This window comes from Pomacea canaliculata, linkage group LG7 (genome assembly GCF_003073045.1).
Source record: "Pomacea canaliculata isolate SZHN2017 linkage group LG7, ASM307304v1, whole genome shotgun sequence".
Taxonomy (NCBI): Eukaryota; Metazoa; Mollusca; class Gastropoda; order Architaenioglossa; family Ampullariidae; genus Pomacea; species Pomacea canaliculata.
Genome location: NC_037596.1, coordinates 16,620,566 through 16,764,744, shown reverse-complemented (window position 1 = coordinate 16,764,744; position 144,179 = coordinate 16,620,566). Strand labels below are relative to the sequence as shown.

Below are 144,179 nucleotides of genomic sequence, written 5' to 3'. Positions count from 1 at the left end.
GATGACACAAAGAAGAAGATACGGGAAAGCAAATGCTTCGAATCTGACGTTAAAACATTGAATAACAATAACTAAGAATAGTAATATATATAAAGGAAGTCTTTACGAACACTTTTCCTTCTGACACTTCCTCTTTATATGTGGAAATAGATGTTTTGAAGTGTTGATTGATGTGTAAGTATGTGCACTGACTTAATTGTTGTTATTACAGACGATCGTGTTATGTGTCCAGATAGACTAACCCTCGACCGTTATGATGATATTCTATGTTCGATTTCATTATCTCAACTATAAATTAAACTAAGTCGATGTTATACCTTTTTTTAATATTTTTTGCTGCTAAAAACAGCTTACTGTGATAAAGCTATTGTTTGTTTTCATGACACATACTCTGTATTTTTGTTTATTATTTGTACTCAACATTTGTAATGTTAAGTGTCTAGGTTTATCCATTTTCGTCTTTTAAAAAAACAGGAAATATTGGCTATTTTTTATTATTCGTGTTAAATGTATCAATTAGTTTGCTTTTTAGCAGTCACACTTTTCAATGAGCCTTTAGTATGGGTGCATTTGCAAGTCCTCATTTTTCGTTCTACTGGTTTACTTTTACATTCCTATTTTGATAAATATTTATGGTTATCATTAGTTATATATTTTCATAGACGCCTAAAATACTCATTAATCAATGCCTAGTGTGCTTATATGTAGATAAACTCCTTGAGCATCCAGGAGAGTCGTGAAGAGTAGTAGCGAGGAAATTCGCGCCAAAGTGCAGCTAGGAACTCACGCATGCAGGCAAGGTACAGTAGCTACTCCAGTGCAAATTGGTTATACTAAAATAAAGAACAAAGAGTAATGTAAAGTTTTGAAACTTGTTAAAATGAACGGACTGATTATTTCTCATAATGTCTCTATTCCTGCTGTCTGTCTTTCTCTGGTACTCGTCAGTAAAGGAAAGAGAGGTGAAGAGATTTACTGTCAAACTCAGTTTAAAAAATACAGTGCAACTTTATATTTTATATTTTCTATGTTGATTGTATCAATGTTGCTCGGGGACAGATGTCAGACCGAAAAAACTATTTCTAACTTCGCCATTTTATTCCAACTACTCTCCCACAAAAAAATCGGCTCTGCGTCATCTCACATGTAGCTATATACTTTTAGAGTTCCCAAATTTTTAAAAAAATAAAAGAAAGTATATTAATGTATGTTGTTCTATAGTTTAAAATTATTTTGGAAAGAAGAGCATAAAATGTGTGTGGGTTGTTCTACAAATAACGGGGTAGGGTGACCTTTTAATGCCCGACCTCCCTAATACCGCTGTGAAAGCTCGCAATTAATAACACTTGAGCTTCCCTCCAGCTCCTGTTTCCCTACCCACGCATCTACCCACTCTTTAACCCCCTTTTCATGGAGGACGACCAGCAAGGGCTAGAAGCGGATCTAGTTTTACACAAAACACAATTCAGATACGAAGGCGGCATTAAGGGGCGAGTGGGGTTGACATGTGTCACATCCTGCTTCGTGCCGCTAAGGTTTATGGGGCTTTGCTCGTCCCCACAGACAACACTGAAAAATATTCTTATACACGCAAAGGTCGTCCTCTTGTAAGTTCTACTAACAGTCACATAAAGACACTCCTTTGCGTGTTGCAGCTTGACTTCATTAAAGTCGAACCCAGGCTGACGAGATACGGCGTGCTTTGTCACGTGGTCTGACTTTTTGTTACAATAGTCTTTCTGGTAAAGAAGTGCACTGATGAGAAAACGAAAATGTAAAATATTGTGATCAGTCTTCCTGTAGTTATTTATAAGATGTACAGTATGGATAGTTTAATAATTTTAGGGTGGGACTGCTTAGTCTCATTGACGTTTGTGTATTTTAAATTTTTAATAGCCTGAAAAAACTGGAGATCGCTTTTTTCTTACTTTTGTAAATTTATCAAATTGTTAAATAGTCATACTTTTGTCGACTTTGTTTATTAGTAAATACAATTCTTGAAGGTTCATTAATATATATGACTAAAGCTGTAAATATGTAAAACAAATTTTTCCACTACATTACATTTGAGCAAACTCTTTTTCTTGAAGAGTCCTTTATAGCATCAGATTTTTTTTATTTTTAACATCTGGATAATCATCATTATAGTTGTAGCGGGATATCAGCGGAGATACATCATTTAACAGTGTGATCCAGTCTCTGACTTCTTTTTTTTTCCAACATAATAACTAAGCAGCCAGCTATTGTTGTTTGCTTAATATTATCCCAGACTGCTTTGCGTGGTGGTTATTTTTGCGTCTGAAGGTGAGGTATCAGTTATCTTCTCCTATACTAACCCCTGAATACTTCCCGCTTCTACAGATGACCTGTAAGGACAAACTAAATGAGCTAATTAAACACTGAGCACAACTCATTGATAGCATGAAGGAAGTGCATTCAATGGCGACACAGTATCACATCCTGGTACATGACAGGATTTATGGAGGTTTTGGTACCTAGAGATGACAAGTGATATAAGGCCTATACAGACCATCGTGTAACTTCTGGTTAACAGCCACTTAAGCATAAGTACTTGTTAAAGCTATAAGATCATTTTATAACCCTTTAATTTCTGACCTATTACACTTACATGGATTTTACATTATAGCTCAGTGTTACAGGGACGGGTACGTTAACACCCGTATTTAGCCAGTGGTCTGAACTGAAACAAATTACATGATCCTAGACTGAATAAAGAATGAACTCTGAAACTTTCTTTTTTGATTTTTATTTTTCTCTAATTTTGTTTGTGAAGAGGGTTAAGCTGTCTACAGGCGCTATACAAGAAAACACTTAGTATTATTTATTATCATTAAATCTCTCCTCGCCGGTCAGTATTTCATTTCATACTCAATATCTAAAGGTGGGCCAAGCACGAGGTTGTGCCAAGCACCTAGATAACTGAGTGGGACATCCGTGATGACATCGAGAAGAAAAGGAAAATCAGAAGAGAGATGAGAGTGGTTGTATATTTTGCGACTATTGCCATGTGATCAGACGAGCTTAATGTAGCAGACATCTCGACCTCGCCACTAGGAGACTTGTTCGCCTACTTGAACAGTGTTTATGAGGTCATTGTGTTTGTTCTTTATGGCAAAGTCAACAGAGATGTGTATGCCTTCCTCGTGTATCAGACATTGAAGTCTGTGTCCAGGCTTTTCCTCTCTGGCACATTTTCAATATTTCCTTTACAACTAGTAAGTATTGTGCCCAAAATCTTTGTGGACTATCCAACTGAAATATAACAAACAAAAAAATTAACGCTTACACAATTCAAATACAGCAACATTTATAAGTAACGACAGAACTATTAATTTATATAAAAAGCATAGCTAAACAAATTAGAATTTGAATATAATAAAAATATATTTCTAATTCATCTTTAACATAAAAGAGGCGATATTTTACACAATATTTTTTAATTGATTTGGCTAAAGATACCATTTTGTGTTTTTGTTATCTATTACCAGTGTAAACCGCCTTTTTAGTTACTGCTTTTGGTTGAGACGTTTCACCGATGCCCAGGTAAAGACTTATCACCACCATAAACCGTGAAACCATAGTCACACTCGTAAAAATCACGTTGAACAACCTTAGATTTTTTAAACCAATCCAATTCCCTCGCCCACAATCGCTCTGAAGAAATTGCCAGAAACGGATGTAGTTTTATGCTAAACAGAACTCAGCTGCATGGGGGACATTAATGAGGGTGCATGGCCTGAACGATACCACATCCTGCTTTGTGTCAAGATTTATGGGGTATTTCTCGCACCCGGAGGTTCCCACCCAAGCCTAATTTTGCACGCGCTTGAAATGAAACTTCTATAATTTCACATGATTAACAGTCACTTGAAGAAATACCTTGAACCTCTCTCAGCATGAACATAACAGTTGTAAGCATGCTAACTAGATACAGGGTGTCTGGACACGTGGTGAATCCTGTTTGCCGTTTTTGGCAAAGCATTGGAAAAAAAATTGCTTTCACTCTACTTGCAGGTACAAAAAGCACAGTTCGAAATGTATTTTTTGTTACCTGAGAGTACAAGCCTTCAGGTATTTCAATAAAATAATAAAAATAATTTAATTACCTAAGTTTTTTTCGGGTAGGGCTTGTTAAGTTGGAGAGACGTTTGTGTATTTTATGTGAGGGGAAAAAACATCTATAATCTGGATTAATTTGCTGTTTTTGACAAGGAAGGATACTAATTTCGAATTTGATTTGCCAGTGAAAGAACGCGGACAATCATCGGAGGTGGACTTTTCCAAGATGAGGGCACTTCCATCCACTACAATAAATTAGTAGTCCCGCTTACAGTTATCTACAGAAATAATAAACCAGAGCAACTGGTAACCTGATCAAAGACGGGTTCAGGAAATAAATCAAAACAGTCGTATCCTGGTTTCGCAGAAAGGTAATTTCTTGTTTGTTCTTGATGTCAACTTTATAGAGAGCATTGTTTTAGGCATGCATGTTAGGAATGATAACAACAAATGTTCCAAAACTGCAGATTGTCCTTGACATCTTTTAGTAAGATGTTATCACCTGTTTGTGTGTTTAGCATCCCCACTATTGTCTTCTAGTCGGCTTAAAGGTAGTCCAAATATTTTGCTGGATTGAAGGCCGACTCTAGGCATTATTCCTAGACATTTGTCAGCTCAAAGTTTTTATTTCTTTGTTTATTTGTCCACCACAGACAGGATGTACATAACAAGTCTACTAGGACAGACAGCTTGTTTAATGTGTTTAGAAAGATAATATCACAACGAGCTCTGGTTTCATCTCATGACCTCATCCAGACATTTATAAGGGGTAGAAATGGAAAGAGTTAACTGAGATCTTAACTGGGATCAACCATCAAATGAAAATAATGAATCCAATATCTGCTGACCAAATAAGAAACTTTTAACTGATGCATCACCCAGCTGCTCTTATTTTTAACGATAATTTATGACTAAGGCGAGAGAAAAAAGAACAAAAAAAATATCAAACAAGAATTAAATGTTGTCTGTAATAATATCAAAGTTGGGAAATTAAAAGAATTAAGCTTAGTTGAAGATAAGAATAATCGTGATTGCTAAAAAGGAAAACACCACAGGTAAAAAAATCCCAAAGAAGGTGATTGTATGCTGCTGGAGCAGTAATACTAATCATGTAAAACGTAAAATCATCAATGAATCATAGTGCTGACTAGCTCGAGAGTAAACAACATCCTAGAAGTAAATCAGAAGCACAGGGTCAAGCAGACCTACTGTCCAACAAATGAACAACACATAACAGATACAAATAAACAACACATTACAACTTCTCGGTCTCTGCTCTTCGTCCCCAATAATTTATGAGAGCACTCGGATGTCCGTCATGTGGCGGTGACTTCACATTCGTGTCGCAATGGCTCTGCTCTGGTTGTGAGCCCCGGAAGGATGGAAAACAATGCAATAAAGCAATAAAATGCACCACGTGACAGCCACACACACACTTGTCGCGTGACGAACTAAACAAGTCAATAAATGTGCCTAGAGACATTGTAAAATTTGCAGTTAAAAAAAAACTCCGTATTTGTATGTGATAAGTCATGAAATACGCTTAAATCAAGCTACCGATAACTAATAAGTATTTCAGTAGTAACTAAACATGTTCTAATAAATACAAGACATTGAATATAAGCCAAATCAATTAAATACGCATACCTTTATTACATTTATTATATGTTATCATTACTCTTGTACCCTGAAAAATCATAAATTGAATAGCATTAGGGGAATTTTAATATACAAGTAATTATATTTAACTATTATTACAGAGTATGTACTGATGTACGATACTAGTACGACTTTTAGTAAATTATACTACTACTTATAAAGCTACATAGACTATAAAATACACAGCTTCTAATAGCTAAAACTAAACTTGTGTGCACGTTCTTTATTATCTTTTTTATTTATATGTTATTTTAATGATACACTTTATTACCTCTGAAAGAGTTGTCTAACGACGATATTTTATAGAAACATTCTAAATAATAGTATCAAGTCCCCCAACATGCTCACGTGACATCGGAAGGTGGAGTAAAGGGTATACACGAATATCTACATAAGATTATGAAATAATAACTTCTGGTGTGTGTGTGGGGGGGGGGTGTTTAGAAATGGTTCTTTTACAATATTTCTTAGATTTGTAACCGCAGTAGGGTCTGAGTCTGTAACCCCGGGGATAAATAAATGATTATATAAGGGAAAAACACCGGAATCTTAGCGATTGTTCCAATGGGGATTACTTCCCTTCAAAGGCTGAACAAGTCAACCAATCAAATATTTTGCTGTTTGAAAGTAGGGGAAGTTATAGTTGATCAAGCGCCATGTTGATGTTCGTTACCGGTTACTCAATTTGACGTGTATATGTACTCACACAGCAGAAAACGAGAGGAAAACAGTAAGTGCTATTTAAATTCTAGTGTATATTCTAATAATAAAATATATGCTTGTTTGCTACTTAACTTTTGTATATATTGTGTAAATAATTTTTTTCCTAATTTCTGACTGTTGACCTACTTCCTAATTTGTAAATTCTCTGTCACATGCAGTCACTATATTTTATTTAATTTCACTACAATAAAACAGAACCTATGGTTCTTAAAATTAGCACCATGCAAATGTCTTCAAAATGCTTTTTAAAACGGAGTGTCATAGTTCTTTTCTCTTTTTTTGTATGTTAATAGATACACATTTTTAAAAACATCGCTTAAAGTTTCATTCGCTGTCAGTCGCCTCTCCGTCAGGCTTGACTAGCAGCCGCTCGGGCTCCACGAAGCGTAGCGAATGAGTGTCGGCGCGTGATTCAGATTTGACCCACCCTGCGCAGTGGCGTATGGGCCGGTCGTACTGATATTTACTGCCTAAGGGTAGCATCTGAGAACACATTGCTCTGTGCTTGTCATGAATACATAAGGGAGGCCAGTACTGCTACCTTTAGGAGTTCTTACACTATAGATTACTTCCCTTCAACAGCTGAAGAAAAAAAAAAGTCAACCTACCGGGTATTCGTTATGTTTAAATTTAGGCAAATTTTCTAGGATCAAGCGCCAATGTTTAAAACTACCGGTCGAAATTTCATTTGCGGGCTTTAGCCGCTACGTCTGGAACAAGTAGCAACTTCGAAAATGTGAAGTGTTAAGAAATGCCAGCATTAGAAGTACTCCAATCCGATTTAGAGTAAGGTGTATCTCTAATAAAAGTCCATACCCTTGGGCACATTTGTAGTACGTTATTCATATTTCAGTTATTTCAACTCTTCCCCTTTCTATGTCCACCACCTATCCACCATTCAATCTTTTAAACGTGCACTGAAAACACACCTCTTCCATAAACACTACTCCTAACACCGCTCCCTCTAACACGAGCCTCTGGCCTAAGCAATAATTTGTCTCTAGCTTTTTATTTTATTTTTAAGCATCCAATATTTCAGTAGAGAGCAGTTAGTTTCCATTTTCACGCAGGTCATGTCAGAAAAATCTGTAACAGAGCATTTCACTTGTTCCAAATCTCAACTGTCTGATTATCCACCAGTAAGTCAGACGTACATCAACTTTCATCATCTGGCAAAAAACAAGGTGAAGGTCCTTGTCCACATCAATGAGTCATCATCATCAATACAGTTTGACAGTGTTGTCTGTTTCTAAAGGTGATTGTCATAAATATACAGTGATTTTTTATCTGTTTTTTGAGACCAATATCCATTCTTATGTTCTTTTCTTTTAAGTAAGCGGTTTCAGCACGCCTTTTATGGTGGGGAAAGTGATATATATATATAAATATAAATACATATAAGTAACATTATGATGTACAATTAAATGTATAGGGTTCCTATAATGTCATTTAAGCAGCATTTTTGTTTTCTTACATTCGTCTGAATAGTCTATTTAAAAATTCCAAACACAGCTACTTGGAAATCGAAACCGAAAGTTAATTTTTTTTTTCATTTCTCAGTACTAAGTCTAAGTGCAAGAGCTGCACAGACATTTTGTTACAAAGCCCGGTGATGTTGATATATGATACTCTGTCTTCACTGACTCCTTGCTATTTTTTACAGTTGGTGACAGCTTCCGATCTCTTGAGCTATTCAAGGTAAGTTGTGTTTTGTTACTGGCTAAATCTTTTGTAGCATGAACTTGATAAACACACATTAAATGGCATTGATTTTTCAATACAAGTGAATCTGTTTTGGATCTTAGCAATTCCCTAGACTAAGGTACTGAATGCATTTAAAAGAAACTGCTAGCAGGGTGTTATCTCTCTTGAGCAGGCATGTAGCCGTAATATATATTTCAGCAAAGTCATGAGCAAAAGATTCATTTACACTAAAAATGTCTTATCTTTTTCGTATTCTACTGCTAACATTAAAGCTTAATTTGCAATGATATGAATTGTCTTTACACACAGGCAGTGTTTTACTCAGTGTGAACCTTCTACACCTCTAACATGACCAGTGCAACTCTAGCAAACAGGGCCTTTACCAATATTTGTCTCGGTCTTGGCCAGCAAGTGGATGAAGAAGATTTTTGTGACCTCATTGTGGTGGCTGGGCAGAAAGAGTTTCCTTGCCACAGAGCGGTGCTGGCTTCTGTGTCCTCATTCTTCAAGACCTCACTAATGCCGTGTTGGAAAGAATCTTCTAGCGGACGAGTTGAAATCACCCATGAAGATGTTTCTCCGGAGTCATTCGGATTTTTGATGGATATCATTTACAAGGGACAGAATGTGGTTAGAAATGAAACCGCAAAGGATATTCTCAAAATGTCTGTTTATCTGCAGATTAGATTTTTGGAAGTATACTGTATAGAATTTATTAAAGAAAAGCTTGAACCGGAGAAATGCTTGGGAATGTGGATGTTTGCCGAGAAGTACGATTTAGAGACGCTTGAGAAGGAATCGTTCAAGATGGCTGTTGATCAAATATCCGTCGTCACTCAGAGGGACGAGGTACTGACTCTACCCTTACCCAAGCTTCTCGTTCTCTTGTCGGAGCAACGGAAGCTCAGTATGGACGACATCTGTAGGACCATCCTACGTTGGGTGGAGGCGGATCAGGATACAAGACAGATTTACTTGTCAGAGCTACTCACGTTTGTCTGCTTCCCTCTTCTAAGCTCAGTTTATTTGTGCGAGCTTTTCACTTATCACAGCCATCCGTTCAAAGAAATACTTTTTGGTAAGTAAATAAGTATGGCAACCTTTATTCCTCAAATATCAGTTCCACAGCATTCATTTCATAAAAATAAATTACAGATACCCAAAATATCTCTTAATCATTAATACGGATTTGCCTATTGAAAAGGTGGTTTGATGCGTAAAATAGAATTATGAATTAAGTTTTGTCCGTCATCTATTTTTAATTAAATAATTAATGTTAGCATTGACCTTTCCTATTGTATGATTTAGAAACGTTAAAGAAGTTCACAGTTATGGCTTTTAACTTTATTTAACGCAATCTTTGTTTTAATTCAGAACGTGCATTTATGTAAGAAAATTTTAGAAAATCATCATTTGGACAATTTAGGTCCTCTTTCTTTTTTATTATCTTTTTTTCTATTTAGAAAAAATTAGGGAGGGTCTGACTTACCACTTACATAGTGACGACAGCTTAAAGCAAAAGATTCTGGCACGACAGTCGGTGTCTCTCAACTTAAAAGAAGTCAAGACCCGCGTCGTTATGTTGGGAGGCTACACAGAAGTCGAGAAACCCACCCGAGACACCCACGCTTTCGATTTAAAGAAGAATGCTATGAAGATGTACATTTTAGCATCTCTGCCAGAAGACATTGGACTCGACTTTGCAAGCTGCACGTGGAACAACGCAATTTATGTTAGCGGTGGTTCCCAAATGAGAAACTTCTTCACCGTTTATAAAGCAGAAGACAACGAGTGGGAGGTGCTGCCCTCTCTACCAGATGATGGACGAGAAAAGCATGCAATGGCTGCTGTCAATTCCAATATCTATGTTCTTGGTGGCCTTATGAAAACCTCAACTGGTGAGAAAACAATTTCATTCAATGTACTGCAGTTTAAAACAAGCACCAAAGAATGGAGCATCTTCTGTCAACTGCCTCTAGCTGTCCAGCAATCTGCTGCGACAGTTTTGGGTCATCGGATTTACCTATTTGGTGGGATAAATACTACAGGAGACGGTACAGATATAGTACAGTGCGTGGACACACTTAGTGGCTGCGTCTATCAAACCGGAAAACTTCCTTCGCCCACTTACGGGGCGCGTGCACTGAGCAATGGAGGACGTATTTACGTCGTCAGACCTGAAGGGGATGTGTTGTCCATGACAGAGAGCTTCGCTTTGGCTGAACGCATTGAAGAATTAATTTCTGAGGTAAAGAACCAAATTGATGACCACTGGTCAGACGTAAGCATTTTTTGAAAACATCTGTTAACTTCTTTGTAAGCGCAGCTAACACATTCATACAAATACACATAAGCACTCAAAGGTGCTTATGTAGTAGACAACAGCATATGAACATATACTCTAAATATATCATAGTAATCACATGCAGAAATAAACTGGATGATGAGACATAATTTCTTTATTGATGTTAGTGCACCCCACCTCGATGCTAGGCTTATCTAATTTGGATTTTTTAAATTTTTATTATTATTATTTCCTCACTCATTTGACTGTAAATAATTGTAATAGAGCTCAAACCCTTTGGTCGCTTTGATATGGAGATAAACAAATAGATACAGAGGAGAGGAGAAAAGATACAAAGAGATCGAGAGAGAGAGAAAATAATTATGTGCACAAACCTCTCCCGATCACTTTGTTAATTTTTCTTTTCAGCGATTGACTCACGAAAGCATCTCTATCATTTTACATTCTTTCTTTTTACCTTTTTTAAATCTTTTTATCTCCAGAAATTGATACATCATCTCAGGAATATCCACATTTATTCGTTTACTATCCAAAATTTTGTATCTGTCTTTCTTTACGTGTCATTAGCCGATCCAATCAACAGTCAGCTTTAAGGAGTTGGCCAAGCTCCCAAAGGTACGTCACTTCGGCGCCTACCTGAATGCAGGGGAGATAATTGTGTGTGGTGGAGAGACAGAGGACCGACAGCTGCTGGACAGATTTGAATCCATTTCATTGGCAGATGGCACTACATCGACAAAATCTTTGACTTTCATTACGGGGGCAGCAAAGTTTGATCTCCATTTATTAAACATTCCACAGGCGTTCTTAAAAGAAGGTGAAAACATTTATTTATCCTACGCTTTTACCATTGTGCGTGTTTCTATATAGAATTCGGTCCAAAATATCCACAAACGTGAACAAATACATCAACTACATTTTTATGTAGCAGCTTGAAACATATCTGTACAGAAAATGGGGTCAGCGTTTGTTCGCCATGAAGGTCAATAAATACCCGAGGTTTTTAATTGACATTTAACCCTTATTAATAATGTAATGCCATCTGTGGGCATGCATTTTGGAATAGCGAAAGGTTATTTAGCTAGATTTAAAGATAAATATGCCATCGATCGTTTTTTTAGCTCAACTCTTCATTGGTTAAAAAAAAACCCTGCACTCTGAAAAAAGGACAATTAATGAGGAATAGTTCATTATCTGTTTATTGAAAACATCCTCGAAATAAAACCTCATTGAATTAATAAGCTGAAAATTACTCGTGTAATACAGACTGGCAAATCTGTTTCGACATAAATATTTCTCAGTTTCTCTCTTTCCTTTATGTGTCTCAACTATTTTATCAAGTGGAATATTTATATAATAAATGAGTATACTCCATCATGGCTGGATGTTAAAAATAACGTGTGTTACACCCTTGTCTTAGTGATGAAAACTTGAAGCAATAAGCAATACCAGCGTCTTTCTATCCCCTAGGCATGGGTTTTGACTTTCAGTCACATCTGACATCCATTGCATAATAGACTTTCTTATTTTTCTTGGTTGATCATAATACTTTTTGTGTACATTCATATATATTTCTAATTATGTATTTTTATTAATAACACAGAAACAGCCGTGATACAGCCATTTCGTGTTGGGGACAAAGTGATGCATCATGAGTATAATAAGTACGGTTCTAAAACTCGTTCCGAAATTTGCTCCATCACAGGTATTTCATAGGAATATAAACTTTCACTAATAATATTTAATAATCCAAAGCTTATCTTTACACTCACGTTCAATATATAAAATTAAACAGAAAGAATGCTGAGATGTATGATTTTTTTTTCTTTTAAAATAGACGCGATGGGTCTAGAAAGTTCTGAGAACAAATCCAAAACTCAAAAGGTTAACATAGTCTGTTTATCAAAGATTTACAAAGCTGACCATTTTTTTTTTATTTCAGAAATTGACTATGACTCTATGACAGCCACGATCAAGTTGCCAGACTCTCGTATCTTGAATTATAATATTACTGACCTGCAGCATGCTTCCATCTGAACAGCTGGATTGATTGCTGCTGCATCATCTGCTATTCTGAGAGAACCTGGTAATCTACTTCCGCTGCTGGTATTTCTGCTCTCACTAAACTCAAAGAAAGACTCACTGGTGCGTCTTCGGGTGCTCACCAGTCTACTGCAAATATTTTGGGAACCGGATTTTTAACTTAGCAGAACACCTCATATATACATAAACACACGCTCGTCTGATGAAAGTCTTCCTGTCTCCAAAACAACAACAAAAAATGGCCCTCTGATTCCAACTATCTTAGAACAGATGTGGACAATGTTGTTTGGACTATTCCTGTCATGGACAGACGGACTGCAGAACCAGCATACAAACGAAAAAGATAAAAGACTTTCAATAAACCCCTGGTAGAAACGGCCTAAGATTGATTGACTAACTGAAAAACTACTTAGCTTGCACAGAAGTTACATTCTTTGTTGGCAACATTTAACAATGTATTTGGTGTTTAAATTCCATTTGAGCTGGCAATCAAAAACTGTTCCCATGTACCTGAAGAGTGAACAGTTTCAACAGACTATGTATCACACTGGGAGCAGCAATACCATCTTTGATTTTCATGAAGTCCTACTGGTAATCGCTTTCCTACATGTGAACAATCTTAAACCCGTTTAACATGTTATATATGTAGTGTTAGAAGTGGGTGCTTGTTTGAGTATGTGCATACGACAAAAAAAAAAAAAAAAACCAAGGTTAATAAGAAAACTTTTCAACGCTTCTAAGATCCGGAGAGCGATATCTCTTATCTCTCTTAGCCAAAGAAAAATATTTATAAGGACGCGCACAAATTTTTGAAGGCGATAATGATAACATAGTCCTAGTAAGGAAAGACACCACACATTAATAATTCTGATAGTAATAATAAGATAAACCTCATCTGTATACACTAGTAGTCGTATAGTTACAGCATCTGTATAAAAAAACAGCAAGCCAAACTTACTTTAAGAAACTCAGTGTATAGAGCTAAAAAAATTAAGTAAATAAATAAAATAAAACCAGCTAGTTACCATTAATGAATATAACAAGTACGAATTTTAAGACATGAATTAGTCATTTCGTCCTGTCTATAGAGTGTCTTGTAATGTCGGACATCACTGTGTTTCCTGTTATTTTTGTGTAAAATATTTGCCATAAATTTACATCAAAGCATTTGTAAACATTATCGTGTAACTGATTATCAAAGACCGTGTATATTAAAACTGATTTTAATTTGCTGTAATAATCAAAACAATAAAATGTCAGACTCCTTGAAGATTTTGTGAAAGTCAATTCTTTTTCTCGTTCATATTTGTGATGGTGTCATCCGTGCGGTAATGCTTGTGTTTCTTTGGTGTATGGCTAACTGTTGATTGTTCTCTTTCTTACTTGAATTGCCATCGTGTCCACGCGCGAAATTCCTTCTAGGTTTTTAATAATCATCACGTCTTCGTCGTCACTATTATGAATAATGTCCTACAAAGTTAGAAAATTAATAAGATCGTTTTCACGTTTACATGAGTGCCAGATAAAAATTCTTTAAGCACATGGCTAAGTACTCAGTTGAGATGATATGAAGTACATACTTCAGCCTCTCTGGATAGTAATACCACATCCTCAAGCTAGAGTTCCAGGCAACCTAACAGGATGTGAAGTGAGGCAGACTGATAAGAGCACAAAGCGCAGACAGCTTTCAGTCCAGCTATCCTTTGTGTACTCCAAACTTTCCGAAACCACAAAGGCGGTGATAAATTAAGACGAAGATCATTGCCAGGCAGTCCTTGAATCCTTGTTATCTTTATCGTTCCCATGAATCACTCAGGGGGGTCCGTCGGTGGAAGCGAACCGAAGCGTTGGTCTGGCGGCACTGGTAACCCAGTTGCTGTAGGTGGTTACTGATTCCCTTGCTCCTCTTTGTTTGCTTGTTCTCAAGTGGTTACCACTTCTATTAATTCCCTTTCTTTGTTATCTCGTACTTAAGTGGTTAGTGCTTCCATTAATCCTCTGCAGTGGGCAAAGTCCTTTCACGAATACTGAGATGTGACCCTCACACGACCTCGGACACTTACAGGTAAAGCCTGCCTCGTCTTGTTTGGATATGTCATGCTGCTACTGTAGTACCGAGATAGCACTGAACAAATACACTGCTGCTTTACAGAAGGTCTACTACAGTCCAACACCATTCCGAATACATACATTTTATGGAAATTATTAGTTTCTATCTAGTCTTTGTTTACAAGAATCAACATACAAGCACAGAAAGAGGTTTAATTCATTACACAATTAAGTTTTATGGACACACCAAACTAATAGGTAAACAAGCTACCCCACTGTCTGTACCTTGCACTCTGACTACATAATCGTATGTGTAATTGCATGGTGTAATTATCTGTAGAGTCTTTCAATGCGTGGTAATCTTTGACCTCGAGAACAGTTCGACTTTTCGAGCACAGTCCAGTCAGTAAGAAATCTTGCCCTAGAGTAGGGCTTTAAATCCACAGGGCTACAGTATGCTGATCATATAAGCATTGTTTTGCGATCTTGTCACGAAGTAGCTGCACCTCAAAAGCTTGTGTTCTTCTGCAGACACCTCACTGTGTTTATTTACATTTCATTGGTGAGAGGAAGACGCAGTTACTATAGCTAAGAAGGTAAGCACTAGGCATACTAAGAGTAAATTATTGGCCCTAAATTCATACTTTTTTGTTATAACGTGTTTAAGAGTAAACATTAAGCACAGTGCTAAAGGAATTTTTAGGAGTACATGTCCCCGATCTTGTCAGAATTTTTTTTTAATTAACTGACAAGACATTAACTTTACGAATACATGTACGTCTGTTCTTCATCTCCCCGGGACAATAAAACACCCTCACTTCATGAACACCGCTCTAGAACTTCTAATTTTCTGACTTTCCTCTAATTCAACTTTTGTTCATCTGTTTCTGAAATATCGCTTGTGTGATAAAAGTTTTGTCTTATACATTGTTCCTATGTCTTAAAGCCTCGTTCCACATTTCTGCGTCTATTGTAAAACTTCATGGCATCCGGAAAGTTCCGTGATGCGGTGTTTGCCAACACATTCCACGGCCTGGGTCAGCTTCGTGAAGCAGGTCAGTTCTGTGACTTGCATGTGACTGTAAGAGACCAAGACTTCTATTGCCATCGCGTGGTCCTCGCCTCCGTGTCTCAGTTCTTCAAGTCTCGCCTGGCATCAACCCCCGAGGAAGGTTTTACTGCGCATGTGCAAGTGGACCACGAGGACGTTTCTCCACAGTTCTTCAGCTCTCTGCTGGACTTTGTGTACAAAGGCAAGGACTTCGTCACCCAGAACACGGCTAAAGATATTCTGAAAATGTCTGCTTACTTTCAGATGGATTTCCTCACGAACCATTGCGAAGAGTTTATTTTAAGAAATATTCGTCCTAAAGTGTGTTTAGGAGTCTGGCAGTTTGCGCAAAAATACAAACTTCATCGCCTCGCTAGCAAAGCCTACAAGATGGCCGTGGACAGCATTGACAGAGTGTCTCACGACGAGTTGCTTGCTCTGCCCAAGTCCATGCTCCTCATCCTACTCTCACTGCAAAGGAAACTCAGCATGGACAACACCTGTAAGCTCATCACAGACTGGGTGGCGGCCGATCAGGATAAAAGAGCTGTTCACCTGACAGAGTTTCTTCCCTTCATCTCTTTCCCACATCTCAGTTCCTCCTATTTAAGCGAGCTTATGATAAGCCAGAGTAATGAAATGAGAAATGTCTTCTTTGGTGAGCAATTTAATATTCTAATTAACCTTCTTTTTAAGTTAACCTTTCGTAAAGAGAGTTTAACTTTTTGCAAAGGTGTTATGCTTCAAAGTGTATTCACTAAAGTAATTTATGAAAATATTTATACAAAATTAGGATTAAGTGATGTTAGGATAATGGGGATACCAAAAGAGCCCTGCAACCTGCTTGTGTGATTTTAAAATAGTATGTCTGAATATCGACGTACATAGCATACACTTCGCTTGGTAATGTATGCACTTTGGCACAAAAATTGTATACACCAAACAAACTGCAGGTTATGTTTATTTAGAGAGAGTCAGCGAGGGTGTGACCTTTCACCTGAAAGGTATCAGAGGAAGAGACAGCAACAGTCAGCAGCGAATCCTGGCCCAACAATCCGTGAAGGTCAACTTGCCCGAGATCCAGTCACGTGCTGTTCTTCTCGGGGGAGTAACAAGGACCGGCCATTCCCTCCAGAGGATTCTCGCTTTTGGACTGCAGGACACTATCCTGACACATCGCGACTTGGAGCCCATTCCAGAAGCTACAGGACCGCACTTTGCAAGCTGCACGTGGAGAAACGAAGTCTACCTCAGTGGCGGCACTTTGATGCCAAAGTTCTTTGCTGTGTACAAACCACGTGACAATCAGTGGCAAGTCCTGCCTGACCTGACTGGCCAAGGTCTGGAGAAACATCCAATGGCCGCCGTCAACTCCTGCATCTACGTTTTGGGGGGAATGGAGAAGAGGACGACGGGAGAAAAGAGGACGTCACCACAGGTTTCAATGTACAATGTAAGTACCAGCACGTGGAGTGACGTATGCCAACTGTCAACCGGCGTCCGTGAAGCTTCTGCTGCAGTCATTGGTCACAGAGTGTACGTCTTCGGCGGGACGGACTCAAGGGAAGAGAACACAGACTTGGTCCAGTGCGTGGACACGCTGACTGGCCGTGGGTACGTTGCTGGCAGACTTCCCTCCGCCACGTGCGGGTCACGTGCCCTCAGCAATGGCGGCATCATTTACGTCGTGCTCACCACGGGAGAAGTGCTGCAGATGTGGGAAGATTTCGACATGGCAGAACAAGCAGAACATCTTTTAGCTACAGGGAGAGACATCGGCACAGAAGACAAGGTAAGTCTACTCAAGTTCTTTAAAATTATAACTGTTTTTTGCAACATATACTTTCTTTCAGCAGTTGACAATCTTTCAGCATCAACACGTTGATTAAAAGATTTGTTTGTACACAATGACGTATCTAGATAATGATTGTTAATTCTGTCTCTAGACAACACACATCATTGTTTTACCAAAAAAAAAATTCGTCCAGTCTTTATTTTCTTGTGCAATCTGTAATAATACTTACTAAACACACTCCACGCTATAACATCTGCAGAATATTTTCTTTAATATCCCTTCGTCCAACCTATATATTTATATAATAAAGCAACAAGAAAGCTGTAAAGCGCAGAAATATGTCTACCGTATGTCTGTGTAGAATTATGTATAAAAATGTTTTCATGCTTGCGTTTTACATTCACATGATTTTGTTTCATTGAAATCTCAGTCGACAGTTTCATTCAAACAAGTTGCTCAGGTCTCAGCTCGCTATCAGTTCGGTGCGTGCCTGCATGACGGAGAGATCATTCTATGCGGTGGTCACACTGACACAGGCGATCCGCTGTCTTCTGTAGAAAGAATCAACACCACCGGCCACATCATCAGCAGACGAACCACCCTGACCTCGGGGGCCACGAACTTTGACCTCCACGTTTTAAACGTGCCGCAGATACGTCTCACTAAAAGTAATTGCGTTTTCAACTCTTGTACTCCTCCTGTTCTTTTTCATCTTTCATCTTCTACGTTTTCAAGATGAATGCAAAAAAAAAAATACTTCACATCATTTTTTTTCCTACCACAGTTCGAAACCTCCTCAAGGTTGAAGCACTTTCCCTACTAGACGACCAATGAATAAATATCATTTTACTGTTCAGTGAGTGCATGCATGCTCTCATACATCTTTCTGTGTATCTGTGTGTACAGTAAAAACCAGAAAGCATTCTTTCAAAAGTGGGGACAGAGTGAGGCTTCGGTCAGATGCGCTTCAAACGGTCAGAAATAAAGCTAATGATAATATCATCGTCCCTCAGCAGATAACAGAGTCGACTGGTGATGGCGTAATACAAAGTGAGATTTTTCAGTTATTAACAAATCATTTATTTATATTTACTCATATATGGAGATATATCTTTCAGGGGTTAAGTGACATAACTGTAACTGTGTTTAATTTCCGTCTGTATGAGAAAGGTTGTTTTATGTATGTTTAGATATGCTGTATTTGAGACTGGTACTTACATTGGGTTATGAAAAACGTGTAAATACTGTTTTAGGATTGTTGGGGAGTTCAGAGGTCATTGTGGATTTTCCTAACCTCAAGGGATGGAGATGCCGTGCAGATGCACTGGAGCCTTGTCTAGCGGTGGGTTACAAATGCGATACAAAATAAAATTTGTAAGAAAAAAAAAAGAGACAAAAGAGACATTGATCTAAGAATTATTGACGGCAAGAGTTACTTTATTGATAATCAAACTGGCATACACTATGCAGATACCTACATATGTGTCTGTATGTATAATGTATTGTATGTCTGCATGTGTGTCTAGGCACGTCTAGATAATGGTTGTATTACGGTTCTTCATCGTCTACACAGTAATAAAAACATTTAACCAGAAATTTTGTTATTTAATGTCAATCGGAAGCATAGCTGCTGTAGTATGTTCCGTCCTTTGGTATAGTTGCATAAAAGTAATTATTATTTGAATATCGCTGAAGAAATAAATGTCTTCTTGTTTTCAGGCTACAAATAGAAAGCATCGCAATCAGTAAAGTCGTTAAAATTGTCAGCAAAAAGAATGGTTTCAGTGAAGCACAACCCTCAAATCATCTTGGTCAGGTGAGTGTCACGTGTGTTTCCACCATCATCAGCAAGCTCGACCACTGAGTGGTTAATCACGCATGCTGCAGCTGATGAGCTTGACCACGCCATCCGTAAAAGTATGGGGCGAAATCCACGGTGATCATTGTGGCTTCAATAGCTGGAACAAAACATTGTGTTAGTCACGTGCAAACAGTCAACACAAACATGTGATGTAAATGCTTACGGTCTCGGTTAATCTCGAGCATTTCAGTTTAACAGTTCCTCTTCAGCAGATTTTATGCTTGTATATATATATATGAGATTGTTCCTTTTTTTTTAATTCAGTACATTGTGAGTCATAAATGTACATTTTTAAAATCCTTAGGGAAACTATAAACAATTGTAATCATACCAGTAATTACACCAGTTCCTTGAGGCTGTGCAGTATGTTGCATGAAAGAACTTTGGCGTATGCGTCTTTGATTTTCTTCTCGGTCCAAAATCACTTTATCACCGACTCGAAATGGCTGTACTACACTTGTTTCTGTGAGAAATCCAAAATTAAGACACAATGAGACATTTCTACTTTTAGATAAGGGTTTTGTGTAGGAAACATTTATATTTTTGGGTTGTCAAACTACTGACTCTCTCTCTCACACACACAATAGGGCATATTAAGACATTCCATCAATTTTAAAGCAAATATTTATAATCTGTTTTATTTGAATCTTCACAATCTCTAAAGAACTTGTATCATTCATCTTCTCAACAACTAAGCGGAAAAAGAACTGGGTGTGGGTGTATATATATAGCTACCTTCTTTTAAATAAATTACTGGAATATTTATTTCGTGGAGATCAAACTTCGCTGCCTTCGTTATTAGAGTCAATGATTTGTTGGAAATGTCCCCGCCTTCCAGTGGAATCTTTACAAAGCTGTCTAATATTTCTCCACTCTCATTCTCTCCGCCACACACAGTGATCTCCCCTGACCGCAGGCAAGCACTGAAGTGACGTCGTTCAGGGAACTTGCCGACCTCCCTGAAGCTGACTGTTGACCCACTTGTCTAAGATAACATAAAACAACAACAAAGAAATATGATCGCAAGTGATCAACGTCAAATAGGAGCAAATTTAAATGTAGGTATATCACTGGCAAGAAACATGAGCAGGATACAAAAAGCCTACCCTCTAAACACAGAAAGTAAACAAATTCAAACTTACGTATGACGACTGATCCTTTCCCTTTTCTTTCTCTTCCGACATCCTTTTTTCTATTTGTTCCGCCAAAGGAAAGCTCTCCCACATACACAATACGTCCCCTTTCGGCCTCACGACGTAAATACGTCCTCCATTGCTAAGTGCACGCGCACCGCACGTGGGTGACGGAAGTTTGCCGGCTTGGTAGGCGCAGCTGCTCAAGGTGTCCACACACTGCACCAAACTTAAATGTCTTCCCTTTGAATCTACCCCGCCGAACAGGTAAATCCGGTGACCTAGAACTGCGGCGGCAGCTTCCTGAACACCTGAAGGCAGCTGACAGAAGATGCTCCATTCTCTGCTGCTTGTGTTGTACCTCATGACACTGAATGAAATCGTATTCTTACCATCAGAGTCTTTTTTAAATCCACCAAGAACATAAATATTGCAACTGATAGCAGCCATTGCATGCTTTTCTCTTCCGTCATCTGGTAGAGAGGGCAGCACCTCCCATTTGTTGTCACCTGGTTTATAGACAGCAAAGAAGGTGGGCAGCTGGGATCCACCGCTGACATAAACCTCGTTGTACCACTTGCAGCTGGCAAAGTCCAGTCCAACATCTTCTGGCATGGGGGCTAGACTGTAACGCTTCATGAATCGGTTATTTAGGTCGAAAACGTAAGTGTCTCTTATTGACTTGCTGACCTCAGTGTAACCGCCAAACATAACGACACGGGGCTGGACTTCCGGTAAGTTGAGCAAAACTGGCTGCCGAGCTAAAATCTTCCTCCGGAGTGTCACATCTTGGGTTTGTTGGCCTTTTATGTTATAATTCAAGCCTTCGTGGACATTTTCTGCAACATGTTTCAAACTATAGAAAATCTGAAAAGTAAAATAAGTAAAGAAATAGAAAAGCCTGCGAGGAAACGAAAATTAAAACCTAAGCAAGAAGCAGGGTTAGTAGAAGTCAATGTGCAGATGGCAGCATCTGTCCAGGATGATAGTTCAAGCGTGTACAGTCATGCCCAGTCAAAAGTACTTGATCAGGTCACAGTTTCACTAAAAAGACGAATTTATCTCCCGAATACACACTAATGATATCATTCACCTCTTGAATGCAATCATTATCAGACCTTAATGGAGTAGTTGGGTGCTAGTTCATGAGTTCATACACCTTGTCAAGGCCTCAGCCAATTTGGAGAGCTGGCAACAGAAGCTATTTAATATATGTCAAAAACGAAAGAGGTTTAGTCACCTTGTTTTTAAACATAGTATCTTGCACAGAACATTATTTTCATTAGAATTTTTGTAACCTTACTAGTCATTTAATTTTATTAGTCTTGATCAAGTCAGACAACTATGACGGTGCTTGAATAGCACTGGACAGACAATCCATCCGTACTTTCCAACAAAATATTGTTTACTTGTAGCATACTAACCAAAAAGGATTTTGCTGAAGGGATGGTTCAGATAAGTAACCAGATCACACAGATAACCCAGGCTTAATTGTGGGAAACACACAAATGGTAGTAATTCCAGCAATTGAGTCCTCCTTGCTTCTTGATCCGCTTCCACCCACCTCAGGATGGTCTTACAGACGTCGTCCATGCTGAGCTTCTTCTGCTCCGACAAAATAATTAAAAGCATGGACTTAGGTAAGGTTAGCAACTCTTCTTGCTGAGACACACTGGAAATCTGATCAACAGCCATTTTGAAAGATTTTTCGGCCAATGTGTCGAGATCGTACTTTTGGGCGAACTGCCAAGTTTCCAAGCAAAATTCAGGTTTAAGATTCGTTTGAAGGTACTCAGTGCAATAATCTTTTCAAAAAGTCAATCTGCAAATAGACAGACATTTTGAGAAGATCTTTTGCCGTTTCATAGTTAACCACGTCTTCTCCTCTGTAGAAGATATCCATCAGATATCCAAAGGACTCCGGAGAAACATCCTCGTGGGTGATCTCAACTCGTCTACTGGAAGCTTCTCGCCAACACGGCTTCAGCGACGTCCTGAAGAACTCGGACACAGAGGCCAGGACTGCTCGATGACACGAGAATCCAGTCTCTCCAACCACTACAGTGACATCACAAAAATCTTCCTGATCGAGTTGCTGACCAAGTCCCCGACAAATTGTGGCAAAAGCCCTGTGCGCAAGGGTGGTAGTGGCCATGGTTCAGATTTCCAATGACTTCCCTAAAAGAAAAAAATATAACAGTCTTTAACGTAGGTCAAAGGAAAAACTCTCATATTTTTAACCTATGCAGTTGCTAAAGTTTACGAGTACATAAATTCTTGCAATGCTCTAAATGGAGACATTTTTATGCAGATTCCACACTACTTCATTTCTTTACTCTAAAGGTCATATATTCTTTACTCTGTGCAATCGACGTGTCCACTGATTTCTTTTCCAGCTATGAAACAAAGAACAGGGAATAATTTTCTTTCATACTTTAACTTTAGAAATTGAACTCCTCTACGTATCATAAATAAAATGGTACAACAGTAACAAAATAAATGACGACTGACCTTCAAGAGTTCAACAAACCAGAATGTGAAGCTCAGTTGCAACGCTTGTGCAGCAAGGATTTGGTGGGACAGATTAGCTCGATGACAAATCATGTGCAGCAAAGTGATAATAGAAGGATAAAAATAGCTTTGTTATCTACTGAAACGGGGTGACCTTGTTTGACAAGATAACAAAAACAGGCTGCTAAAGATAAAATAACATAATGTTGATACTTTGTATACTACCTTCATACAGATCACGAGAAATCGTTACACTGAAGAAGCGAGCACGTGAGTATACTACATGTCAGTCCAAAACAGAGCAAAAACACATCACGTGTGTTTACACAAGTAAGCAATAGACGTTCATTTAAAGGCAATCCCAAGTACACATTTTTTTTTTATTTCAGTAACTTTATTATTTCTTTTTGCGGCCTTATGCTCTTCGAGGAGTAACAAGGAATAAAGACTTTTACTGCGAGATATTATTTCCAAAACTTAAGAAAACCTATTTATTTAGGACTACATATTTATAATTTATGACTAAAATTATATTAAAAATAGTGTCTTCCAATGTCACAAACAATACCAACTGTCGAGGGCAATTGGGATACTCTTGGGATACTGTTCATGCATAGTTTAACCTGTACAGTGGCTAAAGGGCACATTAGCTAACCAATGAACAAGATTTTTTCTACTGTATTTTTAACGTGTTGATATAATCTGACACAGTCATTAACCGTGCTAATAAAATGTTAATCTGTCTTTAACCGTTTTTATACAATATTAAATTACTCTCGGACACTAACCGTGCTAATAGAATGTGAAAGCGTCATCGAGAGAGAGAGAGACAATCAAAAATACAAGCAAAAAAAGTGATAGAATAGTAAATAATAGCTTCAGTTAGTTCTTTTTTTCACTGCTGTAATAAGCAGAAAATTGCCCCATATGACTTTTACATTGATGAACCTCACACCAAGATCTGCATTGCACTTGGGTCAAGATTTAAAGCTTATATATATATAATTTAAATATTAATTGAATTGATATCTTTGTCATCAATAAATTAAGACATCATTAACTCAGGAAAGTTTACTTTCAAATTCAATATAGCACCCGTTTGGATGCATTATTTAGTGGTTAACAACAAAATGTCTAGTCCAGTCAATTATTTTCAAACGAATGGGATTATCGGTAGTGCAGTCTTTTGACGGACATAAAATGAAGTAACTATGCCAATATAAACTGTCCTTACAGTCTCTGTTTATCCGTGATCATAAGAAATAATTTTGAAATGCCTTAAAAACAAACCACGAATCGAATGCACACGCACATGCACATATTATGTAAATTAAAATATATATATAACTATACCCACATGCATTCACAAACATTCTCCTCCGCTTCACGTGTCATCCGAACGACACTTGAAACTATTTACTCAGCAATGATGTATTTAACTTTTATTAGTTTTCTTGAACAAACATGTATACCACTTGCCCAAATGACACCAAACAATAATTAACAAGAGAGACTGTTATTTTATTCAAAAATAGTACAAGCAGCACACTACGAAAGATTACAATGTGGTTCATCGGGTGCATCTGTGCATTGTTAAGGTCGTGGTTTCGGAGATGATACTTGTGATCATTGCATGAATTTTTGCACGAGACAGGCGTGCGTATTGCATGGTTTGTTAACTGCCAGAACGACTGTGATGTTAGTGGTGATAATTACATGTATGAGATTTTAATAAATACATACATGTCTATATGTATAGGTATATTAAAGATAAAACGGGTATACGTGATATATGGAAAAGGAATACTGGTAAATAAAGGACACATGAGTATACAATAACTTCAATAGATTACTCTTTTCTGGGTTTACACTGACCGTGAAGATGGTGGAAGTTGGTTTAGGAGAAAGAACTGATGAGAAAACAGATACTGGGTTAAGATTATGATGATAGTGATGGTAGTTATGATAATAACGAAGTATACAGTATACACATTGCTGAGAACTTAACGCGCTTAAAAAAGAGGAAAAAAAAACAACCTTAAAATGGAAGAATTCAGAAATATTAGTCATTTGAAGCCTGGTTCTGCTTTTTCCACAGTTTAAGATGTCATGTTTAAATGGTTTAGATATAAAAAAACAAATTCTAGAATAGAATTTACCACAAATTTAGTACACTACAAAAGGAAAAAAGTTCAATTATCACACCTAGAATATACAAGCATCTACCACATCCATGAATCAAAGAAGGGGAAATAAAACCCTGCAGATCTGAGTCGACAAATCTTCAGTCAAAGAAATCGTTGCCACAAATATGGACAAGAGGCATCCTGAAAATGTAGTTGTAGTGACGACCACAAATGTACATCAAAACAAAAAAACTACTGAAATATCCTTATGCGAGACGAAAAGACAGAGCATAATTCGCCCAAGCCAGGTGAAAGAAGGGATGAGGAAAAGATTTTTTAAAAGTGCGGTTTTTATTAAAGTTCCCCAAATCCCAGAAATAGTGAAAATAATATTCAATTTCATTAACCTTACCTTTAAATAATTAACAACATAAGTAAATACAGAACCAAAATACAAAAAACAGTTCAACCAATGCGGTCCTTCCCCGTCCTTTGACCTCTTGTTCTACCCACGGAACAGAACAAACCACTCACTATTGAAACTTTGTACCACGAAAACTGCATCCTAAAAATGAACATCCGGCAGGTCTGCTAAAAGAAAATAAGAACAATGATTTTAAAAAAAGTTAAGTAAATAAAATTAAGAAACAGTGTGACAACAAGTGAAACTAAATTTCTCATCTTTGAGCTCAGAACTCAATTGTCTGATGTTGGTCCCATCGATGTACTTCCAGCCCTGTGAATTGGCTGCGACCTGAGACTCTTCATCCAAATCGTCTCACTAATCGACGAATATCCGAGAAATGGAGAGAGAATTTTATAAATGTCGACAACAAAAGGCTTGCCTGAAAAATAAAATATTGTCCATAAGATGGATTGCCTTGTTCCTATCACTATATTCCAGTCCCTTGTGTAGCACTGGTTTATAACCTCATTTACTAAATTTCACTTTCTATGCACTATAGTTTATAAAAGACTAGCAAAAAAAATTTTCATACTGACTCTTTTAATTTCTAAACTTAAGTCACATTTCATACCTACAAAGGGTTACTTTCTTTAACGTGTAAGACATTTCATATTAACATATTTTTGTATTCCTAAGTATGTGAACCAATGAAATCATCCACCACATCTCTCACATCTTTTCTTTACCAAAACATACCAGTTGTTGTATATTCAGACATTCAGTCGGACACAAATCACTCTCAGAAAATAAAAATTGTGTTTCTGGGCCTATTGTCCAAGTCATCATCCAAAGTCAGCAAAACCTGAACAAACAAAAATACTCCATATTATTTAATTGTACTATGGAAAAAATATTATGAACACATCTTCGTTCAACTAGGTAACTGACATCACATCACAGAATTCCTCTAAACATGTTAGTTGTCATATTTATAATTTGGTTAGTGCGATTAAAGTTCAAAAATGAAAATAATTTATAACCATCAGTAGCATGCTTTGCTTAGATAATAAGCTCTCTTTTCATGCTTCCCAGATGTTAAAAAAATGGATTGAAATGGCAGACTGCTATACCACTAGATACACACAATACAAAGAGAGTAGAATGTGCAAAAACTATCATTCCCAGTATTAAAATATCTATGTTCGCACACTCCTCACCATGAATGAAAAGAAGATAGCACCAGCAGACAGGAAATGCCAGATATCATGATAATCATAGAAGTCCAGCACACATGGCATATTTTTCGTCCGGGACTCTTCTGGTGACAGCTGAAATCATACTACACGTTTCTAAAATGTTCGCTGGAAAAAGCACCAAGAAAGAAGAAGAATAAAGACAAAAAGAAGGAAGAAGAAAAATTGGCCGCGTCAAAACTTTGAGACATTTAAAATTTAATGGCATGTAGTAACTTAAAAAAATCGTCCACAACTGAGGTCTAGACTATGCTGGATGTGTCAGGGACCACTTAGGTAATTAAATGGGGCTCGTATATCAGCTTTTCTAAAACAATCCAAGCGTAATCAAACGCCCATCGAAGGTGTTAATAACGTTCAGAGAGCGACATCGGTTGTTAGAGCTGTACAAATAGAAATCGAAAATTTATAAAAGATAAATAGAAGAATATAATAGTCGAGAAGGGAGTGAATGCAAAAACTATTATGGTTAATATTGTGTTTTGTAGCGGCATCGCGAGGGTTGTCAAACGAAGCAACGGTCGACACAGAGTCGTGACCTTTACCCTGGCGAGCAGACAATAGAGGTCATGGGGTGGACAACGTCACAATCATTCCCCCAATGTCTACAGCGCGGTATAGAGGAGTGAATTGGGATTCATAGAATTTTTCGTGATAGACTTCTGTGGCCAAATGTTGTTCTAGGGGCTGTTGTCTTCCTCTTGTTTGCGCAAACTTATTATGGTTTAGGTAGACGTTGTTGGGTTCGTATGCTTGTCCAGTGGTGTATGTGTTCATGTATAAAAGTACAAAGTAATAGGGAATAAAGACATTGCAGGGCTCATCTCGGCACATAGCCATCTGAACTTGGTCAATAGTCGACACGTCTTTCGCGTCCCTCAATACCCTAATAATATATCAAACTATTACAAATAATGGAAGAAGTAATCAAGTGTTGATGATATACCTCCCAGGAAGACAGTATGGAAACAAAATAGGAGATAGCCACACCCCACATGATAATAGCAGCCAGAGTGAAAACAGTGCATCTGTTGAACAGTCTACAAATACAGGAGCGTATGTCTTTCCAACTACAAGTACAGGTGCATCTGTTGAACAGTCTACAAATACAGGAGCAGATGTCTTTCCAACTACAAGTACAGGTGCATCTGTTGAACAGTCTACAAATACAGGAGCAGATGTCTTTCCAACTACAAGTACAGGTGCATCTGTTGAACAGTCTACAAATACAGGAGCAGATGTCTTTCCAACTACAAGTACAGGTGCATCTGTTGAACAGTCTACAAATACAGGAGCAGATGTCTTTCCAACTACAAGTACAGGTGCATCTGTTCAACAGTCTACAAATACAGGAGCAGATGTCTTTCCAACTACAAGTACAGTTGCATATGTCGATTCTTCCATCACAACAGCCCTAGGACAGAGCAAAGAAAGTCACAAAAATATACATATAACGAATGGATCCAGACACATATAGCACCACACACACTTCACTCGCAAATAGCATGCCTTTCTTACATAACCAAGTGACAAATCCTAATGTTATGTGTGAACTAAAACAAATTTGACTATGTAACAAATAATAACATAAACTCTTTATTTATATAATTATGCACTTGCATACACTAAACTTTGGGAAAAACATGTGCAAAGAGCAACGATTCACAGCGAATTTGGCATATAACTAGAGTGCCATATGAAGGATGTTTAACATTAATTACAAACCTTCATAACGATATGCAGTAGAAGATAGCACAAGAGGTTCACAAGTAAGATGATTAGTAAATAGGTCGCAAAGTCCGGTTTTCGCTTTCCGGCACCATACGCTGCACTAAGAAAGAAACGAAACTCATCAGCAGGAAAAATGTGTAACGTACAACCAATTGAAATTAAAGTTTTGATATATATCATGTGGTAAATTGCCCAACATTAAAGTCTAGACTAAAATTTGCTATACTTGGACAGCCAGTTAAAGAGGAACCGCGGACAAGTTTTTATGTCGAACTTATGCAAGTTAGATGGCTTAGGTGGTCAGAAGAGCCAAGCTTGAAAGCGACTGCCTCAACGAATGTGGAAACGTTGTATGAGACGAAAAGATACCGTGGATAATTATCACCTCTCTCGGCAGACTCAAGAGGTCGTCGCGGTGGTTGCGTCTGACTATCAATATGTAACCGCTGGATGACTTGTAGACGATTTTTTTCAATTAACCAGGACTTGAGGCAAAACCTCGGGAGAAAAGAAGGACGGTTTGGTTAGCGACAACTGACCGTTAGTACTGCCAGCTGTCATTGTAAAATTTCGAAGACTACACAACCAGAACTTGGCTTACATTCGAGGGATAGAAGCTTGGGATGCACTGCTGTAACCACAGTAGAGTCTGAGGTGGTAATTAAGTGCGTAAATTAACACACAAGGGAGAAAACACTGGAACCTTTAGGAATTGTTCCACTATGGATTAATTCCCTTTAGGTCTCAAAAAAAGTCAACCAATCAGGCATTTCGTTACGTTTGAAAGTAGGCGAAGTATAAGTGATCAAGCTCCATGTCAAAGTTGGTTGCCTGTTACTCAATTCAACTTGGATTTGTACTCAAACAACCGAAAATAATAAGTAAAATTAAATTCTATTGTATAATCTAGTGTGATATATGCCTGTTTTGTATTTTTTGTGTGTATTTATTATCGTATAATTTTTTTTTTCTTAATGTCGCACTTTTGACCTACTTCCCGATTTGTGAATTCTCTGTCCCATACATTTACAGTCTTTCAGTTGATTTACTAAAAGAGAACAAAACCTATAAATAGGTTTTATTTTATTTGAGTGATTTTGGAAAAACTAGAATACTCGAGAACTCTCCGTAGTGTTGTGAAAGTGCTAAGTCTCGAAGAATAAGTCGCCGTTACCAAAGACGGAAAGAACGTCTGAGTATTCGCCTCCCCTCCAACGCATTGGAATTCAGAGTATTATCATTTTTTTCAGTGAAATAGATAATAAATGAAATTGCAAATGGGAATCAAATGATAGATGGCTTAGCAAATAAACGTCAAACGGACACGATTTTTTTTATTCACACCACTGCAACGGCACGGCGTAAAAGTTAATATTCAGTAGTAGAGTGTACGTGTACGTGATAAAGGGTATGGTTACAAACCGGTAAGTATAATATTAAATTGGGAGCTACACGTCTCAAAAACGGAAACATCATCTAAGAAGTTCGTAAGAGAACTCTAAAACTTTAAGAATCAAAATGCAAAAGTGAATGAACCACCTTTACTACAATCTGGGCTATCGTAGCTCAAAAACTAAGGTACTGCTCCCCTCGCAACTTGATCCCTCAAAGTCGATGAAAAACCTAAGACATCGTGTCCACTAAAGCTGTCCTTTCTCACTCATTGTAAACTGTATAACAAGGTTGCGCTGGGCAATCAGCAAAACTGTTAGCAGCTTTATAATAAAAATCGACACTTTTCTTGTTCCTACTAAAGTCATATTTTTCTTTCCCCAGAGAGTATGTAAACATGTTTATTTTCATTAAAGCTGTTTGAGATATTATAAATTAATTATTTCTTTGAAACTGAAATTTTGAGATTGGAATGATTTAAAACGTCACTTTCTGTCATTTTATTCCTATTTGAAAGTCCTTTTGTTTTTCCGCTAAACTCGTTGTCCTAGTTTGCTTATCCTAGTTTAGATTAGAAATGTCAAGCAAAAGGACATGTAGTATTCTGTTATACAATGGGCATCATGTTTACTAAAAAGATAAAGTGTGAGAGGTTACAAATATGGTATACACGTGTCTCAACTTACAGCGCCAAGTTGAACATAACCATAAGCACGAGCCAAACCTGTATGCAAAAAAAAACAATATTTTGATCAGAAACCATAGTATAATAAAAATGGTTGTTTACAAATATAAAAATTAATTAAACATGACAAAATAATTATACATCTTAAATTAGTTTACTACAGTTTAAAAACACTTTAGTAACGTGTTTCTCTACGATAAATAAGATGCCAACTAGGTATAAAAGGAAACATAGTCTCAATATGTCCTAATTTTATATTAAAATATATAATATATATATAAATAATAAACGACATGAATTTACCTTAAATACGCACTTCGCATGACAGGTACAAGAACAGCAATTACAACAATTACACCTGTTTCCATGTTGATCGCCTGTGTGGACAAAAAGAAAGTAAATTGTTAGTTGGCATTATTTGTGCTTAATATCCATTCAAATTTAAATGCATGTTTAATCTTACTCTGGCTCACTCTGGATCGTGGGTGGGCAAAGTGATTTTTTTTTAGGACAAGCCTCAAAATTCTAAGCTATGCGGGTCTCCAATAACACAAAAATACCCGGACAAGATACTACACAACAAGCCTAGTGATAATCGACAACAAATGAGTACATAATGGCATTCACTGACCGAATTTATTGTTAAAGGAAAGCTGTTTCAATTCGCTAACAAGAAAAATGTAAAATCAGCCTTTCCTTTGAAGGCATCTACCCTCGATGGTCTTTAACGACTCCATCAGACTTGTCAGCCATGTTATTTGTTATCTTGCCTTTGTTAGAATGTTATGGACTGCTGATTTCTAACGCTTTTAGAAGTTAGAACAGTGGTTCTTAACCGGGGTTCGATCGAATCCTAGGGTTTTGGTGAGTCGGTCTCAGGGGTTCGGCGGAGCCTCCGCCACGGAGGTCAAGACACACCCGCAATTCGTGATGACACTAAAGAAGGGTTCGGCGAATGTGCATATAAAACTAAAGAAGGGTTCGGTGAATGTGCATATGAAACTCGTGGGTTCGGTACCTCAAACAAAGTTAAGAACCACTGAGTTAGAAGAACGAGTATACTTGAAATGATCACAGTTACAGCCAAAGTAGTATGCAGCAGCTGTAACGTATTACTAGTTATTAACCTTACAGTAAAAAAAAAATATTAACAATTTAGACGATCAATTAATCCGACTGCTAGTCGCTAGAAAATCATGCGCTTTTTTCTGTTCCAAATGTTGAAACTTTGTGTGAAAAATCACTAATCAGTTTGAAATACTTAATGCATTACTTTGCTTTGAAGGGTGATTAAGCTCGTGACTTTGAAGTTTTGTTGTTGTTTCTATGTTTGTTTGCTTTTATAAAGAGATTAGACTCGTGATCCCCCCTCCCATTCATTAGGATGCACTTTTCAGATTGACACAAAACGGTAACCTTTGTTGTTTCTTCCCTATATTGTTTGAGCAGCTCAACTGGTCTGTTGTCAAAGCCAGATGATTTTCCTTCCTTCAGACTGTCAACACCTATCTCGACCTCTTCCCGTAGTTTGTAAATCCGAAGTTCGCTAGCTATGTCTCTTTGCTTTGGAGGAAGTCGAGGTGTGTCTAAAGTCTTTGTACACAGAGATCACATTTATTACATTATTTAGGGCATCTGCCTAATGTGAAAGAAACAAAATCATAAAGTTTAATACAAAGGCACATCCATGCGAGGACCACCAAACCTTCGATGATTCCTTTTGTACAAACGATGATTACGACCGCAATAACACACAGCCCGTGCAGACTTGCATATAAGACCCAAACACCCCAGTGTTCGTCAAAAATCTGAAAACACACATTCGCGCACGCACAAAACACATACACGCACCCATGTATGCATACATATATCTGTGCAAAGTCACATCTAAACAATGAAAAAAAACTCGTGATAATGACAAATGTTTCCATAATATAATCTGTTGGCATGACCATGTCTACGTAAAAACCATCAGCAAGTAAATAATGGCATTCAGAGTATTATCTTCCAACCGTGCTGTCTGAATACAGTAATATTGTAACTGTATAATGTACTCAGAAACTGGTATACGGGGTGGGGTCGAAGCAATGATCAATACTGAAACGGTTTGGGTTGATGACACTGGCAATTTACCCTTTGAGAAATTAGGAAATAGGAAATAGACCCAAGAGGTCACTTTGAACAAGGTGCTTACACAAATAGAGAGTAGGGAAGCAATATCCTCTTGTGTCACTGGTCACACTTCATACTTCAGAGGTGAGTAAAAAAGGAATATAGACGAGAGAAGAGAAGAGGGGTAAAGGAACCGGATGGGATGGCGAAAGAGAAAATCCCTGAATGGCTAAGCATCGTAGTATTTATGCAACCGAGTGGTGTGGGTGTTGTAAGATGGGGTGGGGGGTAAACTTTCTCCCACACAATCAGATGCAGGAAATGCGACTTTAAGTGTAGCGTCCTTTCTTCTCCCTATCTTGACCGGTCACCTCACAACGTCTCGCCACACGTCCATTTTGATTTTATGTCATCGCAATCACTGTCTGGCTCTACGGATTTTCATAACTGGATGTGACTCAGGGTCTCGGCTGGTGTCAGTCTCGGCTTTTCTTTGTAAAGATTCATGTTATCTGGTCCGTTGATTGGTATGACACGCACACGCACACGCACACGCACACGCACACGCACACGCACACGCACACGCACACGCACACACGCACAATCTGCTTTCAGAAGTCAAAGGATTCGAACAAAATATTTTAAGGTTGCAAAGTATTGTACTGTTGGATGCCCTGTCAATAAAGCAAAATGTCGATATTTATGTCTTTTTGCATGGGAGGAAATAAAACAAATAAAAACAACAAAAAATGGTTGACACTTACTATTCCCAGAACAGCAAAACAGGTGTATACACCCATACAGAAGTAATGTCTGTGTGCTTTAATCTGAGCGTCTGGGTGGCGACTCTCGTAAATCTTCAGAATGCACAAGGAGGTAATAGCATACATGAAAGAGGTGTCTGTGGAAAAAATATTAACACAACTGTTTACAAACATATATATAATAGAAAGAGATATAGCTTGATTTAAATAAGCAGTACTACGAATAGGTTAACAATTGATATATTTTAAGACCTGATCGCTACTCAACTATTTTTCAGTTTTCTGTTTGTTTTTTTTTTGTTTTTTTTTTTTTGTAGTATGAGTTATCCGTGATTTATTTTCAGAAGCTTTAGAACTTTAAATAGCACTCATTTATATATTAAAGCATGTGAATTCTGATGGCAGCCTTAAATATCATGTCTTAACAAAATGACAATAATTTCTATCTGAATCATGTAAACTATGATTTTGTACAAATGATTTTTTCTATTGTATATCACACGCTCATATACACAAATATTGGCCACGAACACGAACCAAACTGGTAATTAGAGTAGGTGGGGCAGATATGGTAACAAGCACTCATGACACCCTCCACTATGAGAGCGAATCCCATGGCATACAGCAACCCAAAATGTTTTAGCATTCCATTGTGATTCTGACGTATTGGAATATCTAATGTATCCCATGTATGCAGGAAATTTCTGAACAAATGAAACAAACACAAGTATTTAATAAAATAAACCATACTAAAGCATACTTACAGTAAATTTTGCAGCAAAAGAAATAGATATTTACTTCTTTACTTCTTGGCATTTAAGGGGGGTGTGCGCGCGCGCGCGTGTGTGTGTGTGTATTAAAATGAAAAGTGATGGAGTGAGTAAAAGAGAATAAAAACATCACAACCAACTTCTTCATTCACACTGCTTACCTCAAAAACACTAAAAAGAGGAAGAAAATACCAAGGAAGACATAGCCTATGTTGCTGATGAAGCTGTTGAAAGAACGGATTTCGTATCCTAACCAACGCACTGGATAAGCACACTCAAAGTTGTAATAGCACAGATCTTCATCGCCATTTTCATTCATTTTCTGAGATCATACAGAGAAACAAAACCTACATGAATAACATGTGAATGCACGACTATTCACGATCTCACTCTCACTCTCTCTATCTCTTACACACACACTTTGTTCTTCCCACTAACCTTTTGATAGGTCAGGACCAGCTGTACCGCAGGTAGACCATAAAAAAGGGTAATAGTCCCAAGGATCCTTACATAAAAAAGATAGGTCTGACAACATTCTCCACACAAATGTTAGTATAGGGATTTCTTACACACTACCATATGACTGGCACTAATTATCTTTCTACCTAATATTGGCATGTGGTGATGGTGGTGGTGGTTTTAGTAGGGAAAGTGCTTCCACCTCAAGTTAATTTCACATTGTGTGGGGATTGGGATCTTGGTGGAATGTGGGTATGGGGAATGTGGGCGAAGGGAGGAGTTGAATTGGTGCACAGGGGAAGGGTCACTGTTTTTGGTGTGCCGCAGGTGTTGTCTACTCTTACTTTTGTCCTCTTTTCCTATTGGTGTCAAGGTTTGCCAAGTCTGCATTGGTGGTGAACTGTGTTTTTGCCCTTTCTACCTGATGTTCGTCTGTAAGAACTTCTAAGTTTGCATTGGTTGTATATTGTGCTGGTGCCCTATTCTCCTGCTCTTATCCCTTGCTATTGATGTCTAAGTGACCTGTGAAATCCAGCCAACACAAACATGCGCAGGAAAAGATCAACAATTTGACCAAAACTTCATCGATCATAGGACTTCTTTGAGCAAACAGCGGCAAAATAAAAGAAATGGGACAGAATGAAAAGCCAGCAGAAAACATCATTATTGATAAAGAAGTAGAGAAGGCCTAAGAATTTGCATACCTTGACAGTCTAATAACAGTAGATGGAGATACAGAAAAGGATCTGCAGAACAGACTCATCAAAGAAATCAGTCCTATGCCACGAAAAGAGAGATATGTAAGTCAAAAGCTCTAATTAGGAAAAAGAAAATTTCGACTCTTCAGAAGCAATGTCCTTTCGATCTTACTTTACGGAAGGGTATGCTATAAGGCAGCTGTTTTCAACCTTTTACTAAAGACGCCCCCCTGACGAACAAAGGTACGTCCGCGCGCCCCTCAGCCAGCAATGTAAGCTAATATCACTAATACCGGTATAAGAAACTTTTAAAAAAATGACCACCTTCGCGTCCCCCTTGTAAGCACGTAGCGCCCCCACAGGTTGAGAACCGGCAGAAACTAGGGACTTTCAGGAAAATCTTAAATATATCCTGGCCTAACTCACTTATGAAGAAATCCTTACAAGAGCCAGCTGCACAAATATAATAGACATAATAAGTAAATGGAAATCGCGAGGGCATGTGTACCACAGAAAATAGCTCTTCATTGGACAGCTGATTGCAAGAAGAACCGTGGTCGGCCAAACATAAGAAAGTAAAGTATAAAGAGATCAAAAGGACCAGTAACTGTCCTGGAACAGAGTGACTAAACTTCCTGTTGACAGAAACAAATGGAAGTCTCTAATGGATGCCTTACTTAGCTACAAAGAACACTAAGTAAGAACTAGTGACAGAACATTACCGATTGGTTCACTTCCAGCGCGAGAGGATACGGGATGGAAATCATCAGGAATAAAAGCAAAATCTTGACCATAATCACCGGATCTAGCAATAAACAGAGTACAGCTGGAGGAGATGTAGTGCTTAAAATATATGGGTAAGACCACCTCACAACACGGTAGTAGCTGAATGGACATCGTCTGAGTATCCCGACGGTAACAGAGGTGATAGTCAGACTAAACAAGATTTTAAAGAGTAGAAGTGCCAGCTTCCGTACCATGTTTAGGCTTTACAAGTATCTTGTTCACATCATGCCAGACGTGGATCTTAGAAACAGAATAAGAGTGATGGATCCATGCATGTGAAACAAGGTTTTTCAGGAGATTCAGTCCAATCTCACGAACGAATTTGTCCGAAACGCAATCAACTCCTCAGTGGGTTCACAGTAGTTTCTGGGGTAAATACTGGCGTGTCTCGGTCATGTCCTCTGCCTCAAAGGGTACGTGAAATGCAGTCGAGGCCATGGCAAAAAAAAAAAAAACAAACAAAACAAATGGGTGAATATATAGTAGTTAAGGACGAAGAAGAATGCCTAGTGGTGTTTCTCAAGACTGCATATCAAGAACAATCTATTCATCAAATTTGGATAGCAATATTGAGTGAAGTATGCCCCATTAATATAGTTTTAAACTATATTTCATTTGACTACATTTTATTTGACAAAATACATCTCTGCCTCTGCAAACTTAAAAGTAGCTTGTACATTTTTCAGTTGCATGTGAGCACACCTATGCATTCATAATTCTATACAAACATTTACACCTACCGATATAAATTTTGTGCAGTCTGAGGCCACATATATCACCTATCAGGCTGTGAATTTGTGGCATTTTATATGTTAAAGTGTTTGTTCATCCCATTTCAAGGTGTTAGTATTAAATATTGTTTGTCACATCATACAACTAGTAATAGTATACCCTTTACCTGGTCATAAAGAAACCAGGCTTTTGGATCATACCTGTTCTTGCACCCTTACTATCACACACACACATAGGCACGAGCTAGCATACTTATATACATCTACATTTGCACGAAATATGAAGATAAATACACATTCCCACAAATGTATCCACTTATACACATAGCGCACTCGCACACACACACACAGATAGAGAGAAAGGTCCACTCACCATAGACAGACTTTGGCAGTTTCGTTGTAACTCTCCGTACTGACAAACCTGTTTAATGGAGCCTCCACTGTCTGTCAAGAATAACAAAAATCAAGGACGCACACACACCCCCGCATGCAAATACACGAAAAGAACACAATGCTTAAGTTTCTGTATAGTTAGGCAGGTATTGTGGGAAAGGATATACAAAAGGCATCCATAAAATCTACGAAAAATTGGATCTTGTCTAAAACTTTCCTTTATGTATTAAGACCTGAAAGCAGTCTGCTACGTCTCAACTGGTTGCCCATAGTTAGGTATACAGGTAGGTCACTTCAGAACGCCTTGTGGCAGAGTTAACTTCTACACTTAGTGTTTGTGAAGAATCCTGATCAACATTATAGAAACCCACTGGTGTAGTTTCCTGGGAAGGTGTTGGTTTTAAGAAACAAAGCACAAAGCTTTCTAACAAATGTTGTAACCAATACTCATTTTTGTTCTGAAAACTAAAGGCAGTATTCTAGTTCTGGTAAAATTTAAAATTTTGTGTTTGTAACACAAAGGTTTAATTTAGATATGTTGCAAATAGAATAACAGCAAAAATACATTATGTAAGATGTTTGTTACAGTTCATATCTTCTCTCGGCTGTAGAATGATAACAGAGTCATATCCTTGCTTCAGAGGTGTCATGGTAATATAAGCTAATAAAGTGTGTACAGTGGAACCTCGGTTAACGAACTTAATCCGTTCTGGAAAGCTGTTCGTTATCCGTAATGTTCGTTATCCGAAACAGTTTTTTCCATAAGAAATAAAGGAAATAGATTTAATTGGTTCCCAGCCCCTGTTGACTCGATCGCTAATATTTGAAAGTTACAGGCTATATAGGTATTTGTTGTAATGAGAACAGTTATAATGCAATATAAATGGAGTTAAATAAACATAAAAACATTAACGAAAGCATTTAAACATCAGAAAACTTGCCATTTTGACGGCGTGGGTGGAAGCAGGTGTGGGGAGGAAGGGGTGGAATGACTGCTTTGATTCCCTCTCCATGAGCACACGTGACATTATAAAATCGGGGGTGACTTCCCTTTTCTGTAGCTTTGAGGTTGAAGGACAAAACTTGTCCAGTGTCTGTTGCTTCTGCCTTTTTTGTAAAACTCTTCGGTAATAAGACATCACATATCCGACAGACGCATGCCACCTTCATACTTTGAAAATCATTCCTTTTTTCAATTCAGTTGTTGCCGCTTCCTTGTCATTACCTCACTACTATTAATTGCTCTTAATCTTCTTTGGAGCCATGATTGAGGATTATCTTATTAAAATAAAGCACAAACATCACTAAATAAGAAGGATGCGCACAGATAAGGAACGACTGATCGTATCTGTGTCTCGGGCGCGAATGATTACAAGCTGGTCGGTCACGTGTGGTTCACGTGGCTGTTCGTTATCCGAAATTTTGTTCGCTATCCGAGACAAATTTTTAACGAAATTTTTGTTCGTTAACCGAAATATTCGCTATCCGAGGCGTTCGCTAACCGAGGTTCCACTGTATTTGTTTTTTTTTAAATATCTTTACATCTCTAATATCTTCACCTGGTTGCTTGTGACATCTGAGTCGGGCCCTGCATCCTGTAAGGGGGCAACATCTGATGTGTCACCTTCACCATCAATGTCCTCAATATTTCTCGCGTTAGAAGTGCTAGCTTGGGGATCCATCCCAGGTGAGCTTGAGTGCTGGCCACTACCCAACTGGGAATCACTCGTAGCTTGAGAACCTGCATGTTGTGAGCTCCTGAGCTGTTTTCTAGACGTGTCTGCAGACACAAAATGAATTACAGGCACACCGACTAATGTCAAAATCGCTTGGCCGACTTCTGTCAATAGTACTGTACAACAATTTGCACACCTGTAAGTACTTTTCAACCCGATCTAAATAACTAACTCGTCAAGCAATGCGTTCCTGACATAGGAACGAACTAAAGTGCTGAGAAGATGTAAAAGATGTAACAGTTTGCAAAACCAGGGACAGAGCAAAAATGTCAAAGAATCTAAACATTGTTTGAAGTAACTAAGCTTGTAAAATATCTGTCAAATTTGAGCCCCTTTAAATGTCCACTATCTAAGAACATAGGTCAACTGATATTTATTTACTAAGCTTCGGAATCAAGACTTACAAAATCTTCATACTAAGGTACACTAGTCATGCTGTAAGCGTGAGAACTTTTATTTTTATTAATGTTCCAGAATGTTTTTTTCCGGATTTGTGCCTTATTAAAGTCCATCATTTTAAAAAGCAACACTGAAAGGATTACAGCAAGTCCTGTTGACTTCCTTTTACATCATTTCCCAGGTACAATGTTTTCTGTAATCTTTTCTTTAATTCTTGGGTAATAATTATTATCTTTTGGTGATATTGAAACGTCTTCAATGTTCCGTGTTCCAAGCGCAAGCAATTAGTGCCTGTTACAAAGTTGCTTTTTTCCTAGATAAGTCCTTGGCATGATTTCCCCAAATGGTAACATAAAGCAACAAACCCAAGATAGCACTGGGCAATCGGAGTCTAAGCTTTAATTAAAGGTTTGTTTTACTTCGTCTTACTTTTTCTTCGATAACGTTTTATAATTGCAGGAAATACTGCAACATTTATCTAAATATTTCGTCCTGTCTTATCCAATAAGGTGGCATTATTATAGTTGCATATTACACCTAATTTGCAAATTCAGATTAAATACACAAATTTAGAGTCATTATAAGGAGAGATACTTTTCCTAGTGGCGTATCAAATCCATTTGTTAGTTTTTCTCCTTAATACCTCCTATGACAAATCTGCAGGTCTAAAAATAGTATGCTTGATATTGACTATTTTTAGGATCTAATAATGATGATGATGATGATGATGATGATGATGATGATGATGATAATGATAATAATAATGAGGAGGAGGAGGAGGATAATTATAATAATACCCGATAATGTCTGTTCTTGGCCACAGAATATAATTCGGAAGCATTTCTGTGTCTTTATTTTCATTCTACGACAGGTATCACCTGAAAAAAATATGGTTCAAGCATGTTATGCATCCCAGTCGAAACATAATTTCTAGGTGAAATAACAGGCAACGTGTTTCCTCCAATAACTCACTATTCTGATGGTGTTCTCTTTTTTCCAGAGAGGTCAACGCTTGGCTGATGACATAGTACAAACATTTCTAGTAATAATATAATTGTGAATAAAATATTAATACAAAGAATCGTACAAGTTTAGCTCAGGATTAAATTTGTCAACAACTTGCCTAAAAAACATCATGTAGATGAATGTTACATACATTACAATCTGTCATGTCTTAGTATCGTAAATATTGGTATAATGACAATATAGATTGTTCATCCTATTTGCGCCCATTTCCCGATAATAATAATGATGACAATACTGATGACAATAATGATGACGATGATGACGATGATGATAATAATAATAATAGACATGCACATACAAACGATACTGCTAATATTCTTTGGACATTAAATTTAATTGTAGTTTTAACTATTTGTGTGGCGTAATACACCACAAACATTGATTAATTTTACCCTAAAATGATAGGCTTGTGCAACCAGTTTAAATGTTCATTTCTGCTAGTTGTTAATTCGTCACAAAGTGAGATTCCCATGATTTTAATATATCAAGAAACATTTGAAAACGGATCTTTGTAATTACATAAACACCTTGGTTTTTAGACTAACATGCTTCAAGTTGGACTGACAAAAGTATTTTCTTCAGAAGTCTGATACAAAATGTATATCTTTATTAAATAAATAAAATTAATTTTAAAGATCATATTAGCATGAAGGCTTAATTAACCCTGGGCTTGTTTAATCAACTAATGTAAGAACTAATTAGGTGAGTTAAAAAAAATCACTTATCGTAACAGGTAAAAATCTAGACCCATTCTGTGTGACAGTTGCAAACTACACATTTTCTGTTTCTGGTTACAAGCAATTTTAATCACAAAATGTAAACTCTAAATCTAACCATTTGGTAGAAATGACCTCACACGAGACATTAAAAGTCACATCTATGTACTGTTTTGAAAACCTTTCCTTCACTGTTTTTTTTTAAGCAAGTATCCCTTCCTGCTGAATAATCAGGAAAGGTTTTCAGAACTGTGAAAGACCCGAACAAGCAGATGTTTATTCATGAACAGACAAGCTTCTGTTGAAATGCATTCACACGTGTGCATGATGCATCTCGCTTTTGTCTCTCACCTGTCTGCCATGAGGTGTTTTTGCACCTTGCGCTGCAAAAAAGGACCAGTTATTTGTTTCATTATCACCAACACGTCTAGACACTGCAATATTAGGCAGTTATCCTGATATTTTATGTGCTTTTTTACAGAACACTTATGTCTTTACAATAGAATAGGTGTACAAAAATGCATCTGGATTATGATATAGAGCTTACTATTTAGTATGCCGATGCTGTCCGATTACAATATAGGCATGAGTTAGTGTATACATACTTTAGTACATGCACAGTAATCTTTAATCTTTAAGGTCTATTATCATCTGTATACTTATGTGGACCTGCACACATTTTCAGGGCATCAAATCAAATCAAATCAGACTTTATTGTCTGTCGAGGATACCCAAGACAGAAATTTTTCTTTTGCTCACAAGGGCAGGCATACATACTCATACAGACATTTACACACAGAGTTAGGAGTAAAGATACATTGTCATGGTAGTTGGATCTCCATCAAATGGTCAATGAAATTCCAATACATGTACATTATATTTCTTGTATATATTAATAAAAAATGTGTTGGCATTGCAGAATGCAACGAAAATCGAGCATGCGATTGTTTATGGATGTTTATGACAATAAACATTACAAGAACGAGTTTGATAGTGATAATTTTTCACTTGTATGTAAGAACTTCACATTGATGGAGGCTGCTTGCTATACTCACATTGTACCAACAATGCAGCAAGGGAGGAAAATAGCTGCAGAAACGCCAGCGTAGATCAGTATGACAACGCCGATCTTCCAGTCTATTTCTGAGCCTAAGTAACAGGTAATTGCTGAAGTTAAATAATGACTGAATAAAATTAAGGTTGTAGTGCTAACAAAAGTATATACCTTTGTAATCATTATAACTAATCTCATCTACAGCGCGTAAATTTTTGTCATTATTAGACAAAGAAAGACTGCAGAATTGAGTGCATGTGATACTTTCTTGTTTCTATCAGCTATTGAATTAAATAACAAATATAATCATAACTCGCTCAGGTTTGGCAACTGTTTAAAACTGTTTCAACATAATTACAGGGACAAATCCTTGATAATCAGTACATTTCTTAACAGGAACAGGCATGTATAGCCAGGCTTGCTAACACACTAGTATAGTTTGTTACTGCTCCCCACTCCCAGTTCAGAGGATTAGATTCACCTGCTTTCTTCTCTTTTTCACTATTAAGTTTTCTAAGTCATTTTCTCCTTTACACAGGGAAACTTCCTGAAACCTTGGAAAACCTACTTTAGGAGGAAATATGGTGAAGGGGTGAACATTGACTTCTAGTATTTGTCTTTTCCATCTGCATCGTAAATGAAAGTTTAGAAAGAACCTTTTTGCTGACAATATTCAGAAAGGAAGGCGATTTTCGATATATTTGATCATCATCATCATCATTCATCATCATCATCATCATCATCATCATCATCACAACAGTGTTTAAGATGAGACATAACAGCCAGTGGACGGTGAGTAATGAGTGATTATTACTCTTCAATTATCCAATATATTTCTAAAGAGATTGATGTTAAATACTGTGCAACGTAACTTATATGACTGTCAACTTTTACTGGATACAGTGTACTCACTTGACATGGTATTTGTGATAAGTATAGAGAGATTCTTGGTTGTCACATTAAGGCGTTCTTGAGGGGGGATGTCGTCTGGCGCTGAGCAGCGTGGAAGCTTTGGCTTGACCAGGACGATAACATAAAAGGCCTGAAACCTATGATAGTCACTTTTCTGTCCACACACACACACAAACACACAAACAATCACACACGGAATTCTTTGTCATTTTTAGTAACTATAATACCATTAAAGATAACCTGTTTCAGTAGGTCGTCGTTTTTCTCGTAGTTTCATTCCTTCCTACTTAACATCTCTGGAAAGAACAAGGCATAACTAACTCGTCAGTTACTCCCTCCAGTATTTCAAATCGTAGTAAATTAAATAAAAGACTGAAAATAAAAGCGCACACGTACACACCAAAAAAGAAAATTAAAAAGAGAAAAAACGAGAGGACTGAAGAGAGAGCAGAAATAAAAGCTTGTCTTCAATGGTGAGAAAGAAGCAAAATCATCACTACATATGGACCAGAGCGACGACTAAGAAGCGCTAAAGAAGGCTTTCTGGGTAAGTTTTCCTTACCAGCGGAAAGGTAACAGTTTCTGAGAGCGACGAAGTGTAGAAATGAATCGTACGACCATTTTCCTCTACAACCGCGGTTCGTAATGAAGCGCAGTAAATAAGAGCAACCACGGGAGTATTAAAGAGGGACTTACCCCAGGGTTTCCACTTGACAGCTATCCGCTTGAAATCCCGAGAGGAAATCAAAATAAATCAATAGATAGGAACCAATCTCACCACTACTTGTTTAACATGGGTCTGTGTAACAAATAAGCGAGGAGACAATGTAAAGGGAGATCACCATCGGCACACATATTCCCATTTCCCCTTCTTCTTTAAAAAAAAAATTATATGCACTTAACAAATCAACAGCACGCTTACTTCTAGAAAAAATGTAGCTTTTGTAGTCATAGTCTGATGTTTCCCCAAAGTCCCAATGTCTTCGTCAAGATCCAGCACAGGGCACTGAAAAAAAAAAACAACTAAAATGATTAGAACAAACTAATCTCCCTTGGGTCCTTCTAACAAACAGAATGAAGGTCTATAATTCAAATTTACATGCCGCTTACCTTTTTTGCTGTGGATTATAAAACTCTAAGTCTGATTCATTTAGCCATGTCTATTGTCATGGCATGATTGATATGATGTTTGTAATATTTCATCCACTCTACCATACTTTCTCTGTTATTAAGTTGGCAATGTATTGTACTTCATGCCTTGCAGCATATTTCATTGCTTATGGAATGACTTCTCATGCATCGTGCCGTGTTTTATTGGACGAAATTTGACGTTAATTTCTATGTGGATTTTAACATATCCATTACATACCTGAATTGGCTGGACTGAGATCACTGCACAGAGATCACTATTGGATGTCACCCTCAAAAAAACTGTATCAACATCCTTAGGAAAGGTGTACATGTAGTACTGGGGCTGTGACGGGGATGCTGTCAACTCTCTGTCCTGACCATGTCTGTTCAAACATTATCAACAAAACTGTTATGACCCAGAAATTAAACTGAATATTTAATTCAGCACGATTATAATTTTACTTGTAACTTTATCTAAAACCTAAAACTGTTTTAAAATATATGTTTTTTTGGCTGTCACAAAACCTTTAGATGCAAGATTTTACCGATGATCTTGTATCCTTGGGATCAATAAGACATATGGTTCACATTACTTTTCTTCCCACAGAAAAAATATCAATCAGCTTTAGTAAAAGATGCCAACATTCACTTACACAAGTTCAAAGTCAGGCAAGATGGTGGCATTGAGACTGAAGCTGCGAATGGTGTCAGACATTGTGTCCACTATCACATAGACGCGTTGTGGCGATGTCAAGTTCAGTCTTTTTGTCTCATCCATAGGACACAGAGTGCGGTCCATTGATGGGAACTTATAACTGAACCAGTTAACAGTCACACAAAACTAGTAATTATAAATGGAACGCTTTAAAAATGTATAAATTAAGTCTATTGACTGAAACTGAACACTGCCAATAAGCTAACATAAATGATTATTATATTTTGACAGTAAAATGTGTCATCCCAACACGTACATCAAACACACGAACACACCCGGCTATCTCTATCTCTCTCTGTTCTTCCTAACTTTCCTTTTTTTAATCCGAAAGGGAGTACCATAGAAAAGACACAATGTAACATGATGCAAAAAACTCCATTATATCATCATCATCATCATCATCATCATCATCATCATCATCATCATCATCATGGTCTAGGTTTTCTTACTTTTGCTGTCCGCTGCGCTAATCTTTAACTGACACCATTTTTTTCCTTTTAAATGCACTGTAGTGTATTCCTTTTTTTTTGGTACACACTAATCTTTTGAAGATTGGATCTACGGACAAGACCGACCTGAGTATTAATTGATATCTTCTGCTTCTTACTTTCGTCTCAGATGAAAGAATAAGCTTTATACTAATTTTAAAGCTAGCTAAGAATTGGAACTTTAACATCTTTGAACGGAAAAATAAACAGCTAACTAAACAACTTCGTTCTTCCACGAAGCTTTACTTTTACAGAATAGTCCATAGCTTTGTGTTTTGTTTACTATTATATTGTGTATGCTTATGAAGCCTTTCATTTCCCAGAAACAGCAGACCTGAGGCTGATGACTCATCGCCAACAGCTGTGAATGGCAACCGCTCAATACTTTTGTCACGGGTCGTTGCGCATTTTCTAAAATCACAAAACTGGATTGCATGTGCAATCGGGAGAAAGTGAGTTAACATTAACTTTGGTGATCACGGCTGCACCTAAAGAGTTCCCCCATGATCTTAACAATAATTGAATTGTTCAAATTTCATGTCATTATCAGTATTGTCTTACAATGAAGCTATACACACTTGCACAGACAAAGTCTTATCAAAGTGTTCCATTAAAGCTACAAAGCTTCATATTTCAAAAAATATTTTATGAACATTTCCAAAGCAATCAGGCTATATGACCATATTTCAACAAATACTTACTCAAAACCAGCAGACACAGGAATCATCCAAGAAAGAATGTCCTCTTGCTCACGAACAACAAAGGTAATGGGGAAGTCGTCTTGAGCCTCTGTGCTGAAGGTCGAAACACGTATCGCTGTTGTCTGTGGATAAACATTTAGGTGAACACTTACTTATTCAGTATTAAGCGTTAATAGTAAACCCTTCTTCACTGTAAGGCATGCAGAGGCAATAATATGTTAATCCACTAAAGCAAACAAATTGAGATATTGGATGGCACTTTCACTTAGGACAGAAATGTGAAGAGAAACAGTTTAACGTGACTAACCTTGTTTGTTTCGTTGTACCTATAGACAAATACACGTTGCTGTTCCATGCTCACGTTGCTGATATAAATGGTGTTAAAATTTGCAGAAATGATATCTACAGTAAACGGCACACTCAATACGTTGCTGTCTTCTCTGACTTGGACAAGCGGTTGACCAAACAATTGTGAGTTAAAGCTGATGAATGTAATGACCAGTGCCTTTAGTACATCCATTGCTTTAAGCGGACGTTACAAGCTGCCCACATTGGAGGTTGAATTTTGAAGGGATTCTATGCTTGCCTGAAGGACTGCAGAGAACCCAGAAATCGCCTGTGCAATTGTGACTGACTTTCACCAGACGACAAAGCCAATTCACTGCGGGCCTCTCAGGTTCAACTGACTGTAAAGTTCACGCGGCCAACACAAGGCTAGGGGTAAGGTGGGGGTGATATAATAATTAAAACCTCTTCACGCTACGGGTTGCAAAGGTTTCTAGGCTGTCGCGAGGCGCAGTTGGGCGGAGCGGAACTCGCTCTCACAGGCACGCTCATGGCCACACAAGCTCAACAGACACACGCACGACGCGAGCAGCAAAGCTAGTCGCTCCTCGGCGACCAAATAAGCCCATACACATAAAAACAATATAAAATATATGTTTAATGGGCGCCAAGCAGCATTCAAAACAGAAATATCAAGGGTCCCTCAAATTTTACCGGGATAGACTTCAAAACCCGTGATCTAGCTGTGACATCATTTGATTTTTCGGGAAACTGAGTGCGCACGCAGACAAAGAAAGCTGTTGTCCACAGACTGCCAATGGAACAATGGCGGTCAGACTATTTATAGCGACCGGAAGCGCGCACTACATGTGCGCCTCGCATGCCTGCCACTTAACCATTTTTGTGTCTACGCTTTTCGCAAAAGAAAAGCTTCTACAGCGATCAATTGCTATACTGGTACGTATGTTCTACTCTTCATTAACACTAAATATAAGAAATATACTCTAAAGTAGCAAAATTATTGAGATTTTCATGTTTATTTGTTAAGAAGCAGAGCGTTAATATGGTAAGGGATTTTTGGTGCATGATGTATTTGCTTTGCCACATATTGCTGATAATGTTGAAAGATTTGGTCCTTTGGATTTATGCTCTATCTTTCCATTGGAGATTTTTTTAGTTCAGCTTAAACTTCTTCGAACACTAAACTTTCCACTGCAGTCGGTAATCAAGAAAATTTAAAAAAGTGAAACATAGGGATTCTGTTTCAAATTGTGAACCAAAACAAGTAATAGAGATTGCCCATTGACAATTGATTGTGGCTGGAATTATCAATTCAGACAAACTAACTTTTATAGTCTTTTTTTGTACAACAAATGGTAATCACTGTATGATGTTTAATAATTTATTTTACTGTTATTTTAGATAGCTGACTGCTGGCATTTAAGGATAAAATGACAAACATCCCATGCACCAACCCTGTCGTGCTAATAGGAATATATCCTCCTGCCGACACGTACACGCAGACTGTAAAAGCAGGATAACTTTATCCTGTCTTGTGTTTTATAATGATACGCATTATATTTCATACACTATACTATTTCTTCAAAACAAAAGCGTTAAAAATTGTATAAACTACTTACTTCAAAGTCTGCTCTGTGCATTTGGAAATGCTGATGAAATTCTACTTCACAGTACTCGTGTTCTGTGCTTTCCACATAATCTTCAAATCTTTTCCTCTTCAGTTTGCAAATGGATGCGGCTATAAATAGACCCCGTTTGATGCTGCACTTGATTGCTTCCTCATTATCGTCAAGCATTCTCATCAACATCATTATATTGTCTTCGCTAGGAGCCGCCATTTTAAAATGCGCCAACAATGTGCGAAGGTTTCAAAGAGTCTGGCGAGTGAGCACCAGAGCCCCGGAACGCAGGGCTGGCTGAAGAAACCTTTTTGTCCGACATCCATTCAAGGCGTTACTTTTTACACTCAGCCGCCATCGAGATCCATCTCTCCTCTGATGACGCGTTTTTTTTTCCTGTGACGATGTTTTGTTTGATGACGTCGTATGTGAGACCCACCTCCTTTTCCGTCTTCCACGTGACCGCGACATAGGTGAGCTATAAATAGGTAAGTTGTGGGTAGGAAAGGGACAAGACGGAAGGTGACAAGGTAGTCAAGGAGACGAGACCTAAGTAGATGTGAAAACGTTACCAGCATTTAAATGTTTAAACTGATGAACGTTTTGTCCTTTGAGTTCCCTTCCTTATCAAACCTGATTGGTTGTTTAAGCTCTCGTTTTTGTTTATTTTTTTTAGGCATAGCCCAAGGTAGCATTGTCGGTTACAGATATCAGAGCAGAAGGCACAACTACCCTCCATTTTCGGCAATTTCCACCTTCATAACTCTGCCGCTTAATTCCTGTTGCATGTATAGTCTGAGGTTTTGTACTTTTATTGGACTATCTTAGGGTGTGTGCGTGTGTGTGGTTTTCGTGCATTTAAAGAGAGAGAGAGAGAGAGAAATAACAAAAAAGAGCAAAAAAACAAAACAAAACAAAACAAAACAAAAAACCAAGGATAATGATAAGCAAACCAAGTTTTTCCAGTTTCTGGGAGCTTACAAGTCTGTTGTGTCTGAAGAGAGTTAGTATCTGGTAGATAAGAGGCTTTAGCTTCTCCCCTATCTTATACTGTGAATGTGAATCAAATTTCTTTTTATGTGTTTGAAGTCAACACCGCTGCCCTGTTTGTCTAGTGCATATTAGGCCTTATGACGAGTTTTGAGGCGCAAAAACAAATGTCAATAAACCACGTGTATTTCCGAGAAATGAACATGTGTACATTGGGCACCATCTGTTGAATGATATGTATGCGTATAATAATATTGTCAAGTGATAACCAATATAGGGCTGTAGTGTTGGTTTACACGTCTGTTCTATCCACAAGAAAGCGAACGCGTGGACAAACCGACCGACAATAATAACGATAGTTAATAACTTTCTTTTATACACCTTGAGTTGTTCATTGGGGTTATGCGTGCTTGGGGGCTCAAGCTTATCAAAAGTGCTAATTTATAAGCTAATTAATAAGTAATTTAGTGTAAGAGCACGCGGTAAATGTCGACGTGATTTGGTAGAGGTATCGAGAGTATGATAGGCCGAAGGACGGAATCACAGCCTCTGACCATCTCCACGTGCTCTTCCCCAGGAGTTCACGACAAATATGATTCATATAATTCGCCATGCACGTGATGCAGCTACTGAGTTACTGAGCTTCAATTAGCAGCACATTAGGAATCATTTTTCTTTCATTTTCTAATTCACTTTATCTCCTCAATGGTGCCAAGGCTGTTTCGGATAGCACGCGCGCAAACACAAGACATATGAATTTTGACAAACATCCACCAATTGAGTCTTGTATAAGTATAGACATTTCTAAGAGTTCATTTATACATTCGTTTATTCATTCGTTCACCACTATTTCGGTTTAGGATTAAGATATTAGTTATAATCATCTCTCATCTAACCCAATTTTACTTCCATAATGTCATTACATTTAGATACTCGTAAGTGCGTCTCCGCATATACATTCCGAACTTCAAATTACCAGTAATTATTTCGTTTCATTTTCTTCCTTTGTCTTCTATTCACTCTGTTTGTTTGTTGTTTTGTTTTGTTTTCTTGGTCTCTATTTTTTTCTTTCTCTATCACAGAAAATTACCATCCCTTTTTATATTAATGGAAAAAAATATACCAATAAGACTATACAACACGTAAGTTTATTGGCGGTCCCCAAAGTACGACTCGCCAACTTGAAAGAAAGAGGAAAAGAAAATAAATAAATTGTTTTTAATCAATTACAGGATAGGTACAAGAGGGGAGGGGGGTGTTGTGGCCGAATTCAAGTCAGTTGGAACTTCCCGGTAAAGTAGATGAGCCTGAGCCTTGCAATGAAGAACCAGGGCTTAGGCCTGTTCAGGTTTTTTTTAGTTGTTATTTTTAGACATTGATAACTAGACTATTTATTTTTACTATATGGATGTTTTCTACAATACGGATGGACCACATACATAAACGCGACCTGTTGGTTGTAAAATCGGACAATAAGGCTTCCCCTGATTGGTTGCTACCCTGACTATCCAAACATATATATTTATACTGGTATTATTGTGTGATGCGTAATATATATATAGCGAGAAATATGTTTCAGCCGATCTTTAAAAAATAAACGACACATTTTTGGTTGAATTCATATAATAGTTTTTTTATTAAAAAAATAGTTCTTATCGGTTATGGAGATTATCACTAGAAAAATAGGTTTGACATGCCATAAAATCAAAACACGCGCAATCCCATGCACATGCACGTAGGCACATTATGTAAATGCAGATATTTGTATACCCACATGAATGATATTCAGATGCCATCCAAACGACATTTAAAACTATTCACACAGCAATGATGTATTTAACTTGTTTTCTTGTGCAAACATGTATACCAGTTGCCCCAGTGACACTAAACAATAATTAACAAGAAAGACTGTTATTTTATTCAAATAAAGTACAAGCAGCACACCACAAAGGATTACAATGTGGTTCATCGAGTGTATCTATGTATTGTGGAGGTCAGGTTTTCTGAGATGATATATACTTGTGATCATTGCATGAATGTTTGCACGAGACAGGTGTGCGTATTGCCTGTTTTGTTAACTGCCAGAACGACTGTGATGTTAGTGGTGATAATTAGGTGTATGACATAGATTTTAATTTACATCAGACGTCTCTGTGTGTATATGTATATTGTAGATTAAGCAGGTATACTTAATATATGGACAAAGAATACTGGTAAATAAAGGACACATGAGTACACAATAACTTCAATAGATTACTCTAAATCTTGGATTACACTGACCGTTAAGATGGTGGAAGTTAGTTTAGAAGAAAGAACTGATGAGAGAACTGATACTGGGTTAAGGTTATGATGATAGTGGTGGTAGTGATGATTATTATAATGAAGTATGTAGCGTAGTTCTCACATTGCAGAGAAAAAAATAAGAACAGGGATTAAGAACTTAAGTAAATAAAATTGAAAAACAGTGTTGGGCTAAAGTTCATATCTTTGATCTCAGAATTCAATTGCCTGATGTTGGTTCGAATGATGTACTTCCAGCCCTGTACAGTGGCGGCGACCTGAGACTACATCCAAATCGTCTCATTAATCAAAGAATATCCGAGAAATGGAGAGTGAATTTTATAAAAGTCGACGGCTAAAGGCTTGCCTGAAAAGAAAAATATTGTCCGTGAAAGATTGCCTTATTTCTATCACTATATTTAAATATTATATTAGCTGGTGTGGCATTCGTTTACCTCATTTATTAAATATCACTTTCTATGCACTATCGTCTATGACAGACTAGAAAATAAAAATTCCATACTGTCCTTTTTTCATTTCAACACTTGAATCACATTTCATAACTACAAAGTGTTACTTCCCTTAACGTGTAAGACATTTCATATTAACAGATGTTTGTATATCTAATGTGGACCAATAAAATCACCCGCCACATCTCTCACATCTTATCTTTACCAAAACATACCAGGTGTTGTATATTCAGACATTCAGTCGGACACGAATCACTCTCAGAAAATAAACATTGTGTTTCCAGGCCTATTGTCCAAGTCACCATCTAAAGTCAGCAAAACCTGAACAAACAAAAAATACTAAATAATATTTAATTGTACTATGGAAAAAATATTATGAACACATCTTCGTTAAACTAGGTAACTGACATCACATAAAAAATTCCTCTTAACATGTTAGTTGTCATATTTATAATTTGGTTTGTGTGATTAAAGTTCAAAAATGAAAATAATTTATAACCATCAGCAGCATGCTCTACTTAGATAATGATCTCTCTTTTCGTGCTTCACACATGTTAAAAAATGGAGTGAAATGGCAGACTGCTATACCACTGGATACACAATACAAAGATAGTAGAATGTGCACAAAATATCATTCCCAGTATTAAAATATCTATCTTCGCCCACTCCTCACCATGAATGAAAAGAAGATAGCACCAGCAGACAGGAAATGCCAGACATCATGATAATCATAGAAATCAAGCAACACACATGGCTTATTTTCCTTCCGGGACTCTTCTGGTGACAGCTGAAATCATAATACACGTTTGTAAAATGTTGGTTGGAAAAAAGCACCTAGAAAGAAGAAGAAGAATGACGAAAAGAAGGAAGAAGAAAAATGGGCCGCATCAAAACTTGGAAACACATTAAATTTAATGGCATGTAGTAACTTAAAAATCGTCCACAATTGAGGTCTAGACTATGCTGGATGTGCCAGGGCCCACTTAAGTAATTAAATGGGGCTCGTGCACTAACTTTTCTAAAAGAATCCAATCGTAAATAAACGCCCATCGAAGGTGTTAATAATGTTGGCAAGAAGTGACACATCCACGTCTTTAGCGTTCCTCTATACCCTAATAATATATCAAAGTATTACAAATAAAGGAAGAAGCAATAAAGTGTTGATGATATACCTCCCATGAATACTGTTTGATAACAAAATAGGAGATAGCCAAACCCCACAAGATAATAGCAGCCAATATGAAAATGGTGCATTTGCTGATCAATCTAGGAAACCAGGAGCGTATGTCGATCCCTCCATCACAGCGCTAAAGAACAAAGAAAGTCACAAAAATATACACTTAATGAATGGATCCAGACACATATAACACCACACACACTTCGCTAGCAAATAGCATGCCGTTGTCACATAAACAAGTGACAAATCTTAATGTTGTGTGTGAACTAAAACAAATTTGACTATGTAACAAATTGTAACATGAACTCGTTATTTCTATAGAAACTTGCATACACTAAACTTTGTGAGAAACCTGCACAAAGAGCAACGATTCACAGCAAATTTGGCATATAACTAGAGTGTCATTTTAAGGATGTTTAACATTAATTACAAACCTTCAGAATGATATGCAGCAGAAAATAGAGCAAAAGGTTCACAAGTAAGATGATTAGTAAATAGGTCGCAAAGTCCGGTTTTCGGATTATGGCACCAACCACTGCACTAGGAAAGAAATGAAACTCATCAGGGTTAAGAAAATGTGTAACCTACAGCAAATTAAAATTAAACAGTTGTGATATATATCATGTGGTAAATCGCCCAAAATTAAAGTCTAGACTACAATTTGCTATACTATGACAACCAGTTAAGAAGCACCGCGTACAAGTTTTTATGGGGAACTTATGCAAGGTAGATGGCTTAGGTGATCAGAAGAGCCAAGCTAGAAAGCAAAAAAAAAAGTCAACCAATCAGGTATTTCCTTATGTTTGAAAGTAGACGAAGTAGACGTGATCAAGCGCCATGTTGAAGTCGGTTGCCGGTTACTCAATTCAATTTGGATTTGTACTTTGTTAGCAGCTTCATAATAAAAATCGGCGCTATTCTTGTTCCTATTAAAGTCATATTTTCTTTACTCAGAGAGTATGTAAACAGGGTTATTTTTATTAAAGCTGTTTGGGATACAGTTACAATTTCACTTTTTCTTTGTAACTGAAATTTTCAGATTTAATTGATTTAAAATGTCAGTCGCTATTATGTTATTCCTACTTGAAAGTTCTTTTGTCTTTATTTAAGCTAAACTGGTTCTCCAAGTTTGCTTATCCTCCTGAAACTAGTTTAGATGAGAAATGTGAAAGCTAAAAGACATGTCTGTATTATACAATGGGAATCATGTTTGTGAAAAGGACAAAAGGTGAGATGTTACAAATATTGTATACACTTGTCTCAACTTACAGCATCACGTTGGAAACACCCATAAGCACAAGCCAAAACTGTATGCAAAAAACAATATTTTGATCAGAAACCATAGAATAATAAGAATGGGTGGTTACAAATATAAAAATTAATTAAACATGACAAAATAATTGTATATTTTAAATTAGTTCCTGCAGTTTAAAACACTTTAGTAACGTGTTTCTCTACGATAAATAAGATTTAAACTAGATACAAAAGGAAACAGTCTCAATTTGTCCTGATTTTGTATTAAAATGTTCAAAGCAATACTTTTTGAAAAGTATAATAATAATAAACGACACAAATTAATTTACCTTATGTATGCACTTCGTAGGACAGGTACAAGGATAGCAATTACAGGAATTACAGCAGTTTTGATGTTGATCGCCTGTGTGGACAGATTCATCTGCAGAAAGTAAATTGTTAGTTGACATTATTTGTGCTTAAAATCCATTCACATTCAAATGCATGTTTAATCTTACTCTGGCTCACTCTGTTTAGTGGGTGGACAAAGTTATTGAGGACAAGCCTCAAAATTCTAAGCTATGCGGGTGGCAAGTAACATACCAAAATACCCAGGACAAGCTACCACACAACAAGCCTACTGATAATCGACAACAAATGAGTAAATAATGGCATTCACTGACCGAATTTATTAAGGAAAGCTGCTTCAATTCGCTCACAAGAAAAATGTAAAATCAGCCTTTCCTGTGAAGACAGCCGCCCTCGATGGTCTTTAACGACTCAATCAGACATGACAGCCATGTTATTTGTTATCTTGTCTGTGTTAGAATGTAATGGACTCCTGATTTCTAAAGCTTTTAGAAGTTAGAAGAACGACTATACTTGAAACGATCACCATAATCTAATGTCAGCCATTACTTTCACTCAGCTCTAATAACTACTCACAGAACTAAACTTTAATGTTGCTGACATCAAATCACCTGCCTGATGTGAAAGAAACAATCATAAAGTTCAATACAAAGGTACATCCATGTGAGGACCACCATACCTTCGATGATTATTCCTTTATAAACCATGTATCCGATCACACCAACACAAATTATGTACAGAATTGAAAAAACGATCCAAACAGTCTTGTGTTTGCCAGAAATCTGAAAACACACATTCGCGCAAGCACAAAACACATACACACACATGTATGCACACATACATACTAATGTATTTATAAATACTAATAAATACATACATACATCTGTGCAAAATCCCATCTAATCCAGCAAATAAAAAGTAATCTGTTGACGTAATAATCATCAACAAGTAAACACTGAGACTCATAGTATTATCTTTTTAACATACTGTATGAATACAGCAACATTCTAACTGTACATTGTACTCAGAAATTGGTATATGGGGTGTGATTAAGGCAGCGACTGTTCCTAAAATGGTTTGGGTTTATGGCATTGGTAATTTAACTTTTGAGCAATTAGGAAATAGACCCAAAAGGTCACTATGAACAAGGTGCTTACACAAAAAGAGGTTTCGCATTTTTCTGCTTTCCACGTCTTTGTGACTATTTTGTGATCTTGTTCAGCGCATTGAGTTTGCCTTTTGGCTGAGATATTAATAAATTATATATATATAATTAGTAACTGCTATGAGAGGACAACTAGCAAACGAAAGGGATACAATAACCCAGTAAATGAAGGTCCATGGTGGCTCTGAGTTGTGATGCTGCTCTTCCCGCCTCTCCTCCTTCTAACATTCCCATAACCAATCACCGAAAACGAAATAATACAAATAAAAACAACAAAAAATGGTCGACACTCACCATTCCCAGAACAGCAATACAGGTGTATACACCCATACAGAAGTAATGTCTGTGTGCTTTAAGATGAGCGTCTGGGTGGCGAATCTCGTAAATCTTCAGAATGCACAAGGAGGTAATAGCATACATGAAAGAGGTGTCTGTGGAACCAAAAATAGCATAACTGTTTACAAACATTTATAAAAAAAAGGAAAGAGATATAGCTTGATTTAGTATGCAGTACTACTAATAGGTTAACAATTGATATATTTTTACTAAACTTTTTTTTTCAATTTTCTTTACTTTTTTGTAGTCTAAGTTATTCGTGATTTCTTCCCAGAGGCTTTAGGACTTAAATAGCACCCATTTATATTTTCAAGGATGTGAATTCTGACGGCAGCCTTAAATATCCTTTCTTAACAAAATGACTATAATTTCTATCTGAATCATGTAAACTAAGATTTTTCAAAATTTTTTTCTATTGTATATCACATACTCATATACACAAATATTGGCCAGGAACACGAACCAAACTGGTAATTAGAGGAGGTGGGGCAGAGATGGTAGCAAGCACTCATAACACCCTCCACTATGAGAGCGAATCCCATGGCATACAGCAACCCAAAATGTTCTCGCATTCCATTGTGATTCTGACATGTTGGATTCTCTAATACATGCCTAATATGCTGGAAATTTCTGAAAAAAATTAAAAAAAACCCAAGGAGTGACAAAATAAACCATACTAAAGCATAATTACACTAAATAATTGTAGCAAAATATATATTTACTTCTTTACTTCTTGACATTTAGTGGGTGTGCTTGCGCATTTGTGTGGGTATATACATAAAATTTACAAATTGGAGTGAGTGAACTAGAATAAAAAAATCACAACACCTTCACTGCTTACCTCAAAAACACTAAAATGAGGAAGAGAATACCAAGGAAAATATAACCTATGTTGCTGATGATGCTGTTGAAAGAAACGATTTCATATTCTCCCCAACGCATTGGATAAGCACATTCAAAGTTGTAATAGCACAGATCTTCATCGCCGGTGTCATTCATTTTCTGAGATCATGCAGAGAAACAAAAACAAACATGAATGATATGTGAATGCATGATTATTCACACACACTCACACTCACACACACTCACACTCACACTCACACACATTTTCTTCTTCCCACTAACCTTTGAATATGTCAGGACCAGCTGTACCGCAGGTAGACCATAAAAAAGGGCAATAGTCCCAAGGATCCTTGCATAAAAAAGACACGTCTGATAAAATTTTCCATACAAAAGTAAGTATAGGGATTTCTTACTGATTACTAAATACTTCTATGTGACTGGCACTAATTATCTTTCTACTTGATTTTATCATGCGGTGGTGGTGGTTTTAGTAGGGAAAGTGCCTCCACCTCAAGTTAATTTCGCATAGTGTGGGGATTAGGATCTTGGGGGAATTGGGATATGGAGAAGGGGGCGACACACACGTAGACACGAGCTAATATACTTATATACATCTACATATGTACGAAATATGTAGATAAACACACATTCCCACGTACTTATACACATAGCGCTCTCTCACACACACACACAGAGAAAAAAGGTCCACTAACCAAAGATAGACTCTGGGAGCTTCGTTGTCACTTTTCTTACTAACAAACATGTCTAATGGAGCCTCCACTGTCTGTAAAGAATTAAAAAAAATCAAGGACACAAATGCACATACACAAATAAAACACATGATTAAGTTTCTGTATAGTTAGGTAGGTAATGTGGGAAAGGACATGCAAAGGCATCAATAAAGTCCTCTTCTACGAAAAACTGGATTTTGTCTAAAACTGCTTGTTTTCATTTATGTATTAAGACCTGAAGGCAGTCTGCTACGTCTCAACTGGTTGCCCACTTTTAGGTATACAGGTAGGTCACTTCAGAAGGCCTTGCGGCAGTGTTAACTTCTACACTTAGCGTTTGTGAAGAATCCTGATCAACATTATAACTGAAACCCACTTGTGTAGTTTCCTGGGAAAGTGTTGGTTTTAAGAAACAAAATAAAACTTTCTAACAAATATTATGATCAATACTCTTTTTTGTTCTGAAAACGGAAGGCAGAATTCTAGTTCTGGTAAAATTAGAAAAGCTATATTTTTAACACAAAAGTTCAATTTAGAAATGTTGCAAAGAAAATAAAGAGCAAAAATACATCATGCAAGATGTTTGTTATAGTTCATATCTCCTATAGGCTGTAGCATGATAACAGAGTCATATCCTTGCTTCAGAGATGTCATGATAATATAAGCAATAAAGTGTGTATTTGTTTTTTAAATATGTTTTCATATCTAATATCTTCACCTGGTTCCTTGTGACATCTGCTTCACGTTCATCCACATGTAAGTGGGCAACATCTGATGAGTCACCTTCACCATCAATGTCCTCAATATTTCTCGTGTTGCTAGCTTGGGGATCCATCCCAGGTGAGCTTGAGGGCTGGCCACTACCCAACTGGGAAGTACTCATGGTTTGATAATTTGTAAGTTGTGAGCTCATGAGTTGGTTTATAGACGTGTCTGTAGACACAAAAGGAGTTATAGATACACCGACTAATGTCAAAATCACTTGGTTGACTTCTATCAATAGTATTACACAACAATTAACACACCTGTGAGTACTTTCAAATCCGATCTGAATAACTACCTAGCAAATCGTCAAGCAAAATGTATCAACATTAACTGCCTCCTTTGTACTCTGTCTTAGGTTAACTTTTGCTTATGTCGTTGGAAGAACATTTTCCTCCAAAGCATGTCTTTTTTAAAGGTTTGTTTTGCTTCGTGTTACTTTTTTTTCGATAGTGTTTTATAATTGCAGGAAATACTGCAACATTCATCGAAATATTTCGTCCAGTCTTAGCAAATAAAATGCCATTATTATAGTTGTATATTACATATATTTTGCAAATTCAGATTAGATATACCAATTTAGAGTCATTATAAGGACAGATAATTTTTTAATAGAAGAGTACCAAATGGCCTCGTTAATTTTTCTCTTTTATACCTCGTATGACACATCTGCAGGTCTAAATATAGTAAGCTTGACATTAATTATTTGAGGATCTAAAGTAGTATTTAGTAACAATAATAATAATACCAGATGTTGTCTGTTCTTGACCACAGAATATAATCCGGGCACATTTCCATTTACTTATTTTCACTCTAGGAAGGGATCATCTGAAAAATAGTGTTCAAGCATTTTATATATCGCAGTAATTCCAAACATGTTTTCTAGGTGAAATAACGGGCCACGTATTTCCTCCAATAACTCTTCATTCTGATGGTGTTCTCTTTTTTTCCAGAGAGGTCAATGTTTGACTGATGACATTGTACAAACATTTCTAGTAATAATAAAGTGGTGAATTACATTTTCGTACAACGAATCGTGCTAGTTAAGTTCAGGAATAAATTTGTCAACAACTTGCCTAAAACATCATGTAGATTGTATAAACTGTAAAATTGTACACGGTTATAGAACACAACCAAGCTAGGCATCTACTGTCTTTAACTATATCCGGCTATTTTATCAGGCAAGCTATCATCATATTTGATTGATGTATTTATATTACATAATTTGCTTCAGCCTACCTAAAGGACAGTACTGTCGAATAATGTATAATATAACTCATAAGACAGGTTGCCATGTTACACCACCTGATAAAATGGAAAACTTGTGCTAAAATCCAACTACCACATTAGTAAATATGCTTCCTATATGCTTTTTTTCTTGTAATCATTTTTTTTTAAATCTATTGTAACTAGCCTTTTGTTTGTTTTATTTTTGGAGTCTTCTCATGCTCTCTGCTTCTTTTCCATAGACTTATTATGTTCAAATTAAACTGTGGCTCTCACTTTTAATACACATGGTTTTGGTTGTAGAAGAACTTCTACATATGATTTCAAAGATTTCTACTGCCTTTTACATTTTCTATAAATTTTGGACCTATTACCGCTAGGTAAGCAAGCGCCTTCTGTTTATTAAAAAATAACCCGCAACTATACATAAAAAATGAAATGATCTACATATTATTCACTTTCGCTCACCCGTCAATTCTGCTGGGATGTTGCTGGGAGTCCGACTGCAATTATAAGAATTTGTTTAATGTGACAGAAAACTAATCACAATTCACTTCTACCCTTAAATATTTGTTTAATCTTGCCATACCTGTTATACAATAAAGTCATATTTTTATCTGTATGACTACACACGCATGGCTACAAGTGTGGATACTAGGGTACACTTGAGTTCGTACCCTATGTGTTTTCTACAATATAGTTGTCGTCATCCAACAGTCTTGACCTTTTGTACATGATATCTGTATGTTGGTATTTTATGTCGTAGTATGTTGATAATATGTGCAAGTTTTGCATTAGTGCAAGTACTTTTGTAGTACTATTTAAGAGATCATCATCATCATCATCATATTTGGATGTACATTTTCTGAAATCCTGTTAGGAATGTAATATTTTTTTGGTTGCAATGTTTATAGTAAAAGATGATAACAGATTTGGTGATAGTCACTTTCTTGGGTATAGAGATAGAGACTTCTTGCTACTCACCATTTAAAATTCATGCAGAAAATGCAGAAAAAAATCCCAAATACTACATCACAACTGAAGAATAGAGCAAAAGGGAAGACTATTGCTGCGACGTTTTTTGATCCTAAGAAACAGATTACATATCATACCATTATACAGTATAACATAAAAAATGAATATAAAAGTCACAGTGGTGGTGGTGGTGGTGGTGGTGGTTCGACTATTCACTTATTCGACTGTTGTTGTTCGACTAATTTGTCACCCTTGATAAAGATTCATGGAAGAACTGGTACGTGAATAAAAACATTACTAACTTCCTCAGTTGGAACTACTTCTTACCACAGAAAAGATCTCTGTGAAGTTCGCTATTTGCTACATCCATCTACACCCTTAATGACTGATGATAAATACATGCTTAAGGACTAAGCCGTGCTGCTCAAATGTCATAACAATCAATTTTATAGGTTAACATTATACTCACTTTCTGTGATTGATATAGACAGATTCTTAGTTGCTACACTAAGATGATGAGCAGGAGGGTTGACATCAAGCAAAGAGCAGTCTGCAACATTGGGCTTGACCAGGACAACGACATAGAAGGCGTTATGTCCATAATAGTCGCTTTTCTGTGTCCATCACACACACACACAGAGCATTATTATTTGGCCATAGCAATATCAGATAAATGCAAACTTCAGGAAAATTACATTTACTTTCTCAAAGACAGCATGATTATGAGAATATAAGTTGCATCATCAGCTGCATAGTTTACCTTCGGATTATAGAAAATAGAGTTTCTGTGGTTAAATCTACTAGTGCATTTCAGAAACAATTTTTTTGAAGAAATGTGTGTCCCTCTTTCATGACTGGAAAAGTCTTACTCAGAAAAGTCACTATCACCACTTATACGGCACATTTCTTCGTGCATCTTTCAATGAAAAAACTTCATGCTTAGGAAAACTCAGGGAGGAAGGATGGTGGATAAAAGGAGGGCTACCTGATGTAGGTGTGCACAAACGAGGTAAGTCTTAAAGCTAAGCCAAGTTCATGCTCCATAAAATTGTGTTTCGCTTGACATTGCATAACACAATTCGAAAATTTTGAATCAAAAGTATCCGTAAAAAAAACTTATCGTACAAACAAAATTATCTTACATTTATATTTTTTTACAAAAATAAATAACTCCTGCTCTTATAAGTTTACATAGATAGTCTTATACCCTGAAAAACCAACCATTCACTTACCCACACTGACATCGCAGCCTGAGTAGTCATAGTGTATTGTTTTCCCAACTTTCCAATATCTTCGTCAAGATCCAACACAGGACACTAAAAATGAAATGAAAATTAAAGACAATACTTTTGCACTTCTCTTATTTCCCAGAATTAATGAAGCATACAATTAAAATTCGACATGCCTTCTACATCTTTGCTTTGTTTCTGTGTGATTGTTTCTATCATGTCAAGATGTTAAAAGGATATATGATGTAAACATTAATTTTGTCTATCTGTAAATGCCATAAAGGAATACATACATCCAAACAGAGAGAATGTAGCTGAACAATCATTGCTTGCCTTTGACACAAATAAAACTCTTAGTGTAATTCAATCTATACAGAAAGGTGCAAGACTGTATTATGATAAACTGGTAACGAATATACATGCTGTCCAAACTGGGATAAAAGACTAAAAAGAAATATTGATTGGCACATTATCCAGTTGCAACCATTCATTTGGATACTGCAGCATAGACATAAACTTGAAAATTTTAATGCATTCCTGGGAATTAAAGAAGAGAAATTGTAAAACAGTGTGCAACTTGTTGACCAGAATTGAAGCAGTGACTAGACTTTTATACATACATTATCTTATACATGTTATATATGTTATGTTGCAACAGTGTGAATTATTTAAGCATAGAATGTGTTAAGCCTGTAATATGTTTAATGTTTTAGTGGAAAATAAATGTTTATATGCTCTTTAAAATATTATTTTTCTTCTGTTAATGCGTTTGTTACATCCTTTATATTGTGTACTTTCTCTATTTTATGTTGTAACACTGTTTGAGTAGTAAACTTTCATAACAACACTTCCTGTAAAGGTGTATACATGACTTTCAACACAGCCATTACAGACCTTTATTTGTTGTACTGAGATAACTGCACAGAGCTCACTATCTGATGCCACATTCAACAAGACTACTTCAACATCCTCAGGAAAGGTGTACATGTAATACTGGGGTTCTGTAGGCGATGCTGTCACGTTTTTTGTCACACCAGGTCTGTAAAACAAATTGTTTAAAAGTAACTTCCATGCTGATAAAGTTTATTACAGATACAAATTAAACAGAATATTTAATGTAATATGATTATACTTTACCTATACTTTGTGTGTCATGAGATTTGTTAAGGCACTCAGTATTGCTCTTTTTCATAAAAGAGTGAGGTGTAACATTGATTTTATTCAATGCTCTTATATCTTTGTAATACTGCGTTGCATATATCAAATAATTATTTTTTTCTGGCAAGATTATAGTTTACACTTAGCTTATTGACCAAACGCATATGTGAACCAGTACTCTCAGTCTCATGTATTTTTCTTTTTAGCCCTCTGTCCTAGGACACTAAAATCAATCATGATAATTATGTCATCATCTGTTGCTTGGCCACTGCTTGTAGCCAGAAAAATATGATAAGAAAATGGTAACAATTTTAGCAATGATAATTATAATATTTCTTACAATGCGACAGGTTTTGATTAGAATGTACTCAGCAGACACAACATACATATGTACACACACAAGAGTCAGTATGTCAAGTACTTCTAGAAAACATGAGATTTACGAATCATCTGAAAAATTTAATGTCTGTGCTCTTTTACTTAAGAAAATAAATAAAACTTGAGAAAGAGAGAGCTCTGATCAATGACCCCCCCATTTACTTGCCCACCCTACTTCTTTGTCAGCTTATGATCTCTTTTTATTTTACAGTTTGGTGTCTCATCTTAAGATGGAAAGGAATGGATGTCGAAATCTCAGGAAAGTATTTTACACTTTACCCCATGGTGTGACCTTAGGAGAACAAAATTATGTGAAATTATAGGGGTTATCACCGTGTTGCTGCCAACGACTATGGGGACGCACCGTGGGGCTACTACACCGCAACCCGGGGGACTCCGTGGACGAACTTGAGCTGTTGCCGGAGACGGGAAAGACGCATCGCCGGTAATCACTTAAGAATATTCAAGGGAAACAATATGTTTAGATTAACTACTAAAACGAAGCGTGATACAAGAAAGCTTCCGGCTTAGTCACATTCTTTGTTAAGGCTCGCCGAGACTAACAGCGGAGAACTTCGCAAGAGGCTAAGCGTTGGTCTTGGCAGACAGACTGCAGTCCACTTCTACACGTCTATGGTAGGACGTTAACATTGACTCACTCAAACTCGAAGTCAGACAAGATGGTGGCAGTCAAGTTGAAGTTGACTATGGTGTTAGACATGGTCGCCACTTCCAAAAAGATATTCTGATGCGATGTCATGTTCAGCCTTCTGGTCTTATCCATGGGACAAAGAGTACGGTCCATAGACTTGAACTCATAACTGAAACAGTGGATTATTGTACACAAATTAGTTACTGTGAATAAAAAAAAAAAAACCAGTATAATTCTACTGAAAAAATCTCTTTTACTAGCTGTTCACCAGATTATATAAATAATTATCCCTTCTTTAATTCTTCACTATAAAAATACTACATAAAGGACTATCGATGTAATCTGCAAAAGAAATTTATAAAAATAAGGAACGTCCACACATTCCACTAGTGCAGCAAAGTAAAAAAAAAAACTCATCCATAGGCGTTAATGATAATGTCGGGCGGTGCGACTGGCAGAGATCAGATGGTCAGGAGTTTCAAACATAAACAGATGAATGCCATAGACACTGCTACAGAGTGGAGACACCAGACACGAAGATTGCGTGGGATTATTTGGAAGAAGGAATGTGGTTAGGGCGATCATCAACTGAACACTCAATCAATTTAGTTATGTACGAAAACCGTCTAACAATTGCCATGTTTTCAACTTCGATGTAGGGTGTTGAGCAAAGTGCTTAAAGGGGAGACACGATAGAGTATGTTGACAAAAACTAGAGTTTTTATATTCTGCTAATCTGAGGGTAAGGCACCGCTTAAACAACAAATACATAAAAAACACGTATAAAAAAAAACAAGCACAGAAATATTCCTAAAGAGCTTTGACCGTTTTTTTTAACATTAATAACAAACTAAAGAAAAGTAATACATAATACATTAATAACAAGCTATTGATGTAATCAGAAACAAATTTCACCAAGCACTTACACAAAGTCAATGTATAGAGGAACCTGCCAAGACATAATTCCCTGTTGCCGACGAACCACAAATGTAATAGGGAAAGTGACTTGAGCCTCTTTGCTGGAAGAAGAAACGCGTATGGCTGTTGTCTGGAAGAAAATGAATTACATTTAAATTGCTCCTACAGAGTTCACCGTACACTCTTCTTCGGTTTAGCTGCAGTCAACACCAATTACAATTTAAATTTACTAACGTGGTGATTCACTATCTTGCGAGAGAACATTTGTTTACATGTGTTGCCACACTTATATTCAGTTCGGAAAAAAATTTGAGTTCCCTGGTCAATACATTTATCATAGAAAACCTTTGACATCTTTATTTTTCTTTAATGTCTACTATCATAGCCTTTATATTTCCCAACATGGCCAGCAAGGTAGCAGGCAGATCACACCACAAGCTCAATATTCAATACCTCAAGAACAAGAAAACAAGGGAAATGTATAACTGTGGTCAAGAATAAGTATGAGGCCCTTTCAGGACTGACAGAAGAATCAGTGGAAGAACACTGGTCAAAACTCAAGAACATTCGAAAGACAACCTTTACAGATGTTCTAGGGAAGAGGGAAAGAAAACACAAGTATGGATGACCCCAGAGACCTGGGTAAAGATTGAATAAAGGAAGGGAGTGAAACAGAAGCTTAACAAGTGTCAAGAGCAGCAAGAAAAGAATTTCTCAGAGCTGAATATTGGGAAGCCAACCGCCAAGTGAAGAGGTCTGTCAGAGAGGACAAGAGACACTTCATCCTTGAAATGACAGAGGAAACAGATACAGCAGCTATACAGGGAAACATGAAGCGACTATATGAAATAACACGAACTCTGTCAGGCAGGAGCAACAACCCCACCAAGCCAACGAAAGACAAAGACGGACACACCATAACAAACGATGCAGAACAAAGAGACTGCTGGATGGAACACTTTGAAGAGATTCTGAATCGACCTCGTCTACCATAAATCAACAAACAAAAGGCGAGGAAATCAATAGTGACAACAACTTCGGCTTATCAGGCTTATGGTTAAATCTCAAGATTAAGAAAGGCTTACAGGATCCTCCAATTCGCTTTTACCTGGACAAACTATGACATTTTTCAGGCACAGGTTGGAGGCAAATTCCCGTCTCTGAACATGATGTTATGGACATCCTCTCCGGTCACATTAAAGAAGTGTTCTTCTCCACGTCCAAGAAGGTTCTAGGGCGCTGAAGGTTAAGAAGCAGCCCTAGATTATTAAGGTTCATGACCTTTGTAACTGCAGGTGTGCTCTCATGTGTGACAGAAAGCACACTTACACCAGGAGCAGGCTGGTAGTGTGGCACAAAGGTGGGCGGTCGGAAAGACAGGGAAGAGTGGTGAATAATTTGTTTTGACTTAAAGTGTTCCAGTGGCCTTGCCATAAGGTCAGAATGTAGGTTGATAATAGAGTTTTGCAGTCTGATGAGATAAGTGACTGTATTTTACCAGGGGACTGACATGCAGCCTTGGCAGCCTGGTCTGCTCGAACATTGCCTGGAATACCAGAATGGCCAGGAGCCCAAATAAAAACAATGTCCTTATTTCGTTGAATAAGTGCTGCATGAATTTTATGAATCTGAACCACAAGGGAGTGGTCAGAATCATTTGAAATGAGAGCTTGGAGTGCGGAAAGGGAGTCTGAAATTATCAAAAAGTATCATTAATTATCATAAAAAATTAATTCTCACAAAATTATCATTCGTACCAAGAAGCAAAAGCCTCTATCACTCCGAGTATCACCTCCCCTACAAGCTGCCGGAGTAGATATTAATCAGGTAGAACCTTTACCTCTGCAAACAACTCTTCCTTGGACCCTTCCTGTTCCAGAGATCCGTTTTGATCTTACAGCTTTCAAAAAAGGGGACACTAGTGACCCCATCTACCTCCAACACTTTCATGAACTCATTTCTGACTATCCTAAATTCTGCTCAGTTTTTACAGATGGCTCCAAAATCCCAAGTGGTGGCCCAGTTGCTGTGTCAGCAGTTCCTTCCTGCCAACCGCAACGGGCTGCTTCAGTCCGACTGGCGGACGAATGTTCTATTTTCACAGCGGAACTCCATGCTATCTTGCTTGCCTTGAGGCATGCTCACCGATCTTCGGAGCACAAATTTTTGATAATTTCAATGACTGCATTTATGTCTTAGTTACCAATAAAAGTAAAGTTTAGTTAAGCTCTCAACTTAAATCCCCCATTATTGACGAGGTCTACAAATATGCAAGTTTTACTGAATGAATTCCCCTCACCCCCACTTTCTCCCCCTACACACACACACACAAAATTAGCATTAAAAGATTACTGTGTAACAATAATCATTAAGCTTAATCAGTTCAATTGGTTTGTTGTTTAATCATTTATTTGTATTCACAATAAAACACGGTTTCGATTTTTTTTAAATAAACAGGCTAAACAAAGAAAATGATTATCATGACTAACCTCATTTGTTTCGTTGTAGCTATAGATGAATAAGTACTGCTGCTCCGAACTCACGTTTCCCACATACACGGTGTCGAAATGTGCATAAACTGTATCCGTGTGAAACGGTGTATCTCTGGCGCATTGTCCAAGGGCCTCTTTATTTCCTTCAGATAGGTTTTTTCTTCTTTGCCTTCGATAAATTGTACAAACAATTGTGAGTTAAAGCTGATTAATGCAATGACGAAGGCCTTCAGTACGGCCATCGCTTTAAATGAAAGTGAACAAGCTGTCCAACTTGAACATTGAAGTCTGACGGGATTTTATGCTTCCTTGTAGTATTTCTCAGAACAAAGAAAAGGCCTTTGCAATGTTGAAGCTGACTTACACTACATCACAGCGCAAACAACTCAAATTCACTACAGCCACTCTCAGGGTTGACCGACTATTGTAAAGTTCACGTGACCAACATAATACAATGGGTCGTGAAGTGGTGGTGGAGGGAGGTGATATGATATAACCTCTTCGCTCTACTGGTTCCCAGGATTTCTATTGACACGTAAGTGAGATATACATTTTCGAGACCACGGGTTGTTTCACGGTGTTGGTTGAAAGGCTGGGCAAAGTGTGGGTAGGAATGGAACAGGACAGAAGGTGAGAAGGTAGTGAAGGAGACGAGACCTAAGTAGCGGTGAAAACGTTACCAGCATTTAAAAAATCGCACGAGTTAAAACTAATGAACATGTTATCCTTAGAGTTCCCTTCCTTGCTAAAACTGTTGTATATTTTGTTGTAGGCATATGCCAGGTTCTCAAAGCCGGTTAAAGAATTCAAAACAGAAGGCACAACTACCCACCCTTTCCTCCATTTCCACCTTCATAATTTTGCTGTTAAACACATGAACTACAATTAAATTTCATAAGCGAAGTGTTTGAATAATAAACGGTTATAGATCGCCAATCTCTCTCTCTCTCGCTCACACACACTTACACATATAGAAATGACACAAACATCAAGGTTAGGGATGAGCGAACCAAGTTTTCCCAGCTAGTGGGAGTTTGCAAGACTGTTTGCGATGAGAGTATGTGGTAGACTGTGAATGTGAATCAAATTTCTTTTTCTGTATGTACAGTCGCCACCGCTGCCCTGTTTGTCTAGTGCATACCTCCCTGTCTTATTATCAGGCCTTATGATGAGTTTTGAGGCGCAAAAATAAGAATAAACCAGGCGTATTTCCGAGAAATTGTTTCGTGTACATTGGGCACCATCTGTTGAATGCTATGTATGCGTGTAATAATATAATTCATATAATTCACCATTTACGTGATGCAGCTACCTAGTCATTCAACAATCAACTTGATCCTTCACTAAACTCAAAATAGTGAAGAGCGACTGTACTTTTTAAACAAATCCCACGTACAGTTAAAAAAACCTTCCTGATAAAAATGAGTCGTTAAAAACATTTTTGGGAAGTATATGATCGTTCGAAATGTTCTTGCCGGTTAAACAAATAATAACTATTACTTTATTATGTATTTTAACATGTGCTGAGTTGTTGAAAAGAAATGCCATATACTATACAATTTTGGTAGTCTCCACTGATTTTTGTAAGTTTAAGATTTTTTTCTGCTTGCTCACACAGATGGAAATCTTCCCACATCTGCAGCACTTTTTCTGTAGCCAGCACGACACAAATGATCCCTCCGTTGCTGGGGACACGTGACCCATACGTGGAGTCACAACCAGTAAGCGTGTTCTCTCCTCTTGTGTTCCCCCAGCCCAACAGGTACATTCTGTGACCCGGAACAGTAGCTGTAATAAACGGGTACGTGGAAGACGACAGCCCACTTCGAGGAATTCAAGGCGTACGTTAAGACCAAGGATGAGGTATAGGTCGTTCCATTCTCATTAATCTTATTCATTCCCCCAATAAGGTGGATACATGAGTTGATGGCAACCATTGCGTGTCTCTCTTGACCTTCGGGAGGGAGGTCCAGCATGACTTGCTACTGATTGTCACCTGAGTTGTAGACTGCGAAGAACATGCTGCCACTACTGAGATACATTCTATTTTGTCAAGTGCAGCTCACAAAATTTAGTCCTGTATTTAGAGGAAAAAATGCTTAAGTATAGCATTTCACTATCAGCGTCCGAGTAATCCCAACGGTCGCTCATTCTCTCTCTCTGGTGTTTACGACTGGCAACTTTGTGAATGGTGTACTAGCGTGACGTAGTACACTGTTAACGAAGCTTCCTGTGTACTAGTGATAAGTCTTCAAACTAAGGTTTTATTTCAAGTTTTCACAATGTACATTTGCATGAAATAAAGAAATATTTATTATATTTGCAGTTCTCTTGAAAATGTTTTCCAGTTCTGCATCACTTTACTAACTGCACTATTTCATTCATATTTGACACAGCTATATGCCCTAAAAGTATCATTTTACCTCACAAAATCTATCAGACACATTAATTCTTGAATGTTAGTCGTAGTATTTTCGTTTGTTCACTTTATAACAACATTCTACCATTTATTTTATTGTATTTCCCTTCCAGATGATATAAAGTGTAACTGAACACCACAACAATTTATGAGGGCATTGATCACGAGTATAATACTTAACATGAAGCACAGGAGCGTTGAGAAATAGTTGCTTCATATATTTCTGTCATTTAATTGAAACTTTTTTTGCAGAGTCACTTTTTAAATATTTCTCAGAAAAAGCTTTCAAAAAGGGTAAAGTTACGGGATAGGTACAAGAGGGGGGTTTCGGCAGAATCCAAGTCAGTTTTAACTTCCCGGAAAAGTAGATGAACCTGAGACTCACAATAAAGTACCAGGGCTTAGGCCTGTTCAGGTTTTTTAATTTTTATTTTTAGACATTGATAAATATGATGTGTATTTTTTATATGGATGTTTTGTACAATACAATAATTCTAAATATTTCTTATATATATACAAGAAATGCAAATACAAAAAGCATCTGGAATTTGTTAAATTACGTGCGGCGAGCTGCCGTCATTTATGGTTAAATATTTAATTCAATGTGAACAAATATAAGTTGCTATTTAAATTATAGTTTTCAAAACCCGCAATACCATTAGGCATTCGCCTGTCACAGCTGTTAAGGTATATGGTCATAGGAAGCGAAGAAATGATTTATATGTGTTCAGATTCAACGAACTGTTAGAAGAAGTTTCTAGAATGCCTATTTTGCTTTTACTTTCAGTTTCTGTTTGTGTGTGGGTTTTTCTTTTCTCTCTTAATATTCGTAATAAAATATTCTTGCCGCTTTTAAATCCAATTATTTGTCTTGTGTTGATTTTCCTTAATTTGGACATACAGACGAAAGAGAGGTGAAGAACGAGAATGAGGGAGAGAGGATAAGAGGAAAAGGGAGAGGGAGCAACCGAGAGAGAAAGCAAGAAAATAGAGAGAAGGGGAGACAAAGAAACAAGAGAGAGAGAGAAAGAGAGACGACTCCGTATGGACGGTGTTATGTTTTGGTATCTGTTTTGTATGTCTTACAATCATCGCATTTCTCCCACAATGCATGTAAGAATGCCTCGGTATCTTGGTGACTGTAATGCAAACTTAATTATCACGGTTGGTCAGCATAGAAGTGTTTTATTCAACTGCTCACAGCTCAGCACAACACCGGATCTTGTCAACGAGGATATCACTTATCGCCGCCCTTTCAACCAGGACCTAGGATTACAAAATGAAAGCACCTTGACATTTCAGAGCTTTTTCATGCAGCACCTAAAACCAAATTCATTTCACACGAGCCTTCGTTAGAAATCGAAAAACTTAAGTCACGCTGATTAGGTTGAATCAAATGTTCAGTGAAAAGTCTTAGAACACTTAAGCTTTTTAATGCAATAATTTATTACTTATTTCCCGCTTAAAGTTTGCACCAACGAGTTTGGGTTTTTTCAGGTCAGTGATTTTCTGTCCCCCTGATAAAGGACTGTGTCCTCCTTAGGCTATTTCCTGTCCCCGATAAAGGAGCGTTTGCGCTCTCAGGTCAAATTTCATTATTTACAATGCAGGTTTTGTCTGCTGATGTAGCTGTTATTTAACAAGTACCTGCAAGGTCGAGGATGATGTGAAGTACTACACAAGCTAAAGCTGTCGGACTCATTTTACACCGAGACAGGAAATTGGCTTCCACACTTTTCACCCACTGATGTTCTTGTTCTGTCTGGCTACTGGATAAAAAGAAAACGTTGTTCAGATCAGACAAACATTGACGGATTTTATAATATTATTGTCAGATCGATTTCGTTGGCCTGTTACCATGGCTGCTGGAAGTTTTGAAGACAAAGCTTTTGCCAACATTTGTCGCGGTCTTGGGCAGTTGCTTGCTGAGGGGAACTTCTGTGATGTCTGCATCATCGTCGGGGAAAAACAATTTTCATGCCACCGTGTGGTGCTTGCATCTGTTTCTACGTTCTTTAAGACATCGTTGATGAAAGCTTCTCGAGAAGGCTCCAGCTCAGTCATCGACATCACTCATGACGATGTTTCTCCGGAGTCCTTCGAGATTTTGATGAACATCCTTTACATAGGAACAGATGTTGTGAACAAGGAGAATGGAAAGGACATACTCAGGATGTGTGTCTATTTGCAGGTCAAGTTCCTGGAAGATCACTGCGTAGATTTCCTTTGCAAAAACCTTCAGGTTGAAATTTGCTTGGAAACATGGCAGTTCGCTCAGAAATATGATCTGGAAACTCTTGCTCAAGCATGTTACAAAATGGCAGCTGAACAAATTAAATTAATATTGCAACAGGATGAGTTGCTGACTCTACCTAAGTCCATGCTCCAAGTTCTTCTATCGCTTCAGACTCAACTAAGCGCCGACGACATCTGCAAAACCATACTCCGCTGGGTGGAAGCAAAGCAGGAGGCTAGGTCTATTCACCTGGCAGAGTTCCTTCCTTTTGTCTGCTTCACCTCTTTGAGTTCACAGTATCTCTGTGAGCTGGTCTCCTATCTCAACCACCCTTTCAGAGAAGTTCTCTTTGGTATGTATGAGTCTGTCGGACACAAAATTCTAGTTTATAGAGTGATTAAGCTAGATGTATGGTTTTCAGCAAAACAAAGTTGGATAATGAGTAAATACTGAGAAGAAGACATTTTGTTTTGTGCTATGCCATTATCACTGTTATATGTTGTTCTCCACTTTGAAGCTTTAGTCAACTGATAAGTTGACAGGAATGATTGTAGCTTATTTCTGTGGCTTTTACTGCATTGTTTTGTGTGGCTTAGTTTTTAAATCATACAGGGGTGAACAAGATTAACTGGGGACTGGACATCATTTCGGCTTTGGGGGATTAATTATCATAGGACCTACACTATTATAGACCATTAACATATCTGAACTATTTTTTAAAAAAGAAATTGCAATATACTGTTATTGCTAGTTAGCGTCTTTCTCTTTCTTTATAAGACTTACGTGACCTTCGGTCTTTTTATTCAATAGTCATTGTTAGCAGTCAGAGAACCAATACTTAATAACAATTTTAAACATATTGCAGACAAAATAAACAACGCCTTGACTTATAACATGAAAGGAGTTCAAAATAATGACGCCCTGGTCAGGAGGAAGGCTTTGGCCCAACAGTCTCTGCCTCTTTGGACAAATGAAATACAATACCGTGTCGTTATGTTTGGGGGATACGAAGTACCCGAGAATGCTATGAAATCTGTGTTCGTACTTTATCCTGGCGACAATTTCTCAACCCGTTTCAGCCTGTCACCACTGCCGGAAGATAACGGGCTGGACTTCGCTAGCTGTGCATTAAATAATCAGGTTTATGTCAGCGGTGGCTCCCAGCTGCCCACATTTTTTGCTGTCTACAAACCAGGTGACAACGAGTGGGAGATGTTGCCCTCTCTTCCAGGTGAGGGTCGGGAAAGGCATGTAATGGCTGCCATGAGTTCTAATGTCTTTGTCCTTGGAGGACTTGAGAAAATCCCGAAAAGCAAGAAGGGGAAAAAAGTGGTATCATCTAGCATTCTGAAGTATTGTATAAAAAGTAAAGAATGGAGCGTCTTTGGTCAGCTGCCAGTGGGTGTCGAGGAAGCTGCTGCCGCTGTTCTGGGTCACCGAATTTACCTGTTCGGCGGCAACGACACAAAGGGAGTGAACACAGACGTGGTGCAGTGCGTGGACACCCTGAGTGGCTGCACGTACCAAGCCGGCAAACTTCCATCCCCTGCTTGCGGAGCGCGTGCACTGAGCAATGGAGGACACATCTACGTGGCAACACCTGCAGGAGACATTCTGCGCATGTGGGAGAGATTCACTGTAGCGGAAGAAAGAGAAAAGGTAATGAATGCAACTAAATGTCTACCCTTAAGCACGGATTCTGAAAAAAAAGTATGTCCATCCATATATGAAATCGTCTGCCTGCTTGTGATTCTCTCACACACACTTTCTCCCCCCCCCCTCCGCGCAAGCTTGCAAACATACACAGCTGAAATTAAAATATAGACAGTTTATCTATTTTCGTCGTTGCTCTCTCCTTTCTGTCTGTAATGCCAATTAAATCACTGGTATTAAAACAAAACCAAAACATAAGGATCTTAAAGATGACACCAGTTAGTACAGTACTCTTATTACTTAGATGGCCTACATTTATTGCCCCTGGTTAATTTCCAGATTCATGGACAAACGTTATCATTCATCCACTTCCTAAAAAAGGCAATCATGAGGCTCCAGACAACAGTAGAGGTACAGCGCCTACGCCACTATAAAAAATTATTTCAATTTTTGCCTAAAGAAAAACACAGTTGTCCAAGACTTAAGGCTTACTAGCAGAATAACCATAAAATAGATAAACACTTAACCACTTTATAAAGGGTTGTGTTCAATTTTTATCAAAACCTATTTCAGAAACATTTCATATGAATATCAAACTCTTTTGCCCACACCTGTCTGTGAAACGTGTCTGCTGTCGCAAAATTTTGTAATGTGGATGTGGTATTTCAGTTCGTATGCAGTCTTGTGAACACAGCGCATCGAGTTCGCTTTCTCACAGGGGAGGTTACTTTATAAATATTATTTACATACTGAAAGGGGGCACATTATAATATTAAAAAAATTTAACAATTACGTACCGTAAACATTTGTCACTTACCGCTGACAAAAAGACAATGACACAGCCTGATGACCTGTAGCAAAAGTGAAAGTAATCCACCTTCGATTAATCTGACGTATCCCTTCTCTCCTTCGTTTTTCGGTTGTTTGTTTATTTATTTTTGTTAAAGTGATCACCTTGATTTATAACTACTTTTGGTATTCTAAAGCTGGCATCTGTAAATGAGCAAGGGTATACGATACATAAAAGAGGCATTTTCATCAAGTCTAGGCGAAAAATCCTCGGTTTGGTGAGGCCTCGACCATTTCAAAATACATCGCGATGAAAACTCTCTACATGTTTTTCTTTTGTTTTTGTTTTTTGTGTTTGGTTTTTTTTTGTGTTTGGTTTTTTGTTGTTGTTTTTTTGTGTAAATACTGAATGTTGATCTCTTAGACTTCACATTTTTATTTTGGAGATGTAAGATACTGGTAAACCACGTGTTGGTTATGTCCTAGACTAGAAAAAAAGGCATACATTTTTACATAGCCCCGAACCATAGGGCCTCTGTATTTTGATTCAATAAAATATATTGCATAATATATATAGTAAATTGAATTTCTAGTGTATTGTCATTTGTTGATGCAACATCATCATTAAGATGATTACTTCCTTCCTCTTTCAATTTTCTCAAGCTTATCTTTCTGTTGTATCTGCAAATCAAAGAGTTACATATTTTTTTGTTTCTGTTGATCTAATGGAGTGGATTATATGATAATACAACATATATACACATACCTAAATATGCTTAAGCACACATTCACGCGTACATTTCTGCAAAATTGTGACTTAAATAAAATACAGTATAGTTGACCTTTGGATTTGTTTTCACAGTCGCAGAAGGACGAGCCAACAGTCAGATTTAAAGAAGTGTCCAAGTTCACAGGGCGTCGTCATTTTGGTGCTTGCCTGTACCCAGGGGAGATCATTCTATGTGGCGGCCAGAATGAGGAACGACAACTGATGAACAGCGTTGAGAGGAAACGTGTAACATATGATAGCATTACAACAACACAAAACATTCTTATGATGGGGGCAGCTAAATTTGATCTGCATGTGCTGAACATTCCATTAGCGTACCTCACAACTCGAGCTTAAACGTTTTTTTTTTTCATCTTTGACTCTGCTCTTTACAATACTGTCAACAGTTTCCTCTCTGCGGTCGTCTTTTAATGGAAACCTGAGCGAAGAATTAATGACAGAGGACCTGCAAAGAGAAAATTACATAGAATCTACAAGCACCCTTTATCTTCCGTAACACCAATATTTCTTCTTTCCTGCCATCCACAGGATAATGATAATGAGTTGCTAAACTTTTAATAAGGCATCCTCTGCTTTCTGGACGTTGTGCTTAAAACACATCTGTTCCACAAATATGATCCCATGCTTACCGCCTAATTCTTCCTCATTTTTGTATATTTTTATCTGATTTGATTTTGTTTCCTTGTTTGATGATGATGGCTTTCAACACCATCCAAACACATATCCTAGCAAGAAAACTCCTTGGCGGGTTTTCTCTTTCAGCTAGTGTTATGGATCATTCATTTTTGGTTGACAGGCAGGAGCATTCACCCTAACATGATGAAACTGTGTGACCCACATTAGTTTTTAAACTCTTGCCTATGAAAGGCGTGTGACATAGGCATAAGTAGGTCCGTAGCTTTATCAATAGGTTTTCTCTCACAATGTAATGACTCCAAAGTCTTAAAGATAGTCTTCTTTTCTTACAAGCTTAAGTTTTTTTGTTTTTTTTTTACTGTTCACTAAATGCTTGTTGTACCATTGTACAATATATATCTGTTTAATAGTAGCTCTAAATAAAAATACTTCCTGAAGCTATGTCTTCGTTAAATTGTAATGCTTGTGGCCAGAATAAATTTATATTAACATAAACTAAATTCTTGACTAATACTGATGATGATGGCAACTGAATGTAGACACTGATTTACCATTTTTTCCTTTGTTTCTTCACTGTATGGGAAAATAAAAGGGTGCGATCATGGTGGTACAGAAATGTGGATTGTGGGTAATGGGTTATGGATCGAGTCAGAGATACTAACATCTTATGAAAAGCATTTAAATCATGTACACATTTTCTGAACAAAAATATCAGAAACAGGAAGGGTCTTGTCGGATTTCATGGGCAGTGTGAAAATTTGAATTAGGAAAACTGTAACCCTGTGCAAATGGTCAGAAAGTGTCATGTCTTAGAGATTTTCTAGAGCAATCATCTTGCTGCCATAACTGTAGTGATTAATACAGATGGGAATGACTGCTTTGACTATGATATGTGTATCAAGGATAGCTAAGAAAACGGCTGAGGTACTATGTTTGTCCAGATGGGAGCAGCGATGTGTGTTTTTTCTTTTCCTTTTAGTATGGCCTTTTAGCCTGCCTTTAATGCTGGGAAAAAAGACAAATTCATCATCATATTATTATGTGTGTGTCTGTGTCGAGCAGGATCGGGAATTATTTTTGACGTTTGGGTCTCCCACCCCCACCCAACCCCCCCAAAAAAAACAACCAAAAATCAAACAAACAAAAATACAAGAGCAGGCCTGGTGCTGTTTGGGCGAGCAGGTGACCGCTGAACATTTCAAAAGGCGCATGGGTGAGTGTGTGATTTCTTGCCGCTCATTTGAAAATAAAATGGTTAATGTTTATATTTACTGTGTTGTGCTGATTGAGACATCTAGAATAATGTGGTTGCTGGTGTGAAAAATATGTTCTAATCTGGTTTCTGCACATAGAGAGCAACTCATAAATGAATAGCTAATGATAGTCTAATTTCAACTTGTCAACTTTTTACAACAGCTTTTTACAGACCAAGTGGTGTGCATGATAACATGAAGCCTAGCTGTCTTGGATAAAACTAATAAAACTATAGTGCCAGAGAAAGTAAAGGGTTGCTGGGGACCTATTACCAAGAAAAACATAATTGGCCTGTACATGGGGTGTCGTTGGAATCTTGGCCCAAGATTGGCCTATTGGTAGATTGGTCCAATACTGGGATGATGGAAGATAAATTGGGGCCAAGATACAAATCTACTACTAATAATAATAATAACAACAGTTTGCTTGTATAGTGTCTTATCCTCTTCTTTAGACAAGATTGAGGCACTTCACAGATAACACATGGTATGACATGAACAAAAAGTTGTCATCAGAACAAACTGACTGTACTCCACTCCAAAGGTCAGCATCTACACACAGCATGAACACAATCCACAAGACAAATATCAAACATGTCATAAAAGCTGAGATACACTCCATAGCAAATACAAACAGCACATCCAACAGACAGCAACAGCCCCACTGGAACGACAAATGAGCCCCAGCAAACTCAAAAGTTCAGTGATCAACAAAGGTCAAGCAGACATGAAGCTCACTAAGCAGCGCAGATTGCCAATTTAAGTCTGCGTGTCGAAAAGGTAGTGTAGCCACCGAAACGAAGATGCAGCACACTCCACACGCACGATAGTAGGCCCATCAAAAACATACAACATGAAGAAGAGCTCAGATAAAACAAAACTACAACAGAGCTCTGCCCCCTCCAGCCATTTAGATATGACCAGGATTTAGCCAGTCTTAGGCCAGGAGTGGGCCAATTTTCACTTCACATCTCAGGATAATATCTTCAACGAAGGAACAGCCAAAATTGGTACCAATGAAGTACCAATCTTGGGTCAATCGGTGTGTTTGCTGGGTTTGGCTTTCAATCCCTGCTACAGAACTGAGGTAAGAATCAAACCCTGGAACGAATGAACTTGGTAACATCTAGTTTCTGTTTTATATAATTTCGTAACAATATTAAGCGATAGGCATACAGTGTTGCATTTAATGCTAAGTTTTACAAAAGGTCGAATTAATGGATAGGATATATACATGTATTATTAATACATGAGAGGTTCGTCACTCGAGCCGAATGGATGAAGCTGAAGCAAAAAGTAACAGCATGATACCATAATAGTGAAAAAGCCTTAAAAAGAATAGGTGAACATATAACACCCAGTGTAAATATTAGATTTGGTTCGGACGTTGTCTCGTGTTAAATCAGAAGCCAGTACCTACTTCTGCCAACGAGCAGACGCCATTTTACCGCACCAGCGACAGATAACTCCAAAGCCTCGTTTCCACTTCCGGCGACAAGGAAACGCTGAACAAACTGCATCGCGAAACGATTTTGCCAACAATGGAAACTCAACCCACAAGGATAACAACCATAGATGCAGCAGTACTTAATCCCAGTTCTCAGACTAGTACGGTTAGTGTTCTTTTAAATAAAATGCTTTTATCATCACTCCCAAAAATTGCGCGTCCGTTATATAGTGTTTCGTATGATGAGGTCCTGAGATAGCTGTTGACTGTTGTTTTGACTCTGAATAAGCTCAAGACGAAACGATTACTTCACCTTTAGAAAGTATTTACAAAGTTTTGCACATAAGAATCAACCTTGAAGTTTCTGGTTTATATTAAATATTTGTTTCTGAACGTAGTACAATATACAAGTAGCACCACAAACCAGATATTCGTGGTTTTATAAAGCTATGTACAATCCTTTATTTCTTTTTTTTTTTTCAATTCGTAGTTGTAGTGATAGAGATGATTTTCTTTTCATCTTAAGGAAAATTAAAACTCAGTGAATTTGAGGGAATTATTGTCTTAGATTTCTTCTGAGTGTCTTTCTTTCTCTTTGGTTTGTACTGACAGTGTAACACTAAGTTGAATTTACATGAAGTTTAACATGACCATAGTACTAAACAGACCATTAAAATACATTAAACTATATGTTATCATGTATCCTAACTTAAAAATGGATGACCTAACCTAAGAGACCCAGTACTTATCTCACCATCCACTATCTGTTCATTTATCATTGCTAGTCTATTCAGTGAGTGCGATCTATCTTGGTCGTGGTGCTGCACATTATGACTACCCATTATTATTATTAAGTCAATATATTACATATTTTTTAGAAGAATTGGTCAAACATTTTTTTCACTTCCTAGAAAACACTTTAATCTGTCTTCGGTCACAGTGAGCCAAACACTTAAAAACATATTCAACTAAAAGCTTTTATTAGTAATTCTACATGATTATGCACACACTTCAAAGTGCTGTACATAAATATCGTTTGAAAATGTTCTTTATTCAAGTGGATACTTAGTATTACTACTATATCATTATTACTAGCATTGTAATGATGAGTGAATGAGCATGCATATGTTTTATAAACCATAGGGTCCTGTTCTTTTCTATAAATCAGAACTTATGTTATTCTAGTGCTACTTGTTTCTTTATAAAATTTTCCTATTCACTGGCTGACTGAAGTATTTCTGGAATTCATTGATTGTTGTATTTATTTATGTGCACTTTGCTATGATGGCTGACAGCAGCACAATATACCAAATATGTCCACTTTCCTTTAACATGAAAGCTGTGCATGTAAATAGTAAATGCTTGTCTTGTTAATATTTCCACAGGCAATCCAGAACCAAGGAGAGTACAGAAGAGCCATTCAAAAGGGGAACTACTCTATATGTGATGTCTGCTGGCATTCTTTCCCTACTAACATGGAGTTTAGCATCCACACTTGCCCCTCGGATGCATTCTCTCTTCCCCAGCCACCTGTCTGCCAACCAGGTGTCACCCAGACACCAGAGACACATTCCTCGTATAGTGAAAACTCTGTGATTCAGACACTGACGCAGGCATCCATTGGACCAATTGGTGACCACCAGTCATTAGACCAGACTTCAGTCATGGGTGTTGGGATGCAGATACCATGCGCACTACAGGCAGATCCAGCTTCAGAGCTTTCCATTGATCATACAGAAAAAGGTAAGGACAGTTGTGGTTTGATAACGGTCATTTACCTCCAGGATAATGTTAATGTCATTCCCAGCACCATTGCAAACACAACCACAACCACTTGCCATGACCATCATTAATTTCCATGGCTGAGCAAAAATAAATGTAAAAGTAATGGAACAATAATGAAAGTTTTGGCAGAAATTTTTTTTAATTTACATTTGCTTTGTAATTTTTTTTTGTTTTTAATTCAACCCAGCTCTGATAGTAAGTCTTGCAGATGGAAAGGAATCCAAATCTTCCAAAGACGATAATGGGGAGCAGGAAAACAACGACAAGAAGTATGGGAAAAAACTTCCCATCCTGCTGCCAGACTTCTCAGACGTAGTGGAGAGCATCATGAAGAACACTACGACAAAGTGTGAAGATTGTGGGAAGGACTTCCCCTCCCCAGAAGAACTGATCAATCACATGAAAAAACATACTGGTGGCAACATCTACAAGTGCAACGAATGCCCGTCGGTGTTTACGCTTAAGGAGTCATGGAGGCGTCACTCAAAGCGTCATGTGCAGGAGACTCCCTCAGTGTGCACTGTGTGTGGTGTGTTTTTCCAGCGTTCTGATTCATGCACAGCTCACATGCGCACTCATTTTGGCAAAAAAGCACACAGCTGTGAACACTGCCACAAGGTAAGTGCAAAGTGAAAATCTCGCCAACAGATCATGCTGCTGGCTTTTTACCAGTTTTCATAAACTTAAGTGTGTTTTTAACAATATTTCTGTGCAAAAATAGAGTTTGGAACTTAAAAATAGTACTGTTGCTTTTATTAAAGGTGAAAAAAGATCAAGTTTACAGTGATGTCAGTACTCTATAATGTAACAGTCATCAGGGTGTCTACCACTATACATGTATACCTAAATGCATGAAGGGATATGACAATGAGGGATAAGAAAAGTTGAAGGCTTTTATCTCCCCTGTTTTAATTTTTACGTGTGAGCTATACCTTTTCATTTACCGAAGATGAAAAAATGTTCTGTGTCTTTAAGGTAGTGGGAGAGTCCATATTTATCTTAGGGCCAGCTTTTGTGAGGGTAGTGTCCTTCTCTGTTCACTAGCTGCCTTACCATTTCCCAACCCTTTAGTGACATAAGTACACACTCCACAACTAGGTGAATTAAGGTATGTACACTGCATCACAGTGGTATCAAACCAGCTAGTATGCTCACCTTCATGTTTGCAAAAAATTGCTCTGACCACTATGCTATCCTATTCCCTTTTCTTCCATTACAAAATAGCAAAACAAAAAAAAAAATATAACCTTTTTCTTTTTCATTTACAAGGTATTTGCTTATCGAAAAGATTTTACAATACACATGAGGATTCACACTGGTGAGCGACCTTATGAATGCAAGGAATGTGATGCTGCTTTTGCACAAAAGGGACATCTGACACGGCATCTGAAGACTCATACAGGTGACAGACCACACAAGTGTGATGAGTGTGGAGCTTGCTTCTCCATACGCTATCGCTTGATAGAACACTGGCGCACACACACAGGGGAGAGACCCTACAGCTGTGATTTGTGTGATGCCAGCTTTTCTCATAGAAATACCCTCAAGTTCCACAAGAGGAAGCACACAGGTAAACATCCGCACGCAGATTGAATTACTGGAAATTTAAGCACAGTCTGATTGTGGTGCCCTTTATCAGTTGTGTCTTTGTTTATTCAGTAGAAGGGAGCATGACTTTCTTTTACTCTGTTCATTATTTTGCTCCAATAATGTAATAATAATAAAGGGAATTTGTATGGTGCATTTCCCAAATTAACAGAAGGCCTAATGTGCTGTACAAGAGAAAAGCTAACACACAAAGGACGTAAAATGTTCATAACACACATGGACATAGCCCAATTTATGTTAGCAAAGAGATAATAGTGAAATACAAAATCTAAAAGACTAAAATACAGCTGGGCTCGGATTGACATTAGTGGAAGGCTTGGATTCTTGCTCTGCTATAATACTTTCTGTTTGTAGACCAAGATTGCGAGTCATTACAGTTCAGATTTTCAGCTCAGAAAGCAATCGTGTAGTCTGCGGAGAATGCAGAATAGATCAATAGAGACTTGAACCAGCAGAGACATTATTGTCAGAAAGCTGCTGGTATCATTGCAATCACAAAGCAGAGAAGCAGATGACTGCTTGATCTTCCTGTTATGGAAGGTCCATAGCGTGACAACTTGGAAAAACAGAAGAAACTGATAAGGCATTAGGCAAAAAAAATCAGCAGTCAATGGGAAGCATAAAGGTTGTAAAAGAGAAATAAAAGTCAAACAGTACTGCGCAGCGACAACGCTTCACTTTCTCTTCATCTTTTTGAAAAGAAGACAGTCGAAACCCTTTAGTTCAAGAGTTTAGACAACTTGGCACAAAACCATGAACCATTAGGCATCCTTATATTAAGAACGATAGTTGGTACAGGAGGGTGTGGCCACAGTCTCATGCAGGTCAGCACGACTTCCTTTTCCCTGCTAAGTGGACTGCATTGATCCTCTTTGCTACAAGGCCCAACATTATCCTTTCATGAATTTCCAAAGATTGAGCAAATAGAAAAAACTAGTTTGGGTTTATAAGTTTGTCTGTGTATAGCTGCATGTAGACACTTTGTAAATGCAGTGAACTCCACCATCGGGAAGAGGTATGAAAGTGTTTACACACTGTAGCAAAACTACAGCCTGATCAAATAGACCAGGCGTTTTAAATAGATAATTTTGTGCGAGCTGCAAGTGATAGTATGACTATAAAAATGGTCCTTGGAGGCGAAAAGGAAGATCGTTAATGTCATTCACAGCAGTGTTGCCACCACTAGTTTGCAGTAATATTTAATACTTGCATTCTCATATCTATGAAAAAAATCACTAAAGGTAACTCAAAATCTGTGAGAAAGGAATTGCGTAAATGTAGCACTTCATAGTCTTGGTAAAATGTGTATATAACTGTAACTAAATCAGGGCCACAATGTTGTATTCCATTAGTTTTTTTAATAGCAAAATCAATAAACAAATGATTATTTTATTTAATGCTGATGCCTCATAATACATTTTTTCAGGTGAGAAACCGTTTAAATGTGAGTACTGTGAAGCAAGGTTCTCACATCAGACTCACCTGGTAGTGCATACTCGCCGACATACAGGTGAGCGACCATACAAGTGCAACACCTGCCAGGCTAGTTATGCTCGAAAGAATCTGCTAGTTATTCACATCCGCAAGCACACAGGTAAGTCAGTTACCTCCATCCTGTTGGTAGCACAGAAATCACAGGCAGTTTTGCAATGTAAAAAATAAAAATCTAAAGGAGTCTTCATTATGAGTTATCCTTTTTTGAATGCTGCAAGATGGCTGACATGGTTTAGACTGCAATATAAAAAGACTGGCTTTTTACAAGAAGTCAGTTTATCCAACTTCTGTTTATTTTTTAAGGTTGTAATATGTGTGGATGTAGAACTTCATAGATATAAAAATAGTTGAAACAGTTTCAACATTTGTAATAGCTCTATTTTATTTCTTTCTCAAAAACCTTTCTTTTTGCGTCATGCTAAATGGAAAAAATATTGGGAGGCTGAATCTTATTGAAAACAGTATGCATAGCCACCAGTGATTAGAAAGATTGAATAGATTCACATTTCCATGCAAATTTGTTGACACTCAATCTTGTTATTTTGCCAGCTACCCTTTCTGACATTTTTTGTGAGAATGAATTTCTCTTGTTAGTTATGGATCTTGTGCCCTCTTCATGTCACCACCTTCGCGTCTTACCCATCATTTGTGTTGAATGGTTTCTTTTGGTTTTTTTTTTCTATTTTCAGGTGAACGTCCTTTTAAATGCACAGAATGTTCAGCAGCCTTTGCTCAGCGCAATTACTTGAAGGACCACCTCCGCACTCACACAGGCGAGAAACCGTTTGAGTGTGACATATGCCACATGTTCTTTTCACAACGCACTTCCTTACGGCTACACAAAAAAAGCCACCTCAACCCCCACCCAAAGAAATCCTCTCACCGGACTCGGAAAGAGGGCAGTACACTTGACCGTATGATCAGCTCACTGGCCAAGAAAAAGCAACGCAAATCAAAGCTTGCCAGAGAAGCCGCTGAAGCAAGGGAAAAGAAAATCCGGGCAGACTTGGAAGCTAGTAAGGTGGCCAGCAAAGATGCAAAGCAGGAAGTAGATGCCCAAGTGAAGAACACCACAAGAAACTCTACCCGAATTCTGCGGGGCAAGGGAAGCACTTTGGCCACAAAAGCTGTAGCAGAAGCTGATACTGTCCTTGAAATGGATGTCGATGACATGGACGTGCTCAGAGCAAGGAAAAAACCAAAGCCAGACCGAAATCTCCAACAGCTAAGGAAGATCTTGACACTTTACATTCACCAGGTAAGCGAGCCAGAAAAATAGGTCGCAAACCTTCAACACCTATCAAACTGAAATTGAAAGTTCCTCAGAGCTAGAGTCGGAATGTTGAGAAAAGACAAGTGTGAAGCTCCTGGAAGTGATATGTGTTGTGGTTGCAATTCAGTGTGTCGTCTCACCATGATGAGGCTGCAAGATAATGGTGTCTCTGTAAATGCAAACTTCAGGAAACAGACCACATCCATGCACGCTGATAGCATTTGCTGATAAAATTTACAGCTGTTGATATATTGCATTTTTATCTTTTTAAAACACATCCAAGTGCTCATAATGTATTTTTGTGTACCACTCAGGCCTACACATGCATGTAGATACAGTTGTACAGATACAAACCCACTCATTCAATAACATGCACGCAAATACATTCCCATATATAAATATTAGCCATCCATGGAGTTCAGTACATTTAAAATTGTATACATTCAAAATCAGTATTGCTTCAAAGGTGAATGAGTCCTTAAATTTATTTTGAAACTTAAGTGTGTGGGTTTTTTTTTAAAGATTTTACAGAACAATGCTGTTTAGAGCTTAAAAATTACTTTTATTTTGAGGAGATAGTTAATGTTAGTACTTCAAGTTGTGAATGGCAAAAACAGTATAATACATTAACCTCCCAGTGTTGGAATATTTAAAAAAAAAGTTTTCTAATGAATATGTAACAGTAGTTTTTAAAAAGTGACAAAACCATGAGGTGTTCGTTTGGAATGAACTGTAAAGTCGATGATCTAACAATCATTTGCCTTGAAAACAATTCTCAACCACCATTTTCAGACTGTGTGACAGACTCAAGGACATGTTTTTCTGTCCCCAAGACTGGGCGCGGTCTGGTAGTGCATTGGTTACCACATGTTGCAATTATAGTGAAGGTTGGCTTTCCTGGTTTCAGTTCTCATCTTGGGCTCGCTGTTCTTTCTCTGCATGTGGCGTCTGTTTACAGGGCTATATATCATTAGTTGAGGGCTCAGTGTAAAACACCGTATGTTAGATACCCCCTCTCCAACATTATGATGAAGACACAGGCACTGCAGTTGCTCCATGGAGGCTCAGGATCCAATTTGCTATCAGGCGCTGATTACATTGGGCTCAGAGAAATCATCGTAGGCTGTTATAATGTAGAAGAATCAGGTTAATTTGAATTTTCCTTAAGAGAGGTAGCCTGGATCAATAAATATGGAGAATTTGAGGTTTGTGAGATGCCATCTCCATACTCACCAGAAACTAACAATGTCAGCTTGGCAAAAGCGCCTTTTCTTACCAGTTATTACTAATTTTATATTTCTCTGTTTCACTAGGAAATCTTAATTCTAATTTTTTTTTGTTTGGGAGCAGGGGGAGGTATATTTCTGTGTTATATGTATATAGTATGATGTTCTTTTAAAGATAATCCATATTTTGAAAGGTGTGCTTTTGAAATTGTTCAGCATGTTGATATGTTCTCAGTTGCTAGATGTGATTGCTTGTGTGAATACACATTTGATACACTGAACATATCTTCTTCAAGAGTTTGTCCCTTTAGCCTGAAAATAGACATAGTGGCCTCTATAAGTGTGGTTGTGTGCATGTGCATTTATCAGCAAACATGTATTTGAGCATAAATGCATGCAAATGTGTCCATTCATGCAAGTTCATGTACTAATGCTCATTTGAAGTTTGCCAGAAATGTGAAGTACTTCCTTTCATCATGTTTATGCATATACTTATGATAGAAACAAAGCAAAAAAAAACCAAAAACAATCATATAAGGGAGTGGGGAAAATTTTGACTCTTTACTGAGCATAAAAGGATTCTAGTGGTGGTTACTAGATTTATGGAGCAGGTAAGAGCAGTTAAGAAAATATTTGTCTGTGGAGATGGTCATGACACTTGTTGTGACAGTTAGGAAAGACTGTTTCACTAATGGAAATAAGTGCACAAATGGTATTCATACCAAAACTCTGATACTCTAAGACTGTAACAGTGTTATTTGGTAAATAAATATAGCATGCAATCTGAAATTTTTCATTATATCAGTACTCTAGGTTGCAACTCCACATTTATGAACAGTATTAGTCACAACCATATAGAAGGAAGCATTTTGAAGATGCATAAATTAGAGAATCTTCACAAAGATATATTTTAATGGGAATTGTTCAGTAACGTTAGTTTCATGTACCCTTGACTGTCTGTGGTCACATATGAACAGATTTAAAGGAGAATAATGCAATGTATGATACTGTTTATATGCATATCATGCATTTTGTTTGTTAAAACTTTTTCTTTATTGAGAGAGCTTATTTGTTGCAACTGGTTAAATTTTAGAACCAGCCCAGCAACGACAATGTAAAATATTGTAAATGAGAAAATCTATGCAACAGGTTTTGTCATTTTTACAGGTAAACCTCACCATCTAAAAGTTTTTTTTTTTTTTAATCCTGCAGTCATTCTTAATATCAGCTTGTGATTAGAGGCAGAGTGATTCATCTGATAGTGAAATTTGCTTTGTAGTGTTTTGTCCTGATGACTACAGGTTTAGCATGTTCACACAACTGAGACATCCATGTAGAGTATCAAATATTTGCTCTGAGCTTTATTTTCCCTTTCTCTCTCACCTTATTTGTATCATAAATGTGGACATTCCTGAGGAAATCAAAAGATCTACTCCATTGTGAGCACATGCACGTTTCTTTTCTGTGTATATACTCGCATGCACGTTTGTGTGCAGATTCATGTGTGTATGCAGTTTATTTGTACATTAAGATTACATAGTTTATTATATTTGCCCATTTTATAAAGATGAGTGTGATGTCTTACCCAATTTAGAGGAACATGAGCTTTTGTATTTGTCACCAAAGAAACTTTGAGTACATTGTGAAACCACATTTACTGGAAAGCAAATTTCACATTCATTTCACTCATAAAATGAAGGTTGTATATAATAAACACACACACACACACATATCATTCTTACATGTTTAATTTCTGAAAGTTCATCCACCAAATATCTGCTGCTTCTCAATTTATTTTCTTTCAAATAAGCATATGTAAGATGCCTCACTGCTACTGCTGTTCAATGGAAAAATCATATATCATGTAACTAATGCTCATTGCCCAAAATGAGTGCGACTTATGCCACAGTTGCAGTTCTGCTTACTCAAATTATCCATAGAAGCTATATAAATGCAACACTAATGATTGGTTGGACATCCATCGGAGGTGATAATTGGCAACTGGTCAAATGAGCAGTTTCATTTCTTGGAGAGGAAGGATAATATTGTGTCGAACAAGCAGGTGCATACATATCCAAGTTTATATTTTCTCATGGCGAATCAGATGTTTTAGTGACTGAAACTGAGGTGTCATGTTTGTGATTTAGATGTTGATTTGTGGAAGATTTGTGCATGGCAAATGGGATGTTTCTTTATATAAAAAAATGAAACATTTCAGTCCTGACACTTTCTTTAAGCATGCTTATCAAAGAATGGTTTTAGACATACATGAGCTGTAAAGATTACAATAGTACTCTTTAAACTATCATGGTTTGCTTTAATGTAAAAAGAGGCACAGATTGTTAAGAGGATGCCCTGCAGATGACACCAAATATGACCTGGCAAGCTGATCTGAGAAATACAAAAGATTCAGGGTGTTGAAGTGCCAAAACTGTAGCAGTTACAGGCGAGAGAATCCCCAGCCACCAGCACCAATACAGCCACAGGTGAGAGCAGTTAGCATCCCTAAGAGAGGTAGATTGTACATGACGCAGGCAGCACTGGCACTAACATTTCCTGTTAAAATGTAAAAAAGCAATCATCAATCACTTGGTGATTACCTGCCTTATAAACCAATAAATTGTCTTCTCATTTCTAGGTTGTTTTTTTTCAGATAATTGTGCAAAGCTAGGATTAAGTTATGAATTTGGAGTTTACTTGCATCAAATTGAGAATTCAGCCTTTTAAACGTCAAAGTATCTAATTTGCCAGTAAAGTTCAAGGGTTGTAGGAATATTGTGTCTTAGAAAAGGGTGTTTCACACCTGCAACTCCCACTGAGAGGGATTTAACTTGTGCACGTGTAATGCATGGCATCACGACCAAGAAAGGTCACACTCTGCACTGACCAGTAATGATAAAAGGAAGACGATGGTATAGGCACACTGAACAGATGTGTGCAGCCTTGCAATTACATGGAATCTGCCATAAATCAATAAAGTTCTGCATCTGAAAGTTATTTTAACATTTGCATGAAGGTCTAATTGCAAAATTCGGTGCAGCAAAATATTCCATCAACACAACTTGTGAGAGCAACACGCTAAGGGTCATTGTAAGCTGAACTTCCTGGAGATACATGATGTCAGTCCCTGCAGACAGGCCTGTAATGCGTGCAAAGCTTGATGTTACAGTTCAGCATCAAAACTTTGTGAAACAGCTGCAGGAAGGTAATAAGATTTTTGAAGTCACTGCTGTTGCGCAGATCTAAAATCCAAGTAATGGCAAGATGGCGCAGATGTGAAAGTTGAAATAGAATGGCACAGGAAAAGATGAAATGTGACTCAGGGACAGAAACCAATCCAGGAATGCAGTAAATATCGCAACAGATATGCTGATGAACATTTGACACAAAATTTCACGAAAAATCAATGGCTAATATGAAGAGTGAAGGAGAGCAGTCCTCCTCTAGTCAGGTGAAGGGACATCACTCTTTTTTAACTACTTAACTGGTGCCTGTGATCAAAAGGACATGGTTTTACCCTTAGTTTAATTTTAAATAGATTTAATACTTTTGCATCTGTACATGTGTCTATATATATATAAACCACAACCACAAAGATGTGAACATATATTAACTTTCCATGCTAACACACATGCACTCACATGACTAAAAAAATGTTACAACAATGTTCAGAAAGACATGAACTTATAGCCAAAAAACAAGAAATGCTACATAACAAATATGTACTATGATATATTCAGACTAATGTACTCATAACTATAAGAAATATGAGATACAGAAGAGTATACCATATTGTGTGAAAAATGACACTGATGTGGAATAGGGCCCAATCCCTCTTTCATTGAAGGCAGCAACATGGACTGTGTATTCTATTCTCTGGTGCAGACCCTCTGCTTTGGCTGTGGAAATGTTTGAAGCACTGACCCTCAACAGAATAGATGTGTTTAGTCCAGAAGATGAAATATTGACGATATAACCTTCCACAGGAGGATAAAGAACCACAGAGTTGTCTGGCACCTTTTGGTAGAAGAAAACATTAAACAAGACTGAGAAAAAAAGCAAAATGTACATTATTGCTTTATCTGGAAGCAGGGGTGGGGAGAAGGGGAATCAAACATTGAAAATGCATATGCACTAGACGAAGTTACATTTTAATAATATCAATAAAAGAGAGTAAGACATCAATACAAATTACAAAACTAGCTCTTGCTTATTTAAGTAGTTATAGTTAAAAAAAATGAATAAACGAAGCACAAAAAAGTTTTCTTTTGTAGTGACGCTGAAGAGTGAAAACAACCACTATGGCAATTCAAGTGTGGGTGAGTCACACCTCAGTGAAACAATTCACTAACTCACCTGCCAGGTAACTGACACTGTGTCATTGCTGAGAACCTTTACCAGAAGGATTGTTGGCACATAATCTGGAACTAAAGAAAATAACACTATCCCTGGTGACTAGTGACAATTCCAAAGCAGGGAAGGCACTGTTCATTTAGATATCTTCTACTTATCAACAAAAACCATGTTTACAAATTATTTTAGGTATTAAATAAAATTACTGAAACTAGTCATTTATTTTTCAAGCATTTTTAATAGCCAAAAAAAACTCAAACAAAAGGATGCTGCTTACCTTCATATGTGATCACAAAGGCAATGGTGACAGCTTTGCTAACACCCTGAACTAAGACATTCATGGCCATCATAGAAACACTGTAGTTTCCAAGGCTCAGGTTATGAAATGAAGCATTTCGCTCTTGTGCTGATGATACAGACAGTTGATCTAACAGTGTTGCCCATCCATCAAGAAGTTGAATAAGGTACACAATGAATCCTGCAGACATAAAACTGCACTATTCTTAAAAATACCTGTAATGATCAGGCCATGTACCAAACAAAGTGGAAAACAAAATACAGATGCATTTACATCTTAATGCATACTTCATCTGCCTAGATCTACTAAAAACTGAAGCCTCAAATAGAGTGAAATGGTGCCTTCAAGCACAGAAAAAAAAAGTTAAAAAAAAACACTTATTTGAAATATGCTGAAAAAGGGTAAAATAATATTTTATAATAAACTTTCTTTCATTAATGACCTTATTAATGAACAGATAATTTTGAAATTTGTGATGATCAGATTTTTAACAGCTCCAGAGAGTGCCCCTTGTGTTCTTGTAGAAGGCCTTGGGTATCAAAAGGTCCTACACTGCTTCAAGCCTTAATAGATCTATTTCCCAATAAAGGGCTTTGTCTAAATGGTCTGGACAAATAGAAAAATCAACTGATAACTTAAGGTCAGCCAATATTTGTCTAAAATGGTCTGGACACAATAGAAAAATCAACTGATAACTTAAGGTCAGCCAATATTTGTCTAAATGGTTCTTGAAAATTAGCAATGATGGGCCTTGGATCATTGACTGCACCAGAGGCTGACAACTCATCATCCATTCAAGCAGCTGCCAAATATACCTACCACTGTCCCCATTAAGATGCTCAGGTGGAGACCAGAATATGGTTGCAGATCTGTTGCGAGTGTCAATCCTGACATTTTGAGGCTGACTTGGCACTGTTAAATTTCATTGACAGAACATGTAACAGGAGCAATAAACCTAACAAAATCATAATTCTAAATACATCTAAAAACTGATAATGTTAAGTAGTATCTATTTCCTAATGTGCATGCATACATGATATGTATGCAGTCTCAAATCCATTCACAAATATTTTTTGATATATTGAACACTAGAATTACATAAGCAGTACGGAGAATCATACAAGTATTGAGTCTGAAACATTGACTCTCTTCTGTCATCATCAGCCTAACAAAAGTAAAAGTTCAACAAGCCTTGCTTAATGATTTCTAGATTGCTTTTTAACATTGTATCTATCATTTACTGAGTTTGAAAACCAATGACAAACCAGGTTAACTACATCTTCTTACCATCAGATGAGGTCAGAATATGCAGGCTGTCTTTGCTGGGTGGCCCAGTTCCAAGAACATTGACCAGCTGTGTTCTTATTTCATACATGGTAAATGGCATTAGCAGGTTCAGTTCTATTTTAGAAATGCCATCTCCAGACATTATGACTTCATGATCTAACAAACTGATGCCCTGAGTTTGTCCGGTATCACTGAAGTTGAAGGCGTTAAAAGAATGTACAGGAACATTTCTTACTGTCCACACATCTTCAAGACGGGCTTGTAGGCTATCAACAAGGCCTTCAGAGGAAGAGCGCCTAGTGATCCTGATATGTTGAAAGTCAAGCTTATTTCTGTTGCTGATGAAACTGTATGGATTATCCATGGATGTGTGAGAGGTTCTGAGAAATGAAAATGATAACATACAGTATAAATAATTATAGAAGCAGTCATTAAGCTGTTAACTGTTCAGTGTTAACAGCTTTATTGTATTTTTTAAATATTTATGTCTTCATATTTTTGTCTATTGATCTGTTATATAATTATTAGATGGTATGTTGTATTTGCTACTTCATGGTTTTACTATTCATCCTGTTAGACTTTATTAATCAGTGTGAAATATCATTTTCATAGGCCAGCACCCACATATTTTGACCCCAAGTACTGGTACAAGTACATCTTTACTGGTGTGTGACCAGATAGTAGTCATTAAGGAATGAATGGTGATGCCCACATATTTTGCCAAGATAAGGGCCTTCTCTCTTTACACCTTGTGACCCACTCCATTGCAAAAGAGTGCTGTACAAGTTTAAATTTATTATAGAGCCATGTACAAGTGAAATATTTATTAGATTATTACTTCAACCATCTTCCTTTTTCTTTCATGTGTACATGCACATTTAAATATACCCACAAGCTTATACATAGAGAGAATTATGCAGCATCAATTTGTATTTCTCTGACTGAGAAGTACTCAGAAGTAGATCTATATATTGATGATAATATATTGATATTTCTTGTGATTACATGATCCTAGTAAACCCAATATAAGTTTAAAATGCATATAACGCACTTAGCCTTCCAAATATCCATACTTCATCCCAGCTAACTTTAAATATGTTCAGAATACTTGTGTTAACCTATAGACAAACACATACAAACCTTATTTTATAATAAAGTACTGAATATCTCATAAAATTTATAGACAAAGTATCATTTGTACTAAATATGCATGGCCTTCACACCATTGTAAAGTTAAAAAATCATATGTTAAACCAGTGTGTTGGGGACCATCTGTACTGAAAAATAGAACAGATCAAAACTTTGGCACCTAAAAAAGTACTTACTTGTAAGAAGTAGTGATGAAGCACCATGAATGTTTTTAGCTGTACAGGTGTATGCTTCCTGCAGGGCACTAGCCATAACCATCAAGTGCCCTGCCTCAACAGTATGACTAGGCAACGTAGTGACATCAGTACCATTGGAGATGTAGTAGTATATGTCTGGGGAGGGAAAGCCAGCAACCTGGCAGGTAATTGTGACGTGCCCATCAGAGGATTCACTGAGGACATCAATGATAACTGGGCTACCTAAAAATACACAGGCTGTTTGAGTTGTCTGAAATTATTTCATGATATTCTATAGTTCACCTTTTTGTTGTTTATTTGTTACATTTGTTCTTATTTGAAGTGTTCAACTTTATCTTTTTAGGTTTTAAAGACATTTGGAGACATAAAAATCTTACAATTCAAAATGGTATCTTTAATCAAGTGTATAGAGGTAAGAGGTGCACACACACACACACAAACCAACACATGTATACTCAAAACACACAAAAATATACAAACACACACAAAAACACATGTGCATGTGCACACACACACACAAAATCAAGTTTACATACTCATATACAATATCTTTTCAAAATAATGCATGTCTTTAGCTCTTAACAGCTTATTCAAAGATGCACAGTCCAAAAATCAAATTTATTTGGCAAATAAGCAAAAGTCTCTGAACTATAAAGAATCAGCAGCAAACCACACCTTCTACATCCAATGTTATTGTAGCAAAGGCACAGCCGAGGATATTACAGGCTTTGCAGATCCACTGACCACTATCACTAACATTTGTAACCTTCACAACTGATTGAACTCCATCTGCCAAATCTGTCCTGTCACCTCTCTCTTGACCTATGGGTGATCTCCATATCACCAGAGGATCAGGATCTCCTACAGCCAGACACATTATCTGCAGTGATGTCTGGTTATTTCCTGGAGTTACATTGGTAACATTTGTAATTCTGGGTGAAACTGAAATAAAATAATATCCAAAGATCATGCAGAAGTAAACTAACCATAGCATATTAACATGAAAACTTTGATAGACTTGATAGACTGTACAGAACATACAACAATCATGGGACACAAAGTCCTTTTGAATGTAGTCAGCCAGTCCAACATAAACCTACGCAGCTGAACCTTTATGACAACAGTGCACCTTGTATGAGTGATAAAGAAGATAATCAGTCCAACAGTTAATATTCCAAACTTATCAGCCCTGTTTCCATTTCTTATTGGAATAATTCTCATCTCATACCTGAATCCCCCTACTCAGTTTCCCTGAATAATGCTTATATATTTAACAATACAATGAAATATATAAGTATAATATAAAAGGCAAACAACAATTATACAAACTTTATGATTAACCTCTGTATACAAGTTTTGTTTATTCAATAATAATATGAAAATGGAGGACGAAGATAAAACCAGTCACATCTGGAAGGTTCCCTCCCTATTTATGCTTACAAAAATGCATCAGGCAGAATGTTTGAGATGCTATTCTGCTATCATACATCTGCTGCACAAAAGCTTGTACAAAGTAACTAGGTGGGGACTTGAGATGTCACATATAATTTCTAAACCCTGTTATGTCAAAAATCTAGTATTCTAGTGGCAGAGCTGGGCATTATAAACCTCTATAGGTCATAGAGAAAATTTATACACTGGGAGTCCCAACACTGAGGTGCCACGATGTTCTTTAACAAGGCAAAGAAAAAGTAAAGTTCATCCCCTAACCTGAATGTTCCCCCTTGTGTATATGTAAAACAGCAGTGTCAAGGGCAAAGCCTTAATTGTTGTTACCTTGAACATTTATATAGACAGGATCCGAGTATACAGCATCCCCTTCATTGTCAGCAGCACAGTAGTACCAGCCCTCATCTGCTTCCAGCACTTGCTGTAGTCAGATATTATTATACCAGTTTCACACTAACAGAGAGGTAATTCTAAAGCTTTCTTCCACCACACCCACAAGAAATTGTGTTTTTACTATCTCCTGCACAAGGCATCTATTCTTCCCTTAGATAATACTGTAGTGTATAGTGTACTCTTTAATCATTAGCAAAATTAGGATAAACTGAGATCATTGTGCTTAACAAACTTCAGAGCCTCAAAACAACCAAAGTGCACAATAATAATCAGTCTGATGTCTCTCCAAGTGATTTTTTTTTTCAAATGCCTCAGATAATTACCTGAAAGTAAAGGTCCCCATGATTCGTTGACCAGATATGGATTGAATCTGTCTCATTGTTCAGACTGCCTTCAGTACAAGGAATCAGAGTGTCATTGCCAGCATTGCAGCATCCTCGGTACCAACGGACAGCATGGATGACACCCTCTCCATCTCCAGACTGTTGGGCATGGCAGGAGATGTTAAGTGGCTCTGAGATGTTTACTGTAATGTTTCTTTCACTGGCCACAAAAAATGGCCATCCTAGAAAGAGAGCAACATAGGAGAGTTGGTAGCAGGTGAGAGTTCTGTTTCCCCCCCACTTCCCTTTGATTAGAACTAGTTTCTTTTTCGTTGCTCATAGAATGCATGTTTACAAGTTTCCTATGATGATTGTATAAGTGACAGAGAGAGTAGGATTAGATTGTTTTAGATGATTGAAAGCTTCTCTCTCCTCACCTGGCAGGTAGATACTAGCAGTTGCACTTTTCTCTCCAGCTTCATTTCGAGCGAGGCACGTATACTGTCCAAGGTCTTTGTGAGTAATGTTTGCAATGACCAAGGTGTTGTCAGGTCTTATGATCATATTATTCCCTGAAATTTAAACGTCCCAAATACTTGACAAGTCCTCTGCATTACCAATAAAATAAAATTTAAATATTGTGGAATTAATAACATAATCACATATACCTGCATAAAAATTATTATTGTAACCAAATATAATAAACATCACACTAGTTGAAAATAACACTTAAAAAGTAGCCATAGTATGTTAGACCTTTAACTGCTTGTTGCCTTCAGCTAATAGTACAATCATAGGGCCAAGTAAACTCCCCCAAAGTTTGCCTGCCATACCCCCAGGAGCTCTGGTGCTAGGGGTAATAAGCTTAAATAAGAGGCTGGGTGCAGCCACCTTCCTTTCCTCCCAACAACCCTCTTAATCCTCTCTGGATCAAGGCTAACTGAAATGCCATTTAATGTTCCTGGCCAATCAACTAGCTGTCTGTAACATATTAATAATCATAAACCTAACAAGTGACTACCAGCTACATTCCCTCGCATAATGCTACAATTTGATTTCAATTTTAATTTACAATTTTAATCTTAATGCAGCTGTTGCTGAAAGAGACATCTAAACTAGTGAAATGTAAATGTCAAGATTTAAGTGAATGGGGTGTAATTTAAAAAACAAAATGGAGACTGGGAAAAGCTCGGTGCAAGATACCATCTCACAAAATCTGGGTATATACTCAATTCCCATCCTCAAGATATCTGTCTACAAACATCATGAACTGGGCTCACAAACTACAACAAACAAGCACAGTAAACTTTGGATCTGGCAATGCACTTCAGGTAAATTCTCACATTTCCTGCTTACCAAGAAGTAATGTTCTTCCGCTTCTGATCCACTTTTGAGTTGGTGTTGGAACACCAGTCACCTCACATTTTAAAGTCACTGTCTGACCAAAGGTTACTGCCATAGAGGAGGGTGCCACCACAAAAACTGGAAGGACTGCCATTGAGAAGATTGTAAGTGTCTACATTAAACTTTAAAAAAAACACATACACACATTGGTCATATATGTTAATGGTTACACAATCGCATATGTGCAAATCTAAATGTATATGGTTTTAAATAAGACTTGCTTCACAAGAAAATTATCCTTAGTTTATATGTCACTAAACGTTTACAAAATGTAGAAAATTTGAAATGGAAACTAGCAATTTAAAATCACTGTTGTCCAGTGTGGACACATACCATGTATGGACAGAATAGCACTGGTGTTGAGACTACCATAGAAATTTTCAGCCACACATGTGTATTGTCCACCATCCTCTAACCTTGCTTCATGAATTGTCAGATCTCCTAATGAGGAGATAACAATCTGTGAACCTGGCAGAAGGACTTGATCGCCATGGAACCAGCTCACTGTAGGGATGGGGTAACTGCCAGCTTGGCAGGACAGGTTAGCTGTATTCCCCAGCAGTACAGTTTGACTGGCAGGTTGTACTTTAAAATAAGGTGGACCTATAGCAAAAGAACAAAACTAATATGCTATGGAACATTTAGTAGACATGCAAGAAATTGTTCACCCTGTAATACCTATGACAAGCTTGATGAGACATGGGAAAGTAAAAGTGAAGATGCAGATCCATCAAAATCACATATTTTTCAAATCCTGACCAAAAAGCCATATTGAAGAGGCAGAGGATATAGCAGTTTATGCTTACCTTCAACTGTGATGAATGCAATAGCCGTTGAATAGCCTAAGGAATTCCATGCATAACAAGTGTAGTGACCTTGATACTCTGGCGTCACTGCAGTTACCAGTAATGTTCCAGTTTGATCAACAGTAGCATTTTCAAAAAAGCTCATTTTTTGAAGAATCACTGGAAAAAAGACTACATGAATGTGAATGTGAACTGAACAGTAGCATGTTAATGTACATTTATAAAATACAAATATCCATACATAAATATCTAGGTAAAGGAATCTTTAACACAGAGTTAAAAAAGGGTAAGATAAAATATATCCTCCTCACATTCACTTTCTCTCTCTCTCAAAAATAAAACTGCTATCTGGTGCATGTATGGCAGAGTGAACTGTATGCAAGTGATGCAGCAGTTATATAATAAATATATTCACCTTACCTGAGTTTGGCAAAATCCACTGCATGGAAGGCACAGGATTTCCAGTTACTTTACATGAAAGACTGAATGATGAGCCTATTAGAACAATCTCATCTGCTGGGTGGGAGTCGATTTCTGGGGCAACTGAAAAGACAAATATTTCAATGACAGGCATCAAGACTCTAGTACAGAAATAAAGCAGTGTACCTGCTCCGTAGGAAGTTTGTATTCATAAAATACATCTTTCAATTCTGAAAATAAATGTTAAAAAAACCAAGAAAAGAGATATGACATCCATGAATGAAATGGAAAGAGAAAGAGACCAATGGAAAGATGTATGCATCAGAATAAAAAAGCCATCATTACCCTGGAGAACAATGTACTTACACAGAACATTAAGAGAGACTGAGGAAGATATCTGTCCTTCTGGACTCTCAGCTAGGCAAGTGTACACCCCTGCATCACTGAGTGTCACCTTCTCCAGCATCAAAACTCCCAAAGCTGTTAGCTCTGTCTTAATTCTCACACCATTCTATAATGTAAACAAAGCTTGTCTTGTGAATAATGAAAATATTGCATGATATTGTAAACAATGTTATGCTAGACCATACGGGTGAGATTGTGTGCTTTATGAAAACTGTGGACATTGATGGACAGAGGTTAGGGTTTAAATTAAACTGTATTATTCTGGTTGGGTTAGGAGTAGATTTAGTGTAAGCAAAGAGGATAACAAAAGCCACCACTTAGGCAGGAAAGTGAAGCCATAATTGCTTACCCAGATATGATCATCCCCCTGTACCGATTATCATTGTTCATGAAAGGAAGCCTGGTGGTATTTGTATCTAGGGTAGCAGGGACATGTGAACTGGGGACAGCTGCTAAATGTAGATCAGGGCAATAAGAAAGTGGTTATTTTATGGGAAGTTTTATTCTGAAGCCATATTAGGTTTTGTGTCCCCAGTTTTCAGGAAACTATGTGGAAATGACATACCTTCAGCCATACAACATGAGGTGTGGGGTTGCCTTGAGCTTCACAGGTAAAGTTAATGTTTTCTCCAGCAGTCACTGTCTGATTCTTTGGTGCCTTAAAAATTATTGGAGCAACTAAAAAGAAAAGCAACAAATTGCAGTTTTCTTGTTAAATGAGAGATGAATCACATGACTAGTTTTTTCTTTGTTTACAGCACAGATTATAAGCCTCAGAAACAGAATGAAAAAAGGAAAACTCAGTATTATTTTTGGTTCCAATACAGAATTTACAAGTGTTTCAATGAAGTAGCTGTTCATTTTAATGCATGCTATTTTAATATTGTCTGTGATATTTTCTAACATATAAAAAACTGTAAAAGCTGAAAATTTTAACATAACTGATGTGCCTATAATGTATCTGTCCACAAGTTGCAGAGAATGTCATTAAGCAGGTGTGGTCTGAGCTCCTGACTAATATGTAAAAAGAAATGCAATATAACCATGCTGTAATCCTAAAATGGGTAGGAATAGAAGTTAAATCTTTCTTGCATTATTTATATGGATACCCTGCTGTATTGTTAGGTACTGAGTAGATAGCTGGCTCTTTTCTTTTCCCTGTAGATCAAAGTTTTAATTGATTATGGTGACTAAATGCACAGGTAATTTGCTTCCTGCTGGTCATTAAACATTGATCAAATTTACCTGTAATTTCCAGATAGGCGAAGACTCTGTCACTGCCATAATCATTGTTGGCCATACATGTATATAGTCCCCCATCTGTTTCTTTGATGTTCCTCACCACAAGTGTTCCATTTGAGAAGCTAGTGACATTGCTGGAGTTCTGCAAAGTTGATCATAGCAAGGATGAACTAACTAATAAATGATAAAAAAATAAAACAAAGATTTAAGAAGAAACCATTGTAGTGGCTTACATAAACAAAGTATCATCATCAGGAAACACACACATACACCCAGTGAACCTGATGACATGGTATGAAGTGAGGTGAATATCAAAAAACCTTGAAACAATGACTTTCATCTACTACTCCCACATTCCTATCTTCTGTAGTGTAAAATCACTATTTAATTGAATAGATTGCAACTAAACCAGCTACTTAACCATACAGCAGCAAGAGTGACAAACACGAAATAAAACAGATGAGAGATAATAAAGGATGGATACAGCACATTTGCCTATTTAATAGAAGGCTCAGAATGTTTTATAAAAGAAAGGCAAATAAGCAAAACAGAAACCAAATTTCCATAACAGACATACACACAGAAGCCAAAACATGTTAATTAACAAATAAGAGTTCCATCAATGGCACAAGACAACAAAACCTGCTTACTAAGCATACTAAAATAGCTCAGCATTTAAAAAAAAAAGACAGGCATACAATGTAAGTTTGAGGTAAGGGATGAAACTGGCAGAAAAGTACAAATTGAGAAAACTATATGCATAATAAATAGACACACCAGATATTAAAAGAAACTGGGATGATTGACATATGAATAAGAGAATGGCATACATATAAGAAGAAAAACAGGCAGGCTGGTAACTAAAAGAAGAAAGGACAGCATCTTTTAAGTATCCTACCTGCAGTTGTACAGAATTCCCTGTCTCCAAACTCTTGAGCCAAAGTAAATGTGGTTCTGGACTTGCTAAGGCTGCACAGTTGAAAAACAACTGTGCTTCCTATAGAACTTGTCAAATTCTGTGGTGCTCTGGTTATTTGAGGTTTACCTGTACATTACAATCACAATATGAGAATAGGAAAAAAAATCAAGAAACTTTTGTTTTTCAGCTAGGTGATATCTAAGACACCATTCACTGCTGTCTTTCAAACATTTGAGATACCTCCCAGGTGCTTAGTGCATGATAGTTTTAGGTTATCACAATGCTTCTCTTGTACTCTGTTAAGTATTTTTAATACACACAGTTAATTTGTTTTAGCTTTACTTTTCAAAGAAAAAAATAGAGAAGGGAAAAGTAATGTTTTAAACGAGAATATTATTCAAACCAGTGTTTGTGCTTATATTTGCAGTATGATGTAAGAAGTTAGTGGTGTGTAAAAGTCAAAATATATATGAAAGGAGAATGATAAACACTTTTAACTTAAAACACAATTGTTGTTAATGTAATAAAGACAGAAATGCATGCAAATTCAATAGTGAGAAGGAAAGAGTTTGTTTTATGTCAAACCAGTAGCATTTTATGGCCAAACAGCTGCCACTACAAATGGGTGAAATATGCAGAGAAAGAACAGCATACCTGACTCAAGATCTGAACTCAGAACAGTAAATCCTCACTGTATTGGTGACAGGTGCTTACTGTATGCACATATTTACATCTAGAAATGAACATACATCCTCAATAATCTTTCAATGTGTCAAAATTGTACCTGCTGGTGAGAATGTATGTGCACTAAAATCACACACGTTTTTTGAGTATTACTCCTAACAACAGTCCCCACATTGCTAATCCATCTTCAGACTTCTCTACTCATCTTCCTCTGCCGATCATATCCCTCAGTTCTTGTTACCAATTCCTCTCTGCATTTTTTAAAATTTGTCTTCTATTAGGCATTGGTACTGTTGTTTATCCTTCCATCCTGTGTATGTTGATTTGTCTTGTTCTGGTCTCAAGCATTAAGAACATGTTTCTTACAAGCACGAGTATAGGTTTTATAAATCCCGTTTATTATTATTATATCGAGAGTTGAACATACTTCCACATTAAGCTTCTACTTTGTCAATCCACATTTATCTTCCACTGTGTCAAACTATACACACATATTTATTTACATCTAGAAATAAAAAAAACTATTTTTTTTCACTCTCACACTCTTTCTCTCATGCTTGCACATACACAATAGATAATCCAAACCTTGTCTTGACAAAGGTATTGAACGCAAAGCTAGGAATTTTTTAAATATCAAAAACAGGCAAAAACTTAAAATGCTTACCTACTACCTGAAGCTCTCCAGGGGTGCTGTAACGTATTACTCCAAGAAGAGTGTTGACACCAACACATACATATTCCCCAGCATCACTATATCCAGCACTGCTGATGTGCAAAGTTTCCCCATAGTGTGTTGTGCCAACAAAAAACACTTCAGGGACAACATCAAGGCCATTCAGTCGCCACATAATAAATGCTGGAGGTAAACTGTCTATCCTGCAGTGTAGAATGATTTCAGAGTGAAGCTGAACTGCTGCATCTTGAGGGTTCATGCTAAAGGTAGGAGCAATGTCTGGAAAAAGGATTCTTCTGCTTAACACATGAGACACTTAAAAAAAATTGTATTAGGAATTAAATATAAATCAAAATAACAATGGTATATCTTGCAGACAGAATCCATATCATACATCCTTTGGACATAAAGCAAACCTTACAGACTTTAATTTGATAAAATAAAAAGTTCATCTTTGAATTTATACTGAAAAGCACGCAAACAGTCATACATGCTTGTCTCAGGATGGCCTGCCTGCTCTTGATTGTCTTGCCACTTGAAGTTGCCATGCATGTATACACCCCATGTCCTCCTCTTTCACACTTCTGATATGAAGAGTTCCATTAGGGTAGACAGTCTTATCAGTAATGATTGCTGCATTGGGATCTGATATGATGTCTTTATTGTCATACTGCCACCTTAAAAAAAAAATAGAAGTGTGCATGGATGCTGTGTTCAAAGCCAACTCAGGTATATCTAATCCCTGTTAAATAACAAAAAAGTGAAGCTAGCACAATACTTAGTAAAAGTTGTCATTCAGAAAAAGTTAGAAAAGCACCCTTTGTATTATACATTTTACAGTACTCCACAACAGTGCATGATGTAAAGTAAGAAACACTTACAAATAAGTTATTTCAGAAGTATCTTCAGCTCTGCAGTGAAGGAAATAAGGTCTTCGTATAGCTGCTATTCCATCAGCTGGTTCGAGAATGAATGTTAAACCTACAGATATATATATGAAAAAGATATTACATTCTGTTATTTAGCAGACAGAAATGTAAATGTGATGTGTGTATGTGTGAGCAAGAGAGTGTGCATGATAATAATAATAAACTTCTGATATGGAGATCAAGAGCATCTCTCTGACGTGGCCAAAGAGAGTGTTCACATCGCAGTTGATCGGTTTTATATAAAATAAAAATCAGCTTAAGTACTAAAGTACCACAAAAAAAAAATGCTTCCCAGATTGAATGACAACATCCTCTAACTGATTATCTTCTCTCCACTGACCACTTCTTCCCTTTCACAATTAAAATTACCTGTAATGATGTGAAAAGTAGACAGTAATGTCAGCAGGTGGGTAATACTCTTTGTTTCCATTATTAAAACAAAGCATTTTCTTAAAGAGATGTGTTCTGCATGCTGGAAAACTGCAGGTGTTGTTGCTGTAGCCTCTTCCTGCTACCTGAAAAATGCTAACAATTGACATCTGTACCGTGTTTGCTGATATGAATTTATTAAAAGAGAAATGTTTAATGCTGATATCGATCTATGATTTCAATTGATCAGTCAGTCAACTACTCAATCATGCATAAAATTCATTATTTATTCATTTGATTATTTTTTATCGAATGATTTAACTTAAGAGTATGTATAACATATGTCCCATTGTGAACAAATTTAATTATGATCTAATATGTGGATAAACATAGATCACACATAGATCACACCATCATCATTATTTGTTGCTGTTGTACTAATCGATACTGATGCTGAGGACTGATAACTGAGCTGGAATATTACATTCTTGATTCAACATACATGCCCTTTATAACTTTTTTTTATTCAAGACAATTGTAGAAAACTGATCAAAGTAATTTTTTTTAAAAAAATTATTATAAAGAGTACTGCTACTTAGAACGGTTCATTTGAATGTTCTCATATATTGTGTAAAATTTATTCATGATATGAAACTGTCAGCTACTGACTGATTTATAAAACATACGTTTATAAAACATACGTATTGTCAGGAACTGTCTTGCTGCCTGATGGCGATCTGTTCTCTGTTGGTCACAAAAACTGTAGTGAGAAAACGGAGAATTGTGTCGGTGCTGAGCCTGTGCGCATACTTTTCATCTTCGGTTCCTTCGAAAATGAATCCTTCCAAGAAATCTTGTTCTGAGTGACCCGTACTCGTCCTCACAATATCACGATGCATACAGTCTGTATTGAACCAGGCCAGAAAAGCTTCATCTTGACTGGGCACGCTGTTGTATGCTCTGTTAAGAAAACGTTCAATACCTCACAGCTGATATTCTTTCCAGCTGTCACCTGTAAAGCAGAGTATGACAGGGTATTCAACAGCAGGATTGAAGTAGTTAATGAAGCCTAGTCACTTAACTATTTGTAAATCGATCTACAATCACAATTATACACACAGCTTAATGCACATTACTTATTATTGAAGTTATGTCTATACAGTAATTAACGTCGCACTCTAACGATGATCATTTAACTGAACAACATATACACAGAGAAAATGTTTACAGTTATTATGGATTTCATGTTTTCCTTATTTTCAACAGCTACAACCGTGGACGTGTATAGAGCTCGCGCTACAATCGTCTGCTTACGATTTAGAAATAAGAGTTACTTCCCATGTAAAAATGGCGACTTCCATACGTCTTATCGATGGAGACGAACAGAAAGAAGCCGAAAAGAAAGAAATTTGTGCCATGTATTCTTATTTAAGTGTTTTCATGACATAACTTGTTTTCAACATTTCTTTGTTTTATTTCTTGTTTTAATGGTGTATTTTCTATTGATTAGAAACTATTCGCTTAAAGACAGGACTTAAGATTTTTCCTTTTGCGTTTTGATTTGGAACTTCGCTACTTCCTTTTTTTTTAAAAACATTTATTATCTCTTACAGATACATAACACATAAAAAGAAATATTTTACAATATAACAACATAAAAACAAAATATGCACATAGATTAACAGTCATTTTAAGAATACATCCAACTGTCAAAGAGGCCATCAATGTCACTACTTAATTTTTTATCACATAAAAATCCTTAAGCAAAATATATATCTGTGATGACTTATGCCTGTCATGAACTGTTCTTTTCTGGCCCAGATGTGTGAAATTCGAAGCACAGTATACATGTCCACGCTGCAATGTACGTTACTGTTCTCTGTCATGCTACAAACATGAAAAACATGAAGGATGTTCAGAATCTTTCTACAGAGACTGTGTGATGGAGGAATTAAATGGACTGTCAGCAAAGTAACTATTTCTTATACTAAATGTAACAAATATCCTTATGTGTATAAAACTATATATATACTAATATAGTACCTTACCCCAGCCCACAATAGCTAAAGACTGAACTGTGTTTGAACTTTGTCATCGTTTAAATAGCAAAAAAAAAAAAAAGATAAAGGTCATTTGAGTTATCTGCTTAAATGAAGTTTTCATGTACTAAACCCTCTTCTTTGAAAACAGTTTTAGCAACCAGAGTAACCTGTTTCATCAGTATAGTTGAATGAATGTAACCAAGCAGAATACAGTATTCAAGTGGTCAAAAAGTCCATAGCTAAATGATATTTGTTGATATTACAGAACAGTTATCACTAGATAGCTAGTGAAAAACACTGGGCCTTATTTCTTTCCTCTCTCTCTCACACACAACTTGTATATAAACATCACATACAAAGCCAGCCACTGATGCAATGGAAGTAAATCTTTTTCTAGGCCACAAGACCGGCAGAAGATCCTTGAAATGCTGGCAAAGGAACAGCAAGAAAATTTAACAGTAGATTCGGATGATGGTATGCATGGTATTCAAATAAGTGCTATTGCTTGATTTAGGCAAATAGTGTTACAGATAATAGAATTGTTGCACACATGTTCAAGGTAAGTACTATAAAACTATGGGGACCAAACTTTCTGACATCATTTGCACCTTACATGTTTCCATTTGTTTTTCTTGATTTAATTTTTTTTTTTTTGGCATACCAAAGTTATTGAAAACTAGTCTTGTGATTGTTTTAAGTATTTATTTATCTATTTAATTTTGCTGCAAAGGTAATTATGACTTTTAAAAAACTTAGAACGGTCGCGTTGCAGGTATCAGTTGTTATCCAATTTCTCACTGAGTTGCCATTTTTTATTTTTAACATCAAAGAATAAATGTCATATATTCTTATACATTTTGATTAGCTTTCGCTTCTTTAAAATGATTTTTGTTATTATTTTCTTATTTCAGATGAAGAACCAGAAGATTTATCAGAACGCCTTCAAGGCCTTGACTTTGGTATGACCTCTACAAGATTAGTTGGGTTTTTTTTAAAAATATATTAAGCACATTTTCAATTGTAGTTTATGTTTTACAGCATATAAATGCTTTTCACATAATTGTGTGCATGTGTGAACATTCACATGCACGCTAGCTTACACACACACTCAACTCTGATGTCGACAAAATGAAGTCACCTTATGATAAATGTTAAAAAGTTTATTTATTTTAATGATTTGTTACTCAGACAAAGACAGTCAAAAGATTTGGGACAGGCTGACAGAAAAAGAACAAGAGGAATTTGCACGTATGCTGAAAGATGGACGCTTGGCAAACCTTGTGGATACCTGGACGCCATGGTGGACTAATAAGGTATTGCTGAATGCTTTTCTTTTCTTCACATATTTCAGTGCTATATATTTTCTTTTAACTTGCCAATTCTTCTAAATGTTATGGTGTGCAGTTTTTGCCTATGATATTTAGCAAGTCTTCTTTTAACTTAATAATTTTGTGACAAAGTTATTAAATAGTTGCATTTTACCATGATTATTACATTCTTTCTCTCTCAGCCGAAAAGAATTATGATCGAGGATTCTTTAAGGGAATCGTCTCTACCCAGAGAGTATCCTAAACATATGAAGGATATCCCTGACATTAGCCAGCTTTTAAAGGTAGGTATAATAAAAAAACCTTATTTATTTTGGCTGATCATTATTGATAACATATGCTGTCAAATCTCTTTTTGAATGTTTCTTGCTGTTTTCCATTTTCTAACACAAATGAAAAGTTATGTGAGAATTTTGATTCATTCTCCTTTCAACTACATAGGTTTGGTCTTTATAATTAGTGAGTTACATTGCAGAATAAATATTGCTTTTGCATGGTATGAAATTTTTGTGAACTAGTGAAAGAGTATATAGTGTCATCCCCTACTCTTCTTTAAAGAGCTATGAAATCAACCATAAAAGTCTCAAAAAGAGGTCTGCACAATTCAATATTTAGCTTAGTCTTTTGATGAAACTGAAACTGTGTAAAAAGCATTAATAAATAATTATGGAAATAGTGTATCTGTTGACTGGAAGGAATGAGAAAATGATCAGTAAAATAACTGACATCTAAACCATAATGGGACTGCATTACCACTGGTGTTGATATGTTGTAATCTGCAGTGTATTAAAAACATCTTCCAATCAAACTGTTAATATAATCAGTGACTTAAAGCTGCAGAAAGCATAGAAAGTAATATATTAGGTGAAGCTAAAAGTATGACTACAGTCTCATGGAAGGGCTTGAACTCATGATTGCTTGTGGTGTAGATTTTTTGTGATATTAGGTATGTTGTTGCCCTCCTTATTCAGACCCACTATTTAATAGGTAATAAAGTATGTGCTCCAATATGTGGGTCACATTAATACTTACATTAGAAAATTTGTTCTGAATTATTTGTATCATGTGCTGTTTTATTTTTCCAGTCCTCAAAACCATCTGCAGATATTAAGTTCAGTGTGATCAACGTCCTAAGTGCCTATGTCTTTATCACCCGTCTTCATAATGGGAATCATCATGACTGTCCTGTTGAAAGTGCAGAGGTCAGTTTGCTGAAAAAAATTTGACAATGGTCTGTAAAGGAAAAAGTTAACATTTCATAGAACAATGGCTTTTTTAAAAATTTCTTGCTAGTGGTTCCTAGATAGTGTTAATAAATCAGAATTACTGGTGACGGAATCTGGATTTTTGTAAAAGTCAGATTTACAGGTGAGAAAGTCAAAGCTAAGCATTGTATTACACTTTATACAAAAATGTTCCAGCTGAGTGTTGTAAATTATGATTTGCTGACAGTGTATACTGAAAGTAAAGCATGATTGTAAGTATTTGTTCATGCTTTTTGGACTTTTCTGTCTTTTTACCTACATCACAGGTCACACCACCTAAATTATCTAGTTCACTAGCTGCTAAGCCACCTGAAGGCTGTAATTATATATTTTTGTATGCCATTTAATTGAAGTGCTGGTTGCAGACAGTGCAGACAGCACACATCTACAATTTGCTATTAAAAACATGAAATTAAAGCTTAAGACATGCTTTCTGACAAATTTTCAGGAACTTTTATCAGTTGCTGCTGTTTTCAAAGAAAATCAGTCTTTCCATGGAGCTCAGGAAGCCATTCAGTCCGTTTTGCAAGCCATTGAAAAAGTATTTTTTTTAGTTTTATATGTATTACCATGTGAGTGAATGAATTTGTGTGTGTGCTGATGTGTGGGTGCGTGTATGCATGTGAGAGACAAAGTGAAGGAGGGAAGGAGCGTTTACAGATTAGATAGACATGTTGCTTTGAGAGTGTGTGCATAGATGTCTGTCACGCATGCCTAATTTGTAGCACATTGTGTATTCTGTGTTTAGGCAGGCTCTGCATTTTCTGTGCACCCTGGATATCCTGTAGTCTTGCTGGAAGATGTGCTGCACCTAATTTCTCCACACTTTTTAGAGCCAGTAGCAGCAGTAATATCGGCTCTGTCAGACATATCTGCCTTACTGAAGAAAGCTAATCAAGAGTTGAAAAAAGGTAAGGAGCAGTTATGAAATTTCTTTACTCTGCCCTAAACTGTTTAAGCATTTAAAATGAAATCTTACCTCCCATTTTATCCAGAAATGACTGTAAATTCTACTGACCTGTGAGTTTAAAGAACATTCATGGGTTAAAAAAAATAAAATTTGATGAAAAATGACGTTCATGTCTAGCATCTGTAGGATTTTTCTTAGATGTTGCTTACTTTGAAAATTTACAGCTAATAGCACTGGAGTTGTTTCCATATTCTGAAGCATTGAGTGTAAATCCATGTGAATATACGTACTTATGCATCCATTTTTAATCTCAATTTCGTTCCTTTTCATTTATTTCTATAGCTGCTTTGTATCAGTAAACCTTCCCACCCCCTCCTCACCCCAATGTATAAAATATTTTAATGTTTTAAAACGATTTTTACACAAAGGCAGAATAAGTTCAGACCTTGCAAACAGCACTGACAGTTCAGACAGAGAAATCCAACGCCAGATATTTCATGCCAGAAAGAAAGTGGATTTTCTTCATCAGCTGGGTTCAGCGTTATGGCATGTGCTTGTCTTCCCTGACAATAGAGCTTGCCCTTGAACTAGGTAAAGAGTCAACATTAAAACAGAAATAAATCTGTGTAAGCACATACAGATATTTTGCAAGTTTATTTAATTTGTTTCAATTAGTGTATTTCATTGCTTCTTAATGTTAGTAATTTGATGTCCCTAATATAATGCATGGAAAAGTCAGACAGGAAGCCATTTCCTTTTGCTCTGATTATGAGAGTCTGGGTAGCCTTAAATCTACCTTAGCCCTCTTAGTGTGATGAGCCATGATCTTGGCTTTGCTGAGAAGAACGTGAAATGTGATTTTCATTACTTTATTGCAAAGTTCAAATTTTCTCCTTTCCAAAAATGTATGTTTCTTGGTCTAATGTTTACATCAGAGCAGCAACATTAAAAAGACAAACTTCATTTGCTGTCATCTTCACAGTCTTCAGTTATAAGCCAGTCATTGTAATGTTATATTTTTACGTGGTGCTCAAGAAGTCGTTGTAAAGTTGTATTTCCCATGAGATCACCCAGAACTGTTAGCAATAGAAAGGAACAAGATATCTATCTAGTTGTCATGATTGCTCAAGCATTTTAATAGTTTTAATCACTCTTACATTCACTGCCTTTGAAACTTAAATGTCCACAATCTTCTGTGCAGAATGTAAGAGGGCTGAAATGGAGGAACAACGCCTGCTGGAAGTTCAGATAGAACAACAGCGTAAATCAGGAAAACTTAATTCATATTCAGAGAAACCAGATAAACAGGAAGTGAGATAATGAGTTGGTTTGTTTTAGAGATTTGATTTTGCTTATTTCCGAAAAGAGGAAAAAATGAACTTGTGCAGTAACCGAAAATTAAATGGGGACCTAGCAGTACACAATGGAGATTTTTTTTTCTATTTATGTGTATATGGAGTGTATGTGTGTAAAAGTGTTGGTGAGCAAGGGGCAGATTATAAATGGTACAAGTATTCTTTTGCCTGTTGTCACTGCAGCAGTCATCTTGTAAAAAATATTTTAAATAAAAGGCCATGAAAACGGCATTTGAATAAAGATAATTCTCTGATGTTTATTTTTAAATAAAGGATCTTACAGACTGCCATTAAATCCCAGTCACCCATAAAGAAGCAGGAACTGGTGGCTGTTATATTCACCACATTGTTGATAGCATTAAAATAAAATTTGCAAACTTATTGTTTGAGAACACCCCTGTGCCGCTTGTTTATAAACGGTTCACTTTTGGAGAGAGAAGGGGCGTAGTATTTGTCTTTAGCCAAAGGTGCAGCCCTGATCAGATCAAAAGAATTCAGCGATTATTAACACCATGATCGTGTCCCTGGAAACAGTCGGGAGCTTTTCATCTGTGATTAACATCAGACAGGTAATCCTCCCCCTCCCCTCACCATCTCCCTTCACGCTGGACCCTTGCTAACTCAGGGGACGTCTCCAACATGTGGTGCCTGTACATCACAACATAAAAGTCAACATTTAAGTCAATGAGTGTCGTAACCCTCCTTCCCCCCATGCCGCACATGCTCGCTTGTAAACTTTCTTCCGTAGACTGGGATCTATGAATATTGTTTTCTTTTTTTTTTTGTCTTTGTTTTTTTTTAATTGGTTTTATTTTTGTTTGTTTGGGGTTTTTTTTTTTCGTCTGTAAATTTTTTTTTCCCCAAATTATATAGGGTTTCCATGTTCTAAAGTCCATGTTTTCTAAATACTGAGATGTAACCTGTGTCGTTGTAAATTGAAAACCACATACTTCCTTTATTTACATATCTTGTAAATATATACATGTATATACTTTGCAATGAATTTTTTCTCCCCTTCACTGAGACCTATACAAAAAAACAACAAAAAAAATCAGCGTGCCGCCCACCCAGTGTGCCGTTATGTTCCACTCTCGGGCTATTATTCAAGGGAGGGCAGCATGTATTTTTGTGGTTCTCATCATGCCTGCCTTCCCTTTATCAGCCTTTCTTAATTAGCTGGGCCTCAAACGGCAAGTGTGACGTGGAGTCGTGCCAGGCCAACTTCTGGTACCGTTCTCTCACTGCTAATAAGGCTATTTTCTCCTCCTCAATCTCCCAGAAGAAGGGTGAATGATGGACGGATAGGCAAATGTAATAAGCACGCGTGCCGTTCGATCAAGACGAATAAAACACTGATGACAGCAGCGAAGAAAAAAAGAAGGGAAGATGGTTGGGGAGGAGGAGCTGTTATAAGGGTAAATGGTATGACATGAAGGACACCAGTGAACGTATGTCGTGAAGTAAAAGCTTCGATCTTTGTCAACTGTAGGCCGTATGCTTCGTAAGAGTTTTGATGTGATCCTCCATCAGTATTGCACCTTCATCAGAGGGTGTCTCCACTTCCGCCTCACATCTTTGGTTGGTCTCCGTATGAATTTGCGTACATTTTGAGTTTATTGGCGGCATGTTGGTCTGGGATGTTCTTAGCATGGTCAAAAGGGGATTTTCGCAGGTCAGCAAGAATATGTATCACTAAACAGAACTCAGCAACGACAAAATAAATAAAATTGGTGTCAAATCAGTGCAGCCGTCGCGCCACCATTTATCCCTCCGATGTCTTGGGTTATAACATCCTCGGGTAGGCTTTGCATGAGACACGCGTTTCCAGCTTAGGGATTCCTATATATCCTTGGCTGCTGCCTCGGTATAAAACACCATTCCCTACCCCAACCCCACATACACCAACAGCTACTATCGTGGACACCCAGCAGTCCCATTCCGAGCATCTGCTCCAGACATCGCAACGTTTGATGAGCACTGGTTGAGCAATAAAAGTCATGGAACATAATCTCAAATCCTGATGTCTGCGTACTCGCTATGCATAAAAGTCACAGAAAATATTACACACACCGTGAAATTATGGTTCTCAGCTCTCCGTAGCACGTCTCGATAAGACAATGATATTCATGAGAAAACGGCCTACGAATAGCGTTTGATGGTCGACCTCCACAACATTTTTAACCGCATTTGGCAAAGTCGGCACTACTGCATTGACAGTTAGGATCTCCTTAAATACAATCAAACAATAACTTCATATACCAAAGCAATTCTCTAAAAGCACACATAATATTATATATTTATATATCAAGCAACAATGAAAGAGAATCTTTCCGCTTTTGTTTACATTCTCTCCTCACGATCGCAAGTAATCTCCGAACCTCGACCATAAGTAACCACCCATTTCGCCTCGCTGGGTACATTGATATCTACACAACAGTTTCTCTTCATCAATCTCTTACACGTAGTAAAAGATAATCGCTCTGTAAAAGCAGTTTCAAAATTAACCCCCTAAATACCAATCCACCTACATTACACTTTCCCTTGCCGCCCTGCAAATGTTATTAACGAGAAAGGAGATGACGATCAATAATTTGATTACTTCCATGTAAAAAAGACAAGGGAGGCAGCTACTAAACCTGATTTGTTTTTAAAGCTTTTCTGGGGCCGAGCGAAGGGGAAGGGTAGTAGATTTTTTGTCAGTCAGTCCCTTATTTTCTCTAGACTTTGGGACTTTCATGCCATTTGCACCACCACTTTATTTGATTTTCAGTTCGCCGACACCTGGTTAACGATGCTACCGTCAGTGAATGGGTCACATATTTCAACATGGATGGGCAGTTGAATGTTGTCTTGATTTCAATATAGCGGTGACAGAGGATTGCCTGTGAGAAGGAACTTTGTTAGCGAAGACTCCACGACAGCCGTGCACTCACAAACTTATTGCATGGATGTGTGTAGGTGGACTGCTGTCCGTCTTCCAAGACCAAGGCTTAGCCTCTTGCGAATTTTTCTGCTGTTAGTCTCTGCTAGACCTAAACAAAGAGTGTGACTAAACCGGAAGCTTTGTACTATCATACCTTGTTTTAGTAGTTAATATGAAATGTGAATAAACCGGAAGCTTTGTACACAACTGCCTCGTTTTAGTAGTTAACTGGAAAAAAAAATCGTCTGCCAGCAGTCCAGTAATACAAGTTCGTGTTTATTGCTAGCTCGCTTGAATGCCCACCTCACCCTCATCCCCCATCCTTCACGGACACCCAGTTCCCTAGTTACGACCGCCCGACATGCTCATGGTATGGAGCGTGCAGACGAACACACATGTATTTTTTATTACTGTCTGTATGTGTCTGTATTTTCAAGCGTGTTGGATGTCGATGTGCATGCGCGCGCAAGTATATCTAAATTTGTAGGTAAATGTGTCAAATATATGTCTATCTATATATGTGTGAATATAAATGTATATATTTATTTGTGTGTGTGTACATACAAGGTTGTGAAGTGCTAGCTGGCAAGCTATTTAATTTGGCGTACGTGTGTAAGTGTGGGTGCGTGAATATCTCACGTTCTCGAGCGTGTGTGTGTGTTTACGCGCGCATGTGCAAGCTCGCGCGAAACGATTGTTATGCTGTACGTCAGCGACACCCCGCACTCTCTGCACCCTTAGCACGCTTTGCTCGACAGACGCCTTCCCATGGTGTCTTTGTCATCTCCTACCCACCCCAACCATCACCACCACCATCCACAACCAAAGCCACTACTCCATATTTTCCTCCATCTCACACCTCGCGAGATTACCGGGGGACGGTAATGTAACCATGCCACGCGGAAGGTGAGAAGAGAGAGCAGAAGGGTTGGAGTAGGGGGTGGAGGAGAGAGAGAAAAGTGCGGGCAGGAGGAGGGGTTGGGTGGGGTCTCTCGCGTGGTGAATTACGAGAAGCGAGTCGAAAGGCGAGTCATCGGCATGATGAATGGTTGGCACAATTGCAAGGACGATATCGCACAATCTGGTGGCAACGAAATAAGTGTGAAAGTGCGGCCCTTTACCTGTCTCACGATCAGCCGGGAGATGGCGCCATCGGGGACCGTTCAAATACATGCTACACTGTCACCCCACTCTCCATCTTGCAGATACATGTTGAGCGCGTACACACACGTACAAGCTGTTTGTTTGTTTGTTAAAAATGTCTCTTGCTTTATCTCTCATATTCAAAAAATCTACATGCCTCTCAGACAATACCTCATTGTGACTATAACATGTTGCACATACCAAGCTACAAAACAGCGACTATGTACTGAGAAACCTTTGGTGAGTACACAAGAACCCCTTCTGATGGCCGTAGCACGTATTTTGGTCACATGACCAGGCACAACACTCTAAGACCATCATTCCTTACTCACTGGGAGGCCGACACCGAGGTAGACGGAGGGACAATTGGTTGGGAAACAAAAGGGAGTGGACAAAGAGTACCATTCCAGGTGTAATTGCTGAAGCTCAGCAAAGGTCTGTGGAACAAAGTTTGTCAGAGTCTTCGTCCTTTCTGCTTTCCCGATGAGGTCAACCAGTCCAGGGCAAGTGGTTGAAAAGATCTGAGAGTGTTCCAAGAGGCTTGGCTGGCAGCAGTTGACGGATGCAGACATCACTTTTAGTTTTAGAGCTAGAACATCTTTCTTTTTTGTACTTATCTTCATGATTAGAAAAATTCAGGGGCCCGTAATGCACTTTATTCGTTTTCCCTTTGGCTTTTCATCTTACATCTTTTGCGTTTTATAATTAACTCGTACTCGCTTAGAAATTAACACTTCTCCATGCACTTTACAATAGAATCTACTTTTTACTTTATCGTTCTAATCATGTAATTTTTTCACAACTCAGAGAAGCGATTTGAAAAGAGGGAAGAGCGAAAGGTTTAATCACTAAAAATAAGAACGAATACAAATATAAGTACAATTTGATTCTATCTTTCGTTTCTTAAAACAAATGCACAAAGATGCAATAACCAAGGAAAAAGTAGATTTCTAATAAACAATACAGTTGAATGTTGTTACTGTTTGTCAAACGAAAGAACTTACGAACAAGTTTTGTATCACAGTCTCCACCTTAAGACGAGAAATATATTCTTAACAAGCAGTTTGTTTTAAAGAGAAAGAGAGAATGGTGTATGCAGTAAACTTTCTTTGTTTCAGCAAAACTTTATTTAAAAGTCAGTCATCGAACCACTGAACGGAAGCTAGTGTTTTGTTGAAATCTCCAGATCACAAGACCTCCAGAAGACTCGTATTTTTCGGGTTTCTTTTTTGTGGGGGACGATGATGGTGATCATATCGTCTTATCGTAACAACGCATTTTCCCAAGAGTGACTGACTTGTGCCAAGTTAAAGTTCTGCAAGATCTTGCAACTGTTTTAGTCAATCTCTGGGCTCAGAGGAATATAAAATAAATGTGAGTACAAAGTCCTTTATCATTCTTGAAATACAAACTTACAAATATCGCCATATACACGTCAGACAAACAACATCTGGAAATTAACAGCTACACCAAACTGACATACGACTTTAAGCTTTCCATTGACTCCATCCTTACTAAACTAAAGCATTTTTATTTTTTCAGTGTTTTTTTTTTTAACCTTTTTGTGCAAGGGACTGTAGCCCGGCATCTTTGGGAAAGGAAAGGATTATCTGCCCATAATTATAGAAAAGACTGTCTTGGGCTCAGCAACAGTCGTCGACACAACCCTTTTTAGAACCTTTATAGTACAGGGAAATTCATTAATCTCAACAAAAACATTAAGGGAAAGGTAACTGATGACGTCAACTGTGCTCATAGCATTTAAATAGCTAACCGTTTGACAGTTACTGCTTGAATGGCCTTAGTAACAAAAAGTGTATTAGACCTGAGATTAATGATATACTATGCTGACATCGAGATTTTTCTGTCCTCAAAAAAAAAAAAAAAAAAAAAAAAAAAAAAAAAAAAGTAAAGCCCTAAAATGGATTTTTTTTTTGGGGGGTCAACCTTTATCAAGACTAGCTGGTAAAGATGACAGACTGACTCATCTTTGCTAGTAAGCTTGACCCTCTGTTCAGAGAATATTACCTTTCAAAGCCTCTGGAAGCTTGAAGACTGCTAGGGAATAATGCGATGTAATCTGGTGTGCTATTTTCAGTAACCACATAAAATAGAGAAAAAAATGTAATGGTTCTTTACTTCTAAACAGTCTTGCTGGCCATCTTTAAATAGCTTTTATTCCCACTTCGTCTGAAGACGTGAGCCATTCGACACAGCAAGCTCTACGATGATGATGATCTGAACGGCAACGACAGATCCCATGTCGAACTCACTTCCTTTGATTCTTGAAGCTGTCGTCTGCTAGTGCTTCGTGTCCGAATCTTTGATACTTCTGTTGCCATTGATCTTCGCACTCTGGCGGCTTGGGAAAGTGACTCTATTTGATTAGGGTCCTCGCGGGGCATGCACATGTAGAAACCCTTGTTTGTCCACTGTCCTTCAGGCCTTCGCTGACTCTAATCCCGTGACCTCGAAGTAGTCGGATTATGCGTCTTCTTTACAGACCTTCTGCAACCGGAAGCAGCCTAGACGCCATTTTGATTTATAGCTGACAAGGCAAGAGAGTTTTTGGTCTGAAGAGGATTAAAGAACACTTTCATTTCAGTTGACGTCATATATAATATGAGCTGGACTGGCTGGTGCTCCTTGTTAGAAACGCTTTGACCTTATACCCTCGCCAACTTTGCAATCAGAGGGTGTATATATTTCATATTCGGAGTCGGAGGAGGCATCGATTTTATATTCAGAGTTATAAATTTATTGCTGACACTTAAAAGGAAGTAAAGACAAACACAAGCATAAACCCAAAATATAGAATGGACGAAAAAAGATATAGAGTGATTTAAAAAAGCACGAAGGACAAAGAGTCAGAAAGAGAGGAGGAGGAGGGAGAAAGAATTCGAAACACATCTGATGTAAACAGCGTGCAACCAGATTTCTGGTGCTCCAAGTTATTTGCTTGGTCGGCAATATTTGTGTCAATGGCGTTATTGATGCCGAAGCCAGGACAGACGAACTCTGGTGGACCGGAGGCAGGTGATAAGGTTGTGTTTATAGGCCGATCTTATTGTGAAATTTACCAGAATCAAAGCCCGGGATTAAGAACTTCGCCAAGCATCGGAACAACCCTCGCCAGACTGCCACGTTCCAACAACTTTGAATCTCGTGCATGTGGTATGCATATCAAGCCGCTTTAATCTTGTCGTTAGAAAACTATTGACTATACAACTGTCTGTGTGTCAGGTTGCTAGGCAACGAGGGACCAGACGGAGGCCGTGTGCTCTTAGGGTTGGACTCTCCAAACTGGAAGATTGGCCAGGGAGATAAGAATGGCAGATATCTCTCCTTCTACCTCCCTATTCTATTCTCCAACTTTCCTCTCTTCCTTCTGAGCTCTCGCGTGCGTGTGTACTTGTGTGTGTGTGCGCTTGTCCTGAAACTCGTCAGTTTGTATTCCTTTTTCTCACTGTGTATTTCAATTTTTTTAAGTAACTTTTCCTTCATTGTTTGTATCTGTGTTTGTGTGTGAGTCGCTGTTGTGGTGTGTTTCGTTGGTTTGTTTATGCATGCATACGTCTTTTTTTCCATACGTGTGTGCAGGACACCATCGAGCCACGTATCTGCTCTTAGGTTCTAAAATGTTCAGGTCTGTCCTTTGTCCAGACGAAAGAAATCTCGAGGCTATAAAAGAGTGGATGGTCGAGGGTTGTATCTGACAGCTGGGCTGTCACTCCTCTGACGTTAGGATTTGAGCGGATTTAACGCACAGAACCCAGAAGAAAGAATAGCATTTTCTTCCATAACCATTTCTTCCACAAGAAGCTTAGTGCTTTCTCCGACCAAATTCATTTTTAGGTCGTCTAGTCTAACATTAACGAAATCTGCAAAATGCTCCATATCGCATCGATACTCTGAAGAGGCTGGGTTCACTTCTCGTGAAAGCATTTTGATCAGAAGTATGAGACTTAAAGACTAGCTGACTGAACGACACACATAGAGCAGAGTAGAGGTCTGTGGACTGATGATGTAATACAAACAGTTGTTTTGGGTTTCATAAAAATTTTAAGAAAAAAAGATGCGTTTCAAAAACTTTTGAATCCTGGAATTGGGGAAAAAGTTCTATTTCTCGTATTTTTTTTTTCTTTTTTTAATTTAAGTTTTGCATCTTTCGATTGCCTCGTGATTTGGAGATGCACTTCGCTAACTGGAATGCAGATTTATCTGCAAACCTCACGCAAGCCATTGAAAACGTCTTCCTGTGTCTGTGTGATGTGGTCAGCTAGCAGCATTAAGTGATCTTGGGACCAGCTTCGTCCTGTGCCCTCCCTGGGTATTTTGACACAAGAGTACCACCTTGTGAGGCAGGTCAGGACATCATCTTAGACATGGAGTTCATGGCTTGGAAATATTTTGATTTAAATGACACTTGCTTCTGACATCCATGCGACCTGTGATATTCATTTACCCAATGCATATCACTGTCTTTCTTTCCTGCATGCAATCTCTCTTGTTTTGAGAAAGAATGAAAGACGGAGCTGCACTGAATTTAACTGAACTGATTTTATTGACCAAGTCCGAATCAAAGTATCAACACAATCATGGAAAGTACACTTAAATTTAATGAAATTAAGGTATGTTTTATGACTGATGATATATGTCTTGCTAGTCTGGCCACTAGACGCCAGTGTTATTGATGCATTCTGTTGCCGATCCTGTTGGCTCCTCCTGAGGTCCGATGGATAAAGTTGCCCTTCCGATGTATTTTACTCTTAACATTTAACCACGTTAACTGGCAAGCATTTATTTAATCGAATAATATTTCTTCACTCATACAGCATTGTCTTTTTTTTTAAAAATAAAAAAAAATAACATTTAGCTTATTGAAATTTTACAGGATGTCGATTGGATTGATGCGGACATCTTTTAAAACGATTTTCTTGGCTTTTAGTCGTAAGAATGTTTGCTGGCTAGGTTACAAACCATTAACAACGAAGGAAAGAGATATGTAACGGATATATTTTATTTGACCCACCTTGAGACGTTTTCAAACGCCTGGTCACGTCCACCCTTAAAAATTTGTGATTGGTCAATTTTGCTAACCAAAGAGCCTCGACTGGAGCTGTGCGCATTCCGACGGATGTGATCTCTTGAGTGCTGCCTCCTAGCGGAGACAATGGCAAGTGACAGAAACCCGATTAGTCAGCGCTGAATACGTCAGCACCTCAACAAAACAAACCGAACGGGCGAGTCCAAGACTGTTTCGTCCTTCGACAACCCAGCTTTTCCGCCTACGCTGAACGAAACTTCCTTGGCATCGATACTTTCTTTGTCTGTTCTTGACATTTCTCGATGCAAGGTCTTTTTTTCACGAGGAATCACCACCACCCACGCAGAACCTTCAAGAGAGGGATCCGAAGGATCAGGTAAGATTCAAGCAGCGGCGGCCGTTTGGAGTCAAGTACTTCTTCAAGAGTATAGGCTGTCTAGCTCTTTGCATCTTTTGCAGTGCAGCAGCGGCCTGCATCTTAGGAGGCAAGCCAAGAAGGTTGGACAACCTGTTAGCATGAAATAAATCTAGTCATCGAGACGGTGACTTTTTTCCCCGCACCCCTCAGGAAAAGACAATCCAGATATATGGGAGTCTGTGTTCTCAGCTTCATAGTCTGATTAAGAACTTTTGGAGGCTTGTGACTGGCTAACCCTCCACAACCAAGATGATTAGTACACGATTTATTAACAAAGATGTAAGGGAAAAGATTGGGCTTAAAAATAAACCCCTCCTACCCACTTAACAAAGGAGTACTCGATTTAACAGGGAAGGTAAAATCAGGACGATTTTATGTATCACAGTGAACCACTCACGTGTCTTTTCTATACGGTCTAGCTACTACAAGGAGCTTCACTTTAATGTACCCTTAATGAAAGCAATTTTTATATTTTGTCATTTATATTTATTTATTTGTATTTTGTAGTTTGAGGGACTGAGGAAATGAACCAGTGTTACGCAAGATACCTGTACCGTTATTTCATCCGTTATCTTCATCTACACTTTCTAGCCATAGTTGTGGATGGTATAACAGCCAGATGGCCTGAAAGTTTCTAGTCTACTTATATCGAGCGATTTTCGATTGACTTCCGGTCTCTGATTATCTCCAAGGTAGCTTTACCCTCGGCTCATGCTCACACCCTCGCGGATATTTCACAAAGCGTGGTTTGACACGTGAACAACAGAATTGAAAGGGAGCTAATTGACAAGTTCTGAATAAATAGCTCTTTGCCACCGTGTAATTTTAAAAGCTTGCTCGATGCGTTTATCGAAATTTCAGAAACTTCTCGAACAATATTCTTCCGTTTCTGACTCTAGCTTTTGAAGATCCTTTTTGAAGAGCCTTCGTGATCCTCCAAAATCTTTCTTTTGCTTCCTCTCTCTCTCTCTCACCACTCTCCACAACTCTCTCCTGCTTGTCAGTGTCCCTCTTTCCTTCCTATATGTTTTTCAGACCAAGAAAGAGTTTCAAGCGTCATCCTTAATTCCCGTTAGCCTTATGATCTGTTATTTATGAGTACATATTGGGGTGTTACATCAAAATCTTCTGTTCCATGAATAAGTACAAAGCAGGAAGCCTTTAAACCAAAGACAGGAACTGAAGCATCTCTAACCACGACTATCTACAAACTTGAATAGATTCCCGCTGTCAGAGAAGGATGATAAACAGAAGGGACGAGGCCTTCCCTGTGGGATTCCATGACCCCTGCTAAGGGCCGGATCAGTACCTGGCAGAAACATCGAGGGTCTTGTCACACTTAGGACTGGACATTAATCCCGACAGTTTCATCCCTAGTGTCCTCCGTCATCCTCACACGCCAGACACCCCAGGGTTCACATTGGGACCTGAGCATATTGAAATCCTGTGGCCAAGATGTCTTGTGGGACAAAGGTCTTAGTAGTGATGTGTGGGAGTTGCTATTAATCGTGCTGGACGATAAAGGTTAATGTTATTCACACAAACACACACACAGCGCTGGAAAACGAAAGTGATACAGCTAAACAGAGAAGCAAATTAAACATGTTTATTTAAAATTTTAAAACATTTAAAAGTTTATCAGGAACTTCTGTTTCAGGAAGACGACAAGTCTGGAAAAATCCACCAGACTGTGCTTAACTTGACATTAACTTTCAGTCCTCATCATAAAACGTCTGCTTGATGTATACATCAAATTATTTTCCTTTTCTGTTGTTTAATTAACAATTTTTTAGCTTAATTATAGCTGTCACAATATAACCAACAGCAACATAAAGAAGAATCTTTAATTAGTGAAATGGAAAGTTCTTATAAGTTGTTGAATCGGCTTTTGGATGCACCGGAACTTTGACAGTCTTTAGTTATTGAGCCTGGTATCAAAATGGATCCAAAGCATCCAAGGATCCAACAACCAGATATCTTAAAGTTTAGTTCGACTGGATAATTAGTTGAAAATGAAGCCATCGAACATGTTTCTTCCTAAAATTTGAGTGCAGAAGTCAAATCCGATATAACAAACCACACACACACAAACAAACAAAGAAGGAGAGAAGGAGGGAGAGAGAGAAGAGTGGTCAGAAGACAAAGAGTAAGAAAGACATCTCTTTCAAAAGTATTTTTTGAAAGCTTAAAAGTTTTCTCGCCGAAAACATCTTTACCCATCTGCTTCAAGGTTTACACTAAGTTACGGGTCCCCGATCCTAATGCTGTGTTGAAACGAAAGGGACATGTGGACAGTCCAGACAGAGGAAAATTCTGGCTTCTTGTAATTATTTCATTCCTATTGACTTTGGTTTTCAATCAGGAGAAGCCAGCCAAGCTGCCTTCCCGAAGCAGAAACATCAAACATGCCGTCAAAGTAGAAAATATTTGATGTAGTCACAACTGGAAATTGAAGAACGCCTGGTGTTTTTCATCTTCTGACCTCTGATTTAGCCAATAATAAATCCTCGAAACATCAGCTGTTGTGTCCAGAAATGTTTAAGAAAAAGACTGGAGCTTGCCGTAATGTTTGAAGAGAGTTATTACCCCCTGTCTTGGACCTGTGTCCATACAATGACAGAATTCTCTAGAGAATAACAAGTTTTGAACCTTTGACCTTTGAAAGGCCTACTAGAGAGTAAATTATTTTGAAATGTGCATTTAATATACCACATACACGTAAAATATTTTTGTTCTATTCACGTTTATGATTCATGAATTTTTAAGAAATGACGGCTGGCTACCCTTCAGTTTTACACTTGATGTCAGAAGTTAGAATCCATGGCACAGCTGGTGTGTTTACAAGAAAACCCCAACGAATCTGTGTCACATCACCACCATATTTAGTTTATCAAAATATCGCCATCACTTCCATCATTGTCGTCTATTATCTCCTCCTGGTCCTCTACATTTTTATCTTCGACGATAAAGCTTTTATCAGATGGCTACGATAAATGGTAATATAGATACAACCAATCGTAAACTTGTAAAATTCCATTACTTTTTGTTAAGATTTAGTAACTTTTCTGTCGTTCTCGTGATCTCTCGCAATCTGAAGTCTCGCGAGAATTCACAGCGCTATAGCTACTTGTCTGCGTGTCATGGCAGCTAATGGTCTTGGTCTTCAGGAAGGGTCCTCCAGTCTGCGGAGGTTTAGGAGCGTCCTCGGAGGGTCATGGCAGATGTAATCTTGGTATGTTTATGATCTTTTTAACCGAGCATGGTCATCAGACGCGGAGGACTGTGTCACGTGATCGTGATCACATGGTGACAAGAAAAGACTGAAAGATTTAGGTTAAAGCTTAGATGTTTGTGTTAACAAATATTAGTATATATTGTGTTTATTGACAGAGATTTATTTAGTTGCTTTATTCCTCCCATAAAAAATTGTTTTGTCCTTTTGTAATTTGTTTATCTGCATCCTCTGTGGCATCCCCTGTTTGATTATGTGCGTGAGTGCACGCGTACGAGTGTTGCAGTCAATGTGTTCGTATATGCGAAGAAAAAATCGCATAAATTCCTGTAACTGCTGTCTGGGATATTAAGGACATGAAACCGAGTGAAGATGTTTACATCAAATGCATAGAAATAGTTAATAATAATAATCAAGTTGATTGATACAGAGCCTTGACCTACCATCAAAGGCTGGCTCCAAGCGTTTTGCAAAAAGTCGAATAGCAAGGAAGAAGAAAAAAATGATAGCAGGAGGTCTCAAAGCATTGAGTTTATTGCGGACTCGTCCAGTGTAATGAAGTCGAGAAGAAGGTGAATTCTGATGAATGCTATCTGCAGCCTTATCATCAAAAAGAATCTTCGAGAAGTCAATAAAAAATCATCTTCGAGAAGTAGCTGAAAGTTATTATGGCGTTTGTATGGAAGCCCAACTCAGCCTTTGGTGCAGTGGCCAAACTTTCTCAGACACAAATATCATTCCATCAACACAAATCTTGTTAAAGCATCTCGCTAACAGTCATAGTAAGTTCAGCTTCCTAGAAAACACAATGCCAGCCATAGCAGGCCTGCCTTCAGCGAGCACACAATGTTACATTTCAATATCAAAACTTTTGGGATCCGTCTGAACTCGACACTTCTGATGTACAGATATCAAATGTAAGTAATCCCAAGTTGGCGGAGAATTCGGCAGCAGAAACAAAATAGTCAAGAAAAAGAATAAAAGTAAAGCAGACACAGAAACCATGGAAATAGAAGATGCTCAGATCAATACTCGACACAAAACTTGACTCACATCAACGAAATTTGACAGAAACCAATCCTCCTTTTAACCGGTAAAACAAAGAACATCATATTTCATTATTTTCAACACTTATCAATTATTTCCGTAAAATATATTTCTCCTGTATACATGTCTGAAGTAACCTTTCTCGAATGTCTCCATCACTTCTCCATCCCATGACATCTTAAAAATACTTTAAACCTAAGGATTTGGGGTTTATTTTTGAGAATGGGGGAGGGGCGTGGAGTCAGGTGTCATTTTCAGACCAGCATGTTATCTTTTCTTTCCATTACAAGCTGAGACCATTTGTCTGGCACCAGTGTCAGTCCTCGACGAAGGTTAGCGCTTGATGAAAGGGTCGTATCTAAGCTATCATCGCGACTGCTTCCCCCTCGCAGTGCCTGGCCGTGCCATGGAAACGGCCATTCGATCTTCTGGGCCTATTTCGTCTCCGAGTTCTTCCATTTCCTCGTACGTGGGTATTGCTGATAAGGCGGTCAGCAGGCACCTTGTGCCAGTCTAGGTTCTGACATTAAAACTTTTTTCCCTTTCTCTCTCAGATTTGAGTGTGGTGGATGGACACCGGAGGTGTGTACAAATGGAGTACATCCGGGTCGCTTTTTGTTACCTGGCAGCACAGCGTTTTGTGATATTTTTCTCTGTCATTCCTTCCTCTCATTAACGTATGTAACCTGACGATGACGACACTTAACTGCTCAGGTGAGGACAGGTGAGAGCTGGACTTGGGTTTGCACCTGTCTGGTGTCAGTCGTATCAATCTTAATGAATTTTCCTCCGGTATCAGCAGATATTATCATTATGGTCAGTAATGTTGTATTTTATCGCCACATTAAGGATTTGGTTTCCGAAAGAAGAACATTACTCGCTGACGAAAAAGAATCTTAGTCAAGTATTCGTTCATGAAAGAAAAAGTCGAAGAAATAAATTTAATAAAAAGATATATAGCTCCCACCGAGTGACGTTGCAGGTTTCTATCACTCATACCTATTACCTATTTACATACAAAAACTATACCCTTAAATCTTGTCCAAATGTATTTATAAACAAATAATACAACATAAAAGTATGAAAATATGCAGACAAGATAAACAACGAACAAACACTGAACTGTGAACATAACTTCTATCATCCAGTTGGCGTGTCTGCCTATTGGGATTCTCACTTTTTAAACTCAACCACGAAATCCATCGTTGTAATTTTGTCCCTAGCGTCCACACACGCATGCAGCCATCAATCCTCCCAGCTATCCATTCCACTAATCCACCCATCCACGGACCACCTATTCACGTATGCCCGCGAGTTTGGACATGCACATTCAGGACATTACACATTCCTCTGAAAGGTGAAAGATCTTCGCCTCCCGCAAATGGAATCTTCAATTATTTGCGTCATCGCACGGAGGTAACTTCCGGCGTCTTCTCAGCTTCCGGTAAACGTGTCTCTGTCAAAGAAAATTCTTGCACCCCAGCGAGGCTAGAAGAATGCAAAACTAAAAAAACCTGAAGAAAATTGTCTGTTTCTATAATGGGTTTGTTTGGCGTAGTCTTGGTGAAGCAATGGGAAGTTGGGAAGCTGAGGACTTTTTTTCAAGAGCCTGCAATCCAGAGTCGAATGCCATAAAAAGCGCCATGACGACAGAGTGACAGAGTGCCGAAAGATTGCGGGAGGACAACATAATGCGTATTTATGTCGAGGTTTTTGAGGCTCCTTGCTGTCTGTGCAGGCAGAGTGGGTGTGACGAGTTGAAATCGAGTGTTTGTTTTTGTTTGTTTTCTTTTTTTAATGAGGCAAGTTTTGCATAAAGAAAAATAGTCTCCATTTAGGCCTGATAAAGACTTGTTCGCTACAAATGAGCAAGAAGTTTTCTATTTGTTTTCAATGCTGATTTAGAAACTTCAATGCAAATACTTTCTGAAATAAATGAAAAAATAATTCTCATGATTCCTTTCCAGCTTGCACGACTGAGAGGTCAAAGCAGATTCCCAGGAGAATGAAAGAGATTTTAATCAGGGTTTGCAGAAACGAAGGTAGTAGATGGGGAAAGGGCGATTGTAAGAAGAAAGCGTTCTCCTTGTCCACCTTTGTTCCATTCCCTCCACCTGTCAAGTAGTCTTGTAATTATTAATAATTTTTTTAAATCTTTCATTTTCTTTCTGAAAATTCCTCTATCTGTTAAAGTATTAATTAATGGGGTGACAAATGATCGGTGACCTTTTCACGAGTTCAAGTTCCCATAGTAAAAAGTGGTTTACTAGTAAACAGAATCTCTGAAATAGATTGTTTTTTTTTTGTTTTGTTTTGCTTAGTCTTTTCGTTGTATTTCTTTTTTCTATTTTTTTTTGCTTGTTTGTTTGTTTTATTTGTTTCTCTTTATTTGTTTTTCTTCTTTTTTTGTTATTTTTTTTTTCTTGCTCTTTCGCTTTCTCCTTTTTCTCTCACACATTCTTCATCACTTTCTGTAATGGCGTTTACTGAGGAGAAAGTAAGCGAGTGCAAAGACATTTTTAAAATGAATTTTGTTTTCGTTTTACTCTACATGCCCAATCGTAAACAACCAACACCACCTCAAACTATCTGAAGCCAAAGGTCACACAAGCAAGCAGCCAAATATTCTTCAAGCTTTCGATCTCTGTCATACATCGAATAGTCAGGACCAGTCGTTTCTATATACATAGCACCATTTGTCATCCGGACATCTAACTTTTCTTCACTAGGAGCTGCTGAATCTGAAGCTATGAAGTTCATCCTTTCGTCGTCTTTTATAAACTTTTCTATAAAACTTTCTGAAGAAATGAGAAAAAAAAATCATATTACATAGAATAAAAGTAGAAGGAAATAGAGACATTTGTTTCTGTCGCATCAATAAGCGATAGGGACAGAAGTTACTCTAAGTCTGTGTGCATGCTATAACTATAATATCTATATATTATATATATCTCTATAATATTTAAAATAGGTATTTACATACAGTAAGGAATTTCCTTACTAATTTGCTGGCACGTGTGACTCAAGAATGTGTTCATATATGTATGCAGGAATGTGCAAATGTGTGTATTGTGTATTCATGACAGGTGTGTGAGTGTTAAAACCTGCAATTCCTGTCTTTATCACAACTCGAATAAACTACTGATAAATGTGTCTTGTGCTCACTAACCGAACATCCTGAAGGCACTATGCCACCATCTTACCACTCAGATGTCAAATCAAAGCAGGATAAGAACTAGAGCAGTTTAAGAAAAAAGTATGCATCGTACATGAAAAGAATCCCTAGAAAATACAGTAGCAAGAATTGAAAAATAGTGAGACCATGGGTAGTGACACATTTGTCCAATAGAATCTTTTATTTTTGGCTACCACCACGAAGATTATGAAAAGATGAATGCAGCCATACTCAGTACTGCAATTAGGCACAACTGTCACCATTTAATCATTAAGAATGCAATTATTTCGGTTGTTGTCCAACCCAAAATCTTGAACCTATGCTTTCGTTGACAGAAAAATAACAAAAATACGAAGTGAAATGGCAGGAATTGATTGGTGAAGGCGTTTTTAATATCGCTGTCTCTTGCTGCGTCTTCTCAAACCGCCAAAAGGGAGACAAGCCACCAGCACTGAAGACAGCGGCTTCTTCCGGTCAAACGTTGCTTCAGAAGACAGTGCTAATTTCCATCCAGCGAGAGAAAATTTTAATAGGCGCCTTAATATGATCACTTTTGAAGGCTCCGACTTTTTTGACGGGCTTCGATCGGCTGGCTGGCTGGCTGGCTTCCTCCTCGAGTATCATATTGAGGAGACAACGTTTCTGGCTCATGATGCAACTTTTGAAATTCCTGTATGGCCTCGTTACTTTTTGGCAGCATGAATGTCTCTCCTTCTGTCTTGGTCAGTCTTATTGCATGTTTTATTCATTTCTCTCTCCATATCTCTAAATGATATTAGAATGCTACAGTTATTGACAGTTTTAGAGGTTATATATATATATCAAAGTAATTAACCTTTGTAATCAAACAAAATTAAACTACCTTTCACATTTAGAAACACAACGATAAGATCAGTACCAAGGTGTATATTTCATTACGCTGTTCAAGTGAGGCAGGAGACATTGGAAGAAATTATTCCTTTGAACTGATTGACATCTGCAACACTTAGTGGAATCTTTGTCCACATGCGCGAAACACACACTCCCTCTCACACACACACAGCCCTCATTCCCACACCCAAACACAAACACAGAAATGAATATCTCACAAACACTAAAGACGAGAAGCACACACACACACACACGCACGCACGCGTCTATATATATATATGAAGCATAATAGCAGGGTGGATTGCTACTCTCATATACATTTGCTTTAAACATGAGATCACCAATACCTCTCTGTGTATTTAAGATTATGGCACCGAGCGGAGCGAGCTAGGCTATCCTCAGATTATTTAATATCGACAGTTTTGCTTATACAGTGATGTACGTCGACCTGGCGTCGTCTCAATCAATAGACCGTGGCTGTCACGGGGCCAGATACATATTTATGCCAAATTTCCTACACGGCAGATCCACCCGATTGCCCGCCATTACCTCGTCTGACAACAACAAGAAGAAGAATGTATTTTAGGAGGATGTTAACGGCAGGTGACAGCGAAATGACCGGCAGTTTGATAACATAATGCCATTCTAATATGTCTTTTGACATTTGTGAATGCCACGCGGGACTCTCAGCGCGACGGGGGAAAACATCCAGGATAAACTTAAATAAACATGTATAAACCATTCATGTCTACGTCGATAAAGTATAAAGTAGGAGTGGAAAGGGATAGAACTACGTACCTTAATACCCCTACAATTTTTTATATACGCGCACATCATCATCATCGTTAGGCTTGTCTGGGGCTGAGACACAGCAGTTTTCTGTCTTCCGTATGTTCTTGTGATGAGACTCCAGACTGAGACATGGATGAGAAGTTTGTCTGACTTGTTTGCATGACGAAACAGTTCAGACAAGTTAATCGTATGAACGACTTGGAATTAAATCAAGTGAACAAAATGATCTTTTTTTCTTCCCTGGTTCCAGACTCTGTAGAAACCTACTGTGGCAACCATCGTGTACCAACTAACCTTGCCCCCTCCTCAAAAATCCTCGCGACTGACATCTGTATCCTCACTTTTCACAGAACGTGGGAGGATGGGCGGAGGAGCACAACCCACGTGACACAATGCATCTGCAAACTGGGTTTCGCATCTGGGGTCATAAGGCATGCTGGGAGATACTTCGCGGGAAGTTCCTAACTTTTTTCCGGCAAGACTTTATGAATGTGGATAATTTCCTTTAGAGGGGGTCTCAAAGCAGCTTACATGAGGATCAAACGTGACCTAAATTTTCAGTGGCTTAGCCGCGTTGCATGATGGTAGGACTTTTGTGGGTCATCAAAGCAGCGCAGCTTATTTTGTCTCTTCAGGACAGGCTCCGTCACCTGATGGTCCGTTCGTTCGACTTCCTGGCGAAAGGTCACCAGTCTCCAGGAGCACTTGCAAGTGAGTTTGCTAGCCTACCGAGTTGGTCGACTTGGAAATTAGGTTTTGCCACGTTTGCATAGTAAGTAAAGTCAGTTTCATTTGTGTTAAACTAGCGATTTGATTATATTAGAAGTTCTACATTTATTTTTTACGCATTGCTAAATTTTGTTTGTTTGTTTGTTTGTTTGTTTGTTTTTTTGTTTGGTTGGTGGGTTGGTTGGTGGGTTGGTTGGTTGGTTGGTTGGTTGGTTGGTTTGGTTGGTTTGTTAGTTTGTTTGTTTGGGGTATTGTTTGTGACAAAAAATTTTTTTGAGTTCGTTATTTCGTGAAGTGTTTTAAACCCCTGAAGGGTTTTGCATAAAACAAATTTGGATTTTTAACCTATAGGTTACGGATAGGATAAGATTTAGGTTAAATTTTAAGGCTGGTCACTGTGTCCAAAGATGAAATGAAAGTATTCTAATTCGTCACTCAACCCTGTGAGAAAAGGAAATTTGTCCATCCGACTTTGACTAGAAAAACTCCCAGGCTGCCAAAGCAAATGGATGACAGACTAGTTATGAAATAAAAGGCAGCCTTCCACAAGTTGTGATGTGAAAATGATGAACCACTTACACCTCACTACTCCTGTGGTTAAGTGACTCTTTACATTTACTGAATCGCAAGGAGGATAAGGTATAAGTATTTGAACTTGTTTAAGGTGACAAGATAAATGAATCAAGCAGATCCTCTACTTATTTGCTTTTCCTGATAAATCAGTAAGTCTTCGGATGGTTTGTGGAAAGAGGGAACTGTGCAATAGCTCTACCTCGCGAGATTCTTATCAAACCCTCGGGGTTCTTCTGGCTTCTTTGTGTCACAAAATTCTCAGCGTGCTACTTCCAGGACACAGCATGAATTCTAGCATGTTAAAAAACTTTAATCCGCGTGATTAAGTTATAAAGTAGAAAAAAACCTGAAACATTACCAACTCGGAAATTTTACATGAAAAATGTCAGTGTTGTTGATCTGTGCATGGTTGTATTTTGTGCACTTATATCTTGAGAACAGGGGTAAATAATTACCGAGGCATAACATACGACTTTATTTACCCCATAGTACAATTAGTAAAGTTAAACAATATCTTAACATTAGAAACGTTTGTTCATCCCACTTCTACTATAATATATCAGAATTTTGCATAGATTTTTTTAAAAATCTCAAACGAAGAAACAAAGAAAGAAAAAAATTAAAAACAAAAAAAAAAAAATAAATAAAAGAAGGAGAGCAAAATAAAAGGAAAAAAAATATAAAAGGAAAAAAAGAAAAGAAATAAAACAAACAAAAATAAAAGCAAGTCACGCATAGAGTGACATTTAATTCTTCTTCAATGAATATTCCACTGAGACGTATATGCACGCAACCAAATTAATCCTTTCTGACATGAACTAAAGAAGAAGAAGACCTAGGTGAAACCGTGAAATGAGATTCCTTTCTGTGATGACATAAAAAGAAGCTAATATCTGGGTCACGACTCTCGGCGACATATTTATCGTCTTAATAATAGTGCAGGCTGTTTGCCCTGTCCCCGGCATTAGCAGGCACCTGCTGTTTTTCCCGAAAATAAAAATACAAACTTTATCACAAATACACAAGTCTCCCCTTCCATCATGGCCGGCCCTGATTTAAGGCAAAACTTCAACTTAGAGCTTTAAAGGATTTGCCTACCGCTTTGGGAGGAAAACATGCCAACTGTGCAAAGGGCGATAAGCCGCGGGAGACAAGCGAGATAATCGTGTCGCTAGGCTCTGGAGGGTCGCGGGGGGTTGGGGAGGACAAGCGTGGCAAGAGTTCCTGCCATCGACGCTAGGGGGAGCGAGTGATTCCACACGCTTGTTTGCCTATTGTTTCTTTTGACGTTGCCATGGAGATTATTCGTGGAGAACGGAATGGCGAGTCGATGCGTTGGGCGTGAAAGTTTTGAAATCCATGGAAGATCCAAGGTCTTCGGCGAATTAGCTTCCCCTTTATATTTGTAGTCGTCTGTTATCGTAATTAGTCGTTGACGAAATACAATGTATAAAGTGGCTCGTTATCATCTATCCTTAAAGGATTTTCCAAGTAAACTTGCATAGACAAAATGTTTGTTGACCTGTTATGCTTCCAGAAATGTGATGAATTGTTTTAGATAATTTTCTATGAACAAAATTTCATTCTGACATTTTTCTCGAGGTTGGTCCCGTAGCAACACAGGTCAGAGTCTATGAGTGTGATATTTTTAATGATTGGGTAAAGTTTAATACAAGATATTCTTTCCCAAAATTGGATGAACACCCCTCTTCTGCTCAAAAAATACTGGCCTATAAACATAGTATTTCTTAATGTCTTCCTCTTTCTACTAATCATTATTATTATTATTATAAGGAATAATAAAAGTAGTAGTTACTTTGATAGTTGTCATATATGTTAGTCTTTACATTCAACACTACTAGAGTGTAAGCTGAAATCAAGATCATTAAAATGCTCATTAAAATGTAAAAAATTTGAATACTTTTGAACAACTTCAAATGCCATCTTCACTATATGACAATTTTTTTTAAACTTTTTTTCTTATTTTCTTCTGAGTTAATCTAAAGGTTTCTAACAAAACAGTTTTGTCTCAAACCAGGTATAAAAAAAATTCGGTCAAGATCGAAATCAAATACGGCTTAAGTAATTTGTTATTTATATGTGTTCTTGTCTTCCATCACAGACCTACACACCACAGTCGACATGCCAAGTTCCTCTACAAGACGTCTAGAGGCGGTGCTGTCTCCATGGAAACTGCTATTCGTCTAGACCACAGGACTGGCCATCGGAATCTCAAATCTCCAAAGTCAAGCATCCTTTCCATTTTTATTAAAAAGTTAGAATGGATTGAATGAATTTTGTTTTTCTGCTACTTTGCCTAAGGGGTGACTACAGAAAAGGAGAAAAAGGTCGATTTTATTCACAATGTCACTTTACTTATCAAGTTTCACAGGTGAAATCCATCTTCTCAAATAAAAAAAAAAATTGTTTTAAAAGTATTTAAGCATTTTGTGCTGATTTAAAGTAAAGGGAGAACAGATTTTTCATATTTCCTGTGTTTTGTAGACTGTCTGACTTTGCAGACGAGCCAGAACTATATCAGAGACATAAATGTAGGTCATTGTGAATCAACAGTTTTGAAAAGGGAAATAAGTCTGTATAGTGATAAGTGTTCACAACTTGGTGTCTGTAAAGGAAGAGGATGGGATGGATGGGATGAGGTAGATGGGAGGTCATAAACTGTGGAAAAAAGTAGATATTTGGGGTCACAGCTACAAATTAGTCGTTTTTTTTTTTTTTGTAGTAGCTTTGAACCGTTCGGGTACCCGTTCGGTGATAATAGAGAGGTCATTACAGGGCAGGGTCAGCCCACCTATGCATAAAGGACTTGTTACGAGGTATGGAGCAAAGGTCAAGCAAACCACGGGGTACTGATGTATCTCTGCGCCATGATTACACATTGAGACCAACAATATTGTTATTCAAAGAACTGTAGTTAACCCGAGTTTCAGAGTAAACGATCCGTATCCTCAGAGGAAGCCGGCAGTTGGTGGTGGGTGGTTAGTTGGTGTTTTATTCCTCGCACCAACAAAGGCTTCATGAGGACAAAGGACCGCCCTGTAAACAAATACCACATGAAGAGAAAGAACAGCGTGCCGTAGACGAGGTCTGAACCCATGACTGTTGCTAACCCTTGCCACCCTGTGCTCAGAGGACACTAGACTACTGGGAATACTAATGAATTATATATATTTACGTGCAAAAACTCCATTCTTTCAACCTATTTCAGAAATGTTTTGCCTCACTAGCTCACACTTCCCGACCCCCTGGGCTCATTTTTAAATTAGTCGATGGTCGAGCTTGCCTGCCCTTGTGTATCCTATATGAAATTGTATATCCTATCAATTATTCAAAGCTTAACTCTGTGCTTCGTTGTAGATGAGGTTATCAGTTCAGGCGTAGCTTGCCTTCACATGGAGCACTTCATTAATTCTATTGCTATTATTTATATTACTAGTTGCATCATCATCATCATCATCATCATCATCATCATCATCATCATCATCATCATCATCATCATCATCATCATCATCATCATCATCATCATCATCATCAGTATTTTTGTGCACATAGGTTTCGTGAATATGTTTTCGCATTGGTCTCAGTGCTTTTGCTCGTTTGCCATCTCAGTTCTTTTAATGTCGCAGTAAGTCAGCTAGTAGATGAAACATTCACTTATGGTCTGGCTCTCTTCTGAAAAAAACAAAAACAACAACAGACACGATCAGACACGAACCCCATAAACTGACTCTTAATAGCTGTACTTCTGTTTACCTTTCTTAGCGAAAGGACGTAAAGCCACCGGAGACTAAAAGGCTGAATAAACTACACACGAACCTTCCCCGCCTACCAGTAATTATGATGAAAGCAGCATTGCAATTATGTACCACTTCTACTATTGCAGACTCCTTAAAAAACCCTAGAAAGGCTATTAAGAAACTAACCGTAACTTTATAGTCAGAAATTTTATGGAAAGACATTTTTTTCCAGAATATGTAGACCACTGCCATAAGAAATAAACGATAATTAATACGCAAGCCATTATCTACCCTGATTTCAGTTTTCTTTCCTCCAGACTCAAAGACTTAATTTTTTAATTAATTACATAAAAAGCTTGAGAAACCTATCCTCTACATCAGTGGAGACTGCAGATGGTGAGGGTCCTGTGCATAACGGGGGGTAGTGCAAATAACAATATTGACTTCCATAATGATGATGACCAGGACCAATGTCGTTTTCAATAATAACTTATATTCTCAAAATGTCTTTTAATATGTCTGTCGTCTTCAGTTCAAAAAATACGAGACAGTACAGCTAGGTGGTACGAAATCGAAAGCTACAGAATCCAAGATTAGGGAAGAAAAAAAACCTTTTGTTATTACACTATTCCATCCCATAAATAATCACAGCAGGCTGTCTTTTAAACTGAAACACGTGGGCAGCATTATACGCTTCTTTGAGAGGATGGAACCTGCAGAGTTCAGTGGAAATCGATCGTTTTCACAGATTAAATGAATTCTTAGTGCACAAAGGAGACCTGGGGTCGGCTGCAGAAGGCAGTCTTACTTCTTTATTTAAAACGCGAAAAACGCATACTTAAAGCGCAGACAGTTTTAAAATTATTTTAATCAGCTTTGTTTATTTATTGCGGACCAGTCCATCTGTTTTGGACAAGACTGGAAGTATATCACTGTGTATCCTACTCTCCCATAGATTTTCTGTTTATTGTCTTCCATCGTCTGCTTTCCCAGTCTGAAGAGCAAAAAAAAAAATGTTAGACAAAATAGAAATCTGTAGGAGGCATATGAAAAAGATCATAAATCTACTGTGTGATGAAAAAAGCAGAGAAAATAAAAGATCAAAATAATGAAAAAAGTAATGAAAACGGTATATATGTAACATAAAAAATAAGAAGACGAGAATATTAGAGAAGTAGGAGAAGACGATGAAAGTAACAAGGACTTTTACTGAAATTATTAACAAAATTATTTATTTTTATTTATAAAAGGCCAAATCATTTGACAAAATAGTGAACAAAGAAACAGCATAAGTAAGATGCATAACACAGGTTACCGACATTTGATCAAAGATGGTTTTATGGACAGGGACTGACAAACGCTTATGACAAGTGCAGACAGATAAAAACGAAAATAAGAAACAAATAAAAATAGAAAGAAAAAAACAAAAGAAAAGAAATAAAAACTAAGACTAAGCAATCTATCGTTACTATTAAAACGAACAAAAAAAAAAATGCAATAAACTGTCTCACCATCTTCAAAACCAGCCTGTCCTGATGATGAAAACTCTCAAGTCTCAGGGCGTGGCGCCGTCAGGTAAAAGAAAAAACAAGTTCCGGGTAATCGCTTCACCCTCTGACCTTTACCCTCCCTACTATGTGAAGTACGGACACTGACAGGACAGTGTTTTCCTCTGTCGTTCTCACCTGAACCAAGTGGAGAGCTCACGCCCCTTGTTTCCATCTTCACGGACGTCTTCAACTCCAGGTACAGGCTCAAGAGTGGCAGGTCCAGTTGGCCTCAAGAACTCAGTAGCAGGAAGTGGTCAGGTGGGCAAGGGTTACTGGACACACAAATTTTACTGTTGGTTTAGGATTGTTGTTAATAGTTTAGATCACGTGACGCTGAACTGCTTATGCACAAAAGATTCTTTAATTATCGCTAATATTTTGTTTCCAAAAAAAGGAAATAAAAACCTTTTCTTAGGGTAGAAAATTAAGATTTTTTTGTTATACTTTTCATAAAAAGCTGTCTCTACCTTCATATATCTCTCTTTTATATATCTCTCTCTCTCACACACACACACACGCGAGTCAGCAATCTTTTCTCTCAGCTTCTTCTTCACTAACCTCCTCGTCTTCTCAAAATCTTTTTCTCCGTTGATAGAATCTTGGCGGTGGCCTACAAGGTCCAAGTTTACTCCATATCTAAGAACCGTACTCCCAGAACTCCCAAAGTTTTACACATTAAAAACCAAAACCCTTTGTTCTGCATTGAGTCTCCATCACACGTGGAAATTTCAAAAAAGCAAGAAAACAAACTTTAACAAAATATCCGTGAGATATTCTTTCCACAACTCATCCTCCCCTCTTCCATTTCTCCCTCCCTGTTCTGGTCTGGACCTGGCTTCTGGGGGCTGGTAGGTCCGTTCGTGTACAAAGCTCATTCACACTGTGGCAATGTGCCTCCCTCAAGGGGGGGACCACAGCAGACCTTAATTTAGCGCCGGAGTCGGTCGATTGAACCAGTTTTGTCTTTGTCAGCATGTCTGTGGCTCACAAATGGGCACTGGCCTGACAGTTACTGATGACATCCGTCCCTGTCTTCATGGGATTCCCCCGGCCTTGCTGCCAGGAGAGAGACGACAGATCGCTTCCAGAAGTACAGCAGCAAATGCTTACTGCGGGAGTACTTCACTCAGTCTATCAGCTCTTTTACACATCCATCCGTGCTTCCATTTCGGTTGCATATACGTTCTCTAGAACCAGTCACAAATAACAAGAACAGCAATAAAAATATTCATAATAATAATAATCATCCTTCTCCTCCTACTCATCATCATCCCTATCCCAATCCTCATCCTCATCCTCCTCATCGTCGTCATCTTCCTCCTCCTCTTCATCATCGACAGAGAAAGACGAAAAAATTTTATCTATTGCACAGAAAATATTTTTCTCTTTCTTGTACATTTAATAGAAAGAAAGATCATATAAAGAACGGGTAAAAGTAAGAAATAAATTAGGGATGAAGAAAGAGAGAAAAAAAGAGAGTAGGTAAATAAATTATGTCAAAAAATTCTTACCGATGGAAAAAGCATGCTAGAAATAATAAACGAAAGAAGAAACAAAGAAAGAAATATTTGAAGGGAAATAAGATAAAGTAGAGGAGGATGAGGAGAAGAAAGTGAAATAATAAAAAGAACCCTCGACAGTTGTTCAATCTTGGCTGGCGCCTAAATTCCCTCTTCAAACTTCTTACACGGATTCCGCATCTGGCTCTTCATCCAGAGAAAGGCGTCTGCTGACTGTGGATCCACCAATCATCGACTCATCTGTGTACTGTGTAACAATGGTTTGTCCACAAAGTCTCTGGCCACGGGCGAGGGTCACCGAGTATTCAGACTCCCTTCATCAATGTTGAATTTTTCTTAGCCTACTCTTAAGTGATTAAACAAACTCAATTAAAATCGATTTCTACTTATGAGTGTTTAATTTGCATTTTAGATGAATGAGGTTTGCTTGTTTACTGTATTTACAGGCGTTCTTAACTTAGGGTGCATCAAAATAAAATAAAAAATGATTTTAAGGAGATGGAGTAGATTATAAATATTTTATTAATGTATCATTAATGTAGTCAAGACTACGTTTATTTGGTGAAAACTAAAATAATCAAACAAAAAAATTATTTATGATTAGTTGTGCCTTGCATATTGAACACCTGAGTGATGAAACTGCGTGCAGACAAATAAAAAAATTGAAAATGTATCGTGGTTTAGTTTTATAAGTTAGTTTAAAGATAATTAATTCTCTGACCTTACCAACGATAGCTAAATTTTTTTTTGAGAAATTTTCAGATTTTTCCTGCTTTGAGGCTCTTTTTACCGAGATAGACATCGATGGACAGACGTTGATCAAGTATTTTTTTTTTTTTTTGTTACAAAACCGCCATGTAACTGTTTTGTTGCGGTGGTTCAACGTAGCCAGGGAAATGCATGCCAGAGCATCTGTCCACGGACAGGTTAATAATGCAGCGCCGTCTGGACCAAAGATTGCATCACCACCTTCAGTGTGACTTTCTTGTGACGAGCAGACGATCGAGGAGAGAAAACAGGGATCAGCGTCACCTCATCGATGATGTGCGAGATCAGTCTGGGCAGCCCAGATGGCTCAGTGGTAGGCGTTCAACACCAGTCCAGTGTCACCTTGCTCCTTTGTCTTCGTCACCAGATGTTCCTTCGTGAAAGGAAAGCAATGCCTTCTTACAGAGCTGGAAGAGCTGCTGTCTCGGTTTCAAACATCCAAAAGTCAGTCGCTGAATTACTGATTAGAGACCTCAGCGTTGTTCTGTTTATCCCTCCCAAAACCCCCAAAAAAGAAACATTTGTCAAACAAACTTCGTTGCGTTGCCTGAGGTCATGGCAGGTCCTCCAGGGCCTGAAGGCATGCAGTAGAAATCTCTTGTCAAAGTGGTACCACAGGATTAAACAAAATATATGGTTAGTTGCTGACTTTGTGGAGGTCTTAAGTCAGGACATTGGTTCAAAGTATCTATCTTTATGGTGTATGTCTTCGACCCACGTAATAAACTAGCTTCGACTTGCAGCAATTAAAAATCTCTGTTTTAAAGTTATTGCTTTTTAATTAGCTTTGCCTTTCGGGTCAGCGTCGCAACCGTGGTTTTGGTCCGATTGTACAGGAAGTTTACTGGACCTGGGTGTGTTTTAGTAGGGAGACTCCCATTAGCTTAAATCCTGACAGTCACGTGCCGTGGAACGTTCTCGACCGTCTTGCTCTATACCTTGAAATTCGATAAGCGCTGCGCGTTTGAGCTTGATGAAGCCATTAGTCTACGGCAGCCAACTTCAAAGCCATGTTTGCAGACGAAGCGGAAGTCGCAATGAGCGTCATGGCCGCCAGAGTCACGTGAGCGCGCCGGCTGGCTACGAAAATTGAAAATTTGGGAGCGGGTGCCGACAGGAAGCCCATGTTTGATAGAAGCCCGAATGGGAAGCGGGTGGAAGAGAAGTGTTGTTTGGAAGTGACATTTGAACTGTTTGCGATGTAATGCTTACCTGTGACCCGGATGTCCATTGGGTCAAAATAGTCGTGGACTCTGTCTAGAGGGAAACGTCTGGTAATTGGTATAAATCAGTTTGCAAGCAATGTTTCGGCTATTTTTTCTCAGAAAATTTGGACAATGTGTGCCGCGACATGAAGCAATGTTTATTACAAGGAGGAATTTACATTCCACTGTTTATTCTGCTTCCGATTCAAATTATTTAAGTTAGGTAACAGCTGCAATGGGTGTATAAGTGTCTTTCCGACTGTTTTACTACCTCCCTCATGATGATGATGATAATGATGATGATGTATATCCGAAAAAAATGATTTTTTTTTAAAGAATTATTTTCTGTATTTCGTCAAAAAAAATATAAACAGATGATGTCATCGAGAAAAGGCCATTGTATACTTTCACCATCGTTTCCTCTAGTGTTTTCGTTTTCCTGTGATTTCACGTGAGAACATTATTTAAAACATTGGCTCATGAAAGTGGATTAAACCAGAAAATCTGAAGCCTGAAGCAGTAACCACATCCCTTTCCTTAATTAAAAGTCATTTTTTATCCCTTCGGTTTTTATTTTCAAGGAATGATTGCTTAATCTGCCATTTTTGTACACTTGCGTTGAATTAATTCACAACAGTGACAGACAGCTATTCACACATCTTTCTTTCTCGTTCTTTCATGTCTTTATTTATCTATGACTGCTTGAATACTGCAATTTATTTCTGCTTCGGCACTGGGGATGATCAGGTAGAAGAAGAAGTATAGATTCGTGGTAGAATCAGTCAACTGTTTCAAAACTGTAAACTACTATGAAAATCTACAAATGTCATGTTTAGTTTAAAATCAATGAGTCCCCTAAGCTGAAGCGAGTAAAAAAAAATAAATAATTTACAAACATGTACATAAATAAAATATATGACGCAAAATACCGAACAAATTCATAACTAAATAAATACAAATAAACTTTCTGCAGACGAGAGTTGAGGATTTTAATTATAAAAATCCAAAAAATCGAGTGCTAAAGATTTATTGTAGTCTGTACAGTAATCATAGCAAGTAGAAGCACCAATGGGCAATGAGCTTTTTGCTGTATGTCTTGTTTTTCATTATTTCTCCAATCGCAGTTTGCTGGCTTTTTTTTTTTTTTTGCCGGTTGTTTCCATGAAACTCTGTGTTTTGTGTGAAAGTGTCAAAGGGTAAGGAAAACAAGGGCCAGGCAAGCATTACATGGGAGTTTGGAGGGAGCTCTGTCTGTGACTTTTCCTGTTTACTGGCCATTAGCTTAGGTAAACATTTTAAAAGCGCTCTCCACGAAAAGAGACTGAGCCACTCTTTCTCAAGTACACAAGAGATGTAAATCCTATTGATTTCAACTTAAAAGAAAAACACAGGTGAGGGATAGAATGAAATGGCGATTTCTAACCGTAAAGTTTTCCTTTGTTTAAAGATATTCGGTCATGCATGCGGATCAAAAAAGAAATTATTTTAACGCAATTTTTTTGCAAGTTTGGGAATAGAGGAGATATGAAATTTAAGTGCTTGAGTGAGAGAGTGAGAAAGAGAGAGAAGGGGGTATTTGGAAAACAGAAATGAAAAAGATGACTTGTAAAGAAAGCTGTTGGAAATACTTCTTAAAAGGAAATTTAAAATATCATATTTATTACATTATAGTCACGGCAAAAAATTATGAGGATTTATGATAAACTTTGACATCCCCGCCCCTTGCTACAGTTTTTGGAAAACGGATTTCTCCCAGTGATACCCTTAGTCATGTATGGTATTCCCTCCTGATGTTGTCATCCTCGCCTCTCGACCAACATTTGATTTAAAATGATGATGGATGGATGACCAGTCAGAACTGTACTGTGCTCAATCCCACGAATCTTATCTCCGTCCTAACACTATGGTCATTTATGTCTATACCATAGGGAAAGGTCGCCAGATGTAGAGGAGAACGAGGGTAAAATTTTATCTCATCAACCCGTCATATCCGCCTGCCGCCATTAACATTATGTCCCCTTGTTACCGTCAGATCCTGACAGAGTGATCCACAGTGGAGCAGAAGAATGTTATTTAAGACCCTGATTGGTCCTGTGGCTTGACAGCTTCCCTGCAACATTTTAGAAGAAATCGGTACCTGTCTTATCAGGAACAATAAAGATGGCGGTTTTTAGACACGGTGAACCAGTTGTGATCGCCACAGTTCACGAGGACTGCTACTGTAAACACCTGTCCTACCTGAATAAAAGATAAATCTGAAATTAATTTTAAACATATCTGTTCGCATTACTTCAAGAAAATAATTATTTTAAATTTTTTCAATGTCATACGGGATAATCTAGGGAAAAGCTGTCAATAGAGTTTCTTAGAAGTCGGTCAGGCAGTCGCTAAACCGGAAGACATAGAAAGGAAGCAATAGCATTCGAGAGATTTACCACCATCTTCGTCCAAGGAGCTGACCCTTTGGAGGCTTCCCCCAGACACTGCCTGTCTCCTATTTTTCTGGGAGGATAACACGTCTTGCGCACCATGGCAGGTCCCCGGCTGGATGGAGGACGCTCTTCCGTGACTCAGTTTTGTCAACTTATCGGCGAAACACGATTTCCAGCGATGGGATTAGAAGCCTCGCAAATCAGTGAACACACTCCTCACACTCCAGACGCGAAATCCATTAATGGTAATCGCTGGAAATTGCAGCCACCAGGGCCTGCTGTACCTTACTCATATTAATATGACTCAATATGCATCATACAAATAGCAAGCGACAGTCAGTATTGCAATCTTCACAGCAGACGTCAAAGAGAAGGGGATGAGGGAGAGGGAGAGACTGAGAGAGATGTGAAAAAACAATTTCCTGAAATTTTTTCTTGGCTTCAATGTCGTCAGGAACGAATCTCTGTGTTTTCCGGAGCCAGTCGAATGTTGGCTCTTTAGGCTGATATTATTTGAAAGGAGTCTTTGCTATGAGTCGTGCTTTTCTTGGAGTCTGCACAATGGCGGGTTGCGAGGGAGACGGTATAAGCATGAAAGAGATGCTGGTCAATCTGGGAGACAATGCAGCACATGGCACGAGCATGCCTAGACATCTAAGCTGCACTCAGGGAAGCAGGACTTGCCGGGTGGTGGGGATGGTGTGGGGGAAGGTCAAGTTCAAGCGAAGAGGAGACGAATTTATTTGAAAGTGTGAACTTGATGACCCTGGACTCCATTGCTTATCTCTCTCTCTTCTTCTGCGTTGCCAGCTCTCTCCCAACACACACACACCTAAGCATAGAAACACACATTCAAGAGGACACACACTAATCATGCAAGCACACAAACACGCATTGACACATTTACACACACATTGACCAACATGCAGAATGAAAAGATGTCTTATATTTGTTCAAAGATGATAATTTCCTTCACAAAAAATTCTTTGTAAAGATAATACTGATATTTGAGTTTGTCCTGTTCCTCCTTTTTTTAAATTCTCTCTGTGTGTGTATATATATATATGAATGTATCTTATTTCTTGTCTTCTTTCATGTTCAATAACATTTCTAACTTTCGATGTGTCCACCTGTTTTTCTCTCCGATTTCCTGTCTTAGGTTTCAATCCTTTTTTGCGTTTTCTTCACTTTCTCCAGAGTTTATTACCTTCGATTTATGATCTAGTCCGTTTGATTCTTTCCGTTTTCAGTTATTTTATTCCTTTTTCGTCTTTATTCATTGATCGCAGGATTCGTGTTTAAATGTTTATTATTTGATTTCAACGGCAGTCTATGAAGTTTCCTCCGACCGGTATACCGATTATTCAGACTGGAATTTCTTTATGTGCGTGGATGTGATGAAGATGGGAGCTGGGTATGTGTGTGTCGGGAGGTGAAGCATGAAGGGAAGGGACCGACTCCAGGACAGAATGTGGAGACCAAGGAAAATAGACTATCTATCGCATGGAACATTCTAGAAACAATGCAAAGTTCACAGTGTCCCTACAATCAAACCGGGCTTAAGAACGTGGAGTGCCTCTGGGCGATAGCCGGATGGTTGACGGGGAGGATTTAAGATGATTGCTTGAAGCTACATTGCACCCGAACTCCCTGGAGGCTTTGTGACCGATGACAGTGACCCTTTTTTATTTTATATTTATTTTTGGTCAGCTGGGAGTGAGCAAAGGTTGCAGGTGGACTCCAGTGGACGGCTGGAGCTAGTAGCAATGAACTTTTGAACTGTTGCACAGCAACTTAGCCCCGCTGATGTACGCATGACGAGGGGGCGTCCAGTACATGGACAACATCATGGACAGCATCAACTGCAACAATGCTCACAACCACTCAATGAAGTCACGACGAAGGATTGTAATGAGGGTGGCATTGGTGTGGAAGTGGGTAGCAATGACTGTACTGGTTGTAATAAGCGTAGTGATGACCATGGCGACGACCATAGAAGTACAGATGACATTAATTCTTGAATGTAGGGCCAATTTGTGTGTGTGTGTGTGAATTTTTATTGAGCAAGACTGTAAAGTTTTTTTCAGTTTCTTTTTACTTTTCTACTTATCTGTCACCTACTCACCCGTTTGCTCTACTGTTTTTGAATGTGGTCCAAAAAAACAAAACAAAACAAACTCGGCATCGTCTGTCCCTCAACATGCAAGCACAGCGCTCATTTGAAGCTGTTTTAGTGAAGTCCAAACCTTTCTCTCTCTCTCTCACTACTCCATCAACTATCAGGTTTCTCTAGCATTGACATTTACTGGTAAAAGGCACTTGAAAACAGTTGTCATTTTATGAATATAATTTTCCCGATGGTACAATCAGCCAAGGTTATAGCAAACTACTTTACGACTCTCAATCGTATCAGAAGAGTAGAAGAGACATTTTTTCTCAAATAACCTATTCTGTGAGCTGCATAGTGGTGTTCAAGTCAACAGAAATGACAGTTAAGTGCAGTATACTTCTACTTGACTGTCAGATCTTGTAAAAGAACAAGTGTTATAATCCAGGGACCATAAAGGACATTGAAGTGGTTCACTGGTTCCAGTAAAATTCACTTTCTTTTCTCCATCTGTACAGTCCCTGGCAAATTAAGTATTCATTTCTGGGTGGATAGGGAAAGCTATCCAGTCACAGGGCCTACAAGATCTCGAACCAGCAACGTTTTGCTGCACAGTCGATCCTCAAATAAAAGGAATTCTTTTAGTTTTTTTTTTCGCTGTCTGTCCACCCAC

At 37.7% G+C, this 144,179-nt stretch overlaps 9 protein-coding genes and 1 long non-coding RNA gene across 20 annotated transcripts in view; 6 read left to right on the top strand and 4 right to left on the bottom strand.

Annotated features, from left to right (window-relative positions):
• Positions 1–385, top strand: part of LOC112569613 — a 4,231-nt gene extending 3,846 nt beyond the window's left edge. For both annotated transcript variants that reach the window (XM_025247450.1, XM_025247449.1), the window contains exon 5: positions 1–385. This exon is cut by the window's left edge. The gene's annotated coding sequence lies outside the window, so the exon portion shown is untranslated.
• A 5,983-nt stretch (positions 386–6,368) lies between these two features.
• Positions 6,369–13,784, top strand: LOC112569604 (kelch-like protein 24). Of its 2 annotated transcripts, XM_025247437.1 has the most exons (7): positions 6,369–6,469; positions 8,126–8,160; positions 8,476–9,244; positions 9,630–10,414; positions 11,039–11,288; positions 12,075–12,176; positions 12,414–13,784. In XM_025247437.1, the coding sequence occupies exons 3-7, from the start codon at positions 8,515–8,517 to the stop codon at positions 12,506–12,508; spliced, it is 1,962 nt and encodes a 653-aa protein (XP_025103222.1). In that variant the 5' UTR covers positions 6,369–6,469; positions 8,126–8,160; positions 8,476–8,514; the 3' UTR covers positions 12,509–13,784. The 2 variants fall into 2 exon arrangements, with proteins under 2 accessions (XP_025103222.1, XP_025103221.1); XM_025247436.1 differs by lacking the exon at positions 6,369–6,469 and having other exon boundaries at positions 8,024–8,160.
• A 1,743-nt stretch (positions 13,785–15,527) lies between these two features.
• LOC112569602 (ectoderm-neural cortex protein 1-like) lies at positions 15,528–19,253 on the top strand. Its single transcript, XM_025247433.1, has 6 exons — positions 15,528–16,272; positions 16,568–17,406; positions 17,840–18,077; positions 18,316–18,459; positions 18,663–18,751; positions 19,129–19,253. Exons 1-6 carry the CDS (start codon positions 15,546–15,548, stop codon positions 19,156–19,158), a joined length of 2,067 nt encoding a protein of 688 aa, XP_025103218.1. The 5' UTR covers positions 15,528–15,545; the 3' UTR covers positions 19,159–19,253.
• LOC112569607 (kelch-like protein 24) lies at positions 18,792–22,232 on the bottom strand. The gene is made up of 5 exons (XM_025247442.1): positions 21,828–22,232; positions 20,413–21,242; positions 20,006–20,255; positions 19,602–19,733; positions 18,792–19,367 (listed from the first exon to the last, which is right to left on the bottom strand). Exons 1-5 carry the CDS (start codon positions 22,096–22,098, stop codon positions 19,282–19,284), a joined length of 1,569 nt encoding a protein of 522 aa, XP_025103227.1. The 5' UTR covers positions 22,099–22,232; the 3' UTR covers positions 18,792–19,281.
• A 2,102-nt stretch (positions 22,233–24,334) lies between these two features.
• On the bottom strand, positions 24,335–47,205 carry LOC112569599 (SID1 transmembrane family member 2-like). 5 transcript variants are annotated; one of them, XM_025247424.1, is made up of 25 exons: positions 46,406–47,205; positions 46,099–46,220; positions 44,848–45,009; positions 44,433–44,577; positions 43,986–44,069; positions 43,626–43,787; positions 43,064–43,217; positions 42,153–42,246; positions 41,449–41,480; positions 40,153–40,233; positions 38,780–39,000; positions 37,201–37,271; positions 34,592–34,658; positions 34,315–34,475; positions 33,921–34,087; positions 33,384–33,520; positions 32,213–32,315; positions 30,811–30,884; positions 30,509–30,546; positions 28,425–28,530; positions 27,820–28,113; positions 27,646–27,759; positions 26,664–26,774; positions 26,203–26,308; positions 24,335–25,885 (listed from the first exon to the last, which is right to left on the bottom strand). In XM_025247424.1, exons 1-24 carry the CDS (start codon positions 46,616–46,618, stop codon positions 26,246–26,248), a joined length of 2,976 nt encoding a protein of 991 aa, XP_025103209.1. In that variant the 5' UTR covers positions 46,619–47,205; the 3' UTR covers positions 24,335–25,885; positions 26,203–26,245. The 5 variants fall into 5 exon arrangements, with proteins under 5 accessions (XP_025103209.1, XP_025103211.1, XP_025103208.1 ...); XM_025247426.1 differs by having other exon boundaries at positions 27,646–27,719; positions 28,020–28,113; positions 46,406–47,203; XM_025247423.1 differs by having other exon boundaries at positions 27,646–28,113.
• A 3,420-nt stretch (positions 47,206–50,625) lies between these two features.
• On the bottom strand, positions 50,626–67,603 carry LOC112567465 (SID1 transmembrane family member 1-like; the record flags this gene model as incomplete). Its single annotated transcript, XM_025244157.1, has 22 exons — positions 50,626–51,660; positions 51,979–52,084; positions 52,437–52,550; positions 52,936–53,070; positions 53,375–53,480; positions 54,210–54,247; positions 54,524–54,615; positions 55,222–55,324; positions 56,002–56,138; positions 56,507–56,673; positions 56,885–57,045; positions 57,169–57,235; positions 57,600–57,670; positions 58,336–58,550; positions 60,075–60,109; positions 60,591–60,693; positions 61,051–61,195; positions 61,814–61,897; positions 62,705–62,849; positions 64,006–64,167; positions 64,925–65,046; positions 67,406–67,603. Coding segments are annotated over 21 exons (2,463 nt in total), but the record flags the coding sequence as incomplete, so codon positions are not given.
• A 332-nt stretch (positions 67,604–67,935) lies between these two features.
• Positions 67,936–70,684, top strand: LOC112569618. Its single transcript, XR_003100471.1, has 2 exons — positions 67,936–68,038; positions 69,027–70,684. It is a non-coding gene; the product is annotated as an uncharacterized LOC112569618 (long non-coding RNA).
• Positions 70,685–71,240: 556 nt separating this feature from the next.
• On the top strand, positions 71,241–88,234 carry LOC112567464. The gene is made up of 10 exons (XM_025244155.1): positions 71,241–72,415; positions 72,929–73,722; positions 74,056–74,127; positions 75,368–75,630; positions 78,659–78,797; positions 80,017–80,374; positions 80,604–81,034; positions 81,686–81,986; positions 83,451–83,618; positions 84,208–88,234. Exons 1-10 carry the CDS (start codon positions 71,686–71,688, stop codon positions 84,795–84,797), a joined length of 3,846 nt encoding a protein of 1,281 aa, XP_025099940.1. The 5' UTR covers positions 71,241–71,685; the 3' UTR covers positions 84,798–88,234.
• Positions 88,235–92,044: 3,810 nt separating this feature from the next.
• LOC112569601 (hemicentin-1-like) lies at positions 92,045–104,627 on the bottom strand. Of its 5 annotated transcripts, none has more exons than XM_025247428.1 (20): positions 104,546–104,627; positions 104,019–104,329; positions 103,318–103,463; positions 102,901–103,000; positions 102,510–102,696; positions 102,011–102,298; positions 100,642–100,788; positions 99,747–99,885; positions 99,067–99,179; positions 98,463–98,607; positions 98,097–98,219; positions 97,677–97,835; positions 97,204–97,473; positions 96,823–96,957; positions 95,904–96,038; positions 95,467–95,708; positions 95,078–95,171; positions 93,977–94,243; positions 93,281–93,523; positions 92,045–92,335 (listed from the first exon to the last, which is right to left on the bottom strand). In XM_025247428.1, the coding sequence occupies exons 8-20, from the start codon at positions 99,799–99,801 to the stop codon at positions 92,187–92,189; spliced, it is 2,130 nt and encodes a 709-aa protein (XP_025103213.1). In that variant the 5' UTR covers positions 99,802–99,885; positions 100,642–100,788; positions 102,011–102,298; positions 102,510–102,696; positions 102,901–103,000; positions 103,318–103,463; positions 104,019–104,329; positions 104,546–104,627; the 3' UTR covers positions 92,045–92,186. The 5 variants fall into 5 exon arrangements, 4 of the variants coding, with proteins under 4 accessions (XP_025103213.1, XP_025103214.1, XP_025103215.1 ...); XR_003100466.1 differs by having other exon boundaries at positions 92,203–92,335; positions 93,281–93,495; XM_025247429.1 differs by lacking the exons at positions 100,642–100,788; positions 102,011–102,298; positions 102,510–102,696; ... (2 more) ...; positions 104,019–104,329; positions 104,546–104,627 and having other exon boundaries at positions 99,067–99,159; positions 99,747–99,875.
• LOC112569611 (zinc finger HIT domain-containing protein 2-like) lies at positions 104,579–110,286 on the top strand. The gene is made up of 11 exons (XM_025247447.1): positions 104,579–104,735; positions 105,139–105,288; positions 105,757–105,833; positions 106,271–106,318; positions 106,548–106,672; positions 106,870–106,971; positions 107,773–107,889; positions 108,401–108,493; positions 108,701–108,863; positions 109,291–109,453; positions 110,064–110,286. Exons 1-10 carry the CDS (start codon positions 104,665–104,667, stop codon positions 109,446–109,448), a joined length of 1,104 nt encoding a protein of 367 aa, XP_025103232.1. The 5' UTR covers positions 104,579–104,664; the 3' UTR covers positions 109,449–109,453; positions 110,064–110,286.
• The last annotated feature ends 33,893 nt before the right edge of the window (positions 110,287–144,179 follow it).

What these genes read in the sequence shown, in the direction of transcription:
- LOC112569601 (XM_025247428.1), bottom strand. Translation starts at nt 99,801, where the DNA reads ATGGCCAACAATGATTATGGCAGTGACAGAGTCTTCGCCTATCTGGAA. An exon ending in TGCATTCATCACAGTTGAAG is followed by an intron (nt 97,474 to 97,676) that starts GTAAGCATAAAC and finishes CTTTTGCTATAG; the next exon opens with GTCCACCTTATTTTAAAGTA. An exon ending in CGGAAGAACATTACTTCTTG is followed by an intron (nt 96,039 to 96,822) that starts GTAAGCAGGAAA and finishes TTTAAATTTCAG; the next exon opens with GGAATAATATGATCATAAGA.
- LOC112567464 (XM_025244155.1), top strand. Translation starts at nt 71,686, where the DNA reads ATGGCTGCTGGAAGTTTTGAAGACAAAGCTTTTGCCAACATTTGTCGC. An exon ending in GGCTCCAGACAACAGTAGAG is followed by an intron (nt 74,128 to 75,367) that starts GTACAGCGCCTA and finishes TTGTTTTCACAG; the next exon opens with TCGCAGAAGGACGAGCCAAC. An exon ending in TCACATCCGCAAGCACACAG is followed by an intron (nt 83,619 to 84,207) that starts GTAAGTCAGTTA and finishes TTCTATTTTCAG; the next exon opens with GTGAACGTCCTTTTAAATGC.
- LOC112569604 (XM_025247437.1), top strand. Translation starts at nt 8,515, where the DNA reads ATGACCAGTGCAACTCTAGCAAACAGGGCCTTTACCAATATTTGTCTC. An exon ending in TTGAAGAATTAATTTCTGAG is followed by an intron (nt 10,415 to 11,038) that starts GTAAAGAACCAA and finishes ACGTGTCATTAG; the next exon opens with CCGATCCAATCAACAGTCAG. An exon ending in CGAAATTTGCTCCATCACAG is followed by an intron (nt 12,177 to 12,413) that starts GTATTTCATAGG and finishes TTTTTATTTCAG; the next exon opens with AAATTGACTATGACTCTATG.
- LOC112569611 (XM_025247447.1), top strand. Translation starts at nt 104,665, where the DNA reads ATGGCGACTTCCATACGTCTTATCGATGGAGACGAACAGAAAGAAGCC. An exon ending in TTAAATGGACTGTCAGCAAA is followed by an intron (nt 105,289 to 105,756) that starts GTAACTATTTCT and finishes ATCTTTTTCTAG; the next exon opens with GCCACAAGACCGGCAGAAGA. An exon ending in TTTTGCAAGCCATTGAAAAA is followed by an intron (nt 108,494 to 108,700) that starts GTATTTTTTTTA and finishes TTCTGTGTTTAG; the next exon opens with GCAGGCTCTGCATTTTCTGT.
- LOC112569602 (XM_025247433.1), top strand. Translation starts at nt 15,546, where the DNA reads ATGGCATCCGGAAAGTTCCGTGATGCGGTGTTTGCCAACACATTCCAC. An exon ending in AATGAGAAATGTCTTCTTTG is followed by an intron (nt 16,273 to 16,567) that starts GTGAGCAATTTA and finishes AACAAACTGCAG; the next exon opens with GTTATGTTTATTTAGAGAGA. An exon ending in ACATCGGCACAGAAGACAAG is followed by an intron (nt 17,407 to 17,839) that starts GTAAGTCTACTC and finishes TTGAAATCTCAG; the next exon opens with TCGACAGTTTCATTCAAACA.
- LOC112569599 (XM_025247423.1), bottom strand. Translation starts at nt 46,618, where the DNA reads ATGGATGTACTAAAGGCACTGGTCATTACATTCATCAGCTTTAACTCA. An exon ending in TGCTGCATTGTTGGTACAAT is followed by an intron (nt 41,481 to 42,152) that starts GTGAGTATAGCA and finishes CCTTTTTTGCAG; the next exon opens with CGCAAGGTGCAAAAACACCT. An exon ending in TACTGCATATCGTTATGAAG is followed by an intron (nt 28,114 to 28,424) that starts GTTTGTAATTAA and finishes GCTCTGTCCTAG; the next exon opens with GGCTGTTGTGATGGAAGAAT.
- LOC112569607 (XM_025247442.1), bottom strand. Translation starts at nt 22,098, where the DNA reads ATGGCTGTTGATCAGATTTCCAGTGTGTCTCAGCAAGAAGAGTTGCTA. An exon ending in GAAAGGATCAGTCGTCATAC is followed by an intron (nt 20,256 to 20,412) that starts GTAAGTTTGAAT and finishes ATGTTATCTTAG; the next exon opens with ACAAGTGGGTCAACAGTCAG. An exon ending in AGGAACTGGTGTAATTACTG is followed by an intron (nt 19,368 to 19,601) that starts GTATGATTACAA and finishes GTTTTGTTCCAG; the next exon opens with CTATTGAAGCCACAATGATC.